Raw genomic sequence first — 144,179 nt, 5'->3', positions numbered from 1 at the left:
TGTCACAAAGTATGAAAAAGTATGAGAAAACCAGGAGAGTGAGTAACACAGCGGGCCTCTTGATTGGTCTCTCTTGTGCTAACTAACCTATCAGAACGCACCACAGTGGAGGATCAGGGCACAGGCACTGGAGTCCACAGGAGGACCTCAGCACAGATTTTTTTTATTTGAGAGCGAGCGGAAGAGAGAGTTCAATGGTCATAATTCAACTCTCTCTTAGGCTGTGTCTATTTTCAAGATGTCTGTTAGAATTTGCGGGCGTCAGGGAACCGCTATTAACCCCTTCATGACAAGGCCTGCACATGTACGGGCTCACAATGCATTGTTTTTAATGCATTGTCCTTAAGGGGTGAAAATGTGGAAGACTCTTGGAACATCCGGGACATCCGGGATATCTGCTAATACAAGATACCAAAAAAGTAAAATAACATTCCATAAGTGGTTACAGAGAACATCATTTCTAACAGAACATCAGACTTATATTAGCTAATCTGGCTGTGTCAGATTCATGGTATTCCATCAATCACAAAATCATTCATACCCAAGTAATCTTGTTTAGCCCACGATCCATTAGAACGATTTGCAGTTGGTTTGCTCTGATTTCAAGAAACGTTAAACTATTCACCAGGTGCAAAACTGCCAGATAAAACATAAATTAAAAGAATGCTTTTTTGACCTGCGTAATTCATATATGTTAACTGGCCAAATGCACATAAATCATAATCTCATAATCGCAGCACAGCATCCGATGATTCCACGTCCAAACCAATGCATGTCTAATAAGGTAAAAGCAAACCTCAAATGTATAATTACATTCAGTTATATTAAAACCATTAAATATATATATATATATATATATATATATATATATATATGTATGTACTGTATATATATAGTGGTTACTTATTACAATATCTTTGTGCAAGTGTATCAGATTAACTCGCTTGCCCATTGATATTTTTAGCTAGTAGGAAATGGAAATATTTGGGGGCTTTCTCTTGAAAGTATCAACTCTTCATTAAACATGGAATTTAATTCAAAGACTCAAACAATAATTAGTATTGGTCTTGTCTTAGATTCATCAAAGCTTAATGCCAAAGGTTTAGTTGGCTGATTGGATGAAACTCAGTGTCCTTTCATAAATCTCAGCCTTACAACGTATGTGAAAGACAAAAAACTCTTCTTACAGATAAATTATAATTTCTAATATATGCTGTGTTTTATTTATACATTAGATCTGATTGTTCAACCTATAAGCCAAAAACATGGAACACAATAAATGCAAATAAGATCATGTATGTATTCTATAAAATATTAATACAATTAATAAAATATTAATAAAAGTACAATAATTTATTCTTGTTTAACAATTTTAATTATTGCACATGTTAAAAGAAGGAAACTAAGGATTTCTCAACACTCTTAGTTCAAGGATTCTAGATGAATGTCCACTTAACTATACAATTATGCACGCTAGCACTGTGATACTGCCTGTTCACCCCATACTGAGAGCGATTCTTGGTAAAACTGATTGATGTGTAAAGCGCAGTAAATGATACTGGCGTTAAGATTCAAGCTGAGAAAAATTGGAGCTCAAGAAAATAGCATCTGATCTTTCCACCTGCTCAAAGAAACAGTAAATCATTGCAAGAAAGTCCTCCGAGTCCTCAGTCAAGAATTGATTTAGATTAAGAAGTCTATGATTTTAGCTGGTCTGCATAAATCGAATCCGCTAAATGAAGTTTTATTCACATGCTAGTTTTATCTACAAATAACATTAATGCTGAGATTTATTTTAAATTAGTATCTATGTTGGAATGCATTTATTGTTAATAATTATTGCAATTATGATTGTTAATAAGGTTAAATAATAAATATGCTTATTTCACAGAACATCACTCTTTAAGTGATACATACAGGATGTAATTGTCATTGTTTTGCTATTTAGGTAGAACCTTATAAACAGCTTACACTTTACATAATTATAAACGTAACTAAACTAAATATTTTTTCTTAAACACTCATACACCCTTTAGTAAATATGTCCAATATGCGTGGTTCTACATGTATTGAAATCACCCACAACACCTATGGGTAGGTGCACATAATTTATAATCCAGCAGTAGGATTTACAGTTTCATGCATCTCTAGCATACTTGGTGGGTTATGGCTCTGATGACCCTTAAACATTGTTCTTCTTAGAACCATGGGAATTGTAGTCCAGAAAAGCCAACCACCCTCTTAATATAAATACAAATGTGTGTTCTTTGTGGTGGGGGGAAGCTGATCAGACAATTGTTCCAGCGGGCTGAAACTGCCAGCATGCAGGGGCTATTACTTTTTTGGTTTATGTGTTTATGATAACTGGCAGCTCCCATAGAAGGATTGGACACTTTGGGTCTGTCTTAGGTCACTCGATGTCCACTGAGCAGTATCCCCATACCCTTCATTAGAGGCTCTATGTTTGAATGTATGCATACAACATTCAAATTGTAATAAAGGAGAACGTCATCAATCGAAGGCCCTACCAGACGCAGAAAGGTTTTTCTATAACTGCTAATAGGGAAACCCAAGTGTTGCCAAGTGCTACCTCAACTTGGCCAACAGTGCATTCCATACATTGTTGGCACCCAAAAGCTTAAAACACATTTACCTCTAAAATGCATTTTCTAGACAGTTATTAGAATTTCTAGCCCTTTTTTAAAAATATACATTGTCAGATAAAACATACGGTAAACTGTATTCGCAATTAAATAACATATTCCTAAAATAATTAATATTGCATTTCAGTGTTTGATAAAGTGTTACTGTGAGGTGTGCATCCAAGCACACATATATTACACAATCAGTATTTAGTGAATTTTGCAAAGTTAGGCAGAATATCTGCTTAGAAAGTGTTACAGTGAGTGGCTGTGTAAAACAACAAGAAACTGCGAATTAGCTATCTAAGCTGATCTATATGGGGATGGAAAATTAGAATTAACATGGTCCTGCTTAAAAGTAGAGCTTAATTATTGTCTATAATGCATAATTATTGGTGTGATAATCATTATTTTTTTACTTTACAAGAAAGCCTGACTCAAAGAAGAATATGTATATGATTTGGATTTCTGATAACAGCATACAAGCAACAATTACTCTGTATTTTCCTACCTAGTAGACATATCTTATTATTATAATAATATATAATAGACACCTACATGCCAATACATTCTAGGGATATTTCTGGAGACATAAAACGTTGTACAGCAATGAGGTAAAATTACACATTAGGTTAGAAGTGATACCAGAAGACTTTTCATTCTGTATTGAAAGCTCTTTGACACTCAGTTTTCTGTTGAAGCTAAAATAAAATCTCAAAATCTGAACAAGAGAGGAACATGTTTTTGCTCACCACAAGCGTTTGAGGGTGCAGATTTAAACCATGATACAGCGCATTTAGGTACATCTCACAATCCCAATAACACAACATAAAAATAGTGTAAATATCCTCTTTTATATACTTTTATGGTATGTGATCCTTACCCATGAATTAACTCACCAAAGCTTTATGCCAAAGGTTTAGTTGGCTGATTGGAGGAAGCTCAGTGTCCTTTCATAAATCTCAGCCTTACAACGTATGTGAAAGACAAAAAAACTCTTCTTACAGATAAATTATAATTTCTAATATATGCTGTGTTTTATTTATACATTAGATCTGATTGTTCAACCTATAAGCCAAAAACATGGGGTACCATAAATGCAAATAAGTTCATGATATGTATTCTATAAAACTACAAGTAAGTATAAACTACCCAATACTTGTACAAACCTTGCTTTAGTCTTAGGGGGTTGCAGCTGAACAGCAGAAGGTCAGCGGCAATAAAGCAAACAAACATCTGCTTGATGGGCTTCTCTGATTGGATGATTTCGAGTCCCATGAAGCAGACAAGGAGTCGGGGAAGCGATCTACTGACTACAGAAGGTCAGACACCGCTTTCCAGTCCCCCCTCAGTCGTGAGTCTCCTTTATCTGAATTTTCTTAATTTGAAAACAAAATTCGGATCATTTCGGATAAAGGATTTTCGGATAAGGGATACTCAACGTGTATTTTGTTTCTTTGATTCTCTTTTTATCCATGCTTCAGTTGTAGTTCATTGTTGAGTCACATCATTTAAGCAGAATTGACACAATCAGTGTTTTCTTTTATAACATTTCTTACACAGTCGCTCTTAATGAATGTATGCAGGACAAGACTGGACAGCCTACTCGGATAGTGTAGTCTTGTGAATGAATTTCCAACTGTGATTTACGGGTTTGCACTCAAAAAGGTGCTAGGCCTCCACTGAGGCTCACAAAACAGTTGAGTGAATGAAACGTTGCACTGCATGCATAATTATTTGTATAAAGCTTTCAAGCTTACATAATGGAAGAGTCCTTATGTATACATAAAAAATATAAGAAAGAAATGTTGCATTTCTATATTTCATCATTTTTAGCCTACGTACCTATATCAAATACCAAAAAGTCCCAAATAAAAACATCATGATTTTCCTGTGATTATTTCTAGCCATATCTGCAGGCTTTAATAGCTAAATACATATTACAGAGTGAGACGATACATTGCAGTAACAGCAGCGTAAAAACTACGTGGATGTAGAAAATAATTGTCATGTTTCTGCAATTAAATTTAGAATCTGTCAAATTCTTCATTCTGATCCAGAACACAATTTCTTTCCATGTGTTCTCTGTTCAGAAACTGAATATCATTGTCCGATTGCTTTAAATCCTAAAATTACAAACAAAATACGTCTGCAAAAATGCATCCATAATGTGTTTCTGTAAATCAAAATAATGATTAATTATTAATATTATATTTTATTAATAGAGCAGCAGTAGATTCTGTAGCATTATTATTGCAATAGGGAAGAATACACAATTGCCAAAAGCATTAAAATGAACAGTATACAACATTAACAATACTTTTATAACCATTAGTAGTTTTTTTTTATTGGCACAATAAAAATAAATCAGTTAGAATCAAATCTGCCTATGAATAATTAATTATAGTGTAGGCCAGACTGAAGTGACTGTGAAAGTGGCTATAATAAATCCCTTGTTTACTGAAGGTATATTTTCCCTAAATCCTGAATATTTTAATTTTAGCATAAGCTTGTGTTACTGGGATTGCTTTTTTTCAATTATATGTACTTTTTATCGAGGGCAGAAAGCATTTTCTTTTTATATGTATGGTCCAAATAAAAAGATGCATCATATCACATGATATAATGACAAACCAGACACACTAAAGATTGACAGTGTCTCTTGAGTCTCTTGGACTACAACTCCCACCACCCTCTTCAGTCTGATTCATCGTATTCTTTTTGTTTGATCTAGTCTAGAAATAGATTTCATCATTATGTACCATTTCATCATAAAGGGTGTAAAGGCCACTCATTTTCAGGCATGGTTCATCATTAAAGATGGTAAGGGGTTAAGTCTATGTGATTCCTAATTCAGTGGCATCTAATTCAGCACGGGAGTAGCACAGTGGATTGATTTTCATGCTGCAGTGTGTGTTGACATTAGGTCAATTGTCACTGGTATATTGTGTTGTTTCCCATTTATTTCCCATTTATTTCACCTACAATGTTACATTTCTTAACATTTACCTTGTGAATTCTAGTTGTAATTCAAGTTGTTTTTGTGGTATAGAACTGTACTATATCATTTATACAAATATATATATATATATATATATGTAAATGATATAGTACAGTTCTATACCACAAAAAACTTCAAATATATATACTCCGATCAGCCAAAACATTATGACCACCTGCCTAATATTGTGTAGGTCCCACTTTTGCCGCCAAACAGCCCTGACCCGTCGAGGCATGGACTCCTCTAGACCTCTGAAGGTGCGCTGTGGGCACCAGGACGTTAGTAGCAGATCCTTTAACTCCTGTAAGTTGCAAGGTGCGGCCTCCATGGATACATCCTGGTGCCATGTGTTCTCCAGGTAAGCGACGCACCCGGCCATCCATGTAAAAGAACGTGATGTAAAAGAAAATGTGATTCATCAGACCAGCAACCTTCTTCCATTGCTTCGTGGTCCAGTTCTTATGCTCACGTGACCATTGCAGGCGCTTTCAGGAGTGGACAGGCGTCAGCATGGCAGCTACGCAGCCTCATACAAACTGCAATGCACTGTGTGTTCTGACACCTTTCTATCAGAACCAGCGTTAACATTTTTCAGTAATTTCTGTTGGATTTGACCACACTGGCCAGCTTTGGCTCCCTACGTGCATCAAAGAGCCCTGGCCGCCCATGACCCTGTCGCTGGTTCACTGCTTTTCCTTCCTTGGACCACTTTTGATACCGACCACTGCAGACCGGGTACACCCCACAAGAGCTGCAGTTTTGGTCATAATGTTATCGCTGATCAGTATATATACTGAACTCTCTGGGTTTGACCCGGAGATTGCCAGGTGAGCTCTGCTCCTCCGGTTCTCCAGGTCAAGACCCCAATCCTCCAGGTCGCAGGAGCGGGTTCTTAACACGCCCCGCTCCTCGCCCATTTTTTCCTTTACATGGGGGTGTTTCCCCCGGCCACGTCCCGCAAGGGAAAGCTCCGGGTAGCCGTAGCCGAGAATTTCCCAGGTATGTATATATAGTTAAGACGGGTTATTGAATAGATCTTCTTACCTACTGTGAGTTCTAGACCCTGGAACACGCAAATAATATAGGAAACACAATTTATAGTGTCTGGTTAGAAAGAAAAAAGAAAGTCTCTAGATTGTAAGCACGTTTGAGTAGGGCTGACCTCCACTGTTGTCTCTGTAAGCCAGATTGTTATGTCATATGCTTGTCATGTCCTGACTACCCATTGTACAGCACTACAGAATATGATGGTGCTTTACAAACAATGAATAATAATAATAACCACACCACTGACCATTGGCACAAAGTTGACTTTAAAATGCCATAAATTAATGCATATGATATGATTGAAATGTAATATGTATTATAATAGGTTGAATGATATTCCATACAAATAAATGACATGCGTTGTAAAAGCATCTGTCTATATCCACTCACACCTGTGTCGATCTAGAAAAGCACCGCGGAACAGAATGTAGCACAAAACTACGTTAAATGAAACTGGACTGACATGTTTTCTTATATGTAGCAACTGTTTCTGACATAAGGGCACATCTGATGCCTGAATCTCAGATGGGAATTTTCTGCTTAGTTAATTTAACTTCCTATTGGGCTGCAGGAAATTCCTAGAGTAAAAAAGCTGTTCCAAATAGACATATGGTACTGACAAATACGGGTTTGAAAAATCTAACATATATGTATTCATTAAAGGAAAGTGGCGCTCACAGACAGGATGGTAATACTCTCTATGTCCTATAGATTGTAAGCTTGTGAGTAGGATCCTCTATACCTAACTTATTGCTTTCTCTTCATCTGTCAATTGTAGTTTCATCGTACCTTTTGAAAGTACTTAGATTAAGAACTGTTTCATGAATTGTTAGTGCTTTAATATTAGTAATAATTATTTTTACTATTATTGTTACTAATAATAATAAAAATAACAATAAATAATAAAAATAATAAATAATAAGAAAAATAACAATTTATTTAATAATAATAAAAACTTTTATAAAGTAAGTATTGTGCAGCGGAGCTTGGACATACAAGGTTGTAATTTGTATGTATGTGATGCAGTTTAGTTGAAATGCTGAATTTATATTTCCTTCAGCTTTTAAAATTACTTTTAAAGATAAGATTTTGTGTGCATTCCACAGCCAGGAAAGTGACAGTTTCAAGTATTTAGAGTAAACAAAAACGACTTTCCAAAGATAAGGGCTCACACACGTCATTTTACTTGTATCGCAATAAGATGATCACTATTGTTTTGTTGAATAAGATGGTGCTCAAACTGACAAAAACGTCCCATAGATGCCTTCAGCTATGTTGTTACCAGGGGGTTGCTTGGGCTCCAAAAGATCCAGGGCTAGAGCCCCCAGCAGATTGGATAGCAGTTGGGTCTGCTTTAGGAGTGGTTGCTGCGCACACTGCACATATATATATATATACACACACACACACACAGACACACACGCACACATATTTGCAAAACATTTATTCATTAACTAAACTGATTTCTTCATTTCCAGCAACCTCTGGGAAATATGCAACCAAATCTATCTGGTTTAGACATCCCATTTAACTCTATAGTATGTACATAAGCACTTGGCTGAGCACCCAGATTGCACCCACAGGATTTACCCCGCAACCAGATTGCACCCACAGTGTTCTCCTCTCAGTCAGGGCTCCTCTCAGTCTGGCTCATGTGCACCCTTTATTCATATCAGCCCAAAACAGTAATGCGTATACACACACATTCACATTTGCTGTTACACTTCAACACCCTGGCACACTTAACTGTTTCATGCACACACTTTCAAAACACAAACACACTCTTTCTCTCCCTTTTCTCATAATTTCTCCCCTGTCTCATGATCTCACCTCTCTCTCTTATTATACCTTTCCTCACCTCACTCCTCGCAGTTACCCCCCTTTATTTATTCTCTCTCTATTTATTTCTCCCCTTCTCTTTGATGGACCCTCTTTCTCTTCATCGCTCTTTTCTACCTCTCCCTTTTCTAGTTATCTCTTCGCTTTCTTTTTATCTTTCTTTGTTTTCTTTATCTTCCCTCCTTTCTCTTTATCTCTCCTCATCTTTCTTCCTTTTTTCCCTCCCTACCTCTCCCCCTTTTCTTTGCTCCCCTTTCTCGTTATATCTGTTCTTATTATTTATCACATCTCTTCCATTTCTTTTTATCTATCCTCAATTTCACTGTATCTTTTCCTATTCTCCCTATCTCCCCCACTTCTCATTCTCTTTCCCCTTGTCATTATCCTTCCTCCTTCTCGTTATCTCTCCCCTTTCTCCCCATCTCTCTCCTTTCTCTTCATTTCTCATTATTTCTCTCCTCCTCTTTATGTCAATATCCCTTCTTTCTATTCATCTCTCCGCCATCTCATTATCTCTCTCCTTTTAACATACTCACAGACCCTTATACAAACACACCCATGCTCCCACACACAAATTCGTCTGTGCTCATAAACACACATACACATTCATACTCACAAAGAAACATACGTGTCCGTGCTCACACACACATTGATTTGGGGGTGGTTAGAATCTGGGGTTAAAGAATGCTATAGCTATCGCATGCTTTAGCCACTAATGCATGCTTTAGCCCCAGAGTCTCCGTTCAAGTTTATGAAGTTGAGATTCAGATCTCCATTCCCAGTAGCGACACCACTGGTTGTTATATCAGAACACTGGTGTCTGGGCATGTTTTAAAATGTCTTTAGTAGGACATAAAGTTATTTGAGTGACATTACTACCATTGTCAGCCCTTAAAAACTCAAACAGAGAATGTTCTTGAAGGTTACTGATTTACCTTTGCTCAGTCTTTGATCATATACTACAGGGGGTGTCACGGAGCTGGCTTGTCCAACCAACTACCTCCGTTGACTTGTGCTCCCTTAGCCTGGGACACCACGCTTTCCCCGGTTCCCCAGTCACTAGCCGAGACTCAGTGTAGGGAAAAACCAAACGAAGACTGATTTATTTTAGACACACAGGACTGGATATATCCAGCAAAACACACATTAACATAAAACAAGATATTGGGATACAAACCGCCCCCTTATTCTGCCTCCCACAGAGACAACAGGGGCAGTAACTGGATTAACAATCCAATGGGGGGGGCTGATTTATACAACATAATAATGCACCATGAGGTGGGGGGTCTGATATTAAAGTAAAACAATGGCAGTCACTCCCTGGTTGCAGATCCTGGCTGTCTGCTGGAGATAATCCCTCAGCCAGTGATGAGATGATACTGCTGGGGGTAGCCACAGAAGTCTTTACAAACCCAGGGCCCATAGTCAATAGGGAGGAGGCTGGAAGTCAGGCCTCTCCAGGGGCCCCAGTGATGGAGGGTTCCGTCACAGGGGGTACTTGGGGAAGAGTACTGGATCATGGCATAGTAATTTTAGCACCCACTAGCTTAGTAAAACGTCTATACAAATCAGGTATTTCAATAAATGCCCAGTAAGCCCAAATAAGCAACATATATTATACTGTAATGTGCAAATTACATCTGGAGAAAGACTCTAGTCTTCATCTGCACGTTAATGCAAATGAGAGCTGTGTGATTCCTTTAACTTTTCATGGTGTCCATTTTGCAAATGCATGAGAGGTTTCTGCAGAATCCCCCGTGTGCATTGAGCCCCCCAAGCTGTTTTTCATGTAGGAGATGGGTTAAGTCAAACATTATACATGCAAATAAATAAAACATATTTGTAGATAAAGACCTTATTCATTATTACTTAGTGCATGACATTATTTCTCTTTTAAGCTTTCAAAATTAGAGTGTCTGTATTTCACATGCCTCTATCACTTACTGTAATTCACAAGACAAAAATGGATGGTACCCACCTTTTTCATAGAAAAAGAACAAAAGCAGATATCTGCCCAAATCAATTTTTATAACAATCCTTCTTCTATTTCTCCACATATCTCACGTCTCACTTGATCCATAAATGCCCCATGGGGACAGCGTCATTTAAACTATTTCCTGATTTTGAAATGAGTTGAGTGTTGATGTAATAATGCAGCTTTACTGAAATACATCTAATAAAAATTGTGCTTACCAGAGAATCTGAAATGAAGATATTGTTCAAAAGCCAAAAAGGGATATATATGAGAAAGTAGAAATGATAATACAGAGTACAGTTCTGTACAAGTCTGGAAAAAAAGCACATCGCAAAGTTGATGTTTGGATGTTTGCATTAAATTGTAAATCCTAGTCATGCTAGGCCTAGGATGGCAGGTCCAGGAGCATAGCAGGTCCTCCCACTAGTCCACCAACCAATTTGCTTAATCCTTAAAGGATCTGAAGTCATCCTAAAGTCAGAGACCCATTATTAAGCAAGGATTTCAACTATGTCACCCTAGATAGAAATACTCATCGCCTTAAAATATCCATTAAGCAGGTAGTCTAGCTGAATATTGGGGAAATTTGTAATCCATTACTCTTTGTTTTAGTCCTTACAGCAAATACGGTACACTTTTTATATCTCTTTAACTCTGAAAGAGCTCCTGGGACTCCTATCGTCCCTCCACTTCCCATCCCCATCTCCTTCCCTCATCCTCTTGAATGGAGTGGATAAATACCTCGCCTCCAGGATGGGGTTCTCCTTTCTGCAGGACTCTGCCCATCGTTGTGGTCTTTTGGTGTCTGCAGTACGTCCCACAGAGCCTTTTGCCTCATCCTTGTTATGCCCCCATGCACCCATTCACTGTCACTGCAGTTGTTCCCCTCTCTAACTGCTTGGAACAGTGACTCTGTTTGTACATGTGTGAGGCTATCTCACCTGCTCCTGAACTTCATCACCTGCGGTAAGAGACTCCGACGTTACAACTTTATATAAAAAATGATTACATTTTCTTTGTACAGCACCAGCAGATTCTGTAGCGCTATTACAAAAAGGAAGTGAAAACTAACAATGTATGAAGTGGACAATAACATTAACACACATTAATAGATTGTAAGCTCAGAAGACCCTCTTCTCCTTGTATACCTTATATGTTAATGTGTATTAATGTTATTGTTAAATTGTATATTGGCAGTTTTAATGTTGTTGTTTCTTCTCACTCTCCCGCATAGATATATAATTTGGGGGGGTCCACTGGTGCTCTATAAATAAATGTAAAGTTAAGATATACAGATAAAGAAGAGGACTCAGCTCTTGTAAGCTTACAGTCTTTTAGATATAATGATTAGTATTGGGTACTAATCAGAAATGTTACAGTTCCCCCACCTGCCCTTTTTAGCACAACTGCCCCCTTGAGTGACCTCAGCTCTCTACCTGACCCCCCAGCTCCCTTCTGTTCCATCACCCGCTTAACTGCCCTCATAATACTGAAATCACTTTGGTTTCCAAGCTGTCTCCCACAGAGCATCATTGCAAAAAACATTACAGATAGAAATTTCCTTGTTTTCGATGAGAACAAACAGCTAAGTGTCCCCAAAGTTTCGAACGGTAGTGTGTAAGATATATATATACATACATACACACATATGTATCATACAAAACATATTGTCGTGGTTTCTGCCTGTAATAAGACTGTATTCTAATACATTATTCATTTTCTTGATGATACTTTGGTCACTATGACCCACTCGCTGTTACTGTATAATGGTGAGCAATTGGATTAAAACACCCCAAGTTTCATTTCAACATTCTGAATAGTAATATAAAAAATATTATAAAGCTAAGATTTAATGTACTGAAAAATTGGATCTGTTCCCTTGGTTTTAAATTGATCGGTTTGCATAGTTTTGTTGTAGTTAAATCAGCATGAGATGCAGAATGTTCAAATAAATAATAATAGATAATGCACAAATAAAGATTTCACAGCACACTTGGATGAGATTACTTGCCCATAATAAGGATGGCAAAACAAATCTGAGTTATTTAAAGCAAATTGAAGGAATATAAGAAAAGTGATGGATACACTGGTGAGAGATTAGGGAGGAACTGACTTTGAGAAGAGGAAAAACAAGTATCAATGAGCTAAGATTTTATAGGAATTACATTTTCAGGTAAGGTAAATTGTGGTATTCTTGTTTAAATTAAGTTGTAGAATTAAGGGGTCTATTCAAAAAGGGCTAAGGTCACTGAGATGAGTTTAAAGAATAAACCCAAAGATGTCTGATTGACAGACGTGTTTTTTTTTCAGTTTATTGGTAAATTAAAGGGTATAGACTGAGCCAGAGATTATTTATTATTTAACATGTGTCCATATATTCTTATAATATTATTATGTATTATATATTCTAATATGTCTAGTGGCTGGATATGTGTATAAAATATTATATACATATTATATACATTATGCATTTCTGTAATCATTTTAATAAATTCAGATGCTCTACCATTTAGCATTATATCATAGATCCATAAATTAGTGTTTTAAATAAATATTTAATTTATATATGAATATATTTAATTATTTAAACAGATTATTAGATTAATTTTTAACAGTAACATTAGCTTTTGAGAAGAAAGTGTCTTTTTAAAGCAATTCCACTTTCCTTTCTGTTGTCATGAACTCAATTCAAGTCAAATCCATATTGATTACTAAATACATAATGCATCAGCTTCATCGTATAATGAATATTTATACTATTCAAAGGTTAAAATTCAGTGTGTGCCAGCATTCTAGCCGACAATGAGACCCTTACAGCTTCCATCACGAATGGCGCCAGAATTCTTTTGTTTTCTCAATCAGCTTAGACCAGCCTGAAATGTGCTGCAATTCTCATTTCTAAATTTCAATTATTTCTATTTACTTCCAGCTGATTTTTTATTTAGCAATTGTAGCAGCACTCCAAGGTCTCTCATCCACAGTAAACACATTTTTCATTTTAAAGAGGGCCAGCGGTATTTTACTGTGACATAGATAGTAGACAGTATTGTATGTGTTTTGAACAAGTACCCTCACAAATGGGTGAGCCAAGGGTAATTGTCATCACATTTACATTCAAAAGAGGCCTGATAAGGTCTGGTACCTTTCTCCCACTATGTGCCAGATAGACAGCGATGTATCCTGGCCTAGGCCGACTAGGCCAATGCCAATGGCAGCAGGTCAGCAGCTCCTCTGCCACAAAACTGGGGACACATTGCGCACACAATGGGCCGTTTATATGGGAAATCTCTAATCCACCCAACTGGCCCATTTATACTATGATGTAGAGCCCTGCGCGGGATGGCTTTTTTAATCCCGCTCCCGCTGTTTTTAATCCCGCTCCCGCAATGTGGGTGTTCCGCTCCCGCCACATTTGTGGCCAATCACGCCCGCCTCCTTACCTGATTTCCCGCGCAGTCCCGCAAGGCTGCCCTCGAGCTGTTCCCTCACAGCCTCTCTTCTCTTGCTCCGCCCAGGAATAAGGCGTTGTCACAGGAAGTGACATCACATCACGTGACTCCATTTTGTTCCTGGGCGGAGCAAGATAGGAGACACTGTAAGGGAGCAGCAAGAAGGCAGCCTTGCGGGATTACCGGGACCTGCCGGGACAGTGCCTGACCGCCCGCACCCGCAAGTTTTTTGGCGGGACCCACCTCCCAATGCAGTCCTCTACTATGATGGACTGTGCATGGCAAAGACAGCCTTCATAGGATGATGCACCATAAGATGATTTATGGGGGGCATGGAAGGGATGTTGCTTTAGACATCCCATTACCTATAAAACACTCCTTTAGCCTCTGTATGTATCACACACCCGTTTGGCCCTCCGTAATCCTACAGCTCTTCTTTCTTGCCTTTATTGCCACCTCACCTTGTCACATTGTAACTCACAGTTTATATATATATATTTTTTTTTTAATTAACCTTTTTGCTTATTATTTATAGTCTTTCACCATTTAGTTTATCCAAAATGTATTTAATAATATTATTTGCTTATTATTCATACAGCTGATTCTGTAATGTCGACATCTTTTTTCCCTGAAATACGTATCATTGAACTATGAATTTATACTCTATATGGAAAATCATAGCAGTGTGTAGTTTTTTAAGCCTGAGTCCAGCTGTACTACTGTGTGTCATAAGAGAATACCGGATTTTAATAAATGACCTCTATCTCCTTAAAGGGCACACATTTTTGCACAAGACTTCTCTCACATCTCCGTAAATGAGCATTGTAGAAATTTCCCCTTTATAACCCATTTGAGTTACAAATTAATGGATGTCTTGAAACCCATTCTTCAGTTTCACTGAGTTGACAAGTAAGCAGGCTATGATTTATGTTCACTCCTCAGGATTGCATGGCAGCGTTCAGTTCAACTGGTTCTAAATGTCTGCTTGCCTACTTCAGTTTTATCAAAAGTGCTTATTGAAAGTTGGATGGAAGAAATAGAGTCTTTTAACGTCTGATACATTACAACATACAAATAAAAATGTAAAGTTACATAAAGTTTTGTGACCTTTGCGGTGTTTTCTTCACATGTTTATCTGTGCTGGCCCAATGAAAGATATCAACTTTGACTCAAAAATTAATTTTCTCTTGTTCTAATACGGTTGTATCCATATATCCATAAAAGCAGACATCCAGTTAGATAAACTGTTACATCTCACCCCTTTTGAACGCAGGACCTGGTGGTTCTATTATCTTCGTCAAAGTATTTCCTGGAACTCTGGAAAACACAGGCCTACAAATAAATTACTTTCTCAGAAACAAATGCCTTTGTTTGTTCCTGAAAACTCTGGTTCCTGAGACTATCTGTGCTTATTTGACGTGGGCTGTTTGGACTATTCTATGTTTCTCCTGTGATTGACCTAGACTTTTGCTGATTATGATTCCTGTTTGTTCACGTTTAAAGTTAATGTTCCTGGGTATGGTTTTGGCTACTCCAGTTGTCACCTTCTTTACCCTGAGGTGTTCCTCCTTTTGTGGATTTCTGGTTTCTAGCACCCTTGGACCCCTGGTGCTTGTGCCTTATTCGTAACATAAATATATTCAGCCAAGCTAATTTAAAATATTATTCGTTTTCTCGTTTCATGTTTTTCATTTATGTTAAATCATGAATTAAATTTCAAAACCTACGCACATTAAATCAAGTGCAGTCAAAAAGTTACCCTATATGAGGCTTTCCTGAAATAATGGGCAAACTGAAATAAACAAAAATATATACAAAATATATAACCATAAGTGTAACTTTATATAATTTAAAAAAAAACAATGATTTGAGTTAAAAAATACATATTGTAATAGCAATACTTCATTACCCTCCCCTAAAACTGCCCTGATTAAGAGGTTGACGAAATTGTGTGAAGCTCCAGGGTGTGATGTCATATCCCAGTGAGCTGATGCCCAAATACCACAGAGCCCTGTGCCGACTAACTACAGAGTTCTGTAGTTAAGCAGACCAAATATCAGAGATCAGAGATCTCCACATTCAGTCCTTTGAGCCAGGATCCCAAAATCTCAATTCGAGGCATAGACTACAATTCCCCTGGACCTGCCATCCTAGTCCTGGCTGGCACACGCTGGGTGCACCATACTCTACCTGTTGAAAATGCACATCACACATCTCAGCATTTGTTATTCCATATCTCCTGTGAGTCTTTGCTTTTAGTCGCACAGTCCCGTAGTCCTGGGTAGCTACAGGCAGTATATCATAATGGCCACCTTATGAAGTTATGAAGCTAAGTGCTCCTATGTGGCTCATACTAAAAGGCAGGTAGGTGCCCATGCCTCTAGCCTTGCCTAGTTTTGTTACTGGTCCCTCCCTTCCCCTAAGCCACAACCAAAACATGTTGAGGGGTATGTAATAATGTGACAAACAAAGCCTCACACTCCAAAGGCAAGTAACTTGCAATTTAGTTTATTGTAATAAAGTGCCAGTGAAGCAGATACAGGAAAAAGGATAGCGGTTTAATGGGTTTCACGCTTGAAACAACACCTACTCAGCGGTTATGACCATAGATTTTGTTTAAAGGAGGTGCGTTGGGTCTCGGGCACCCTTCACTGGGGCGGATCTGTAGAGGTATGCTTACCGGTAGGGGCTTGTAGCCTGTGAAGTATTTTTTTTGCTGTTCTTAAGTAATAATGTGGACTGTACAAGCCCAGCTGGCCAAGGTTCATGTTACATTCCCACGTTACGTTCCATTCACATTCAATGTATTCACTAATGTGAACTATGGTGAAACTGAATTGAGCGTGGTCAATTTCCATTGTTTTTCTTGTGTATTTGACATGCTAACAATGGTGATATTGTAAATATAAAAGAGAAAATGAAAAGTGTGCAAAGCATTAACACACTAAAGTAACTCCAGTCGCATTACTTTCAGGAACTTTGCTTGAGCACCTTCAAAAATTGTTAATTTCAGTGTTTATAATACTTTGCAGGAAGCCTATTTAATTTCTCTGTATTGTTTAGTTCCAAAACCATTGACACCGTAGAATTATTCAGCGTCTGTTTGTTTTTTCCTTATTACATTTTAGGAGAATAAATTAGGAACAGCACAAAAATGCAACAGCTTGTACTTGTTACGATTCATCTTGAACTTGTAATAATTAAATTTCGTGAATGTCTCTGCCACTCTGTAATTTTGACAGCTTTTGCGGAAATTAACGTTATGACTTAAAATGCATTAAGGGGACTAATTAAGAGCAAACAACTTTTCTATATCCTGGTGCTTGTCAGAGAGGAAACTGTGATGGTTTTGATGACCTACTTATAGGAGGAAGAATGCCAGAAAGTACATAAACTTCTTGTAGATGAGAAGACACCTTAGAATTACAGTAATCAGCTATCGTGTCTGCAGCTCCTGAGGTATGTCCCGACCCTACTTATTAAGATAAGTATGAAACTGTGTGTATAGAGTGGCCTACTGCATGAAGGCCACCATCTTGTTCTAATAATTGGTTCTATGGTGGGCAGGGAGTAGGCAGGGAATGGATGTGCCCAAAAAACAATTCCTTGGCCAGAGAAAGAAGAAAGGAACCCAGGCACTCGGAGAAGCAGGCCTTTACCTGAAGACTATTGGTCAAATCCATACAGTTCCCACATATGTATGCGCTTTGTGGCGGATGTATAGCTAGACTCTTAAGGTTTTTCCTTGAGGCCCAAGGAGGGTCACAGAAGATTACCAGGACTCTAGTGCAGACTTTGATCTAAGGTAGAAAGAGTAGTGTTTGGTTCTGTCCATTTTCCATCCTGGATCTGCCTTTGGTGCTCAGCCCGACCACTGTGAGACGCTATTCCACCTCCGAAGAAAAAAGCGATAAGATATTGCCATACAGCTATCAATTTAAGATGCAATAACTCACCATCCTGCACATCCATTGAATACAGGGATAGCAATATAAACTAAGCAAATTAAAATAAATTCCTCCACAGAGTATGTAAAGGATTATATTTATTTGTTCATAAATGTAATACAAACCATGGCTCTGCTTCATTAATCAAGCAAAAGCCGTTAGCAGAGAAATTAATGTATGAATTTGTCAAACTGCTGTAACTCCAAATCTGTATGTGTTCGGATATTTGTTCATAAATATTTGCAAAACACAATTTATGCCAATAAAATATTATTGCCATTAGTTCTTAAATGTTAGCACTTCGTTTTAAAACTTAAATGTATGCTGATTTACTCAGCACGGCTTTGATATATAACTATCTTGTATCCAACGCCTTTTCCGTCCATTAAATACTTTTCTAGCCACGTACAAAACGCAGAGCTCTAGGTGGAATTAAGTGAAAAGACAAAAGAAATCCAGACCACAAAAAATAAAGAAATAAAAGCAGAAAATCTATTACATTCAAGATGTGAATGAAACGTCCAAAAGCCCTCTTCATATAGCTGTGTGTGGGGGAAGTGTTTGGTATTAAATTACTGGTATATATCTAAAAAAAACCATAACTGTGAGAATCCAACCCAAATGCGGGACTGATGTTATTACACTACCACTGATAACAGAGCAGAATGCATATAACAAAGGTTCAATCCACCCACCATATACACTTTAGTGCATATTGTACCTGGGCGACACCTAATATCTTAGCATTTTTGCATGTAGATACAGAATCCTCTCTAAACTTTTGCTCTTGATTTCCAGGGAATGAAGACACCGATGTACATGCACAGAAAGTGCTCCCATTGCGGGCAAGGTTGTTTGAGGCAGTGGAGAGTCCCGTTAATGTCTCTCTGTAGCTATCATTACTAGCTTTTCATTAAACACGGCAATTAAAGGCCAGTGTTTACATTTATCAACTTTTCTCTTTATACCATTTTATATAGGAGCCACTTATATTGAAGTTTTATTGACCAATACCGCTAATATTTAATATCCCGAAGATTTAGTGATGTAACATCTTTAGTTGGTGCAGATGTGCTGCTTGTGTTAGTTTGCGTAGTGTTGTATTACACAAACTCTTTCATTCTTTGATCTGTTCCTGAACAGAAAAAAATGATAGAGAACCCTACTGCTCCATTAATTACTTACACATGCTTGACAAGCCCATGTTGTATCATGATAAATATTAGCAGCTAGTTTTTCCATAAACATTTCAATAAAAATTCAGTGTTGTGTGGCTCTTCTCTCCTGCTGAATTAATTAGTTGATAGAATCAGAAGCAAGACCATGGAATTTAATTATATCCTCTGGTATTATTCAAACTGTTCAAGCCTGAATATGTAAACTTTTTTTGGGAAAATTGATTTAAAGGGGGAAGATTTTTTATTTTTTTTTGCAGAGTCTATGTTTTAATTTTGTTATTTATACGAGCAAACGATAAAAAGTAATAGAAAAAACGTAACTAGCATTGTTCAGCAAACTTTTTTTTTTTACATTGAATTTAAAGTGATGTCTGAGCTTAACATTACCAAATGCATTAGGAATATAGATGCGCATCTGTTTTTACACACACTAAACATATACTAAGGTATAAAACAAAAGACGTTCCCAATGGTCACCAGCCGACATTGTTCGCTGAGCCAGTGCTGAAGTTGACTGGCCGTAAGTATTGGCTTCGTAGGTCATCACTGGATAGGTCCTGAAAGGGTAAGTGATTATCTTTTTGCCCACAGTTATGGACCATTTGAATGCCAAGAGGATGTAGAGACTTAGAGGTAGGGGGTAGAAAGCTTCTTACCCCTCTATCCCACAAGGCAGGGATGGAGGGCCGAGATTTGCGTGAGATGGGTTGGACACTGTCAGTAGGAGTGCAATTAAATCTTCACCACGGAATCAGACATTAGGAAACATTATTTCACAAAATGCTCTGATCAAGCCATTGGTATAGACCAGTGATGGCGAACCTATGACACGCGTGTCAGTGGTGACACGCGTAGCCATTTGGGGTGACACGCGCAGGATTTCCTGCGATTCATCCTCGGCTCCTGCACGGCCGCCGAGGATGAAAGATCCTTTCATCCTCGGCGGCCGTGCAGGAGCCGAGGATGAATCGCAGGAAATCCTGCGCGTGTCACCCCCCCAAAAAAGGGGGGGGCGGGACGTGCGTTAGCGTAACTAGCGGGGGGCGGGGCGGTGGAGGAGCAGGCTCGCAAGGGAGCGGTATCGGAGATCTTTAACAGACCACCGGCTCCCTTGAGTGATTTTAAGCCGGTTCAAGGATCTCTTGCGATCCGCGCGGCAACAGCTGTTGTGCGCCGGGGTTTGTTGTTAGATCCCGGCGCACAACACTGAAGCCGCGCCCACCGCTGTCCGTGCCCTCTGAACCCCGTGCCCTCGGAAGAAGAACTGAAGAAGAAGAGGAGCGAAGAGCAGGAAAAGGAGCTGTAAGGAGAAAAGAGGAAAGGTAAGAAAGCATACAGTGAGAGTGGATTGGTGTATGTGTGTGGATTGGTGTATGCATGTGGATTGGTGTATGCGTGTGGATTGGTGTATGTGTGTGGATTGGTGTATGTGTGTGGATTGGTGTATGCGTGTGGATTGGTGTATGCGTGTGGATTGGTGTATATGTGTGTGGATTGGTGTATGCGTGTGGATTGGTGTATGTGTGGGGATTGGTGTATGTGTGTGGATTGGTGTATGTGTGTGGATTGGTGTATGTGTGTGTGGATTGGTATGTGTGTGGATTGGTATGTGTGTGGATTGGTATGTGTGTGTGGATTGGTGTGTGTGTGTGGATTGGTATGTGTGTGTGTGGATTGGTATGTGTGTGTGTGGATTGGTATGTGTGTGTGTGGATTGGTATGTGTGTGTGTGGATTGGTATGTGTGTGTGTGGATTGGTATGTGTGTGTGTGGATTGGTATGTGTGTGTGGATTGGTGTATGTGTGTGGATTGGTATATATGTGTGGATTGGTATATATGTGTGGATTGGTATGTGTGTGGATTAGTATATACGTGTGGATTGGTATATATGTGTGGATTGGTATGTGTTTGTGGATTAGTATATACGTGTGGATTGGTATGCGTGTGGATTGGTATATATGTGTGGATTGGTGTGTATGTGTGTGGATTGGTATGTGTTTGTGGATTGGTATGTGTTTGTGGATTGGTATGTGTTTGTGGATTGGTATGCGTGTGGATTGGTATATATGTGTGGATTGGTGTATGTATATGTGTGGATTGGTATGTGTGTGGATTGGTATGTGTGTGGATTGGTATATATGTGTGGATTGGTGTATATGTGTGGATTGGTATGTGTGTGGATTGGTGTATATGTGTGTGGATTGGTATATGTGTGTGGATTGGTATGTGTGTGTGGATTGGTATGCGTGTGGATTGGTAAGTGTGGATTGGTAAGTGTGTGAGAGTGATGGGTGTTATGCTGTACCATTTCCAATGTATTTTTCATTATATAATTATGCTCTAAAGTACATCATAACTCCCATCACTCTATACTGTTCCATACAGTGGCAGAGCTGGGAGACAGAGGCCTTGCACCCCCACCGCAGGACTCCTGAAAGGTAAGTAGTTACTAAGCAGGTATGTTAAATAATTTGTTTTTGGTTTATTAAATACAATTATATATTGCAATGATACATTTTTGTAGTTTAAACTATAAATTGCGCAAAATTATGTTTTTTTGTCGAAGTGACACACCACGCGAGTTATGCTCGATTTTTTGCCGATTTTTGACACACCACGCCAAAAAGGTTGCCCATCACTGGTATAGACAGACGTTATGCTGGAGTCAGATCATATAAACTTGAGTAACTTAGAAATCGAGGACAAAAAGTACAATAAATCAAGTAATAACTGATTGCAAGAGCCAGGTTCAATTCATGGTTTTTATCTCGGATTTGAAAATTTCTCTATAAATGCCAAAATTATAATAACTTGTACAAAGCAGCTATCTACAAAATGTACTGTAAGTAATATATATATGCATTTTTCTTCTAAAAAACTCACTTCAGATGTAAGCAATTGTTTAAAAGGTCACGGTGCTAGAGAAATGTCTTCTCGTTGTGCATATCCAGTGTGATTTACCCTTTGGTCTAACCGTCTCTAGAAGTGTTCTTGTTGAGGTTTGGCAGATCATCACTTTCAGAGCGCAAACCGTCGCTCTCCAAATTCTGAAATGTAAGTTCGTGACCCATGCTGCAAACAGCTCGGTTGCCTTCACGTCTATGATATTCATGTCCCCATACAAAGCAAGTGAAAGAACACAAAGGAGAAATCCTGCTTTAACTTTGGAACAGAGAAAAGGTAGGTAGGTAATATAACTTGTCTTAGACTTGTGCCCCTCCCTGATAAAAAATAAACCAAGCAGATTTTAAAATATATATTAGAATGTATAATAATATAATGTATTTTCCTATCATTGAACCCTGCTTATCTAATGTTACATTTTTCCTAGGGAAGAGAATATGGTAAATCCGAGACATCTGTAAACAACACCATTCAAATGTCAGTCAAAATGCACACAAAATGTGCATTTTGTAATGGATCTAAATGTCCTTACTAGGTGCCCAAATCAAAGGGCCCTTTGGGGAGGGGGGGTTGTTTAACAAGGGCTGCTGGGCCTGTTTGCGCATCAGAGCGGTCGTCAACTTACAGGTATATCTAGAGCAAGGGCAGGCAAACTTGCTTAACATAAGAGCCACATACGATAGACTTCAGATATTAGCCGCAAGACATGCACATTGCCGCAAAAATAATATAAATATTAAGAAATATGCGTAAGGAATATTATTTATAAACTACATATAGGACTGTTAATATTTATTAGAGTAAATAATCACAAAGTACACTCACGCTCTCTCACATACTGTCACTCACACTTACTTTCTTATTCATATTCTCACATTCACTCTTACTCAAACACTCTGCTCTCTTCATCTGCTTTTCCCCGGTATCAGCTCCGGTTACTGGGCCTTCCGGAGCGCTTCCTCTGCGCACACCCTCTTACTCCCTGGAGGAACAGGTGAGGGACTGTCCATGTGAAGTGTGCTGCGGCTGCCCTTTTGCAGAATAAGAAGCCATAATAATAACACAGAAACACTTATATCTCTGTCTGCCATATTTAGACTTCTTAGAGTGCTTTTAGAACTGCTATATTTCCAATTACCATGGTAACACACTTATATATTTTACAGGAGAAGTGGGCAACATAAGGCTGGGAGATTTATAGATGTCCAACATGGAACCCCTTAAAGTTAAGGAACTCAAAAGCCAGTTCACTAAATTTATTTTTCATGGTTTCTGGAGCTTGAAGTGGTTAACATTTTGCTAACCCGGAGCATAACTTTGGCAAGCACCCCTTCTTTAATTATTGTCCTTATTAATGCGAGATGCTATATATATTATGTATGTAAGTGTATTGCATGTCATATGCCATTTTGTTTCACAGACTTTACAGGATGATACATTGACTGGAGAGAATACTCTCTCTGAAGTTAAACACCTACTTCTTACACCTTAGCAGATATCCCCCAGAGAATCTGAAATGCAAAAAGACTGTTTCCAACATTCAGTTCATTAGTGTTTTATTCCACAGTCATGTTTTATATTTACATTTTTACTTTAGATTTGACAGCTCAATTTAGTTTAAAATCATTGTGGCACAAACCTAGTATACGCATGTGCAGTTAAATGCAAGATGATACTAAAAACAAAATCTCAGACGCATAGGTAAAAAAACAAAACGAAAAACTAACAAACCACAAAACATGTTATAAGGATGCCTGATCCCTAAAACAATTAAACAGATTTTGATTTTTCATTGGGAAAATCCTATTAAATAACTCTTCGAATTATGTTTTCCAAAATATACAGATTTTTTGTTTTATTTTTTTAATACAGGAAAGCAATACCAATTTTACAGCAGTGAAGTGTTGTCTGACGCCAAGGCATGTGAGTCACACAGTATAGCGATCCCAAAAAGAAATACAACCTACAGAAGCTATACTATTTACTAATCTCACTGAAAGCATAACATTTTATTGATCTTCAGAATTTTCTTTAAAGAGAAAATATCATAATGGCTTAATTTGTGCATCAATTTTGGTAAAAATCTGGTAACTTCAAATGCCGATTTTCTCATATTTCACTTTAAAATACTAATTATATTGGCGTAGCCAACAGGACTATAGTCGATCGGTACACACGAATGCATTGTAGATAACTTAATCTGGGCTACATTTTCAATTCATATTTAATATTGATTTTAAATGGAAACTGATCGGGAGAAAATACTTACGTGTATATGGAATTTTTTTTTTTAAGTGTTATTGTGCCTTAGAAATTTAATAGCCGAGTTCCAGTTCATTTTGTTCTGAAAATATTGTTTGTGTAAAGCTCAGAGAAACCATGTACAAAAGAATGAACAATTCGCAGAGCTCAATGCAGTAACCACAAAAGACCACTAGAGCATAAACTACGGCTACGCTCGGCATGGGTCTGGACCCGGGTACACAGCATACCGTGATTCAATAATAGAAGAAGGGAAAAATTACCCACAATAGCAGCCAGATACTAACAACTGCCGAACAATAAAGCAGAGAAATGATGTATTCTGCATCTGCCAGCAATAATTGTTGTGGGTCATTTTCTTGCTTCTTCTACTAAAGCTTAGATGAGTCCGTTACTGTGCAGATACCACATCAGAGACGCATTCAGAAAGAATACACCTGGCGGTATCACTGAATAAATCACACGATATATTACTATGGCAACAAAGCAGTGTCCTTGCGATGGATTCCTTTTAATCATATGAATGACTGTCAAGTACACTTTTATTGTTCTTTTGTATACAATACGGAGAAGGTGCAAGCCATGACAAGGCTGCAAATGGAATGGAGTTCGAAGTGAATGTTATGGACGGGGTTCAGATTTCTACACTTTCAGAGATTGGCTTATTTACAAGCAATAAATCACCGCAATACACATATAATACACATATAGTACTCACATATAATACGTTAAACTGAATGGACACTCCAATATAGAATAATTTATTTTTCCTAGCAGTATGAGATCTTTAATAATCGTTTTAAAAAGTATATAACCAGGAGGGGAGAGTACATTTTGCTATCACGGGCAGCTTTTATACGGAATAGAATAGGACAGGACAAAAGCTTCCCCTAGCAGCCAGTGTATTTAGAGACTCCAACTAAGAGTCTCGGGAAATTCCTAGGAGTTTACTATATAGTTATCTCTCTCTCTTGGTTTGCAATTTTTCTAGAAGAGCCTGATCTGACGGATAATATTTTTTGAGCATTAACTCTTTAAACATCCGAAGAGATAGGTCTAACGGCTAGATGGAAAAAAAGAGGACAACATACATACATCCGTATTAAAAAGTAGTTCAAATGAAAGTAGAGCCTAACTCCTTTGAAAGGGACTTGCATGCGCTTTACTACTGATGTTAATGCTGCTCTACCGTTGACTTCATGTAACAGAGATGAAAAGGTGTCTTGATTATCTTTTAGGACGATCAATGTCATCAATAGCCGCCAGAAGCTTCTGTCTCGCCTTCTTATTTATATGGGACCCCAAGCAAACATTCACTAAATTTGTCAGTTGCTTCGTCGAGTACTCCTGATTAAAGAAAAACAGACAATAAATACATTCATTATGACCGAGGTTTTCCACGGAGCACATTTGGTTTTAGAAGGCATTCACTGCATGTTAATGTTGCTCACTAGAGTAGATATTAGAAATGATTGCCTCCTATGAAAATATGACATTTTATTCCATATAATTTGTTACTTTGGCAAGAAGTTACAAGATTCATTTAAATATTACGGTTTTCTGCAAGTTGAGTTTGAAGCAGGAACTTCAAATGTCTGTTTTGTTGTTTTTTTTAGCACTGACCTAGATTGGGTTGTATGAAAATAAAAATGCCAAAATGCCTATATAGACTACAATGATAAAAAGTCAAAATAAGTGTTCCAGGCCAGAAAAAATAAAATGAATGAAATGGGAGTAGCAAAGGCAGCCGTTCAAATAGACAGCTACTAAATCCCCTAAAAAGTGGGAGAAGGAGAATAACAGAAAACAAATCCTATTTAAAACTGTAAGAACCCCCATAGATCATAAAAAAACATTATTCAGCAAGATATTTTCAATATATCCTATAGCTGACCTGGAAGACATGTAATGCAAACACAATCCCCACCTCTTCTCTTCTGTCTTTTCAACAATTATAAAATAAGCAGCTGTATTTAAAATACAGAACAAATGGTACTGTTAATATAAGAAAGTCAGGGGCACGCTAATAAATATTTGTACCCCCCTTCAGCATGCTGTCTGGGTGGTCTTCCTGAACGGAGATGAAAATACTGGCTTACAGATTCAGCAACCCACGGCCGTAAACAAACCCCTGGAGCTCATCCCGAGCATGAAAAGAGCATGTAATGTTTGCTCTAATCTGTTCCTAAAACATCTTGAACGTGCCGATACATTTAAAACATATTAACACTAATGCATCGTTTCATTTTTAGGTAAATATATAGAAAGATGGCAAATTGTACGCTCTGTTTATTAATGTAGATGTCTCATCATTGACAGTATATTGCAAGAGGCTTAAGGATGTAAACAAATATGGCTCTCATTTAAAGTACAATAAAATCAGTTAAGCAGATCTAACGCTATGGACATTTTGTGTAGTTAGCCATTATAACAATGTACTGTATGTACGAACAATGGAACCAAGTATGCCTGTTCCCAGGGCCGGCCGAAGACTTAACGCCGCCTGGGGCGAAGTTTAAAACGACGCCCCCCCCCCGCCGACGTCGGGGGGGGGCATTTTAAACTTCGCCGACGCCATAATCTACGATTCCCCCCCCCCCGGTACTTACCTTTAAACAGTCCTGCGGCGAGTCTCCCTGCTCTGCCACGGTGCCGGCTTGTAATGCTGAGCGCCGGAAATTGACGTCACTTCCGGCGCTCTGCATTACAAGCCGGCACCGGGACCGTAGAGGAGAGAGAGGCGCCGAGCGGGTAAGCGAAAACCACTCGGTGCCCCTCTCTCTCTCCTCCGCTTCAAAAAAGCGCTTGGGGCGGCAAAGTGCCGCCCCTTCTAAAGTGCCGCCTGGGGCAATTGCCCCAGTCTGCCCCATTATAGGGCCGGCCCTGCCTGTTCCTGTCATCCTGGAATCACAAGATGGCTTGAATTATGGCGATTCACTGATAGAACCCTACATTTATCCACATGGACAATTATTATTACAATGAAATCATTAGCCTTTACCCAGTAGCTCTGAAAGTTGGAACCAGAACCAGTTCCTTAAGAATTAGGCTGAAGACCTAGGAAGGTTTCTAAAGTCTTTAAGATGGCAGAACCGCAACCAACTAGGCAGCCTACTCCGTACCTGAAACCAGTGAATACAGACCACTGAATAACACAAGAGCTGGAGAAAAAAAAAAAACTTACCCTGTGCTCTTTTATCCAGCGTTCCATATCATTTTCAGTTAAGTAATAGGCCTTAATGTAGGTCTCCACGTATTCTTTGTCAGGAATGGGCCTAATGTCAGTGAGCTTCTCCAGCTTCATCAGGAACTGCTGGAAATCGAGCTGCATGAGAGCTCGCCCTTCATTGCTGCACTTCTTCACATTCGCATAACTATAGATAATGGCAAAAAACATTAACAAAAAATAATGTGTAATGCATATAATTAGTAAAATATTCACAGAGTATTAAGCTTTTGGCCAGGAACCTTTAGTCTTAATGAAACATATCTAATGGATAGACATTTCAACTGGGCATTAATGTTATCTCTTGCTAGCAGGAAGTCTGTGTGTTTTATATTTAAAATGCCACATTTATAATTGTGTATGAATGTTGATTTAAAAAAAATCATTTTTTTATTAAATGATAACACAAAAAAATAGAATCAAATGTTTTTCCATTGGCACGTCACAATTAAACACCTAGCTAGGTTTACATGGCAACAACGGAAAATTATCCAAACTGTGAAGGCAATTTAGGTTGAAATTGAAATAGTTAGAGAAAGAAAAAGGATTTAAAATAAATAATGCACTTTACATAATATACTTTGTTCAACAAACAAGCAAGATGATCAGAAAAATCGAATCAACGTTTCAGGCCACATTATTGTCCATCAATATATTATCCTATACTATACGATATACCGTATTGGCTCGAATATAGGCCGCACTTTTTTCCCCCACTTTAAGTTTTTGAAGTGGGGGTGCGGCCTATATTCGGGGTCTAGCGCCCGACGCCCGGGACATGCAGTCCCGGGCGCCGGGCAAGCAGCGGGGTTAAGATACAGATCCCCCGCAGCGGTGCAGGGGACCTGCATCCTTCTCCCCGATACGCTCAGACAGCCTCCCCTGCCAGCACTTCCCACGGGGGGGGGGGTGCCGGCACAGGAGGTTATCTAAGCGTTTTACCTCTGCCCACCCCCAACTTACCGGAGCAGACTCCCGGGTGTCTTGCGGGGCCGGCGGGAGACATCTACGCAATACGCGCATGCAACTTCCGGTACCGGTACCGGAAGTTGCATACGCGTATTGCGTAGATGTCCCTCGCCGGCCCCGCAAGACACCCGGGAGTCTGCTCCGGTAAGTCGAGGAGGGGGGGGCAGAGGAGGACAGCGGCAGCGTATCGCGGGGAGGGAGGACAGCGGCAGCGTATCGCGGGGAGGGAGGACAGCGGCAGCGTATCGCGGGGAGGGAGGACAGCGGCAGCGGATCGCGGGGAGGGAGGACAGCGGCAGCGGATCGCGGGGAGGGAGGACAGCGGCAGCGGATCGCGGGGAGGGAGGACAGCGGCAGCGGATCGCGGGGAGGGAGGACAGCGGCAGCGGATCGCGTGGAGGGAGGACAGCGGCAGCGTATCTCGGGGAGGGAGGACAGCGGCAGCGTATCGCGGGGAGGGAGGACAGTGGCAGCATATCTCGGGGGGGGGGACAGAGTGGCAGTATGTTTTTTTTGGTGCTTTTTTAAAGAAAAAAAACTTTTTCTTTAAAAAAGCACCAAACTTTTAGGGTGCGGCCTATATACGGGGGCGGCCTATATCCGAGCCAATACGGTATATACATACACACACGTATACATACACACACATATACATACACACACATGCCAGAATTTAGTTTTGACTCGACATCTACCTACAGAGCACTTAACACTGCGCTCCCCACTGCTCTTCTCTTCAAATGCTCTCCTAACCACAGTCCTCGATATGCTCATAATTTGATTCTCTCCTCAACGTTTAACACTTTTCCCCACTTATCAAGGGTTTTACCTGCCTTCTACCTGTCCACTTGAATTCCCTACCTCTGTTTTCCACTTCTTTGAGATCGCTACATCATTGACTTCTTCACACGGAGTCTGATGGTGTTCTATGCTTAAATCTAATCTAACCCAAAAAAAGAGTATCCTGAGAAAGCGAGGACACATAATCATAACATTTACGGCACGGCAAGCATAGTACATACATAGTCTGTGGTTCTTACTCAAAATATCCTTTTCATACACATTTGGAAAGTTCAATAATAGAGTATGTCACATTGGGCAATAATAAGTAAATGGGCCATATCTATAGAAATTATAGAATGGGTGGCCTCAAACATTTAAGCCCATTTAATATTTGTCTGAGCATTCTATGAGCATACGGTGAAATACAGAACTGGCGGTGGTTACAAAAGTTACTTCACCATTTCAGTAATAGATAAAAGCTTGTAAGATGATGTTATTAGACATTACGATAAAACCTTTCTAACCCTTGCCTTCCCACCTTTACTTTCTCAATTAGATTTTCAAAGAGCAAGTATCTCACAAGTTAAATTATAGAACGGTTAATTTCAAGACAAGCTTTAAAACTAGTAATTTTTTGTTTCCAAAGACTTATTGCCAGGGCTCATCCACAAAACAATGTCTCCCTAACATGCTTTCTAGAATTGATTGCACTTATTGTTTGTCTTTATTCAATTAGTGGGCATAGGGCGAAATTGCCGTTTGCCTCTTTAATACAAAAGAATTGTATTTGCAGTCATCGACCACATATGTCGGACTCAAGAACATATGTGGGGACACAAAGCCACTTAAGGAAATCCTATTAAGCTTTTGTGTGCAGAAACAGGATATAAAACAACTGCATAATGTTTCAAATTAATAGTTATTGGATCGAGTTATTGAATTTTCCATAACATATTAAAGCTGTATACGCGGTTATAGAATTGGAATGGATGTTGGAAGCAAACAGAACACAATAAAGAAAGGTAACTCCCTAGCTGGGATGGTGAGGCTGACTTAGTTACTAATGGTTGCTATTTCCGTCCTGTATCCGTTTGCATTTATGGTATCATTGTGATTGTGTTAAAGGCCCGGACTGTTGGAGAAGCTGCTGGAGTCCTGCAGAAGAGCTGAAATCTTGCTACAAGGTGGCCAAGTGGTCTGTTTAGGGGTGCCAGGCATGGCTTGGGTAGCAGAATGATGTCATGTACATTGATGTTATTCTTAAGACAAAAGGTTGTCTATGGTTTGGCAAAGCCACCATATATGAAAGTGGGTGCCAGGGTGACCACAGCTTTTATAACAAAAAATATATATTTTTCTAGCTCTATGTAGACCTACGGCAGGGGCGTAACTAGAAACCACAGGGCCCCCAACTTCAACAGCTAGTCTGTGTCATCATTGCCCTCTAACAACTTGTCTGTGCCTTCTTTGACCTTTGCTCCCCCTTCCAACATACAACATATGTAAACACACTTACACACGCATACTCACTAACACACACTCCATCTCACCCCGCTTACACATATATGCTCACAAACAACTACACATACCTGCTCACGCACACACAAGCACAGTTCCATGCAAACATCTATACACACACACACACACATATATCCCGCCTGCCCCCGCTTACCTCTCCGGCTGCTTACACATTGTGCGGACAGCCTCGGTTTCACCACAGGGTCACGGGACCCCGATACGCGCATGTCTCCTGAGCCTGTCCAAAATAGTTCAGAAAGGGCCCTTTCGACCAGGATTGGTGCGATCCAGGTCAGAAGGGCTCTTTCTAAACAGTTTTGATTCGGTATGAGGAGATAGGAACAAGGGGTCACAGAAGTCGCATCAGGACCCCTAGAGGCACAGACCCCTTCACAGCTGCTGTAGTTACGCCAGTGATCTAAGGACAACCTAGCCAACGTTTTGTAGGAGCTCTCTTTTATTAGGGGGTATATGTGAAAATATATTAGTGGAAACCCCTGATAGTATTAAAAGCTAAAAATCAGTAGCATTTAATCCAATCTGTATAAATTTTGGATCACTATAAAACGTCTTTTTTACCAGAAATGGAAAGGAATGTAGAACATCTCTGCTGTATGCAGAGGATTGAATTGATTTGGTCGAGCAGACATACCTGTTGGCACAATACATGGTCCAGAGAGAGCTTGACAACATGGAATCGATTAAGAAAAATGCTATATTTATCCAAAATGAATAGGCCAAGGTAAAACAGAGACATTTGCTTACCCCTCTACAAGAGTTCTATTAGCCAGCCGGATGCAGTGCTCCCAAAGGATATTTGAAACAGGCAAAGGAATCCGTACATGCTTTGACAGTTCAGACAGCTTCCTATTAAACTGTTCAAATTCCTATCACAAAATAGAGGTCACAATTATAGGGATTTAACAACGACAATGTGCCTGTGGTACAAAAACGACACTGTTCAGAAACAGCAGATTATAACCCGTTATGGACTGTTGGTATGAAGTTATAGGTGGGGGTCGGATACTTTTCTACCAAGGTTACAGATAGATGAATCTGCCACGGGCAGACAAATGGGCAAGCAGGAAAAAACACAATAATACTGGACTGGACTATGTGTCTATTAATCCTAAGTATAAATAATAAGCTGTGGGAGATGTGGTCCCTACACAAACATACTCCACATAATACAAAAGCCTTGTACAGGTCTCTATGGGAAAAACATTATGTGATTAGCCAAAAGTGAAAAAGCACCTTTACACAAGCAGTTAACGTACTGGTTTATCTGATACTTATGATCATCTCTTATGTTAAAGGCATGACGCTGTATATCTGCACCTAACCGTTTTATAATTATTTTATTTACAGATTAACGATCCACTATGGTTTCCAGTGGATGCTCAAGTTACAATAAACATGATAGTATGAAAAGCGGATTTTAAAAAAAAAAGTGGGTTTTGTTACTCTGGTTTTCGTATTAGAATAGGAAAGCAATACCTTCAAAAGAGCATCAACATATAAATTATGTTGGGACATAATTTCTTTCACATCCCATTTCACATTCGCCATAAGAAGCAACAACTGCTCATAATCAATGGCCTTGGCAGCTACGATCCAGTAAATTGGCTTACGAAGTTCACTGGCTGTGGAGACGGTCTAAAGCAAAAAAACAAAAATTGGAAATTAGTAGAAATTGAAACCAACAGCAACCAGCAAATGCTAGAATAAATCAATGAGACATATAGTATATTCCAGAAACCTTCAATGAGGTCAGTGAAATACTGATATCTGTAATGGTTTCTGACCTGTAAACCAACAGTATACGAAACAAAACTCTCACTGTGTTTCCATAAAAAAGGTGCAGGTAACCTATGGTGGTCCTCATGAAGCAATTTGCATTCAAAGAACACAGTATAGAAAGAATGATCAGGTTTTTTGAATGACAATCTAATGTATATTTGATTTTAGTCACCAGTGAGTATATTAGATTTTGAACACTTGTACATGACAGAATAGAAAAGGTTCCTTAACATTTGTAAGCACGTGTCCCTGTGCAGCGTTTGAGATCTCCACTAAATTATATGTAGCTTTGGCCGTCTAGCTACAGCACCCCCCCCCCAACATATTTGGGCTTCATTTGTAACTTTTACTGCTAGAAAAAAAGAAGAATTTATTAATATCATACAATAAGAATTGTAGATCTAAGTTCCATTAGACTGTATAGAATTGTTTTATAAACCTATTCTCACATTCTAAAGGCTGAAATTAACTACTGGGTAACTTAACGGCCTTGCCCTATATCTCTAAACTCTAGCTATCTCTCCGATATACTCCTGGCTGCAGATACACTATTTATCATATTCCATATTCATTTATAAATCTACAGAAATGATCACAACAGTAATGAAATCAAGACAGATGTCTGTATTAGTACACAATAATTAGACGGCTTACAATATGATCAATCACACACTAATTACATACTTTAGGTATCCACTATTATACTTACCAACGACCATGTTAAGCTGGAACAAAGTTTCATAAGTATCATAAGGCTTTTTTTATGTGGCAAGTCATTAACCTGTGTTCCATTAAGCAAAGTGGCAGACATTACCAAGACTATGGCTATCAAACTTATAGACTGTAAGTGATTTTTATTTATTACTACACACATGTTCCTGGCTGTGTATGGAGATAATGCTGCACTCAAAAAATGTCTGAATTAGATATTGCATCCCTAGGAGGAAAAAACACTCTACATCTGTACAGAACATGGTGATCTGCTATGTATTGCCACCGTGGCCTAAAATGGAGCTGCCAATAAACCTCCCTGCAGTCACCCGTGTCTCCTACAGCTCCACAATTTGAAATAAGCTTGGGCTGTCCATGTGGGCACAAAGGGCTGGGATGGAGCTCCCCGTTTCATGGCTGAAAGAAAGGACCAGCTAGCTGGAAGGTATTTTTTGCTCTCTGTAAGGTATCTTCAATGAGAAATTATCTCTGTCCACCATGCCCCAAAACACTCCAACTTCCCAAGGTGACCATAGAAAAACAAAGGGTCTTTCCTCTGAAACATAGCAGAAAGGGTTCAGCATGCGCACCGAAGTCTCTGTGGGCACCCATGGACAGTAGAGCTGGCAGAGCTGCCTACCAGGTGAGGGGCAACAGCTTTAGTACTGCCAGTGCTTAATGACAACGCTCATTTCACTTAACGGGTGGCATCAGAGGTTGTCTCATCGATGTCCGAAGGAGGAACACATTTCCTGACGCTTTAATGCCATATTGATAGCGGAGTTAATAATTGTCTTTTTCTAGCACCAAAGCAGTCTTACATTGTACTTTTTTTTTTGTAACATTTTGGATCTGATTTGAACTTTTTTTGTTGCAAATGCTGGTAAACATGAGAACGGTGCAGTAAATTATTTATAAATGTGCTTTAAACATTACTTTGATGTTTTCTGTGTCTGATTTTTTGCTATGTTCTTGATGAGAACGTGCAGCGGGGTTGCCAATTGTTTTAAGCAAAGCACTGACCTGTGAATAGAACTGCTGGAGAAAAGGCTTTTTAGCGGCCGGCATCACAGAATCAAGATGTGTCTGGAGAAACTCAAACTGCTCAGCCAAGAAAACCCTGGAAGACAATATGACATTGTTAAAAATGACTGGCGCTATTGGGAAGGCATCAAACAAACCAATTTAATTCCTATACGGAACACAATTTACTGGCACTGTGGCGCAAATGCAAATTAAAAGAGGTGTCTGATGGGGAGGAAAGAGACAAATAAATAGACAAAAAAGATCTGTCATTGGCTTTAATTGCTTTATAGGCAACTTTAAACCGCAACCTCACATTGCATTTTAAAACGCTACAAATAATATGTTATTCATTATAAGGAGATCAGATACCTGTAGCTTTTGATAAAGTGCAACACGCTTGGCAAAGCCTGTGAAGACTCATTCCCACTGGTTCATTTCAAATCATTTGGTAATGTGTCCATTGGGTAATACCGGATTTACTATCACAGGCCTAGCACCTTCCAAAGTCTATTTTAAACGCTTCTAGTCAATATAAGTGTCATGAAGGTTTGTTAGGTAGATAAGAGCCACCGGTGTTACCGACATTACAAGTTGAATTGTAAGTTGATTAAAATGAACTATTAACAGGTCTTATATATCAGGATATAATTAATCCGAGCCCTACAAAAACCCTAATGGAGTCAAAGTAGCAATCCTGCTGAATGCTTATTTATGTTTGTGTATGTCTATTTTGGTGGAAGTAAATCAAGTATACTAAGGTTCAAAAGTTTGGGGTCAGTTAGAAATGTCCTTGTTTTGAAAGAAAAGCTACTTTTTCCTTAAAATCATTTGAAATGGATCACAAGTACAGCATTGCCGGCGTTAATGTTGTAAATGACTATTGTAGCTGGAAACGGCTGATTTTTAATCGAATATCTTCATAGGCGTACACAGACCCTTTATTACTTCGATCACTTTGAAAAGCCAGTTACTAAATCAGTAAGGAGCAGCTAGAGATATTCAGCGCAGTACTTCAAGTAGTTTGTGTGTTAGATGTCTTACAGAAGGTTATTAGAAGACTCCAATCACTATAAGCCACAAGGCCACAAAGTGGAAAGACTATTTAGGAAACAATCGCATAAAATACTGAGAACCATCCAAACAGTAAATGACGGGCATATTTTTCAGACCTACACAGACACCAAGTACACTCAGATAATAAAATATACTTCATATAGAAGCAGGGGCTTTTTACAGGACATAATAACGTGGTCTTGCTACTACAGATTGGCCCTTCCACGCCAAGCCACTCCATATGAAATCTCAAAGAAAAACTGTATTACATAGTACGTCTGGATACCCAGCCAAATTGAATCTATTACCCTTCTTCATACATAATTTACTCTAGCAATTGAAATGCCTCCTTAATAAGAACATTCGACTGGGAAGCACTGTTGGTTCAAACCAAAAAAATAACACAAAAATAAATCTTACATTTCCAAACTTCCCTATATGGACTGGCAGACATAATACCAGCATGATAATGTTTGATAAAAATAACTAAATAAAAAATATGTATTCACTTATTAAGGCCTATGTGTTCTCTTACAAAAAATTACTGCAGTTTTTCTGAAGTAATACTGCAGTTTTTTGGACATGAAAAAACTGCAATACTGCACTTTTACTGCATTTGTACTTCACTGTACTGCAGTTTTACTGCACTTTTTTTTATATTGCAAACCTACAGTTGTAATTCAATGTACTGTAGCTTTATTGCATTTGTACTTCTGTACAAAAATAACTGCAGTAAAACTGCAGTACAGTGAAGTACAAATGCAGTAAAACTGCAGTAAATGTGCAGTAATACTGCAGTAAAAGTGCAGTATTGCAGTTTTTTCATGTCCAAAAAACTGCAGTATTACTTCAGAGAAACTGCAGTAATTTTTTCGTAAGGGTTATGTTTTTGTTTCAAACACATGAGAAATATGTTTAAAGGGAAAGTTAGCTGTTTATTCCCTCTAGCTATGTGAAGAGTTGTTTCTCATGATGTTGCATTTTAACAATTCTAATAACCAACCTCGCTTTACAGCCCTCTGTTCTCTGGGCATTGCTCTTGGTGAGCAAACAGCGTCTGGCTAGATAGACTATAACAACGCAGGCAAATAAGCCAAATGCCCAATGAATTCATAACGTGTTCCTTAATTCTAGTGTTAAGTAGCTGTGAGCTCCATGTTTAACCTTTTTTGACGGTAGAGAGCATTGACATAAAGATGGGTGTCATCATCTGAATAGTCTTCAGATCATTTCCAAAGTTAAAACAAACCATTCTCAGAGCAGTTCACGTTTCACATATTACAGAACCTGACCTGTATAAAGCAAATTATAATGTTAATTTGCAAATTCCCAGAAACTAACAGAATGTTGAAAGCCACTGTAATTATGCTTGTTAGAACATCAGTACCTTGGTGGATTAATAAACGTTTGTTTAGTGCTTGAAGAGAGTTGTACATAAAATAATGCATTTTGGCAATTCAAATAAAAATTATCTGTAGTTTGTAATTATGTAAATAGTCATCTTTTTGATGAACTGTTGTGTGCCAATAAAAGAAAATGTATAGCCAAATATTTGATAACAATAAGCATTCAAGTCCAAAAGTGGATTTCAATATTTGTATGTAATAAAAAAAAAAAATACAAATATAATTCTGTAAAAATGGAAGCAATTGCAAACAGAACTGGATTATGCTGAGCTTTGTACAATGATTACATCAATTACATAAACGCTTTAAATGATTTTCTAATGACCATGAAAACTGAAAATTGAATACTGCTTCTTACATTAAGGCTTGGAAAAAGCAGTATGAATGCACAGTTAAAATGTAAGCGTACAATTAAATAACTATAGAGCTAGAAACATCAAAATCTGGGAAACAGAGAAAGAATACAGCAAAATAAACTACATCGGAAAAGTCATGCATCATCTGCTGTTCCCATACAGGGTACTTACAGAGATTCTGTTGCTACCACCCTTTCAGCTAGTCCATACAGTGTTCCACTTGCCGTTAAAATGACCAGATGGCTTAGATGGGGGCTTGGTACTTTCTCCTTCTTTTCTTCAGACGAAACCAAAGATCCGGGATTTTCACCAGAGACTTCCTAAAAACAGTCAGGGAAATTTGAAGCAAACAACTAAGATTCGTAGTCCATAACTTAAATGCAATTTTGTAAGTCAATTTACATATATTGGTGCTTCAAAGGATAGCAATGGGTTAGTCTACAGAGTAATGGAATAGCAAACCAGATTTGTTTAGCACTGTAGAAACATTGGATAAACTAAATTAGAGACGAGGGCCACAAACAGGCCAGGAATTATCTGCATCAATGCCTCAAAATAGTTTAATGAATTTTGAGAAGCCCGAGCTCAAGATGGGAAATTCAAAACTTACTTTGACCATCCAGGACTAGATTTGTGCACCACTGACCTAATTCAAAATAGGGTCCTTGCTGTAATTAATGTTAAGACAGTTTTAACATACAGTCACGTGAAAAAGAAAGTACACCCTCTGAATTCTATGGTTTTATATATCAGGACATAATAACAATCATCTGTTCCTTAGCAGGTCCAAAAATTAGGTAAATACAGCACATGACCTATTACACCGTGTCATGATTTATTCAACAAAAATAAAGTCAAAATGTAGAAGTCATGCGTGAAAAATTAAGTACATCCTTACTGGCCCTAACTTAAATGCTAAGTAGCAGACATGTGCTGCTAATCAAATGCCCTTGATTAACTGATCATCAGCAAATGTGACCACCTCTATAAAGGTTTTGGCAGTTTGCTGGTCTGGAACATTCAGGTGTGTTAACACAATGTCAAGGAGGAAACGATCTTAGAGAAGCAATTGTTGCTGTCCATCCATCTGGGAAGGGTTAAAAGGCTACTTCCAAACAACTGAAAGTCCATCATTCTACAGTGAGAAAGATTATTCAAAAGTGGGAAACATTCAAGACAGTTGCCAATCTTCCCAGGAGCGGACATCCCAAGCTCAGACCGTGCAATGCTCAGAGAAATTGCAAAATTGCAAGACTCCACGGGCCTCAGTCAGCATGTTAAATGTTAACGTTCATGACAGTAAAATTAGAAAAAGAGTGATGGTATGGTTTGTTTGGAAGGGCTGCCAGAAGAAAGGCTCTTCTCTCTAAACAGAACGTGGCAGCACGACTTAGATTTGCATCTGAACAAACCGCACGACTGTCCCCTTTGGACAGAGAAGACCAACGTGGTGATGTTTGGCGAAAAGCAAACACAAAAGCCTCATAGCAACTGCTAAGCACACATACATACACACCATGTTACATGATTAGCCATTCATTTTTCCCTTAAGTGTTACAATTATAATACTTTTTCCCAGAACGTAGTCTGAACTGCGTTTGATACATAAAATTAGTCTACCATGTACTTCGATTTCCTACTTTTCTGGATAAAGCTGCGTGCAGCCCATGCAATGACCTAATAATGAAGTCAAAAACTAATATTTGTGATTGGACCTAGCTCTTCTGCTTACAGCTGTGTCACACACTTAAGCAGATGCAATATCTACAGCATTTTTTATATTTGACTGTTTTCTTAACATTCTTCTAAAACCATGTAGGTTTAAAATGAGAACACTTAATCCACTTAAAAAATGCATTTGACCCAAAATGCTTTATTTTAAACTCTTACATAAATAGTAGGAGGTATAGAACACAACATTTAAATAATCCGTGTATAATCAAAGATTGCAGGCAGCTGAGTATATGTATAAAAGATGTATTATCTATTCTGAAGCAAAGGTAGGTTAATGAATTGAATTAATAAACTAGTAATTGTCTACAAAGCACAACCATAAAGAAAGTAAAGTTTGAAAGCAATTATAGAAAATGCTTGATATGTATTGTAAAATACTTTTTACTTTGCATAGTTTCAGAGGCTTAAGAGCTAGTTACACAATTTAGTTTAAATGAAGTTAAAAAGTATTTTCCTTTAGAGCTAGCGCGTGACTTTCATACAAAATGCATTCAGTAGGACATCAGAGACACTGGCAGCCTGGTAACAAAAATCCAATTAAAACAATATTTTCTTCTCCTATCTATACACATGCTAAAGATTCTTAATCACAACTTATAAACCAAACGTCACACATTATCTGAAAATGACACATATCTGTGCATAACTGCTCCAGAAGGCAGACAAGAACCATATGTTATGGTGACGTTCTCTTCCCATCCCTGCAATCGGGGGAGAGGATGTTACTGAAAGCACCATCCTTTGCCCTAAGTGGAACGCAGGGCAATATAGCAGCACTTCGGGTTGCGTCCTCTTGCTGATCCGCCAATAAAAAACGTTGACCCACAAATTTCAGCTGAAAATTTTAGCCTCGTTTTCATGGCTTTTTACGAATTGCAAAATTAACTAAAATTTGGTAACTATGGTAGCTAATATTGAGCATTTGAAGTGCAATATCTACATAGAACATGAATGGTTAATATTATGTGGTTTACATTTGTGTAGCTTTCAACAGCCAAGACAGGGATGTTATAAGGTTGCCTTATATTGGAGGTCAGGGTATGATAGATCAACACACCCAAACGCATGCCTACTCAAGGCTCCACCTCCTACATAGCCACGCCCCCAGAGAAGGGAGAGCTCCAGGTAGCCTAATCTGGGAGGTTGCCACATATATTCATCAATAGTGTTAAAATCCCCAGACGTTAAGCACCAATGTAGGGAACAGCATTTTTTATTCCGGCAACTGTGCCGGCATTGAATCTTAACAACCTTTTAGGAGACATTGTAATCCAGTTCCAGCCTGGGGACAAATACTATTCAAGTCGGTCTATTTATCTACAAAGCAGTATGAAATCCATAAGGAGGTTCTTACTTTTAACTTAAAGGGGCACCCCAGTCATCAGAATCCCCCCAAATGCATTTGCCTTATTCCCCACCTCCCAGATAAATGCCTCGCAGGAGATGCACACGGCTGCAAATTCTGTGGCTGGTGATTTATTTATCGTTTTGGAAGAATGCAGACTAAAGTACATTAAACATTAGTACTTTATTATTTTAATATGCTTTATTCTATCATAGGGGTGTTAGGGACATTTCACTGTCCTTTTAAACTTATTCCACTAAATCAATTATCTAAAAAATTTAGAAATCAGCAAAGGAAGCTACCACTCCACTGGGTAGACGTAACATTCCCAAGGTGATGGTGAAAACTGCAGTTTATTTTTTTCGTTTGACTTTCAAGTTCAAACAGATAATGCACCTGGAGAGGGATTTTATAAAACATGCACCTTTTATCTTTTAGCAAGCAGAAAGCATTATAAGTCTTAAATCAGGGTCACAAGGAGGTTGACGGATGATTGAGGTCACAGCTGTACATTGCTCTAACCTCTACAGCGGAAACAAGAACAGGTAATGTGAGCTGATGCCAACCATGAAGTAAGGTCACCTAATATATGACAAGCATGGTTTGATACGGCTTTCCATTGTTCCGTATTTCACGATAAAAGACTGAAATAACAGACACTGTAATTGGCATCAGGTACAGCACATACGATGGTATTCCTTAATATAAGGTCTCAGTTTAGCACACAAACTCATTTAGAAACATATCAACATGCAGAAATGTATCTTCTATGACAGCAAAACAGCTGCACCAAAAAGGAGTGCGCAATCCAGTATTGGGCACTGTGCTGAAAATAATCAGCACATTATAATTATTATAGACCCCGAGAAATATATACATCCTTTATCGAGCACCTAAAATGTGCAATTCACACTATTGCCTTGATGACTATAGTCAAATCTGGGAACTTCCAAGGAATGGTTCTGCCCGCTTCTTTTGAGACATGGACCAGCTAGGTTAGGGAGGCAGGGCAAGCTACGACAGGGGAGGGCAAGTACTACCGAGTGGCCCTGGCCTCATGTAACTCACACTAAAACATACTCGCTCTTTACACCTCACTCTATGAATCACATAGCTGCTCACACACTGTTCTTAAGAATCTACACAACAGAGAGGATGCACGACACTTCAATACTTGTGCAATTAAAGACTGGAACCGTTATACGACACCATGATACAGAAAAAAGTTAAGAAGTTAATGTTTCTCACAGCGTTCTGAAATATTATTTATGGATTGTTCACGAATCATACATCTAAAAATCAAATAGCCGTCATGTATTAAAAAAAAATTTGTTTAGGATATATTTAGTAAAATGTACAAAACCACATTTCTTACCATATCAATCAAACTCTCCTGAATCCTATTTAGAGTTGTTCTGAGTCTGCTGCTACTTAGTCCGAGTCCGGTCGATTCATACTGCAAGTTATCAGAGAATATTAAAGTGTACAGCAAAGTAAATCACATTAATACACAATAGTTATTTGTTTCAATATTCCGTAACCCGATAAAGGTAGATAAGGCAAAATGACACACAGTAGCCCTAAATAACACAATTACAATGTCAGTTTTTTCCTAATCTACACTTCTATTACTTGGTTGTTGATTTGTGTAACTATACATTTCAAAAGCTTAGTCATTGTAAGAGAAACAATACTCCAGATATTTTATCCACTTTAACATATATGATAATTTGTCCCCTTTTAGCCTACATTTTAGCCTACATTTTAGCCATGTTTCCCCACCCTCAACATCTTGGCTTGCAGGATAATGCATTATGGGGTATTCTATGTCCACCAGAGAATCTAACGAGACTCCTGTGTGTATATGCGCGGAAAGCGCGTGCGCTGATTTCAATTACTAAACTAGAGGAGGGCTGAAGAGAAACCATACTTACTGCGTCGTTCCGTCCAAAGAAGGTATACACAGCATACAGATAGTAATCAAAGAGCTGGGACATGCAGTGGATGACATCGAAGGCAATTGGCTTTAGTATTGTCATCATTTGCATATATTTACCTTAAAATAAAAAAAAACATTATTTCAAATGTGTGCTTTTATTTACGATGCATAAGATGTGTCGGTGAAAACTCATTTTGGGAAGAAACTCTCCAAAATTCAGAAATTGTGTCTGTTGGAGGAATAAACCTGATGAGATGATGCGGACAATTGATCACTTGACATATAAACACATCATTAAAAAGACATTCTACATCAATATTCTCATCAGTCTTAATATTTAACTTGAGTTGAAACTCATTATGTTGAGTGAAATTTCAATCCCGATTGGATCACACTCCTCCTGTTTTTGTAACCAACATCCGCTATCCCACCTCTGTCTAACTGTTGCCGTCAATGGAATTGGTCCAATGAGAAGGAACATTCTGTTGCGATGGTAATAGAGCACCATCACTTATTATACATACACATTTTTTATGGTCTATTTGTGTGTTGGATTCCTAGCCTAGAAGGAAAAAATGAGATGAGCTTCTGGCCCCACTGATCTTTAACCACCATCATACGGTAAGCAAAATAATAATGCAGGCAGAGGCATGATTTAAAATATAATTTCACGGTTCAGGTGCAACAATAGCAAGATTTTTTTTTTCTAATTACAAGCTTTCACCCGTCTTAGGACATGTGGGATGTCAGTCACAGATACAAAATCATCGGTTAGAGAAGACAATTACTTACCAACAAGCCGTGTCACATTCAGGGTAGTGTTCGTCAAGATGGGCGCGTTCACCTTGTTCAAACTATAATCTGATCTCTTTCTGCTCCTCAGAGTTTCTCTTGAAACACTTCATAAACGACATAACATTTGAATCAATGAATATTAGTCATAAGAAAATATGTAAAATGGAAAGCGTCCACATCACTTAAAAATGTCATAACGAGGACAATTAATGAACAACGAACATATTGCATGCAGCAAGAAAACAGCTGGGTCTTAAGTGCATTTTGGCTTTAACCTCCATGCTTAAGTGTCATTTAATACATTTGGCTAGATTTCTAAATACCACTTCTGGGCCAAATTTCTACATTAAGATGTTACCATGGAAACCAATGCACTGGCCCTTTTTTTTTTTTTAATAAAAGCCCATCCTATGTCAAGGAGCAACTCACACAATCCTTTTGCTTACCATCTAAATATTGCAATAATCAATGTTTTGGAGCCCAAAGCTAAATATTTCTCAGCAAGCGACTTTATGTTAATTGAAATGGCAGACATATGACTCAGAAATATAATATCTTACAGGAGCCTTGATTTCCCCTGAAAAGTAAATTAGCATTTTTTAAATATGCACAGCAGGCATTGTAAAATGGACAGAGCAGATTTCCAGTCTTTGATACTGTAAAAAGGTTTAGCTTTCAAAGCCGGAACAGCAGAAGCTGATATTTAAACTACTTGTCTTTTGAAAAGCTGCATCCCACCTAGAAGGTCAATTATATGTTAGACACAGCGCTGAGAACTGAGTGAATGCGAGGATTTCCCAGATAAAAGGTCTGTCCACTACATGTGGTCACGCTCGCTGCTGTCCCTGACATGGGGTGGGATATTCTCTGGATTCTCATCAGCCGCGACAATAGGAGGGCATGCTGAAATCTCATATACTACACTCAATTTGAGTTACTTCTGCAGCCCACAGAACCAAATGGGATTTCAGTCAGCAAACGTCACACTGATTAGATATTGAGGGGACGCAGTGCATGACCTCGCTAGTGATATGGTGGGGACGAGTAAACCCAGGCTCATTAACTACCTCTCCACAATTACTCAACATCCGAAAGCAATGACTACTGTGTATGTATTGTAAGGTGGTTTTGCTTTACTGAAAGGATGGTAGATAAGTGGAACAACCACTTATACCAACAGAAGTGGTAGAGTTTACTACAATAAGGGGATTTAAACATGCATGGGACAGGAATAAAGGATAAAGCTATCCTGAATATAGAAGGACACCAAAATGGGAAGAATAGATGGGTCAATTGGTCTTGTCTGCTATTAAATTCTAGGTTCCAAATAGCAGGGGGTATAAGACTCTGATCAGTGTTCCTTCTTAACCGTTAGTTTAATTCCTGACCACACAACAGTGGATAAGAACCCTTCTCCTTCACACCACTTCCTCCTTGTCTTATAATGTAAGCTAAAACTACATTATAATAAAACAGGTAAAAGAAAAATGTTGGTGCTCTAAGCTAGTCCCAGGCTCAAATAATACAAATGTGTAAAACATGTGTAAGCATACTGGCTGTACAATGTATACAAAAAATAAAAACTGTCTGCGCTTCTCACCCTAATAAAGTTGGCAACAAATATATAAACATAATATAAATGAGAGGTTCTGGTAATATGAATTGGCCAAAGCATAATTAAGCTCATCAAGGGTGAGAATCTAATCTCACCTACTACATAGTGGGTACACAGCCTACTGAGAGCCCACCTTATTTATCCGTAAGCTCATTTTCAGTGGTGATCACCTATACCTACAACTATGGATCTCAACCCGGTACTGGGACGCGGGATACCATTCATTGTGTTGGGTTGTAATGGGTGCCCTTATCGTACCATAGGTACAAGGCTTAGAGCTCATAGGGACTTTAACATGAGCCATGTACAAAAATGCCCTTGAGTTATTCACAAGTATAACTACATGACTGCTAACAAGCAGCTCTTCAGCTGGATGATAACTCCTATCAAGGAGCTGTAGTTCAGCAAGAACCCGATATCAGAGATCCCTATTCCATAACAATATGGCGTTTCATAGGCTTTTCATTTATCAATGCAAGTTAGTAATATTTCAGTAATTAAGTAATCACTGGACAATTTTCCATTAGTCGTATCACAATTATAAAAGGAAGTGTAGTTTAAAATGCTGTAGGTTGTAAATCCTGGATATTATGCATCATTGTTACAGCTCTGTATATATATATATATATATATATATATTAATACGTCCGATACGGCGTGTGGCAGGCACTTACAGGAACATAATTAAAAGCAAACACAATGACACAGAGTAAATATTGTGTATCTGTGTCAGACTATGATTAGAACACGACAGGAGCTTAACGTTTTCTAACATTGTAGCGCTGTCACCTTTTTGTTGGTGCGTCTCCCGTCTGCTCATCAATGTAGTCTCCCTTTAGTTCCTCTGGCACATCGCTGTCGCTGTCATACTCCTGATAAGCACTTTTCTCCAGCTCATCTGATTCATACTGAGAAAAGAAAGCAGAGGCATTTCATTCATTTCTGCAAGTATCCTGCCGCTCTTTGTGTTGACTGTTTACACCATGAAGGAAAAACATATCGCAAATACGGCTAAGGACATTATCATTAAACAAGCATTAAAAGCAGCAACTTCTACTATAATACATGGCACAGGCAAGTGTTGATGCCATTATCATCTTGATAGGGTACACCACACATTGAGAATATTGTGCCGTTGGGGAAAAACAATTAACCTGCAGCTACCTAAATCTAAAGCTCGACATTAACAAAGAGAACACCACTCGTGATGAGGACATCATGAAGATGATGTGCTGATAATAATTTGCATAAATTAAATGGAAAACGTATAATAAGATAAATACCAAAGAAAAGTAAAGTTTGGATAATGAAAAGTAGGACGACAATTATTTCAACAGAAAGAGTGGGAAAATACCTGGACCTGAATATCAAGTAAGATTGATATTTAAAGCACGCAGAATTAGATAATGAGAATTAATTACATGCATATATTGATTATATATTGATTATGACTCAAAAATCTTACATTGTTAACGTAGAGTACAGCCAACCTACATACGCATTAAGAAACAAACTTACACCGTTTGAAGCAAGTACGTCCTCTGATTCATCATCTTTTATAGAAGCTTGAATCTCAAAAGGATTGCCTCCATTGATATACCGTTCAAATAATGACACTTCTGTGGATTCAGCTGAAGATGTTTGTTTACTTGGTGACATAGAAGGCGAGCGAGACTGAGTCAAGCATTTAAATTCCTATTCCAACAAAACATAAGTTAGTTGTTAATTGTATATAAGATAATGTAGGTGTTTCCATATAATCACAGTTATTCACTGTAATTGCCTTGACAGCTGCATGGAACATCATTTTGCTGGTTACTCAGTGGGAAAGACATGCCATGTATCTAAACTACTTATTTTTTTGCTAACTTAAAGAAGAAGTCCCGACAAATGTGCAGTAAACGGAATGGCTCGGTCTTAATCACCCAACCTGACTAAGTAAAATCTATTGAGGAAAGCATTTAATTGTACAAGACTCTATTAGTATTGCCATAAAGAATTAGCTCAGTGTAATGTTTGAGCAGGGAAAGTCACTCACAATATCACAACTGACAACGGAAGCCTCTTGAAAAAACAAGATCGTATTCATTCATAACCACTGGCGGAACTACAGGGGTCGCAGCAATTGGACAATGGAAGACTGGAAGAACGTTGCCTGGACTGATGAGCCTCAATTCCAGCTGCAACATTCAGGGTCAGACTTTGGCGTAAGAAACATGAAAGCATGGATCCATCCTGCCTTGTATCTAAGGTTCAAGCTGGTGGTGGTGGAACGGGGTGCGGGGCAGTTTCTTGGCTTTGGGCCCCAGTTGTGTGTGGGGGGGCAATGATGGCACTGACTAGCTGCTGAAGTTGGGGCAATTTTTTACACAAGGGCCCGGTGGTTTCTAGTTACGACCCTGTCCATAACAAAATATCATGCTCTCAAGATTGCCATTTTAACAGGAAGGGCAAACCGTGTTTACGGTTAAATTCCACTGAAACATAAATAGGCTTTACTCTTGTTTTATTTTATTGGACTTCTGTAAAATTATTATAAATGCAACCATTTGCATTTCAGCTTAGGCTGCTTACATTTCATAAAATCCGCAATGTGACATGATGATGTTATATTTTAGTTTAATGCATTTAAAACACATTGTAATCTACTAATTTGCTTGAGTGATGAACCATTACGTTGCACATGGTGTTGATGAGTTTCGGTGCATATACACTTTTTGGCTGTTTGCTTCTAATTTAAATACATTAGCAGTTGCTTCAAAGAAAAGGAAGGAGAACAGTATTACGTTAGTTGCGATGGTACAGCTCAAGGAGCCTGTTTTATACCTTATGGGCATTTTAAGGTATGACCTGCAACTTCTACAGTTCTCATGTATTAAGACGAACTAATGCAACATTAGTTGAATCATTCATTTTAGCATTAAGGATGTACTGAACGAAGGAGCAACCAAGCACTTCGTAAGAGTCCAGCTTTATGGACACATGTTGAGTTCAAGGACACACTGGGTTATATTGCAATCATTTCAGGCAACACAAGCACGAATAAAACCAGACTGTATAGAAAACTCATGGAGCAAAGACAGAAAAGATGTTGTCAAAAACTCTAATGTCTAGGCCACGGTTGGTAGCCGGTACTCTTGTCTGCAAAAAATGAAAACTGATATCCCACTTACTCTGCTGAATTTAACACTTCTGCAACTGAATGCGGTATTAGGAACAAAATTCTCAGAACTGTTGAATGTCAAAACCTTCCCAGAAATACCGTTCAATTATATAGAACAAGGACCTTCAAAGCTGGCCAAAACTGCAAATGTCAGTATAACGATATTAAGTATAATGATTAAAGATCAGGCTCGATTCACACACAGACTTGGCCAAGACACAAACCACTTGTAGCTACCACACACACACACACAATTACATTAGCTGATGGAGCAAAGGCATAAAAAGGGAGACGCATGGGCAAAGCAATGGGGCAAAGTAGACAGATGTTTAAAATGGTAAAAGTGTTTTGGGTTGAAGGTATTATTAAAGTCTTTTACTTCACCTTCTGCAAAATCAACACAAAAGAAGCTCTGAGAACAATTCTCATTCGACTTGTGGAAAGGTTTATTGTAAAGAGCCAGGGAAAAGAATCAGGAGATTCAAGATAACAACATGCAAATTCCCATTGATATTTCATTGATTGTGATGTTCTCCTACAAGTTCTGGAGTAACGTCCTATAGATATCTCTTCGTAATTCTAAGGATTATATGGATATCAGATTTTGTTTCTTAAGTAAGATTCTAAAATAGGATGACGTTTATCACGAAAGGGCTTGGTATGTTTAAGTCCATACTTCTCTCATAGAACCTTGCCAAGCTTCTAATGCATTTATTGCTTCAATCAAGGAGCCTCAGGTGGACATATGCTTTTTAATCAGGCTTTTGTCCTTTCCTGGAAAAACGTGCGCTGCCTCCCACACATCGATCCGAGTCCTAGTTGTGGACTTGGAAGATGATATTAATTTACAACTAACCACCTATATATCAGAAGATATATCCATTGTGAATATCAACAATTAAATTTTTTTATCAAATAAAATGTTTTAAATTTATATTAATTAAAAAAAATCGTTAAACTCACAACCCTAAGTATAATATATGGAAGCCAAACACATGATCTGTCTTTACGAATCAAAGAATTTAACCCTTTAAGGACAATGGGTGGTCCCTAAACCCACTGAAAACAATGCATATTGAGCCTGTACATGTACGGGCTTTGTCATTAAGGGGTTAAATGTCAGAATTACATTTTTAAAGTTCAAATAATGAGTATCATATTTTGGAACAAGCAAGCCACTGCCATTGAATCTTTTCAGAGTTCTTCCCACGACACACTGAGTATTATAAATTAGAGTATTAAGAACATTTATATTGGATGCTAATATCAACATCCATGAATCTTGATTCATCACCGTCTCATTCTTTTAACTTCTGATCTTTTTAAATCAAACCATCCATGTACATTTGGATGGTGAAATTATTATTAAAGCTATCTCTGTGCCAAAAGACAAATTTATATAGTAATCATTAATATTCCATGAAAGTATGAGAATAAATAAGATGTCAAAAATAAATTATAGGATTTTTCATTTTCCTGAGGATCTGTTACACTGTACTTTTTTTCTTGAAACACTAACTTATTTAAAGACCCATTGATAGGCCATCTGGCTCTAAGGCAAACGTATATCGCATTTTTCGGGAAACCAGTAGCTTTTTGGGGATATTTCTAGATTGCAAAGCACACATTTTAATTCACATTGACCATATGTTCACAAGTATTTTTAAGTTGTTTGGATGCATTATAGTTTTCATACAACACAAAAAAATAGTTATTCCTGGGCAGGTTCCAGAAGTAAGTTTAAAATAGTTTTTTTTAATAAACCAGCTATAAGCTGTCCATGTTTCTGACAGACATTGGATGCATTCTTCAGTATACATGAATATGATGAGGATGTTCAAGGATAAGGTGTGCAATAGGAACAGTAAGAACGTACACAATGAGAATAAACAGGCTAAAATAGAAATGATAAATATTACAGACGCCATTAATAGGAACATTTAGAGGGATTAGTATAGGAATTTGGCACTCACGTGCAACTGCAAAATGCTAAAACTAGACTTGACAGGGCAGAGTTCCCAGGTCTCATTTTCAAGGAACATCCTTAGTTCTTCAAGGCGTGTTCTGAAAAACAATATTCAACTTCAGACTACAATGTCTTTGGTGAAATGTAAACTCAACATATTCTAAAAGTTTACAGGCAGAATACCGGTTAATTCATGATCTAAGAAATCACTGACACAATGATAATCTCTTTACATAAAAAAAACATAAAAGTGGTGTTTTGAAAAGGTTCAACAGCGAAAAGGTACTATGATTCACCCGGATTGTACACGCAGTCACTTCATGTTCTGTAAAAGCGAAAAGGTATTCATTAACCTCTCTGGATTGGCAGCTGAGAAACCTTTCGAGACCCATCGCCATGAGTCTTAACATAATAACTAATCTTGCCGAGAAACTTGTTTTTATATTAAATATACTCTGAAGCCAACATAAAAAAATAACAACTTAACAGAATAAATATATAAGGAATGGAATATTTATTTAAAATAAGCACATAAACTATTCTGAGTTCATGGAATTATACGTATTTAACTGTGAAGTGGACATGTCACAATAAAAATGGCTGTTACATTGAAAGGTTGAAAAGATATCCTCAAAGGGACCCTCCAGCCACCATATGGCCTTTAATGTATATAATTCACAAATATCTAAAGAATTTAGACACGCTAACGGCATAAGACACCAAATTGAGGGAAGGGGGCAGCCCAGTCTTCAGACATCATGATGTCTATATATATATGAAGACTGCTAGAAGTCATGGAATTGCCCTCTGCAGCCTATCAACGTGACAATGTAGTGAGTTGCCCAACAACATTTAAGTATTTATATATAAAGTTAATCAAAATGTGATTGCAGATTCAAATGCAACATTTTTCTTGATGCAACATGTTAGCTAGTTTTTTTGTGGATTAACATCACATGCTAATGGACTGGTTTCTAGTGACGTTGGATTATTTTTGCTGGTGGGAATTTTCTCTGCTTGTAACCAACTGCATAAGCATTAACATTCTATTGGTATTTAACATGTGGAACAATTTACAATTGATTCCAAACGTCAACAATTTAAACATAATGATAGCATTAGGGGGTTACTTACTTTGTTCTTATTGAGCTGTTGAGACTGTTGGCGTCAATAATTTTGATGTGAAAATGCTTGTGTTGCCAATATTGCAGCTTAATAATAATAATGCCCATGTGTCTTAATTATCTCGCTCGATGTGACGTAAATACAAATCCCATTTTGTGGATAGGGATGCAGTAGATGATTATCACAGATTAATGATTTAAAGTAAAAGTTTGGCTGAGAGGGATCCATTAGCAAAATTACACAAAAATAGAAAGAAAATAAGGGTCCATATATATATACACATACATACCTGTGATAATTCTTAAAATAGTTGACACTTTGTTTCCGTATAGAATCCTGCAAGACCTCTGACTTACTGCCACAAAACTCCTCCCCAACTTGCGTTAGCCTGAAACGAGAAATCAAAAGAGTTTTTTATGGTATATTATTAAAATAAAAATAGCCTCCTTACAAAATACAATTTTCATATGACCCTTAAATTAGTTGGGCTAAAAAATTAAATTAAAAATTAAATTAAAAATACGGAAATTTCCTAGATCACTGTATCAAGACAGAAATACGGGAAACCATACTACATCATAGAGCTCGTATGCTACATATTTGTATTCAGACGGCAACTCATGAAGCATCCTAGGGACTGAATGCAGAAACACGCTCTACAAACAGATTAGGCTGGCCACTATGTAAGGCACAATGCTGTAACTTGGGTCAAAGTCATGTCTGCTTTTTGTATTCCAGGTTTATCAACTGAGAAGGAAGCGCACAAATAATATAATCTGCATTATATACAATATATGCGTAATAGAATTTTATGTGCTCTACATAAAGATCAAAATTCAAACCCTTTAAACAGAATAATAAAACTGTGGGCAATTCGACATCTAAACGCATTATAACCATCAGCTTTATCCCTACTAAAACACTTTAGATAAACATTTTCAGTGCATACTGCTCATAAATGTTTAGAAATTATTTTAAAATAATTGTAATTTAATAATTGATAAATTAGTTAAAAAAGTATTTATAAAAACATGCATAGAAAAGTGCAAAAAAAAAAACACACTTTTAATTTAATTAAAACAAAATAATGGAAGAGTACCTGCTGATTATATCGAGAACCAATATAAAATCATCATATTTGAAGTTGGACATGTCTGTTCCAAGAAGGTATGTTTTAACTTTTAGTTGAACATCCTGAAAAAACAATGTAAAATCCAAATATTAATTCAGTACAATATTGTTTTAATAAAATAACAGCAGCGCTCCATGATCACGTGCCTGGCATAAGAAACATGTTTATTCTTTATCCATTTGCAAAAAAAGAACATTTATTTGACAAACTGTCTCTTTGTGTTGAACAAATATCTCCACTATGACATCAGTTTTAGACAATGCTTCATGGAAAAGCAGGGTTCGGAAAAAAAGAGCAAGAGAGTCCAGAATGTTGGGTTTTTCTTCTAGGCAGTCAATGAAGCACAATATATTAGAAATTAAGATACAAAAATAACAAAACTTAATAAAATGACATGTACATTGCACGGGCCTCTGTAGGACATCTAATGCAAGAAAAGGAAATCAGTAGTATTCACTAAGAATATTACAAAAAGTTGCATCTAGGAATATTGTGTTATTTTCAAAACATGTAATAGAATGTTTTTCACAGCTGAATATTTAATGTATGTACGTGTTTTAGACAAACTCATCAAGTCATTTGGAAACCACCATTGTGATAAATAGTAGAATGTATCCGTTTTATTTACAAAGGGTCCTTATGACTAATGAAGGTCTATGGGGAAGGCACTTGTTTAGCATTAATAAGACTCCACTAGACGGTCCTCTCAGTGAGGTGTTAACATCGTTCAACGATCTCATGACTTTCACAGACAACTCCAGGCCTGGAATAATATGAAACTAAATGCAGTTTTCTTTAATGCTATACAATATCAGGTTACACAATGAATAAATATGTTTAATGTTCAGAGAAAAATAATTTTGACCAATCTTAATACATGGAAGCTTCAGAGAGCAGGCTACCTGGAGCGCTACATCTGCTGAGGCGGTGGGGATGGCCACCACGAGTAACGGCCTTGCTGACGGCAAGGACTAGGCTGGCCCAAAGTAGCATTAAATGGGTTGGGAGGGTGTGGGCATGGCTAAACGCACGCTCCCCTGCCTGGAGAACAAGGAGAGTAACCCTAAGACCCAGAAAGCAGCACCTTACCCAGAAACTCCAGGTCAAACACAGAGACTCCAGGTCAAACCCAGAGAGTTCCTGGATATATCATTAAAACATCCCTTTTTAGTTTTAAAAAAGAAACACGAGCATGAAAGGCAGTCTTAGGTTACCATTGCGACATACAGTAGTTCATTTTTATATCTCAACTGGAATTCCTCCATATAACTTAAAATGTACCCTTATTTATTTTGATTGCTCAATTCATTTTACATGAAGGAAACACTACAGCGAACATGGACTAAAATAGACTATGTTCTCAGATATCTATAAAAATGATTCCCAAAGCATGTTTACAGGATTATCATAGGTTTATAAAGAACAGCCATGAATTGTTTTCCATATACACATGAAAAGGGTATGTGTGGCTTTATAGACATTGTACATGACTATTCAACAGTTGCCCCGCGGGAAGCATTGGTGGTGCATTACGTTAAAGAAAAATCATTGGTACCTAGTTTTTTTATTTGATGTACTTGAAAATAACATTCAATGGAAATTAACTCATTTTCTTTGCTGAATGAAACGCAGCTGCGAAGGAATGTGGCATTGTGATATGCTGTATTTAACAGCTACTCTGGCTGTCTTCTACAAAGAGCTTCTGTATAGAAATAGCTATACATTATGCATTATAGTTCAACTAAAAAACTGAATTCAGTTCAGAAGAAGCTTTTGGTTTCATGTGCAAATATGTATATAATTCTTCAACTATTTTTCCCTCTTGACTGAGAGCTAAGAAGTTGTGTAGGTGTAATAGATAAAAAGACAAAACACCTGCCAATTCATACACGTTGCAAAAGCATACATAATACCAGGTCAGCCTTAACAATTCAATACACTTTTTTACAGTTAAAAAATATGTAAAGATACACACTAATTATTGGTAAAAATCTAAAAAAAATAAAAAAAAAATCCAACAACCTGCCAGATGCGTGTTAATCCATGCTCCAGTTTCTTTTTAATATAACTTCGATCAAAACTGTTCTCTTCCGTTCCTGAAATGTTGTTATTGTCTGGAAAGAAAAGAGGTACAGTTGCAAAAATGTTCAAAATAAGGTATATTTTTTTTCCCGTACTCTTACAGAGCTAATAAATACCTTAAAAATGTAAAAAATTATATACATGGAGTGGCAATATACCATGTCATGCTGAGGAAATGCACAATATGGTGCTTAACAATATAAAAAGTTTAAATCGCTTTATAAAAGCATCTGTTGTCTAATTGCTTGTATAGAGGAAAATGTTGTTATGCTGTGAGGACTGTTTAACAACAAGCTTTCAGCCTAGAACAAATGAACTAAATATATTATGTAGAATGCAATAATGTAATATAACATTTCAGAGACATTCTCCATATTTTATTTGCAATATATCGATGGTTAATATACTCTGAACTATATTCAATGTTGTAAGCATGTAACAGGCTTTGCAAAGATGTGGAACAGTAACAGTACTACTCTATATGACAGCAAAAGACACCACCTTGTCTGTGTCAAGCAACACAGGCTGGACTACCAGGATGCTTGACTTAGTGATGGAAACACCAGGTGACACGGCTTTGGATGAGAACCTGTTGGATTACTGAACACTGAAACTGTGTCCTTGGCAAGCTTTATAGATTCACAGAGGACCTTGGAGTTTGCATCCTGAGTTTGAGCTCATACAGTTGTGTGGAAAAAAAAATACACCCTCTTTGAATTCTATGGTTTTACAGATCAGGACATAATAATAACCATCACCTGTTAGCAAGTCTAAAAAATAGGCAAACACAACCTCAGATGAACAAGAACACATGACATATTAAACCGTGTCATGATTTACTGAACAAAAATAAAGCCAAAATGGAGAAGCCATGTGTGAAAAACTAAGTACACCTTTTGATTCAATAGCTTGGAGAACCACCCCTAGCCTTCAACGAGGAGTATTTACAAAAGAGAGGTTTGTGGTTTCAACTCTGTCGCTTCACTTTTAAAAGTTGGCACAAGTTTCCAGTAAGAAGGGCCAAGTTGACTTTGAATAATGCAAAATTCAAGAAATCTCACCTATTTAACTAACGATTATACAGGTCCAGCCAAACTCTGCATACCATGATAAGCTCCTTGGGATTGGACTTTCATTACGTGAACTGAAGGATTTGAAACTGTGACTCTCCGGTCAACTCTCCTTTTAGAAAATAGACTCAAAAGTCCCAAGTAATACACGCTTACAGACACCAAACTTTATTTATGGCGGTAAACATGGGCTTGTTATTTAGTAGAAAACACAGAACTTACAAAGGTACACATCCTAGCCTAATTAAGGATTACAAAATTATATTTTTTTAAATTTCATCTTAATGCATCTTGTTTCAAAGAATTCGAATTAAGTGTGGGACTTCTGAACTCTTTTTTTAAACAAACTTAAACTAACTGCCTGCCAGTAAATTAGCATATGTCTCATCAACTACAGGTGCTGCATTACCCTTGTCCTCATATATATGTCGTAATAGAGCCAGCATTAACAAAAGCTTGTTTTTAGTTAACAATTAACATATACATATGTAGAGAGAGAGAGAGAGAGAGAGAGAGAGAAAGCGAGAGAAAGAGAAAGCGAGAGCGAGAGAAAGAGAGAGCGAGAGAAAGAGAGAGCGAGAGAAAGAGAGAGCGAGAGAAAGAGAGAGCGAGAGAAAGAGAGAGCGAGAGAAAGAGAGAGCGAGAGAGATTGGTCCTTCAAAATCTGTCTTTAGTGTTAGTGAAGTAGATTTGCCCTGCCCATGCATAGGGTGGGTTGCTTATTTTTTGGTTTAACGTGTTTTGTTCATTAAGGTATCAACATACACTGAAATACACACTTTATAGAATGCCTTAAGTGTGATGCATCAGAACAGTGAGTCTCTCTATAATAAAATTGTCAAAAAGCTAATGTTAAACTTTGCATAGAGGTAGGAAACTCACCAACTTTCCATGGCTCTACCAAAACACTTCAGGCAGCGAGGGCAACCCACGTAACAAGCATGTTTTTAGATTTTCTTATGGTGTCACATGGCTTAGAAAGTCAAAAGGTCCTGGAAACCAGCACAATAGGTCTACTAGGACTTGAACATCGAAGGCTAGAACATGACTCTTGAACGGTTATAGACATGGTTCCTAGCATTCCCAACCAACATAGACATTTTTAAAGAATATTTCTGAAGTGCATTAGAACATGACACAGATTTTGTGACTATTAGATATGACAATGTCATTGTTTCCTTCTATTTCACACTCGTGGTACATTTAGTGTAGCTTTCCCATACAATATTAAAAAGTAGCTGAATGCGTGTAAGAAGTGGACAATTTATCACGCAGACATCAATTGGATATTCTAGGCTGTCACATATATCATTTTTGTGCAAATGTGATAAAACCAGTGTTGTAAATCTGTTTTTTTTACGAATTATATAAAAACCTATTAGATTGCTGTAGGTAAAACACCTGAAAAATCAATCCCAGCACAAAATATAACCATTTCTCAAATCTTACACAACCGCAAATGATTCCTATTTAAAATTCAAAGAAGCGATAAGCCTGCTTGAGAGCATATTGTTAAGTATACTCTTCTGCCATGCAATTTGCTCACTTTCATTTTATCCGATGCGATAGTAATTCACACACATATCCTAATCCAAAAATCATGAGCTTTCAACTTAGTCTTCAACTACCGTACTACAGTATTTCTCTAGTAATTTTTTTCTTGTAAATGAAAGTTAGAGAGTTTTACAGAATACTTTAGAAAGAGAAAATTAATATTTAAATGAATCAGTATGACAATCCCGCCTGGTAAGGGATAATTAATGGGGGGGATCCTTGGTGCGGGGGGGTAAAATGGGGAAGGGGTGGGTTAAGAGCGAGGGGGCTGGTTTGGGAAGAGAAGGAAAAGAGGGGATGGAGGAAAGAGATGACAAATGAGGAGGAGAGAAGGAACACCACCATAATGCGGAAGAATATGCCCCAAACCGTCAGAAGAGCCGTCACCTAAATGCTGGATGTTATTATTTGATGTCAAAACTAGGGATGTACCGATATATGGGTGGCCAAAATATATTGGCCGAAAAGGGCATTATCGGAGAAAATAATCGTCCGCAGGGGCCTGGCTGCTTACCTGTGAGTTGGTCGCACACACTGCGAGCAGCGTCTCTTGTACTGGCCAGGAAAACATGAACCAAGCAGAGTCACATGAATGCACATCACATGACTTTGCTCCGTTCCTTCTTCCCATGGGGGCGGGAATAGAGAAGTTGCAGAGGGAAGAAGCTGGGCCCCTGCAGAAGTCTGCGAGTGAGACTTCAAGGGTTTAAGAGCAAGTATGCATGAATGAATGTTTGTGAATGAGTGTGTGTGAGTGATAGCATGGATGTGTAAGTGGGGGGGTAGCATGGCATAGGGAGGATGTAATCACACTCCTATCATTCCCATGTTCCAGCATGTACTGGCTGCCTGGGCATGATAGGAGTGTTGTTAGCAATCATATATATATATATATTAATATTATCAATCTTTTTGTCCAATTTTGGTGTGTTAACCAAACTTTTATTAAAAATATTTTTTTGTTTGTTTGTTTGTTTTATAAAAGGTGGGGGGTCATTTTCGGTGTTGGCCAAATTAATGCTGAATTTTCGGTTTCGGTCCAGAATTTTCATTTCAGTGCATCCCTAGAAAACATATTCGTGGAAACAGCATCACACACATACTAAACTAGGGATAACCCCTGATTCATAGTGGGGAACATTTATACTACAAATATTTATAAAATCTAGTATTAATCTGAGTATTAATCAAATAGAGATTATAAACTTGTGAGCAGGGCCCTCTCCACCTAATGTATCGGTTTGTCTTAGTCTTTCTATTCTAGTGTTGTCTTACCCCTTGAATATATGTATTGTATTAAGCGCTGCGTAAATTGTTGGCGCTATATAAATAAAAGCTAATAATAATAAATGCATATCTATCTAGTATTAATCGAATGGATGTCCATTTATTTGCACATGCCTGGTAATAAATTATTATAAACTTCTTATAATTGACAGCGTGTCGCCATCAAAGGATCCACTTGTTTGCCACAAAATCTAGAGGATTTTAGACCCCCCCCCCTCGGATTATAAGGACTGCATTAATCTTGCATGTTTATGGCTATAATAAGCATGAGGGGGGACGCAAAATGAACAAATACTACAATATTATAGTAAAATAGCACTCAATTGCAGTTCAATTAGTGGTCAATAAATTAGGTTAAAAGTATTTATTTTCCGCAAAGACAAAAACAACCAAAAATACCACAATGGACCAAAGAACATCTAGTAAGAGTCCCTACTTTCCCAGTTTCTATTTTTTATACAAAATTGTATTATTTACATATAAAGTATTTTTGCCAATTATGATTAACAGCACATGCTTTTACCTTCCAATAAATCATAAGGCTATAATTCCACTCAAATTAAAAATAACAAACAACAAAATGAGGTTAACAGACAACCATCTCTAAATGTTACCAAGCAAGGCACAATGATATTCTCCTCCCAATCAAAAAGGTTTAGATGCGTATTTGTTTTACTGAAGTGCTGTAATTATATAAGATGCAATTGAGATCAACAAAATTGGACCAATATCGGATTAAAAACAATCCCACACTTGAATTCAAACATTTGCCCATAAACGGACATAAAGGCAGAAGAGAGCTTTCAGCTTTTTGAGTGGCTCTTCCAAACTACAATTACCATAGACATAAAAGAAGTCTAAAACACCCACATTAGTCTATGCAAAACATTTTCTGCTCAGTTTTAGAGTAGTAGAAAGATAATTTGACGGCAGTTAAGAACCATTTGGCCCATCGAGTCTGTCCATTTTTTCCTTGGCGTCTTCCTGGATTCGGGAAAGCTTTATGCCCATGCATGTTTAAGCTACATCACTATATTACTGTCTGATGGGAGACTGTTCCACTTACCTACTACCCTCTCAGTAAAATTAAGGGTCCGCTTAAAGCCTTGCTAGTACACGGCCACTTGGATAACTGCAGAAGTGTTCTATATTGTTTTACAATGTTTATGGCTGTGTATGTTCTAATAGAGTTTAAAAACAAGGAAGAGTATAACAAACAGGTTATTAAAAAATATGTGAGTACGTATGCGTCGTTCAAGCATACAAAACCAGACAGATTTACAGATATTCTTTTGCCAGTTCATAAAATGACTTTAGTCATTTTAACATAAGGAACTAAGCATCTGTTTCTTACCAGAGGCGGATGGAGTTTCTTCTCTGTCATTTTTTTCATGCCATTCCATTGTTTGAAAATAACTAAGCATGACTTCCCAAAGTGCCTTACAAAGGTCCGTCAAACATGGGATATAGCTGTCTGTTGTAATATGCTGCAAAAAGACAAGGACATGCTCTATAGTAATATATACACAGTATACACACACACATACATCCATATATACACACACACCTATACGGTACAGCGCAAAAGCCTTATGCATTTGTGAAAAAACGATGTCATTTTTATCATTTAACAAAATACAATTGTGAATATGAAACTATGCACAGTACATGCCCTATAAAATCTCCATTTAAAAACTGTAATAATATTTCATAAAATGTTTAACAGTAGTATACTATATAAAATGTTTTATGAATGATGCCTCAAGCAAATATTAAAAAATGCATTTTGGTGATCCTTGGATATTGACAATATAATATATATAATATGAATACAATTATGTGTTAATATCTGTGAAATTTAAAACAAAGTGTGCTGGTAGCAATAACGTGACAAAATTTCCAGAAGATAACAACTAATGGCACATTCCTATGCTGACTGTTATAAGTGTTGTATATTTGTAAATATTAAAGGTCCACCCCAGTCCTATTTTATGTTAAATACACATTGGAGTCAATTTAGCACGTACTCCAGTGCATTCTTCCACACAAAAATCATTATCACCACTCTTTAGTTATTGAAGTTAGAGAATGAGACCTCTGCCTTAGTTAACTAGAGAGGTGCAGAAACACGTCTCTTTCTCAGTGAATCTGTCTTCATTCTGGCCTCCAGGTGAGCTCTGCAAAATGGTGGAGCCTCCATGCACACCCCCTCTCTGTTCCTCCAACTGAAGAAATACACACAGAGCAGCGGATGAAGAAAGAAGACAAGCAGAGCAGCCGACAAAGAAAGAAGGAAAATGAACAAGAAGATGCAAGAGATGAATCAGAGCTCCAGAGCAAGGAGACAGGGACACAGAAGTGGAGAAGGTAGAGATACATTCAGAGATAGCATGAGAGTGGATGAGATTATGAGTGTGAGTGAGTAAGAGAGCTTGAGAGAGTGAATGAGGTTGAGAGAGTGAATGAGGTTGAGAGAGAACAAATTTAATTTCAGAATGTAAAAAGCCCTCCAAATTTTGTCCAAACAAAAGGGCAGGAAACGAAAATTATTGCCCGGAAACGAACGGACCAGAAACAAAATCTTGCAAGTCTAAAAATCACAGGTTATTTTAGCACTGGTAACAAACGCTTACGTCCATTTTCCTACAGTTATTTTTCAAACTACTGTAAAGTAAACATTTCTTTAGTGTTTAACATTTGTCAGACTACTTAAAATTGGTGTGAGTCCCACAATGTGTGAGAGGTCACAGGAGTAAAATGATAAATGGCTCATATCGAATTTTAGTAGACATCATGTGACAGTGTTCAGGGACAAACAAGCAAACTACTTGCCTTAGTTCAATGAGTTGCGGTAATAATAAGATAATACAGCCTCCAAAAAGAGTGAAAAAACACTTAACACCCACGTATTTCCATAACGTGGGAAGAAATAAAAATATATATTTATATAGAATGAAACCAATAAGTTTTATTACAAAAAACACTGTACCTACTCACATAACTTGCTAAATATTTTGTGATATCGTTTTCTTTTTAATAACTTTGGCATTTCTCTGAAATTTTCTCTGTGCTATTATATTGCAAATTCAGGCTCTCTAAAAGTTAGGTTAATAAAATGGAAAAACACAGTAGAGAGTTTGTTTTGAACACTACGTATAGTCTATATTGCACTGAAAGTAGTAAAGTCAAGGGCTGCTGGTATTTATAGACTAATGTACAGGATGGACCTCTCCTTCCTAACTTGTAACTTTTTATACTTAATAGTCCAGTGATAACGCCACTGCTATGTATAACAGTCCTCCTTTATTTAGGACGTTAGCTATGGTCTCTATACGCAGCAGCCAAATCTGGCTTCTAAGCTCTTCAGCCACCAAGTAGGTAGGGAACAGCAGAGAAAAATGCCTCAATATAAAACTTTCTGTATAAAAAGCAGAAAGAAATAAAATGGGGTTAATGGGGTCTTTAGGGCTAATTTAGGGGCAGTTATGGTTAACGGGGTCTTTAGGGTTAATTTAGGGACAGTTATGGTTAATGGGGTCTTTACGGTTAATTTAATTACTTTAATAAGGTTAACTTAAGGTGCAGTTAGAGGTAAAGGGGGGCAAACTAAGGAGAATCTAAAACCATGTATTTATTTTTTTAAATATTGTGTCAGTGTGATGTGAACGAGTCTGTGAATCTATGAGGCACTATGGCATATCTGGGGGGTATAAGGCATATCTGGGGGGCATAAGGCATATCTGGGGGTATAAGGCATATAGGGTATATAAGGCATATCTGGGGAGGACAGAATGGCATATCTGGGGGTATAAGGCATATCAGGGGGCACAGTGGCATTTCAGGGGGTATAAGGCATCTAGGGTATATAAGGTATATGTGGGGAGGACGGAGTGGCATATCTGGGAGGCAGCGCGGCATGTCTGGGAGGCAGTGTGGGAAGCCTGGGCTCAAATGTGCATAACTGGGGGGGGGCAGGTTGGGAGATAAAAACAAGAAATGTATTTTTCTCAAAGTTTTTTTATTCTGCTGTTTGTTTTTAACATCCTGTTTGTTTATGAAATTATTTTAAATAAATAAAAAATTTACATTTATTTTTTTATCCGATTAATCAAAAAAATTATCGACCAACTAATCAATTATGAAAATAATCGTTAGTTGCAGCCTTACTTCAGACCTGAAGAAGAGAGGATAACGCTCGAAAGCTTGTCTTTAAATATTATTATGTTAGTCCAATAAAAAGGTATTTCTGCATACTGCAATACTCCACACACATTCATTCAACACTACTTACAATCAAGTAGGGCCACAAAAATGTCAGTTACTGGTTCGTTATTCAGGTGACCCATTCACAATCTGGCTGTTACCCTTGAGGATCATGTGCGGTTCCAACTTGATTATGTGCATTAGGGTCCCTTGATAAGTAAGGAAATAATTATACAAGAAAGGAGGTCTTTTTGTCTATTGACATTACCAAGTTGGTACACGGGATTGTCCTCATCATCAAAGTGAATCATTTGTCCTCCTTTGCGGAAGCACAAGATGACAGATGAAGAATGTATCTCTATCTAAAGAAGGCAGCTGCTATATATAAATATGATTCAAACATTCATTTACAAATGATCAAAGCAACAAACCATGCAGAGGTCCTTGTAAGGTAGTTTCTGAAACTTTGTATCTGTGTTTCCAGCACAAAGCTCCACGTATCCAAGAACAACTTGAAACACCATGTTGTGGATGGCCTGGGTGAAGTGCATGTGCAGCTGATCCATAGCTGTCTAAAGAAAATAAGCATAAAAATAAAATCAATAGTATACTACCCACCACAAACATTACACGTAGAACTTGTAAACTAATGTTTTACAAAAATATTACTTAAAAAACTGAAAGGCAGGATATACATCGAATAAACGAATAAAATGAGGAAGAGGCATGTGCTGTAACACAAAAGAACGAGCTCTGTAACAAATTGTTTTGACGAACTGTGAAAAGAACTATAACCGGCGAACAGATAATTAAGAATATCAGTACTGGATTTCCCAATAGGCAGGCCTGGCATTTGCCCAGCTAGTAATTAGAATAAGCAATCAGGACATCTTTTACAAATCGAATTGAGCGTTACTCCAAAATGAGCATTTATTGTTTTTCTTGTAAAAAAAAAAAAAAAAAAAAAAAATGATTCTCATGCTTAATATAGGCACACGCAGCAATGCGCTACATATTACCTAAATACCAAATACCATCAACTGTTGATTTTACTGTAAGATAGCAATTTGCTTGATCTGGTATTTAATCATAAAGACTTCATTGAGAAACATGTATTGCTCTAACTGCTGAAAAAAGGTTTGCTTGGTTCAATTTGGATGGTGTCCTCATCTTCTGTTCATAACCCAGACACAAATATCTGCAATCACACTGGAGAAATATGAGGCTTATATACAAAAAATTACTATTATCGTACCAACAAATGTATTGGTCTACTAAGCCAGAAAATGCAGCTGGTTGTTATGGTTATAAGACCACTTTTTAAACTTTTTGTCAAAATCAATTTGTATATACTGTATAACCCCCAAAGTATGAGAACTTTTAATTCCACCCAGCCATAAATCTAATGCAGACTCATATCCATTTAGGGATGGTTATAAAAGGACCAGACAATACAGATTCATTGAATAGCAGTAAGTGCACATTTATAATAAATACACATTTTGGAGATATTATTTTATATATTATTTTTAATATCTTATCTGGATCATCATCAAATATAGATATTTTTCTTTTAAATATAGCTTATGTGAAACATATGCAGTTCCTTCAGGGATTTCATGGGAATAACAAGGTCAAAGTAATGAGAAACAAAATATAAAAACTAGGCTACCAAGCCGAGGTTCCATAATCCAATCTATCAGTGAATTGTGAAATGTCTTCCATTTACTGTGATCAATTTTTTATGTGGTATAGTAATAAAGGAAAATTTATTGAACAACAAGTGACAGAACTTGTTGGATTACCTACCGTTATGTATCAGAACAACACAGAAGATCGCTTTTAATTTTATCCAGACCATAAACAAAATTCTCTCTCAATAGCTCCCTACCGGCACCATTCTGTAAGCCAGCTACACAAATAACTGGAAGATTAAGGGTAAAGCACTTGGCTTTGTTATTCATTTATCTCATATCAAAGCGCACTACATGTTTTAATTTATCTTTTAGTATATGTGCAAAATTAAATCTTACGTAAAGTATATTTTAGGGTGAATATTGCACTCTATAAACAGCCTTTTCTAGGAATGAGGTCATTTACAAACTAACAGAAGTTTATCTATTCTTTAAAAAGGAACAGGAGTGGATTCAGCATGTGGCAACCGAGTTTCTTCTCACAGATGCTAAGGTAGGGATGCAGGGGTGGCTTTATTGTACGACCACCATTCCCTGCTCTCCAGACAAACATTGAACATGGCAAGAACGCACTGCTCACTGTGGGGCTCATCATCTGCTCCATTCCTAATACCCCGGTGCCCCAACAACAACATAGCCCAGTAAGAGCAATACAACATTCTAAAGCGCTAATCTCTAAATAAAAAAATAAAAACATGTGGGACAAGAGATTTACTGGACGACATGCAGAAATGAGAAAGCCCATGTACAGAATGGACAGCAGATCAACTGGAAAATAGGTAAATGTTAATTAGACTTTTCAAGATCCCATAATTATGGCTTCTGAGCAACAGGAGGAAAAAAGGAACGTAGAAAATACCACATCAACGGTAACATTGTAATCTAGGTTTAAAAAAGTACCACCTTGCTGTTGATCCAGAAGAAGGTAAATAATCTACCTTCAATCGATTTCCAATTGTGCCTAAAAAATGGGAAAGATTCCTTCTTGACTCTAAAATAGTCATTTGATTTCTCATTGGATCAACATGTAATCAGACTCTTCACAACCAATTATATTCCTGTATATTGTTCTTTGTTAGAAAAATCATCCAGCCCATATTTAAATTATAATATTGTATTACATTTCTAGAGGTCACTTCTCACAAAATGTTTTTGCCTGTACAGATGTATCCCATTATAAATACAACTAACTTTCTGGCTTTTATATTTTGCTAAACATTGTAGCCTAAATAAAAATGTAAAAGTACTGATAATGTAAGAGGCTTATTAACATAATGTACTTCAGCTACTGCTAATGTTTTCATGATGTTCTAAAAGAAAAGGGGAAATTGCCTTCATGTTGTTGCAGTTCACTTGAGGGCAACTCCTATATTCCATGCAACGTAGGAACTGTAGACTAACTGCGAAAATCTTCAAAAACATAAGTAAAAAAAATATTTACAGGGTAGGAATAAACTGGACCACCAGTAAAAATGTCATAAATAAAAGGGATCCACAAATAAAAATGTCATCATTGATAATATAATTGTAATTCAAGTATTACTTGGGATTTTGTCAGTTTATATTACATTAATGGACTAAGGATAAATTTGTATCATCCGATCCATTACATGGATAATAAAAAAAGGGAAGAGATACAGAATATGGGCAAGATAATTAGCATGGGTGAATATTGGTGGAGATACAGTGATGCCAATCATTTGCCACCTCCTGTGGTGCCACTTAAAATGTTGGAAACCCAGCCTGGCAAAAAAACATTCACTAATAGAAGATATATTAATTATTTCAAATAAATGTATTCACATGGACAAAACAAATTATAAAACACAGCAAGAAAGTAGCTGAATGACAAAAACTCCATTAACTAGATGTACCTTGGCACCACTCTTAATTGCAGCCCTACTCACTCCTACCTTTGTTATGCTCCTACCAGAGCTGTTCCTCTTCCGATGTTCCTCTCACTTTCCATCATGCTGCTTTTACACAACACTATACATTTTAGATGCAGGCACTAAGGGTTACCCAATTTTTCCACATATATATTTGCTTTGTGGGAATCGCAGCAAAAATATAAATTTCACCATGGGTAAAGAATGAGTTTGGACATTAGGCATACTAAAGGAAGGAGAACAGCGTCCTGTTTATTGGTGAGCTTACACTCCATTAGAAGATTGGGAGGAATGAGACCGTGAGAAAGCGAGTGACAGCTTGGACGAGGGTAATTTGATTTTAGGTCACGTGGAGGATCTGCATGGGTACCTCAATGGTGAGGGAAAGAGTTGGTTTCTTTCAGGTTGTGGGTATTAGGCGGATTGGTTGTGTGTTTCTCTAAACAGGTGCTTGTTTTTAGTTAGAATAACTATAAAAGAGACTAACAGAACAAGGTAAAGATTTCCAGATGATGGAAACGGCACAAGTGAAATCCTGGTGACCCAAATGGAAAAAAGAGATAATGGTTGAGGAGTGAAGCAAGTCTTAGGGAGAGCAAACTGGGCCAACTGGACGGTATTCATGATAAGAGCAGAGACATAGAGGGTATTAGGGATTAATGTCTCTGTATGTAAGGGTTAGGAGTGGCTAGCTAAAAGTATGAAGTCACACCCATGTGCGTCAGTAGGTATTCACACATTTGCCACTTTTACATGATAAGAATGAAAAAAGAAACCACATGGTTTCTAAATAAGAACACTGGCAATAATATAAATCTGTGGAAATCACAAACCTTATGCAGTTCTCAAGTTATATTGTTATAATATATATATATATATATATATATATATAATGATAAAGAGACAGGTAAAAGCACCATACAGTGATAGTCAATATACAATCTTGCTGGTTCTGGAGATGTAATATTACCTGTGTTTTCCCCAGTAGTCTGTAGGCTTGCTGCACTTTCGTGTAATGTGCAACATCAAAGGTCTTGCAGATTTTTGAAAGTGCCACATCTAACTGCTCCTAAGATAAACAAAAAAAACAATAAAAAGTATTGACGTTAGTTCAACATTTCTAATCAACCATATATTTTCATTACTGTATTTGGTTCATTATATAATGTTTTTATAACTTTTAAAAGCATGGACAAAACTCAAAGTATATAAAAGTAGAGGGTCCATGTTGACTCTCAGAAGCAGCTGAACATTTGGTGACAACTTTTTTGGTACATCAACGAGAGAATTCTGTGGAAACAATACGTGAAGCATGAAGACATGGCCATGGAGTTTAGCTGACTTTCTGCCAAAGTTTAGAAGGAGATGCGTGGTCTAAATGAACTTCACTGTAGTATGGTTTCTGATGACAAATGTGGTGGTTCCAGCATCTCAGAAACAGATGGCCTCCTAGGATTTTCAAACAATCTTCTGAGTTTACAGAGAATGGGGCAATAAACAAAAAACCTACAGAGAGTGTCAGCTCCGTGGGTGAGAACACTTAATTAGGAGGGAGAACGGCTAGTGGATGGTCTGCAGAAGACCACTAAATAGGTGCACCAAACAAAGTGGCCCTGTATGTATATTTTATGCACATCGGAGCACAGTTAAGATATGTACATAGCAGGAGTTAAGAGAGAGCTTTAACTCAATAAGTTTTCCTCAATTTACTGTTTTATACAATACTTCTTCACAAGAGATATTTTTTCTGTCTTTATTGCTGCGATTGCTCAACATACATCACAATTTATTCCGTAATCTGACGTGGGCAAATGTAATAATTTGCTCTAGCAACTTTTCAAAGTTAATCTCACAATCCTGGCAGTCTATTCAACGCTTGAGGAGGCAATGCCTTCTGGAGCAGAGGACGAAAATATTTATCTTTGCCACCAGGCAGACTATATTTATCTTCTGAAATATACATTAATCTGAAAATTGTTTCTTGGAGAACAATTATACACATATATATTTTTATTCAAATATCTTCTTACAATTTCAGTATTTGCTGGGTTCTCTTAGAATTTTGGTTAAATGTAGCATTAGAAACAACATCTGAAACCCTTCCCACAGTTAATTCTTTAAGTGGGAAAAATGTCCTTAGTAATTTTTTTTTAAATTAATTTAAAATTGCATTCCTGGAGTTTTTTTCTCGCCTTATGCTTTGCACTGTATGTTTATAAAAGTTAAATTAAGTTGTATGGAAATTACACAGATTTATTATATATTCCTAGCTATAAAAAGCAGGACCGGGCAGGTCTACGTTTAGGAACAAGTGTGTTTTGTGAGACACAGAACGAATTAGCGTAACAGAAGCATGATGATTTCAATGTTTTCAATTACATGCCTGCCTAGGTTACAGTATATTTCATCTTCAACCAGCGTATTTAATTTAGATGGCCTAAAATACTGCACTGTAACATTATCAGGTATAACGGATTAGTTCGTATAAATTAAATCATGCATCTTGCCACAAGAGCAATTAATTAACAGGTTGAATTAAATAGTAATATTTCTTCCAGTTACACGACTTCTGCTTAAAATTATTTTTATGATTTCTTTTTATTGACCGCTGCATAGCTCATAGATATTAATGGCATGTGAATAACGAGTGGCAGGCAAAATGAGATAAATTAAACATTTCAGCGCAGAAATGTAAATATATACGGTGGCCACCCCTGGAGAATTTATTCTGCCAAGATAAAAATTTTTCATGCCATCAAACCATTTGGTTTTTGGCGTAAACCCCAAAATGTAGTCATTACACCATATAAGACTGATGCATGCTTTGAGCGTAGTTATCCGCATAAATTAGCATTTTTTAAATGCTCAAATTTCTGTTATACATTAAATACCCCCGAGGCCTATATATGTGGGTATTATATAAACAGAACAAATGAAATGTGCTAAAAACTGAGCATTCTGCACACAGGGACAAATTGATCATTAAAATCCACATCAATTCCTCCAAAAATGCGTGATTTGTTTCTTACCTCAATTTGTTCTAGAGTATCCTGTAGCTTTGAATGCAGTTCACTGTAAACAGACAATTAAATCAAGGGGGAAAGTTAAAAAATGATTGGATACATATACATACACCAAAAGAAATGCTCAATATCCCCAAAATACAGCTTTTATTCTATATCATTCCCACTCATAAGGTCTTCAATAAAAAAATAATATATATATATAAATATATATATAAATATATATATATATATAAATATATATATATACATATATATATAATATTGCTAGAACACAAGACAAGAAGGCTGCCTAATCAAGTATATCGCACATGTTTAGTAGCTGAGAAATCCTATAGGATGTTCATCATCAGCGCAGTAAACTCGTCTTTATATATACGCGTGTATAATTAACTTCTATATCATGTGCAAAATGCCAATTATACCCACAGCACTTAATAATGTTTCATCTCCCATCACAGCTTCCATGACTTGCTTAGACATTTGTTTTATTAGAGACCCCCCCCCATATTCTAATAACTGTAAAGCCCCAACATGTTTTAATGCCAAGTATTTTAGCACAGGATCCGCTTGTCATTATCATAAACCCTGGGGGGCCATTTGACACATTTTCTTTATTACGGATTCCTAGACACTGAAAGCCAAGTTCTTTAGAACTGTCAGTAAGACAAAAGCTGGCAGCGGGTAAGCAGGGGTAATTTATTTGACCATAACACTTGGCTTCAGGGCTTGTCAGATAACTTTACATTTAAATACAAAAAATGCGCGGAATTTGCAAAACTAATATTTAATTATTGTGAGTATATATTATGCCAACATCTAAGTTAATGTTAAAAAAAAAATAGAAATGCAACATCAGAGGCATAATGCAGGGGGACAGTACATAGGGACCCCTCAAGGCTTAATAATAAAGAAACAGTCCCTTTTATTAAAATGGTAACTAAACAGGGTCCTCAATAAAGGAGATTCTTATAATAATAAACAAATTGGCCACTGGCCATTAATATAGTCTCTAGCTGAGCAAAAAAAAAAACAGCCGCATATAAACCAGTCTGGAAAAAAACCACAATTAAATACAAAATCAATTTATATTACACAACGCGGACAATTTGTTGCATCATTTTATTATTTCCCAGACAAAGTTTATTAAGGCTACATACTATTAGTGTTCTGTTTGTCTATCAGCTTAACTGCTTTGAAGGTTTAGATTAAAAATTTAGATATGAAAAAAGAGACAGCTGTAGATAAGTGGAGCAGCCTTCCGGCATAAGCGGTAGAGGCTAATACAGTAAGGGAATTTAAACATGCATGGGAAAGGCATACGTCTTTACATCAGGAAAATGGGCAGACTAGATGGGCTGAATGGTTCTTATCTGCTGACAAATTCCATGTTTCTATGTTGACCATTACGCACCGAGCCAATTTAATTTACTTCATCCAAGGTTCATCCATAACACTGAAAAGCGTACAGACAAAGGGTACCTTATACAGCTGTAGTGTTTGAAGGTGCTTGCTGCCTTCTGACATTCCAAACAAAGCTGAATAGCTCCAGGGTAATCTTCTTCCTTCCAGCCAAAAACAGTAAAGCATGCTTAATACATACAAATAAAACATATGTACACAGGTTATATCGCAAAGGAAAGTAAAAACAAAAAATAAATTGTTTTTACTAATCAGATATACAGATAAATGGTTTCATCAAAGTTCAAAGGCTTCCTATATATATATATATATCAGAATGCATCTGGACAGATTTGGCTAGCATGGTGTATAGATGGAGTTTTAGCCTTGCCATCCATTCACAAGTTAAAAAAAAAAAAAAAAAAAAAACATTTTACACACTCTTTAGTTTTCCATACATTTATTATTCCAGTTTGACTTATGCATCAGTTACATATACAGAAATACACAATATTTGCAAAGAATGTCTATATTAAATACAACATAATAATAAACCTAACCTGTGTAAACGGTGCGAAACAATCCTGCTTTTAATGGAATTACAGTGAAGAGTGAATCAAGAGAAAATGCAATCAAGAAATCGCGTTCCATACAACGAGCTTAATAACGCACTATTTGTTCTTTTTATCTGCTATATTAATAAGTAACCGTCTACATGTGGCGACATGATATGGCGAGCCATGGTATCTAGATAATGGGATTTTACATCAAACTAATAAGCTTTGTATGTTTTAGTGTATCGTGGTGAAAGAATAATAATAACTCTCCAAAGGTATGAAAGGATTATTGGAGAAAAATCCGCTGGGGTCTGACAGAAAATATTCAACATAATTGGCCATTTCATTTTCCCAGCTTCGAGAAGTAATATCTGGAGTCTTATTAATGAAAATTTGCCAAATAACAAAAAAAAAATTGGTCAAAATTACCTCAAGCATTTCACTCAGACGAACATCGGTTCTTTGCTGAGGAAAGAAAGAGAAACAAGAATTATTTTAAGAAAAAAATTAAATGTCTGAAAAATAATAATGAAAACAAGAGCTTTCTTTACCAGTGTTTTAATCGTCCGCAAGGACTTGAGAAGACCAATCAATAGCTGCCTTTTTCTTTGGTTTGCGAGAAGTCCCAGACTAGCTTGAGTGAATCCTTCCTTTGCTGTGTTTAAGTGTCTATGAAAGAGTTAACATCCTGGTTAAGATCACTGGAATAAAACATTTGATATTTATACAGAAACTGTTGTCTACTTGGTGAGGGACACAGAATTTTCGTGCACATACTTAGGAGATGGACACTTTAGATTTATTGTTCTTACTGATAAACGTACTTCACGTTAAAGAAACAAGGACACTTAAAGATGGCAATTTATATACTGGGAATAGCTGAGATGGTTTGCCTTCAAATCTGGTCAAGAAAATAAAATAAAACTAAAAAGCAATAGTCAACCTACCAAATCAGATAGGCCTAACGGCTCAAGCACAGAGCTTTACTCAGCAAATGGCATGGAGATTGTGTTCTATTATATTGATGCTTACAGAATTGTGACCTAGCTGCCTGGCAATAAACTCAAATGAGTAAAAATCTGTGTTAAAGAAGTTAGTTTTAATGGTGTTTATTCACTAAATGGAGTGCTGGCAAAAAGAGCTGGTTTCAACTCTCTCACATCTCTTCTTTTCTTCTGGAGGCACTGCATCATATAAGAAATGTTGATGTATTAACATTATACAGGGCCAGCCAAGCCTTCCCTGCAGCAGAAGATACCTGGGGTTAGACTTTAATACTGTATAGTGAAGTGAACAAGCTGAAACACAACTTTCCTTTTAGTGAATACACCCAACTTGCTGAAAGGAACATTCATGTCGGCGAAGTCCCACGTTCTAGCTCCAATATCTAAAGAACGTCTGCACTCACGTCCTGACTTAAGCTAGGGAGGGTCTGGGATTGTATTAAACAGAGAAAAAGGTTCCTTTATGTTCTTTACCTTCTCCCATTTGTGCAAATAACAGCAGCGAGTTGAAGGCTTGTTTGCAGTGAAGTAACACGTTCCAACTCCTGCAAAGCAATACAGATAATATGATGAAACTAGCCCCATCTCTACAGCACATTTACAACAAATTCCAGTTGTGAATATATTTTAACCGCTCATTGTTTAGATTTGCAGGTCATTTTTAACCCTTTCACACTTACAAGGTTTGCAAAGCGAACCCCAGGGGACAATCGGGTATCTCATAGGTAGTGGGACTGTAGTGAGGTGAGGACCAGAAGAAGAGACATTGAGGTCCTGAGAGCTTATGTGACGTTACTTCGTTTTCCTTGTTGGCCAAATAAAGGCATTCATTATGACTAAAAGCTCAATTTTTTTTTAAATGCGGGGTATGGAAATGTGTAACACACTCAGTATCTAAACCATGAGTTAAGCCAAAGGTACCTCAGAATGTACCAAACATTAATAATGTACCATGTAATGTCAATAGCAGACTAGAGGGGTGAATGGTCCTTTTGTGATGTCAAATTCTGTTTCCATAAAAAAACGTTGGAATGGGCCATGTTTTTTTCCTGACAAAAACTCATGTACCCCATACTGCTTTTGATAGAAGACAAATGATACTTTATTAAGTTAAAGGTATACTCAATATTGCATATGATAGCCGAGTGGTTCTCTTAATTTTCAAGGTATGTCCCTCACAAATGCATGAAGGGATTCTGCAGAAAGGCTATTGGTGATATGATGGCACCAAACGTTGGTTTGGACAAACAGGCTAATAAGTGAAGTAACCACCTCTATCTACTGATCAGTATTTATAGCTGCAATGTGTTCACATTAGCATAGCCCAGTACCTAAAACAGAAGGATCTACCAGGAATGATGATAACATGGCATTCCAATCACTGCGAGTGATCTATAGGGGTTGTAAATATAGAGCAATGGAGCTGTCACCATGGAAACAGGAAGGTCCTGCACATTTGGTACCTTGCCCCAGGAATACTATTCCTACATTATTCTTATATAACATTTAGTAATTGTGCTACCATTTGCCATATGATGGGTGTATGTACAAAGTGTAATATGAATCTCTCATCACGTGACATTTTAAAGAATAGCGTAGTTATAGAAGAACAAAGTCTGAGCATCACAAATTGAAATCAGATTGGCAGCAATGCAAGGGAAACCTATCAGCGTGTAAACAAGCATTCCGCCAGCTCCACCTCGTCACCGGAATCATTTCTGGCCTTAAAACGCTTACACTGATCAATAGTTTGCAAAGTCAATTTATATGCTACATTAATGCAAATGCTGCCTTTTATTTACTCTTGAAAATCCAGTAATCAGAACAGAATATCGCTTGCCACAGATGGCAGGTGGAAACTGAGAGCGTGCAAAAGGAATTTGCATCTGCTTACAAATAAGAAAGCTTTCCGTAAACCTGGAGTTCATCAAAATTATTCAACATGACAAATTTTTCAGTATTGCTGGAAGACTTTTTAACAGCTCCGAAAAATGCAGTTTAATGAATTGTGATTTGTTCTGTGGAGGAAACATTTGGCCCTCCGAGCCATTATGATATAACGTGAACGATTACTCTTACCTGAAATAACGATGAGATTATTGGCACAGTTAAGCCTTCTAAAAAAAACCAAATTTAAATGGCAGTGAGTTAACTATAGGGGTTATTATATAATTAGCAACTTCCAACTGCACGCTATGGTGATAAGGATTTGCATCAGGGCTGCTCTTAAGAAGGAGCTCATTAGGTTGCAAACATCATTCTCAGGTCACAATAAATCCATTCCAACTGGAATATCAAGACGTTAAGGCACATACTCACCTCTCTGTGCCTCCCTACCAGTTGGTCCCAGCAGGAACCAGTAGCAGTCTATGGTCACACGACTGCTATCAACGGTACACCACAGTGTTCAACCTTTCTCGCCCAGCCTTTCTTTGATAGTGGCTAAGGGAGAAAGTCAGACCTTTTCACCCTATATTTCTCGGGCAGTCATCTGGAAAGGAGGCTTGAGCACCTTACAGGTTGTGCAACAAACTTTTTGGAATCCTGTATTTATTAAGTAATAGCATGTTGTTTAAGTTAAGAAATTAGTTATTGATGTTCAGTCAACATTGAAAAGGGTGACCTGAGTAGAAACTAAGAATCTGTGAACCAGAAAAATGGAGGCCATAAAACAATCTAGGAGAATTTTTTTACACATGTATAGGTTGTTTTTCAATTGATATATTTTTACTGGTACACAATTTGGTTAAAACCAAAGAAAAAAAATCTTAAAACTTTTTTATTTTTCTCCTTTTATTACTATAGTTTTCATTCTAAATGATGGGTTAAATACGTAGTATCAATTAACCTCTATGATTTTTATGATTATGTTAAATGAAAATGAATTCGCTATTTTAGTTTTTCAAATGTTTTGTGTTCACAGCCATTGGATAAGAATGGAGTAATACAAAGGTTTATTTGCACTCATGTCAGTGAAAAGAAGGAGTACCGTATTTGCTTGATTATAAGACAAGGTTTTTTTCAGAGCAAATGCTGTGAAAAATACACCTCATTTAATATTCAAGGTCGTTTTAGAATCCAACCTCAAATAGAGATCTGAATACAGGACTAAGATTCCCCGCAGCGCTGCAGGGGACCGGGATCCTCCTCTCTGGCAGCCGGTGAACGTCTGCCGAGCAAATACGGTATTTGATGAATGTGTAATAAAAAGTTGCTTATTCACTAAACTGTGAAACATTTCATCTCGCCTATTTAACCTCAGCGTTAAAGAGGGCCTAATGTTATATCAGGGAAATAAAAATGTTTTAGCTCGCCAGCAACTTTTGGTTTAATGAATAATACCAGTCAGGGATATACAGTGCCTTACAAAAGTATTCACCCTCTTGGCATTTTTCCTATTTAGTTTTATTATAACCTGGAATTAAAATGGATCTTTATTGTGATTTTTATATAATGGGCAAACACAATATAGTTCCAATTGGTGAAGTGAAATTATGAAAATAAGAATAATAATAATAAAAATTCTATGAAATAAAAAAAAAACAAAAAATGGTCCATGCATTGGGGGGATGAATAGTTATGCACACTCAAGTTTTCTGGGGGGGGGGGGTTGTCCTATTTCTTGTTTGTTTCACAATAAAAAACTATTTTGCCTCTTCATAGTTGTAGGCATGTTGTGTAAATCAAATTATACAAACCCCCAACAAATCAATTTGAATTCCAGTTTGTCATGCAACAAAATAGGAAAAATGCCAAGGAGGGGCACAAGCCTAAATAATGGTCATAGTCTAAACTTAAATAACAACCTTCATAATAATATTGGTGGTTATGTACTGTAATAAAATGATAAATTATTCTAGTGCAAGGTCAAAAAGGCAATGTTGTTACCACAGGAACAAACTCAATGCTCCTTCAGATTGTTGGTCAGACTGACTTTTTGAAGCTTAATTTTATTTTTATTTAAATTGAACTGTTACGTCTGTCTGTTTTGAAGGGAATAAAATATAAAAATAATGAGTAAAAAAAAATATCACATTATAAGAGGAAATGCAAGAGGTTATTATAATTCAAACTTTAAAAGGCTCTCTCTCAGGCAGAAAATAAATTATTTCATAGTAACTTAGGTTGAAAAAGACCTAAATCCATCAAGTTCAACCCTTCTAAATATCCTTTCTGCTTTTGATCCAAAAGAAGGCAAAAACAATTAAGCTATTTTTCTGATTTTGCCAGGCACCCTTTTTGAAGGCATCAATCATTTGATTCCCAGATTTGTATGGTTAACTTATTTCAGGAGCAAATTATGTGTGATTGACCTTTTACTGGGAATAACTAATATAGATGATTGCGTTATTAGGAATAATCTGTATATGCACATAGTTTGCCAATAATACCAATTGTCAAAAAGACAGACTTTCTATCAAACATGTTCTATAAATATATGTAAATATATTTTTTCCCATTAAAGACAGAGGGACTGCTTTGAAATGTCTTCTTCTGTTTTGTACTATCATAAGCTTATGATTAAGCTCCTATGTGCGAAACATGTTAAGTGTTTCTGGCTCTTTGTCCTTTTGTATACTCTATCGATAATAGAAGTCTGCGGATTTTGAGTGCCGTTTGCCTCTTTGGTACGAAAAAGAAGTTTCCATTTTATCGAGAACTGCAATGTAGAATATACGATTACTTGTTACTATTCCTTTTGTGCTTTGCTTAATTGGTGTCACAGTGCATTGTGCCTTTTTTACGTGTTTCACCCTGGACACATTTAATTGCAACATTGAGAGCTAAAATTTAGCCTATGAGCAGTATTCAATCAGATGAGGAATGGTAGTGTTTAATTAAGCCATTTGATTACTTGCTAGATTCCTTTTTACTGCCGTAAGGAGCCCTGAAAATACAATACCAAGTACACAAGTGTTCACTTACTAAACAATTATTAAAATAGCAGTGCGTGTTTTCCATGGTAGAGCCACTTTACCGCCACTTGAAGCAAAGTGCGACTTAAGCTTTTCAGATGAGAATGCCCACCGAGCAGCTTATCGGGAGAGAAGTAGAGGGTACAAAAACATGTTGAAGAAATAAACTGGCCTTTAAAAATGGTTTAAAGCGCTTACAATTGGGCACAGATTGATAAAATTTACTCTGCTACCGGTAATTTTTAAATTTACAAATTCTAGGTGCTGTAGATTGAATCCTAGGGTTCACAAATCATAAAAAATAATAAGAACTGCAGACAAAGACATTACTTGGTATAGCAATTATTCCTAAATTGTACAAACTAAATGAATCCTTTAGAAAGAAATAATAAGAAACAAAAGTATGTATGTATCTATGTGTGTATACATTATTCAAAAAAAATAAAGCCAACATGGAGAAGCCATAAGTAAAAAAAAAACAAAGTACATCTTATGATTCAAAAGCTTGTAGAATAAACAACAATAGCTTCTCTAAGATCATTGCTGATGTATTTCCTCCTTGGCATTGTGTTAACAAACACCTAAATGTTCAAGACCAGAAAGCTGCTAAACGTTTGTTTTATAGAGGTGGTCATACTTGCAAATATCAATACATACTTGCAATGATCAATAAATCAAGGGCATTTGATTAGCAAAACATGTCTGCGACTTACCATCTAAAATCCTGTGGAAGCAGTAAAGGACTTACTTAGTTTTCCATTTATGGCTTCTAAATTTTGGCTTCATTTTTGTTACATAAATCATGACATAGTGTAATGTGTCATGTGCTGCTGTTCATCTGAGGTTGCATTTACCTAATTTTTAGATCTGCTAAGGAACAGATGATTGTTGTTATGTCCTGATTTGTAAAACCATAGAATTCAAAGAAGGTGTAGTTTCTTCTTGACATCACTGTAAATATACACACATTATATATATATGCGGCCCACCAGACCTCGAGGTGCGGCCCGCGTAAGATCAGCAGCCAGGGCAACCGATCTTACGCGAGCCGCACCTCAAGCCCTGCTACTTACTTGTGGGAGTCTTCTGGACTGCACACAGAGGAAGCGGAGTTCACGTGACATCCTACTTCCTCTGTGCTTTAGCAGAGAAGGCAGAGGGAGGCCGCGCCCCCTGCTGAAGTTTGTAAGCGGCATCGAGGAGTTGCAGTGCAGGTAAGGGGGTGGGGAGGGTGTTTGAATGAGTGTGTGTGATTGAGGGAATGAATCTGTGAATGAATGATTATATGAATAAATGAGTGTGTGTGTGTGATAGCATGGATGTGTAAGTGCTGGAACCTAGGCATGATGGGACTGTCATTGCTGTTAGCAATCACACTCCTATCATGCCAAGTCAGCCAGTACATGCTGAAACCTGGCCAGCTGCCCCCCTTGTGTATTGATGCTGCCAGCAGTATGGGGTCTGCACTTACAGCCACCCTGTACCAGCATGTACTGGCTGACTTGGCATGATAGGAGTGTGATTGCTAACAGCAATCACAGTCCCATAATGCCTAGGTTCCAGTATTTACTGGATGGATGTGTAAGTGCTGGAACCTAGGCATGATGGGACTGTGATTGCTGTTAGCAATCACACTCCTATCATGCCAAGTCAGCCAGTACATGCTGAAACCTAGCTAGCTGCCCCCCTTGTGTAGTGATGCTGCCAGCAGTATGGGGTCTGCACATCACTTACAGCCACCCTGTACCAGCATGTACTGGCTGACTTGGCATGATAGGAGTGTGATTGCTAACAGCAATCACAGCGAGCACAGTCCCATCATGCCTAGGTACCAGCATTTACTGGTTGCCTGGGTTGCCAGCATTTACTGGTTGCCAAGTCATATTGCTAATTTTGTCCAGTTGTGTGTTACCTACTTTTATTAAAAATGTGAGTTTTTATTATTATTTTTAAAGGTGGGTGTCATTTTCGGTTTTGGCTAAGTGAACCCTGAATGTTTTGGTCCAGAATTTTCATTTTAGTTCATCCCTAGAATAAATCTAGGGAATCCTGAATTTGTAGTCGCAAAACTTTCTAGGCCCAGAAATCAGTGAGAGGAAAAGTAAAGTTTTTGTGTCATTTTACTTTATTTTAATCTGCATATTTTATTAAAGGCCATATTTTTTGTCACAGTGAAAAATGAGTGCGGCCCGCGCACGTATACAATTCTGATGAAGTGGCCCACTGCAGAAAAAACTTGGACACCCCTGGTATATGACATTCATAGAATGTGAAAAATGGTTCTGTAATGAAGTAGATTAAATTAACGTAGCAGCCCCTTGCATAAACACAACCTACATTCATGTGACAAATATATAACTGCAATCATATAAGGCATTAAAGCATATAATGTATATACCAGTTTATCTTATCCGGAAAACAAAATAATGTTTTTTTTTCAATTTCATTTTCTGCCAGATGTTTAGCTGTATTGGCTTTTGTTTCAGGTTCTAGACCTGGCTTCTTTTTGCTAACATTAGTATATGGAGTTAAGTCCCCCCTCTTCCTCTATTTCTCCAAAGACTTGCACATACATGTCTTCATGCACATGCCTGAAGAATTAATCTAATGAGTGTTTTGTGATCTAGCTAAACAACACAGCAATTATGTGTGGATAAAAAGTAGACTAGATATACATCATCTATAAAGATTATTTTTAATAATATAAAACTTTGCCTTAAGGGGAGCCATCATGAAATGTGAAAACTGGCGGATGATTTTTTTAGCGCGTTTGTCACTCATCTTTGATGCTGAGGTCCACCAGGCACCCCAGTGCTTCTCCAACGAGGAAGAACCAGGATAAAAAGCATATGTTTTAGCAGACTGTGACAGCACTCATCAGACTGGCCTGCGGCAGGACTTGTGTAATAAGCATAAGGCTTCAAAAGTTCTTGTCATAGATAAAATTGGGACAGGAAGCTTCAGATTCATAAATCACTAATCTGTGTGAGAAGAGCTTTGTCTGTGACTTTTAATAATGTCACACATGCTTATATACAGGGGGAATCATGTGTTATTGTTTATAACTATACTGTGTTTAGGTTTACAACCTATACTGTGGACTGCTGTTTTGTACAGGCTCCGTTGTAGATCTTAATTTATAGAAAACATCATGTTTGGGGTAATGTGATGAAAGAAAATCAGACAGACCTCCTGTTTGTTTATATGCAATAATCCGGTATCTGTTAGTTAAAGTACTGTTTCGTTTTAGCTTTAAGAATTCTGTACGTCTAGAAGATACAGATTTCTTACCTTGACATAGGAAGGCTGTTTTTCAAGAATCAGATCTGCTACTTTTTTTGAAACCTACAGTATTTGAAAGAAAAAATAAAATAAGCAAACTCACACTTATTTATTCACTCATGATTATAGTAACAGTGCAAAAAATAAAATCATACTTTGCTTTTGGTTGTAAAAGACCCAAAAATGGAATTTAATCTTTTGTAACGTTTCCTTATGAATGATTTATATTTTCGAAAAAGTTTATTGCACTAACATCCAAAAACAGGTTCACATTTTTTTCCAAAAGGCACTGTGCGGTCACTACTAACATTATCATAACGGCTTTTATTCGAATTAGAGGGCACTTATACAACTATAAATCTTCAGGGATTTTGCTCTAGTTTCAGGGTCACACAGACTTCTTCATACTCTTCATCAATCTGATGATATCTAAGACTGCTAATTAGCCCTTGCCACCAGTACGTCACGGTTGATAACCCTGGTTGAATACGGGTGACTATATTAGGTATATATTTAAATAAGTTAGTGTTTCCATGAGGACCGCTATTAGATAAATTTAGTTAACACATTAAATGGGTCACGTCATAGAATCTGCATGATAGGCCATTAAAGGGTTACTATTTTGTTTCAGGGTCAGCTCATTTAGGAAGCTCCCATGTTTCTATTATGGGACAGCGGAGTCGGGCATACTTAAGGTCCTTTTTCACATCTCGAAATAACCTGCTTTTTATTTCAGATAGAAAAAAGGGTACAAAGGAAAACGTTATAGAACCCAAACTGAGTAAAAAGACACGTTACCACTAGCAACAGTTTGTAAACCAACGCGAAGAACAGGACCCAAACAAATACAAATAGTATACTACAATAAGTGAAATGACTACATTGAACATATTTCAAAAAGAAAAAACGAACAGGAAAAAGAAATAGAAAGCAGGACAACATTCTAAATGAGTATACTGCATACATTGTGTCTTTTTTCTATTGGGGAATAAAAGCTTCGTTTTATTTGTTCCGGAAGAGCAGAGAACATTATTTTTAAATCAAATACCAATGTTGGTTATGGGAACAACATACATGTTTTTTTCTCTAACTGGTTCAGCAATGTTGTGTGGATAGATAGTAGACTAGATATATATCATATATGAAGATTATTTTGAATAATATAAAATTTTGCCTTAAGGGGAGCTATTTTTAATTAGTGAAAAATATCTTGGAAAAAATATTTTGGATATTTTGGGATATATATACGGCTTCAATTAACATATTTTAAATTTATGTTGTTTCTTTCTGAAGGATAATTGTTTAGCAACAAACACATGCACACCTTTCTCCTCCACTCTCTAATGTTGCATTAACTATGCAAAAGCACCAACTATTTACACGGACGTTCTTGCAGTACACGTATATAAAAAAAACCTGAATAGAAAGACGGTTACATTAGGTTAAAAACGCACCGCGCTGAAGCTTACAGATTAAATAACAATAGGTCTAAAACATGTCTGACTAGCGGTATACGGCTGAGCGAAGCACCGTACTTACTGCAGCCTGCTGTCGCTTTAGCTTGTCTCTGTATTCTTCCACTTCCTGGAGACTGAGAACCGGGGGCAGCTTCTGAATACGAATCAAATGTGAAATACCATCCAGTTATTGAAAACTATTAGTTTCGACGTTAAACATACTAAAAAAACAGTATTACCAAAAAAATTAATACGCACATATACCTTTACACAATGTTACATGCATTACATTACAATTTTCTGTTATATAAATACCGTATTCGCTCAATTATAAGACAAGATTAAAACGTCCTTGACTTATAATCGGTCGTCTTTTATTCAGACCTCAGATCCCTCTCACTCTCTGTCTGCATGTCTCCCTACGTTCCCTTCTGACCACTTCCATGTCCCTGTCTACTTTCTTTATCCGCAAGGGCGGAGCCTCTCCACCCACCCTCCTTCCCCATTGGAGGAGAGGCTGAGAGGTTGTCCACATGGTGTGTGCCATGGCTCCGCCCTTTTGTGGAAGTACACCAAGAGGCCAAAGTATCGCAGAAGGATTGACAGAGAAAGAGAGATGCAGAAACGCTTCTCTTTCTCCACGAATCTGTCTGTAGTAGGACTTGAACTAGATCAGATAAGTGTTTTGTTCACATTAAAGTACTCACAGAGTAAGCCTTGTTCTGTAGTGGGGGTGGGGCACTAAACTATCCCTCTCCTTCATTCCTGAAGTGAATGTTGCTTTATCCAATTACAAATAAAAGGAAAGGATCCCTATGCAATGTTGGGCACAAAATATCATTTAGCCAGAAGTGACATTTTTTGGGGGGGGGGGCATAGGAAAAGATGTGGAGTCACATAACTTTTGGGGCCTTAGAGATGCAATGCTACCTGAGACTTCAGATATCCAGAAAGCCTACATGTGACTCTACATCAGTGATGGCGAACCTATGACACGCGTGTCAGTGGTGACACGCGTAGCCATTTGGGGTGACACGCGCAGGATTTCCTGCGATTCATCCTCGGCTCCTGCACGGCCGCCGAGGATGAAAGAATCTGTGCTGGAGGACCCGTTCCTCCAGCACAGATTCTTTCATCCTCGGCGGCCGTGCAGGAGCCGAGGATGAATCGCAGGAAATCCTGCGCGTGTCACCCCCCCCAAAAAGGGGGGGGCGGGACGTGCGTTAGCGTAACTAGCGGGGGGCGGGGCAGTGGAGGAGCAGGCTCGCAAGGGAGCGGTATCGGAGGTCTTTAACAGACCACCGGCTCCCTTGAGTGATTTTAAGCCGGTTCAAGGATCTCCCTTGAACCCGGCTTAAAATCACTCAAGGGAGCCGGAGGTCTGTTAAAGACCTCCGATACCGCTCCCTTGCGATCCGCGCGGCAACAGCTGTTGTGCGCCGGGGTTTGTTGTTAGATCCCGGCGCACAACACTGAAGCCGCGCCCACCGCTGTCCGTGCCCTCGGAAGAAGAACTGAAGAAGAAGAGGAGCGAAGAGCAGGAAAAGGAGCTGTAAGGAGAAAAGAGGAAAGGTAAGAAAGCATACAGTGAGAGTGGATTGGTGTATGTGTGTGGATTGGTGTATGCGTGTGGATTGGTGTATGCGTGGGGATTGGTGTATGTGTGGGGATTGGTGTATTTGTGTGGATTGGTGTATGCGTGTGGATTGGTATGTGTGTGTGGATTGGTATGTGTGTGTGGATTGGTATGTGTGTGTGGATTGGTATGTGTGTGGATTGGTATGTGTGTGGATTAGTATATACGTGTGGATTGGTATATGTGTGGATTGGTATATATGTGTGGATTGGTATGTGTTTGTGGATTGGTATGCGTGTGGATTGGTATATATGTGTGGATTGGTGGGTATGTGTGTGGATTGGTATGTGTTTGTGGATTGGTATGCGTGTGGATTGGTATATATGTGTGGATTGGTGTATATGTGTGGATTGGTATGTGTGTGGATTGGTATGCATGTGTGGATTGGTGTATACGTGTGGATTGGTATGTGTGTGGATTGGTGTGTATGTGTGTGGATTGGTATGTGTTTGTGGATTGGTATGCATGTGTGGATTGATGTATATGTGTGGATTGGTATGTGTGTGGATTGGTGTGTATGTGTGTGGATTGGTATGTGTTTGTGGATTGGTGTGTGTGGATTGGTATATGTGTGTGGATTGGTATATGTGTGTGGATTGGTATGCGTGTGGATTGGTATGCGTGTGGATTGGTATGCGTGTGGATTGGTAAGTGTGTGAGAGTGATGGGTGTTATGCTGTACCATTTCCAATGTATTTTTCATTATATAATTATGCTCTAAAGTACATCATAACTCCCATCACTCTATACTGTTCCATACAGTGGCAGAGCTGGGAGACAGAGGCCTTACACCCCCACCGTAGGACTCCTGAAAGGTAAGTAGTTACTAAGCAGGTATGTTAAATAATTTGTTTTTGGTTTATTAAATACAATTATATATTGCAATTATACATTTTTGTAGTTTAAACTATAAATTGCGCAAAATTATGTTTTTTTGTCGAAGTGACACACCACGAGAGTTATGCTCGATTTTTTGCCGATTTTTGACACACCACGCCAAAAAGGTTGCCCATCACTGCTCTACATCAATATATATTTTGCAACGTTGGTCCGATAAAAGGTTTCAACTTTGACTAAAGTCTCCATCTTCTCTTGGCCCAATGCAGCCATACATACATAAATCATACATCTGACGATTAAGTATTTTGAGCAATTTCATTGAAGTTTTAAATGTGTTCCGGTGTCATTAATCATTTACTTTAAACAAAAATACAGAAACATGAAGTTCATCAAGTCAATGATTCAAGTAAGTATGGATTTTTCATTTTTTGGCATTAAATTAAATTTTGACATTTATTGAAAGCCTTGTTTACTTGACTAACCAAGAATTAGCTTTTCTGTCTTTTTTTTCTGCTTACCTCCAGCTCATATTTAACAATATCAAAAGAGTCATTAGAAAAATAAACATCTTCAATGCTGTTAATTAGCTCCTGTTCTGCTTGAGGATCTGTAGGCTGTTCCCGGAGATCTCGCAGCTCCTCCTTTACAGAAGAATAAAAGCACACATTAATTTTACTTCCACGCAATGACATCTTAACCCAAATTGTGAATGCATAATAATTATTGTTCTTAAAATCAAAATTAGCGCTTTACGAACTCTTTTTTTATGGGGGGTCTAACCCCCTCACGAAAGCATTCTCACTAAAGCAAAGCGATTTATCGCAGGAGAGGTGTTCTGATGCAGTTTTCGAGCAGCAGATTCTCTCCAAAGTAGGTAATTTCATTTTATTTTATTTTTGGGTAAGTTTAAAGAATTCATATCAAAGTACTTACAAACTATTTTATTCTGCTGCTTGGAGCATAAACAATGCCCCTTAAGGGAAAAAACGAAAAAATAATTTCTAAATAAAATCCCCCCCATTGTGGAATTCAAATCTCTGCCACACATAAGATATGAATCCCCCACTAAAGTGCATTTTCTAATCTCAATAAGCAATTCTATCAACAAACTTTCCCTGCAAGCTGCTATATCATCCCTGTAGCAAGCAGCAGCACAGATTCCCCACCGCTGCCACCAGCGAGATTAGAAAATCACTAATCAGGCTACATTTTATTATGCATTTAATTGCTCTAAGTCTAAGGTACTCATCTCTAAAATGACAAAGTGTTAAGCACACAGGTGCTGTATAAACTGACTAAGAGGGGCCAAAGTACAGAGCGCATTCAAACATAACAAATGGACTGCAAAGTCCGGGAGCTCCGTCCGACATTCATACATGTGATAGCTACTTATTTAAGTAAAGATAAAGGGATAGCGCCTGACAGACAGATGACAAGACTTTAAAAAATTCTGGAGGGCCCTTCAGGTGGAGGGCGCCTTTAATAATGAATAAGAAAATATGTCTTTTGGTACATTCCTTTAATACAGTTAAGTTAGTATCGGGCATCTCTGAGAATGATATGATTGCTCTGGCTGCTCAAATACTGAGCAGGTTCCCATATTTACATTTTCTAAGCTTTACTTGTCATTTTCCTATTTCACCGACTAAATTCTCGCCCGTAACCCTGCAGTTGCTTAGAAACTGACTTAATCATGAGATAAAATTCTGAAGAAGTGCTTGTGGGAAAATTATGACTTAGATACACAAGTGATTCATGTGCTTCTCCGTACAGAGGATCTATCGGCGCTTTGTGTAACAATTACATTATCGCTGAAAGGGATGAGAGCCAAAAAAACACAAGCGAATGTCATCTGACACCGAAAGTGAGTTTTACTCATTCATTCGCACTCTTATGTCTTTTATTACTCAACTAGATACTAGTATATCAAGCATCAGATGTACAACAGAAACATTTTACATTCACCGTATACAGTGTATACGGACCACTTGTCAAAATGGGGAGGGAGAAAAACATGGGAAGAGGACCACCAAATCAAAGTTAGCATTTTTTAAACATATACATATGTATATATATATATGCATATATACAAATGTATATATATAAGCACCATCGCTTTATAACCATTTTTATCACCATACCAACCAAGAAAACGATCTAATCAACAGGGACATTCCACTGGTTGCTCTAACAATAGGATGACTTTTTGATCATTCGTTATTATGTGTTTATGTGGTCTTATACTGCTATTTTCAATATGATAGGCCAACTTAATTCCATACGCTCGAATGGTACTTTATTGTAGTAATTTGTAGTTTAAAAAGGTTTCTATTCTGCGTTTTTCACTCACAGAAACATGGAATGTGACGGCAGATAAGACCATCTAGTCTGCTTATTACATCTGATGTAAAGGCTCAGGCCCTAACCAGTCCTTGTTCTTAGATTTAGGATAATAACACATAACAGAGGGCATTACATACATTATATTATACATTTACTAAAATAAAATAACATCCCTAACCATAGAATGTTAAATACTGAGCTATTTTATTTAGTGAAATAAAAAAGCCATGTAGCTACTCACTTAAATATTGCCATTGTGATATAATATGGGAAAACATCCAACGTATTGCTATTACAAATAGTGCAGAAATTCTCAAACAAGCACTGACCAAGGGGACAAATCCAGACCCAAACCTTCTGTAAGTCAACATTTTACAACATGTGGATTTTCCAGCAAAACCAATTGCTTGCAATAAAATATCAGCCTGGGAGTTAAATAAATAAGGTTATTGTCATAGACAAACATGTTATATTCAAATTATAACACAGTCCGCACATACTGGAGCCTCTTTAAAAAAAATAAATAAATAAAACCAAAAGACAAAGTTTAACAGGCTATAAGTCTATTGGCACTAGCATGGGAGAGGACCACTCCTTTCCCAATGAAAAGTATTGGTTTATGTAATAATTATAATAATTATAATAATCATAATATATTTTATTGTGAATGTGCTTATATAATTAATAATATTAATATTGGCTTAATTATATTTCACACCATATTTTTCAGATCTTAATGTGTATTCTTATTCTTTATTTCAAAAATATTTCTTTTACATGTAATGTTTTACTCACACAGTAGCTGTGGCTGTTAAGAATGCTATGACTTATAAATAAAAGTCTATTTCGCAAAGACAACCTCTGGATATGACGCTGAGCACGTGTGCTCAACTTCTTTGGTCGACCATGGCGAGGCCTGTTCTGAGTGGAACCTGTCCTGTGAAACCGCTGTATGGTCTTGCCCACCGTGCTGCAGCTCAGTTTCAAGGTCTTGGCAATCTTCTTATAGCCTAGGCCATCTTTATGTAGAGCAACAATTATTTTTTTCAGATCCTCAGAGAGTTCTTTGCCATGAGGTGCCATGTTGAACTTCCAGTGAGCAGTATGAGAGAGTGTGAGAGCGAAAACACCAAATTTAACACACCTGCTCCCCATTCACACCTGAGATCTTGTAACACTAACGAGTCACATGACACCGGGGAGACATTTCCACCTAGGAGTGTACTCACTTTTGTTGCCAAGGTTTAGACATTAATGGCTGTGTGTTGAGTTATTTTGAGGGGACAGTAAATTTATATAGTTATAAAGTTATACAGGCTGTACACTAACTACTTTACATTGTAGCAGAGTGTCATTTCTGCAGTGTCGTCACATGAAAAGATAAAATATTTACAAAAATGTGAGGGTGTACTCACTTTGACTTTTGTGATACTGTACATGTACAGTATATTCTCTGCGTCAGTCATGCACTGACTTCATCTTTCATTGCTGATTTATACATTTTCTAACCTCTAAGTTACCGTTTAAAAAAACAGCCCACCACAGGAATGTGAGCAAAAGATAATTTATTTAAATTTACTGTATTTTTTATTCAAAAGGTATTCTCACAACTAAATATATTTAAAACTTTAACTCTGAGACCTGGCACATGTAATCTCTGATCCCACCATTGTGACTCACTGACCGTGGTACAAGACTCCTCTAGGAGGAGGGTCGGGTTAAGTGACCTGCATTATGGCATCTATGATTCATCAAGACATTGTGAAGTAGCAAGCCTCGGTGGAATACTGAATGAACTCTTACCTAAGCAACCCCATAATGTATTGCTATAGTAACAATGACAGGGACATATCTAACGCTGATTATGGAACTAGTCACTAAATACCTGCCTGTACAAGACACACAGATGATCATTTCTCTAACTGCCTGTATCTCATACTAAAATCATAAATAAAAAGATCTACTCAGTAACAATGCTGCTACACAGACACACACACACATAATATATGAACAACAGTATTGGGACACCTGATCATTACATCAACAGGGATTTTTATGACATAGCATTCTAAATATATAGACATTAATATCCAGTTTGCCCCCCCCTTGCAGCTATAACAGTTTCCACTCTTCTGGGAAGGATTTCCAAAAGATTTGTTTTTGGGGGAATTTTTGCCCATTTATCCAGTAGAGCATTTGTGAGGTCAGACCCTGATGTTGGACGAGAAGGCCTGGCTCGCAATGTCCACTCCAGCTCATCCAAAATGTGTTTCGATGGGGTTGAGGTCAGGGCTCTGTGTGGCCGGCCAAGTTCTTCCACATGAAACTCATCCAACTATGTCTTTATGGGCCTTGCTTTGTGCACTGGGGCAGAGTCATGCTGGAAACGAAAAGGGCCTTCCCCAAACTGTTCCCAAGCAGAGAAGCGGGATATCATGCCACAGAACACGTTTCCACTGCTCCAGAGCCCATTGGTGACGTGCTTTACATCAGTCGATACAACGCTTGGCATTGTACTTGGTGATGTGAGGCTTGCATGCAGCTGCTCGGCCACACGGCTCTGTGACTTTACATGGTCTTCCTTACTTACAGTTGGCCGTGGAAAATCGAATATCTACCAAGGATAAAATTTCACGAATTTACCTATTGAAAAGGTGGCAGCTTATCACAGTACTGAATTCACTGAGCTCTTCAGGACGCCCCATTTGTTTCACAAATGTTTGCAAATGCAAACTGCATTCACAGGTGCTTGACTTTACACACCTGTGGCAATGGGTCTGATTGAAACACCTGGTGTGTCCCTTTGTCCATATAGTGTATGTATGTATATATACTGTATATATATTTGGTTATAGAGTTCATCTGCCTACTCTGTACCTAAAGCTGCAATTAGAAAACTTGTCAAGTTTTTTCTTTAAAAAAAGAAAATTACATATTGCAGGTTCTTTAGTCAACCCAGTTCCAGACAACCATTACGCTTAATAAATCAATACGTTGAAGAAACCCTTGCTTATATTAAATATAAGTCACTATCATCGTCCTAGCACTACCTCTTTAAATTGTCGATTAGCCAAGCCAGAGAGAAAAGCAATAACTAAAGCAACAGGTTTCAATAATATCACCAGGAGCAGTAGGACACACGCCGTATATTGATGATATAAGCACTAAAAATTCATTGTCTGCCATGGAAGGTGGATGCTTAGGCATTCGGTAACATTTTCTTTAGAGATAGCTGTTTTTTGTGTATTTTTTTTGCTGGCAGCATATTAAAGTAACACAGCATATAAAAAAATAATCCATGTGTGGTTAAGGATATAATAAGTATTGTTGTTTATCCTGGATCACTAAATGAATAATGCAACATCATTTTCCATAAAGTAACCAAAATCATATAGATTTATAAAACAGGATTTCAGGATAATTATTGCTGTATTGCTCAATGATAACTGGTTAACTATGTGTGAAAGACAGAAATCGTAACACTGGTAGAATTAGGACTATATATACGTTAAAATATTCTGATGCTGTACTACCACTTTCCAATTCACATGAAGCTCAAGAAAGAACGACTGCCAGCAAATGGGCTAAATGACAAATTCAATTATGTCTTAAGATCAACTGAGCTTTAAAAAATAAAAGCTGCTACATTTTTTAAGTTTTATTTTAAACAAACAATGTATGACATTGAGCTTCAATACAAAAAAAAAACCAACAAAATGTGTTCAAGTCCTATTAAGAACCATTCATACTGAATAAACATGTCACTATATGGACAGAAAGATATATTTTGCAGGCTTCAAACATTCTTAGAGAAATGTGACTTCTTAAAGCAAGATTGCCCCCTACTGACGGTTCGCTGGTGCTGCACCAAGATATTAAAAATCTTACATTCTAGGACAACACATCCCAAGAACAGTTATATCAGTCAAAATAAATTATCCATTAAACAGCCCCTTGCATTTTATGGCCTTTTCGGCAATCCATGGACACCATCTGGGATCTGCTTATTTACGCAATGGCGTTGCACACTGTGTCATTGCTGCACTGTTCTGAGCTCCAGAAGGCTTCCAGGTCCCAGGGGCAGAGTTTAGGAGAGCTCTGGGATCATGGGTAGGTGAGTATTCACGCTAAGATAAGTTAAGTGAGATCAACAATTCGAAAGGACTTAAAGCGTTAGGTTTGTATAAAGGTAATGCTTTATTTTTAAAGGTATTGGGATTTTCCATTTAACTGTTCATCAAACATGGTCAGCCAAGCTCCTTCCGCAGCAGAAGCTCACCGGGGTTGGACCATCATTATGTATAGTGAAGTCAAGGGGTTCAAACCACAAGTCTCCTGTCAATTTTCCCTTAATGAATAGACCCCAAACAAATTACTTTGGTTAGGTGTTGCTTACTATCTAATAGGCAACCATGAATCAAATGGGTTTAATGTTTAAAGAGTTGGTGAGCCACACCTTGGGATTACGGTGGAAGAGGTAGATGGCTTATAGACTAAAAAATAAATTAAAACAGAACAAAACATCAAGGCGCCACAAATGTACATAAAGATAAATTCCATCCGATGGCATCCTTTTGTGTTACTTTGGAAATCATGCATCCGTCAACACACTGCTGTTTAATTAGTGGCAATCAAGAAGTTTTCATGGTGCCCAGTCTTCCATAGTAAACAACAAATTCTGTTTTATTAAATAAATGATTGCTTCTCACGCACAACACACATATGGCATATGTGGTTCTCTGAATGACAAAAGGTTAAACAATCCAACTTCAGTACATAAATTTGATAGTCTAGTATAAAAGTGACGAGGTTTACCACCAAGGTTTGCTAACTAAAGGCAACTTCCACTGTAGAATATTATGTTGTAACTTGAGAAGCAAATTCATGGATACTCAATACTTGGAGTTACGGTCTTGCTGAAGCCCACTTACCAATATAATTCAGTGTGGCCACCAGGGCCCCTGGCAGTAGCATTGCGGAGTACAGCAAGGAGTTGGACAAAGTTGGGTCATACCAACAACTAATTTGTGACCGGCCACAACCACAAAGTTCTGCTGATGTCAGTGAATTCACTCAATACTCAACAGCAAAGTTCAAACCAAGCTACACTCGTTTGTGTGCAGTGAAGCAGTGAATGAGTGTGGAGCAGTGAATGAGTGTGGTTCAGTGAATGCTGTGCTCATGCAGTTTTCTTATTTACTAAATTTTCTGAATAAATAAGTAAAGGTTAATGAGTAAGCAAAAGAGCAAGTTTCCTAAATATTTTAACATTACCAATGTTTTGTAGCATGCTGCTTCCAGCTTTAAAATTCAAGATTCACAGCAATTAGATTCAGATTAAAGTGTAAAAAAAGGACCAAAAAAGACTTCATGCAATTTAATTACCATCTCTAAAATGTCTTTTTTTTTTTTTTTGCAGGCTTGACGGTACAAACCGACAACATTTGCATATCGTATGATGGCATCCAGGTGACAAATACTAAGTATTTCTGCTCCGACAGACCAAATGCAGAAAAAAACCAGTTTAGGCTCAAAGACATTGAGCTTCACTAAAACGTCTGTGTTGTGCAGCATGAACCCGGAGGCAGGATCCATCCCTTTCATGTATTGAATTTGCAAATACAAAAGAAGCGAGATACTCTGAGGCTGTGCGCAGCGCAGAATCTAAAATAAAAACCTCGAGGATTAACCATTCTGAAGAAGAGTTATATAGCACTGAATGATGAAATGGCCAAAAGCATTACCAGTCATGTTTGAAGTAACCAGTCTCTTATTATGGTCTATGGTACAAGAAAAACCAGCAATGGACAACCAAGTAAGTTTATCATGGAGATGTCAAGCAATGTTGATGATTATTTTATATGATTTCAAAATGCGGTTTCTTTAGCTTTGGGACAAGCATACCGAAAAACAGAAACAAAGGAGTATGAGAGTATACTGAGCATAAAAGTTACTGTGAGGGGAACGAGTAGTCAACAGGGCTCAAAGAAACTCATTCACCCGCAGTGTTCACCATTCATTCCTAAACCTACATGTGTTGAGCCTGACACAATGTCACATCAGATTAATTCAGTTGTTTGCTGCAGGGCCACCATAACAAATCTTGGGGCCCAGTGTAAGAGACGGCCCTCTTGCCCCATGCGCCTTCTACCAGCCTGATCTTCCCACTTCCTCGCTCCATAATTGCCACCAGGCCCCAATTCCCAGAAAGAGACCATTTGCGGGCCATAGCCTAGTTATATGTAGCGACCAACAGGGGGCAAGACAGGGGTAGCAAGCTGTGTGGGCTAACAAGGAGGCCCATGACAGATCAGGGAGGGTGGACCCCCATACTTTCCCGCAACCCAATACATGGGTTCTGGTTGTGCCCATGATAACAGCCCTATTTTACTGTGATGTACAGATCGTTAAACTGTAAAATACACCAAAAAGAAACGTTTGGCTTCTAAGCTCTTCCTCTTTGCCCACTCTCTGCTTCCGTGTGTACATACACATGCATATGCCCATCACGGAGCTGACTTGCATACATTGCAAACAGTCAAGCTGTCAAACTGTACAAATGTATTTACCCGTCTGCTAGGTTTGTAGGAAACACACAAATAAAGATAACTACTGATTTCATAAGCATAAGTAGGCGTACTCAACCACACACCGAAAAATAATAAGATATACCTTGGTGGGAATCCTGAAACTCTCAACTGGACTAAGATCGTGGATGCTGTCCTGTGGACTTTTATGACCCTAAAAGGGGAAAAAAAAAACATGTTAAATTGGAATAAATGATGGTTCTGTTCTACCTATTCTGACCAATTTAACAGTTGAAAAACATCATTGCCCAAACTCTTCCCCAAATAACTTTATTATTTATAGAATTTTCCTTCATTCACATAATTTGGCCAAACATATCTCCTGCTTACCAGAGAGCACATGCAGTATACTCACTTGGTTCACATGAGATTTCCCATCTAACAAGACTCCCACGTGGAGGCGCATATACATACACACACACTGTATACACACACTGTATACACACACTGTATACACACACTGTATACACACACTGTATACACACACTGGCGTATTGATCTTTGGCACTGTCCTAGGCCTAACCCAGAGGAGCGCCACCAGCCACCCTTTCTGTGCTGCTGGGCTTCTCTGAAGGAGCACCAGCGTCACATGACCTTTCAGGTGCTCAGCCATAGAAGCCCTGGGGGAAGTGCCGAGAGCCTCGGAGGTTGTCTGCGTGCATCGCACAGACTTTCACCGGCTGCCAGAGATGAGGATCCAGCAGCAGTGGAGGTTGTCTGCTGGCTGCCCCCACTTGACACCAGGGAGTCTGGAGCACGGGGAGCAAGTCTAGGGATCCATTGGTAAGTAGGAGGGGCATATAGGGGGGTCTAACGCATATATGGGAGTCAGAGTGTCATATGGGGGGGCAAAGTGGCATATCCTGGAGGCAGAGTGACATATGGGGGTATAAGGAATATCTGGGGGGGCAAAGTAGCGTGGGGCAGATGTGCATAACTGGGGGCAGGTTGGCAAATAAAAGGAAATAAAACCTACAAATGCATTTTTCTCAATCGTAGTTTTTATTAAATATGAAAAATTAGCTTACATGTGAATTAATATTTACTAGGGCTGAAACAACTAATCGATAAAATCGATAATAATCGATAATGAAAATCGTTGTCAACGAATTTCATCATCGATTAATCGGATCGATTTTTATCGATTATAAAAAGAGGTTTTTTTCAGAGCAAATGCTCTGAAAAACTCCTCTCCTTATATAATCCGACCTCAAACAGAGATCGGATTATAACACCGGAATCCAGATCCCCCGCTACGCTGCAGGGGACCTGGATTCCTCTCACTGTCGGCCGGTCTCTCACTTCCGTCTCTCTCCCCCTCCCATCTGCCTCCTCCCCCCTCCCATACATCACTCTGCCTCTCTACCCGGCACCGTTACTGACAGGCACTTTCCCTGCAGCTTCATAGAAGCCTCAGTGTAAGTGAAGTGCAGTAACGGAGGCTGTCTGTGCGATGCAGACCCCCACCGGCTGACAGAGAATCATCCTCTCTGACAGCCGGTGAGTGTCTGCATCGCACAGACAGACTCCGTTACTGCCCTTCACTTACACTGTGGCTTCTTTGAAGCTGCAGTGAAAGTGCCTTCAGTAACGGAGCCGGGTAGAGAGGCAGAGCGGTGTATGGGAGGGGGGAGGAGTCAGAGGGGTGAATGGGAGCCACCCTCCAATACACCACTCTGGCTCCTCCCCCTCTCATACGCCACTCTGCCTCTCTACCCGGCTCCCTGGTGTCTTGTCAGAAACGGAGGTTCACAGGAGGCAGAGTGGAGTATGGGAGGGGGGAGGAGCCAACGTGATGTATGGGAGGGGAGGAGCCAACGTGATGTATGGGAGGAGGCAGAGTGGAGTATGGGAGGGGGAGGAGCCAGAGTGGTGTATGGGAGGAGGCAGAGTGGAGTATGGGAGGGGGAGGAGCCAAAGTGATGTATGGGAGGGGAGGAGGCAGAGTGGTATATGGGAGGGGGAGGAGGGAAAGTGATGTATGGGAGGGGAGGAGCCAAAGTGATGTATGGGCGGGGGAGGAGGCAGAGTGGTGTATGGGAGGGGGGAGGAGGCAGAGTGGTGTATGGGAGGGGGGAGGAGGCAGAGTGGAGTATGAGAGGGGGAGGAGCCAAAGTGGTGTTTGGGAGGGGGAGGAGCCAGAGTGGTGTATGGGAGGGGGAGGAGGCAGAGTGGAGTATGAGAGGGGGGGGAGCCAGAGTGGTGTTTGGGAGGGGAGGAGCCAGAGTGGTGTATGGGAGGGGGAGGAGCCAGAGTGGTGTATGGGTGAGTTATAGTGGTGTATGGGGGTATTATGATTTTTTAGGGCATATAGGGGGTATAAGGCATATGGATATTAGGCATATCAGGGGGGCATAAACATATCTGGGGGTAAAAGGTATATCAGGGGGCTCAGTTGCATATCACTGGCATATAAGGAGTATAAGGCATATCAGGGGGCACAGTGGCATATCAGGGGGCACAGTGGAATCTGGCATATAAGAGGTATAAGGCATATATGGGGGCAGGGTGGCAAGCTGGGGGTCAGATGTGCATAACTGGGGGCAGTTTGGTAAATAAAAAAATTAAAACAAGGCTTTTTTTCTCACAGTTTTTATTAAATATGAAAAATAGTTAACATATGAATTAATATTTACTAATAACTTTGTATTTAAACCTAGTTTGAGAAGCACTGTGTTTGGGTTCTTGTAGCTTTTATTATTATGTCAGTAAAATAAGAAGGTGAATAGAGAGAGGCCATTGCAATAAAGAGATGAAAGTGTAAATTGTACGTTTTTTATTGCAATTTTTCTTCAATTTAAAATAATGTATTTTTTTATCCGATTAATCGATTAATCGACAAAATAATCGGCCAACTAATCGATTATTAAAATAATCGTTAGTTGCAGCCCTAATATTTACTTTGATTGATGTTTGAAACACAGTTTAGCAAGTAGTCTACATTATGACCTAATCAGTGTGATAAGGCTCTTATTTAGAATAAGTACATTATGCCTAATTTAGTGAATTAACACAAATCACTCAACAGATTCGCCTTTTGAATCAAAAATCAATAAGTCCTGTTTAACCTGTTAGAGAGGAGAAGAGGATACAGAGAATGTCCCATCATCAGCGTTCGGTGAGGAACATTAGTTATCGAGCCAAGAGCTGCGTCCAGACAGCTTATGGGTCATGCTACTGAATTCAGTACGGAACCCAGAGGTTTTCCCTTCATGCCAGTGGCACGGGACCCACAAACAGACTCAATTACCAATTTAACAAAGAAGATGGGCTTAACAAACCTAGAGAGCCCCTCTCTACGGCTGCTAGTAAAAATGTATTTCAATAAAACAACGGACGCGTGCTATGACTTCTGTTTTGTTGACGCATTATACACTGTGGGAAATTGGTTATTAATGACCAAGATATGTAGGATTCGGGAAGATGACAAGCAACCTCATACTACTGCGAAGCCCACTGAAGCAGTGCATTAACCCCTTCCGTGCCATACCACTGTGTACAAGCAGATAGCAGAATTACTTTTACTGATTAACACACTTCACATAAACCGAACAATATGGCTAAAAACATGGTACATATAATGTATAATGACCTAATGTCAAATAGGAGGCTATAGCAATCTCATAGAGCTCTGAATAACCATTTGGTTATTTGTCTGTTCTTACATATAACTGGGCGAACATGTCAAAGTGTGTAATTAATACTAGTAAGTCCAGATTGTGAAAATAAAATTAATGTATAGGGGAAAAAATCTGAAATTTCACATATAAATGCCTTTGTTTTCCATCCATAAGAGCGTACGATTAATATTATTTGTCTGGCTAAATTGTCTTTTTCTGCAGGTATAACACCTGCATGATGTGGAGAAGAACAGGACTTGATCCAAAACCAAACTCTTTCACAGTCAATTGGCAGATTTGGGATTCATAATTGAGTTTGCGCACCTAATAAGCATTAATGTAATGTCGGCCTGTAAACCAGAGGAAGATTCTAGTTTAAGTGGGTTTTTTCCCTCGGAACAGAGATGTATTTTGTGCAGATCCTATGAAAACACTCATGCAAATGAAACAATATCCATGACACTTATTCTGTACTAATCTGTAGTGACAATAGTACAGCAGTGTGAGATATGTTATATATACAGTACCGTTTAAATGTTTGGGGTCACTTAAAAATGTCCTTGTTTTTGAAGAGAAGCTAATTTTGCTCATTATTTCAGAAATCCGGCGCAGACGGGGTTAATGTTGTAAATGACTATTGTAGCTGGAAACGGGTTATCCTCAATAGAATATGTTCATAGGCTACAGAGGCCCTTTATCACTCCCATCACTCCTGTGTTCCAATGACAAGCTGTGCTCGCTGAGCCTAGTTTAAGTTTAAAAGGCTAATTGATCATCAGAGAACCCTTTTGCAAACTTTTGAATGGTAGTGAATATATATATATATATATATATATAATATATATATATATCTCATCAAATGTGCGACTAACTAAGATACTACTGAGAGCTGAAATCACACAATCTGTTTAGACCTGTTAAGAGTCTCTAGCTGTTACTGATCTATAATGATATACATGAAGGACTCTGCGCCCCAGTTTGCTTTATTTGATCGCTCATTAAAGAGGGCATTGAGTGCCCCGAAAATCGCATTCAGATCTAATGAGACGATCAATGCGGAAGATTAACTGCATTTGCCACGGGCCACCTTCTGCAGGTGCTGGGGTGTAGATTTATGTACAGAGGGCTTGATCTTAAAAAAAAAAGTGAATAACCAGCATAATGTGTAAAATATATAGGCGCATGGATCCGACAACCAGTCATGGGGCTTAACCCATTCATTTCCAGTAAGGTAAGTGGTGAATGGATAAACACATAAACAACACGGGGACCTTTAAACTGACATTTAGTCCACCAAGTATAACATACATCATCCAGCCCACTGAAGCAGTGCATTAACCTCTTCCATGCCATACCACTGGTATCAATTCAGCATAACAGGGCTGTCAGATTTACCACAATATGAGGCATCGTTGGCAGCAAAGGCCTGGAGCTAAAGGAAGCAGATGCAGCGTCCTCTCTTTTGCCTCCACGAGCAAACGCTGGGCTACCCAGTTCCACACACCTGACAGCCCTAAGCCTGTGGCTTTATTCTGTAAATCGAAGGCCTCTACTCGTTTACTTTTGTAGGTTCTTTACCTGGCGGGTCATCAGGGACTTGATCTTCTGCATGGTAGGGACTCAGAACGTTTCCCTGTCACCCCGTCAGTTAACGTCGCGACAATTCTCAATTCCCGATCAAAACATCCAAAAACAGCAGGTTAGTCCAGCTTCTCAGTGACACTGGGAAGCCATACTAAGCGTCACGTGATACAACTAGAGCAGCTTGACAGTTCGGCAGCCTTTCTGGGAGTTGTTGTCCATTAGGCTTCCTGCTAGGAATCATCTCTAAGCAAAGGACTTGCGTAGTCCTACATTGACCGGCATGCTTTGCGCCGGAGCTTACAGTATGGCGTAAGTAAGGCGTGCGCTAGCAGGAAGTAGTGTCAGTCGGGGTGTAGAATTGGGAAGCTCAGGTTGTTTATGTAGAAGCTGAAAAGGGCGGATATTATTCATATCAGACTCATTCATGTTTTATGTGATTTTAGTAAAAACCCCAAACCATATTCTCAATAATAGAAGTTTATGGGTGAACAACATGATTAGATCTGCCATTAAAAAAATCATCCAAGTGGGGTTCTTCACTGATTTCCAGATGTGCAGATAAGATTTTCAGGATATAAGAAGCCACTTTCACATTACATGTATGTTCTTGTGCCAAGGCACACTCGCTAGACTGGTTTTGAGTTGGTAAGTACAGTAGAATTCACCACAGACCCTTCAAGCCTACACCATTTGTTTTAATCCTTCAGGGCGGTCTATGGCTGGTGGTGGAGGGGGGAAATTTTATAATACCAGCGATGGCTGGGGCCAGATATTGCACTTTGATCACATGTTTCACTGGCAAATTGGAAACGTCACAGTGGAGCCCGGTCCACGAAGACAATGCTTTCTGGTGGGAGGGGTGGTTGTGCCTTTTGGCCACCATTCCTCCATGAAGACTTCAGCAGGTCTCCTTTTTTCAAGAGTGACCCTATAGGATCTGGCTCTCTCTTAACTTCAGCCTGAGAGGGAAGGAAGGGGCTGCATACCCCATCAGGGGCAGTGTAGCTCCAGATTAGAGCCTTGGACTGTTTTCTTAATCCTGCTCCTAAAACTTAATTGTTAGGGTGCATTCAATATAAACCGATCGTAGTTTTGATAAATAAAATGTCATACTAAAGGCTGTGTGTGTCATGATCCCGTATAGCCACCAGATGGACTCAAACACTTCCTTATAACATTTCTGCTTTTGCATTCTGATTGCTAGATATTTCTGGTGAATAAAGTGTTTAAATAATAAAACGCATCTCTTTAGTTTAATTTCTATTAATAAATCTTGTCTTTTGATATATCATTGGAAGGGTCTGCTGTTGTATGATACAAGTTCAGACTGCTGCTCATTCTCATAGCAAATTGTATTAAGAAAAAGTAGAAAAATAACAATATTATTCATAAATGTTTATTAGTACAATCTATGTAAAAAATTAACAAAAAATAACCTACTATATTTAACTTTTAAATAACGTGGATTTCCCAAAGTGGTCACTTGGTAAAAAGTATCTCACTAATTTTCTTTAAAAGAAGAATTGAGTTGATTTTCCCCATGCACTTAGTCGTTGTCCAGGTGTTACAGCCCAGCAGATGGTCTTCGACATTCAAGCAACAAACACAGCACTTAAGGCAGATAGGCGACAATTGAAGGCATGACCAATGTCGATCAGCTATGCCTGTGGCAGGGATTATAATCTTTGATTCTCTTACGGTATCCCCATATGAAGTCTCTCCATCAGTCATCTACCACAAGATACAGATACAGTTCGTGCAGGATAAGGTGCTCCAGATTGAAAAGCAGAGAAACTTCAAGAGAATGTTCTATTACGGTTGCTGGCTGATCCATGGATAGCAGAAGCTATCTGTATGAGGGTACTGACTGGTGATTCCTCAGCCCTCAAACAGGGGTGCCCAGCCTTGGGTACGGTGGCCCTGTAACAGTATGATAATCCGAGCAGGTGTCAGGTCAAGGCTGCGGATCTCCTTATCTTTAGTATCCCCTGTCTCGGTATTGTTCCCTTGTCCCACTACATTTCCTTCAGTGTTATGCTTTATGCTTCTTTGTTTTCATTCATTCCTGAATTTTCTTATGCTCTGACATTAACGTCTGATTCTTACATTTCGCTCCTGCTCTTAGCTTCAGCTTCTGTTTCTTTTATAAATTGTGCCCCGCCGGTTTGTTATGTTTGTCTCAGTCTGCAGTCTATAGGTATGTTACCTTTGCCCTCTTTTCCCTGAATCCTCTGAGAATCTCAGTTCCTCTCTCTTCTCCCCGTGTCTCAGTTAAGAATTCTATGCTTGCTTAAAGGAAAAGAGTTGGATCTCGGCTCCTCACTTCATCCCTTGTGTTCCTTGCCTTGTTCCCTGTCCTTTTGTTGTGTCCTTTACCATGTATGTCTTGTCTTGTTATGTTTAGAATCTGTGTTCTGCGTATTCTTGCTTATGTTCGGCTTTGCTGGTTATGCTTTATTCAGTTTGCTATGTATTTCTCTCTTGCTGTGTTTCTTGCTTGGTCTCCCTGTTTCTTGCTAAGTCCCACTTGCTCGGTCCCCCTCGCTCGCTCGCTATGTCAGGGCTCTGGTATGGTGCTGCACAACCCTAGGTGCTCAACACCCAGGAAAGGGCAGTTGCTCTCCTGCCTTTGGGCACTAGTGTGGCTGGTCCATCCCCAACAGTGGCACGTTTACCTATTTCATCTGTTTTTCCCATTTTTCCTGATGTAAAGATGGAGACCTTAATCAGTTCTTGGTCTTGTTTTGGCTTCAGGATGGTTTTATGTCTATATGTATCTTCCTAGGCTGTTCCTAGGCTCGACCACTTCTGCTGGAAGGCCATTCAATTTATCTACCAGCAAAGTAAAACATTTTTACATTTTTTTTCATTAGGGATCAATTGAGTCTTTTAGTTAAAACAGGAGAGCCAACTTTTTTCTTTATGAGGTGCTTCTTTTACATAGAAGTCTTTATTGGCTTCTTACGTTGCACGTTTGTTATAACAATATATTAACCCTCTTGGAGTAATTTAAGTTTAGTGAAAGTTGAAATGGATTCTTATTGAGTGTTGTATTATACTTTTATTTAAGTTGCATTTGTTTGCAGTGTGATGTTTTCTACATTGTAGCATACATTTGCACGCTAAGTGGTGTAACGCATGATCTGCTCCAGCCCTCTCACATGTTTTGGTTACATGGGAATTATCACTGATTTCATCTTTTGTTACACTTTGATAATCAGACTTGACAAATAGCATGAAAGTCAAAATCCTACCTGTCCTGTTTGATCAGGCTGTCAATTGGCAACTTAGAGTCCCCCCCTCGGTAGCAGAAGAAATTACCGTTATATACAGAATGCACGATCACGTGATCAGGCATTCTCTTCCAGTAGGTATCAATGCTGACACTAACAGGAGGGTCGCTGCAGGACAGAAGAGACACAGTAGGGTCTGTCTAGATGCCCCCAGGATATCCTGTTGCTCCCCCTGCTGGCTGATGGCACACAGTGTCATCAGCATGCAGATCAGGGAAAGGATTAGTTTCTCCTCCTTCCAGAAAAGTATTAAAATATAAAAAAAAATTTAAACCTAATAAACAATATTAAAAAATAACATTTATTGGGACCCCAGTAATGTAAGTTTGACATCACTGGCATCTAAAGTGTGTAAAAATGATCCCCAAAGTGATCTCAATACAATGCTGTACGGATAATATATATTTTGTGTGCCCTACCACTAAGGTAAAAAATTAAGCCAGTAGTATTAATAAGTATATAATATCAGGTAATATGTAAAGTGTGAATGTGGCCCTCTTGAAAAAGGCGTTTCTGTAATCTGGGGATGTTGCGGACCATAAATAAGGTCATCGTTCAGCAGTGGGACCTACCGTGGGTTTGTATGGAAATATGGAAACATGGTTTAAGACATATGGTAAAAATAAAGCCCAAAAAAAAACCCTGCCCTGAAACGGTTAATAAATTTAAATGTTATGTCAGAAACAAATTTAAAGGTGCTGTTCCAAAAACTACATTCAATTGGTGCTTTATTGTTATTACAACAGGTCACGCAGCACCCTAAAAAATGCACTAAAATAGTAAATTCCAGTTAACCAGAAGGAGCATTTAGACATGAATAAGAAGTATCTTTTACACTCATTTTTCACAGAATACCCTAGAAACTGCAGAGTGTTTTTTGGTATATCAAGAGAAAGTATGGATAGATAAAACAATCATAATAAAAACTTCAGTCTGTTATGGATGTTATTTTAAGATTTCCTGATTAAGAATAACACACTTGAACCACACACCTTTATTTCACAAAGCCAACCAGGTAAGACAAAATCAACATTTGAATGAATCGCTCGGTATGTGGATATACATAAACCAATTAAAGAGGAATTTTGTAATACAAGAATAAAATTTATTACATTGCACAATGACATTTTGCTTGCTGTCATTATGGTAGTCAGGATTAATGACACATGAGGTCATTATTGAAGTCACAAGAGCTTGCATTTCAACCCTACAATACTGTGGGATACATCCGCATTTGCTAGTTTAACAGCAGCAATAAAATGCGTCCCAAGCTGATATCATTCTTAAATAATCATCCTTAACCTCTTAAGCTGGACTTGTTGTCGTACGCACACCAAAGGGTGGCTCCGAGACAAGCTTGGAAAATGCAAAATTAGAGATTTTATCCTATACACCAGCTGCAGGGGGCAGTATAGACCAACAGACATATTTTTTTCTCCCTGCTAACCTCAATATAGTTTGAAAGCACCCTAAGCATTTGTGAGGTCATCCTGAAAACCTGTGTTGCTGGATGGCCCTATGAACCCGAGCTTGGAATCATTGCTCTAGTTTTAACCTTCACAGGTTTATTTGGAAGAAAAAAAAAAGTATGGGTCACATCAAATAACATTTACTATATCATCCATTTAATAGAATATAAAAATGTACAATACATGGATACGAATTAAAGAAAATTCACTTATAAACACATACAAATAATTCTAGCAGATTCCAAAATAAATAGTACATTTTCTTTTAAAAATATTTTCGATTAAATCAGTGCCGCCCAAATTTATATGGTGAGATACAGAGTTAGTAGGTATGGATATGGTGGCTCATAAGGTGTCTTAGAAAGATATTCACTAACCTGAGAATTGGCAGGAAGTTTAAACATTTAAACTTCCTGATCTTGGTAAACATTATAAAGAGATACTCCCATCACGCGTCATTCGCAAGAGGGGCTAAGTTTGTCATGGTTAATGCATAATTATTAATATATATTAATAATTATTGCAGGAGGAATCCACTTCATCATAATGCTCCTGGATTTGTGAATGCACTCTTCCATTGTTTATAAGACATATATTCTGGAGGTCCTGCAGGACCTTTGGGACCATCAATAATAAATAATTACATATTTTATTCCATTGCCTAATGGTTTCTTCAAATTGTTGCAATAATACATAAAATCTAATTACACGAGACTGAGGTATTTAACAAGAATAGTCATGTTTGACATGGAATGTTGTTGACATGGTTTTTCCATACTTTTGCTTCTGATGTTAATGTCTTCTCTACCTGAAAAATAGAAGATTTTCATTATAAGACTATGATTATAATGTATTATATACAATTGTACTATACCCATGGAAAAAATTAAGGTCTATAATAAAATACCCTTTTTTATTTTCCTTTTTTTTTAAAATAAAATGTTAAAAAAAGGTTTATGCAAAATAAAATATACTTTTAAGATATATGATCCATGCCAGATAATAGCAGATTGAAAAATGTTGGTTGTGCAGATGCATGTTGGGTATATGCAGACCTGTGTAATATGCACACCTAGTGGCTGATCTTTGAATTACATTCCGTTACTGTAATACACGGATTACACTGCAGCAGCCTGTGCTATAGTCGTGTTGCTGGATGACATTTGGTCCAGCTTGTGTGTTTACTACTGCAAACTTGCCTCGACTAACAACTCCTGCTCTGGCAAATGAATCCAAGTATCATCTGTGATAAGTGATGTTAGGTGTACATTTTTCTCCAAATGTTTGTCACTGCATTACAGCACAGGCTATTGTTACATGCAACACTATTTACACAATGTCTTCTTGTTTCCATTGTTCCTTATGTTGTCTTAATAGCAAATTACTTCCCTGTCCTGAACTCACCCCTTTGGCTCCATTGCCTTGATTTGCATTTCATGGAAAGGTTGACTTCTATGGACTGAGGTCTTTTTCTAACCTTACTAGATGAGTTTAGTATATTTTTTCAATGTTAAACTGTTAGTGTTTTGATACACCTAGACACATACGTCTATGTGTTCCCTGCCAGTGGAAGTCCATCAATCGCTATTGATAAAAGCCACGTACAAATAATTATATTAACCTGAATTTCTGGCAAAGTTAAGTAGAAGATTCACCCATTATGTCTAACAGAACACAAACTAATAAAAGAGATGCCTCGGTTATATTGACACTCCAAATATTTTGATGTCCTAAAGAGATTTTATGACGTCTGATAAGGAGATTGCAGTGTATCATTTAGAGGTCTGGCGTGGGAGTATATTGCATCAAAAATGGAATTCACTTGCTATGGCAAAAGCCATACATGTTTGTCATATTGCTTATATCACTAAATAAGGTGTGTTATAAGGTATCGTGTTGATGGAACTGTAACAAGACTTGTTTTATTTGCTCTAAGTAAGCAAAGGCAGTCAATCAAACATATACAAATGTGACAAGGAAGTTTGGGACTTACTCCTGAGGTTGTACGTCTTCATGTGCCTGCTCAGGAACATGCCTTATAACTTCATAAACCGTGCAGTTTGTATCTCGAGCTTGTGAGGCAGTAGACACTGAAGCAGATTTGCTACTGGGCACCTATGGTGGAGAAATTAAAATGGACTCTCTATAACTAACAGTATAATGACAGCTTAAAGAGAACCCAGTAATGAACTGTGTAATGATGATCATGATCCAAGTGCATGTATAACAAATATCCTAAAACAGAAGGTAGGCACACTTTTTTTCGTTTTTTCCTACACCGAGTAACATGGCCGATTTAGAAAGAAAAAATAAGTGGCAATGGACATGGGTTGTTTGTAGCTTCACAGAACAATGACATCAGTGGTGTAAAAAGGATAGTATATCCAATAAGTGATAGATAAGCATTCGGAAGCAAAGATCACACAAGACAACTGGTTTAACAAGAGTAACATCATCTATGTTTGTTTCTCAGAATTCATTAGAGGAAGAGATTTTTTTTCCTGTTTTTGCAAAATGTGTAGAACAGACCAAGAGTAGGAGGTAGGAGGTGACAGATACATTTTCTACATATCTTCAGCTAATTAAGGATTACAGATCTCCGGAAAAGTGAAACTAAATACATTGGATAAGTTTAAGTTGATTACCTAAATTATAGTTTTACTCTATTGATTTTAGGCCTGGACTAGCCATCTGGCACACCGGGCAAATGCCCCATGGGCTGCCATCATCCCAGACTCACTCGGCCTGCTGCTATAGCCGCACATAGGGTGCTGCAGCATGCGGCCAGTGGTTGGATATGACAGGCTGGATATACATGTTTTGTGCATCTCCTACACAAACATATTTTGGTATATTCTACTCTTAAATAATGAAATATGACACAATGAACCTAGTAAAATAGTACATTAATTCCTATGAATGTGGATTGTTATAATTCATTATGGTGATGAATGTACCTAATTGTAATTGACACAGGGTAGTCTGCAAGGTAATATTATGCACTGGAAAATGCAACTATAGTCATATTTAATCAATATTTACAAATATTTTAAATGTTAACATTTAACCATTGTGTGTACAGGGGTACACTGTGTGTTACGCAATCTCTATACATATAAAAGCCTTGTCACCACAGGACGCACTGGGCAAGACTTAAAGCAAAGTGCATTTGATGGAGGATTCACGCTAAGGCAATTCCAGATAGCAGTGGGCTTGGAAGAGGGAATGCCAGATAGTGTGGTGTGGAGAAGTAAAAACAATGGAGGAGCTGGAGCTAGAGAGAGAGGAAAGACGAAAACTGCATATCATTTTAATGGGCACATATGCTACTTTTTATGTATTTGTGTTGCATGAACTAAAAACGGGGATTCGCCGGCACTGCAGCTACTCTGTAATACAGCCCTAACATGAAACATGAAAAGGCGTCCATGTCTCATTGAGGTGCAAATATTTGCTCACTTTATGGAGGGTGGTGCAGTTATCTCTTTCATAATCTTTATTATATACATTAATGTAGAACTAACATATACACACCCTGAGCGGAGCAGAAGGATCAGGAAAGGCAACAAACTCATATATCCCAAAATCATTCAAAGCATCTTCATGTCCTAAAAGAAAAACAAATATTACAATGTAATGCACTACCTTCCATTAATTTCATAAGAAACAAATGTCTTAATGTGCAGTGACTAGTTTTATGATCATTCATTTCATTAACCATCAGTTCACCACAGACAGTGACAGATAGGTGCTTACATATCGCTTTTATAGAATTGGTCATTTTGTAGAAAAAAGGGAGTACCTGCTTTTTAAGATCTTTACCTGAAAATATCTGTGTTCTTCTGTATTCTGTAGAAGGCCTTCAGTTGTCCAGAAAAAAAAATATATAAAATAAATGACGGCACTAACAGAAAAACAAAACTTTAATGCTATAGTAGTGATAATATTAATAACATACCTTCTATCGTGAAGTTTCCAATGAATAGCTGCAAGAGAAGATTCCAAATGAAAATAACATTTAAAAAAAAAGTAATAAATGACAGTTACAAAACAAAAAAATGTCACATACCTCGATGAAGTCGATATCTCTTCCACACAAACAGAAGACATATGCACAAAATTAAAAACAAGGACACTCCAGTTATGGCAGCTAAAGGAGACACTGAGCTTTCGTTTTGTAGAAGTTTCTGATGATCTACGAGAAATAAAAAATACCAGCGTGTGAAATCTCTACTGTATGTGAAATTCATTGAAAATATATGTTGATAAATTGGATTCTGATATTCTTACTAGCTTATCCCAAAGCCTTTTTCTTGACTTTAGCCTGTGGATACAATACAATTTGGGATCGACTGGATGAAGGAAGCAGTTATTCAACGCTATTTGACACTCTTCTTCCATATAGATACAGTAGGCAACTGCCTAATATGTGTTATGGGTACCCTGCCAAGCACATGAATATAAGCCAGAAAATGCTCATCCATTACAGCTAAGCTCTAAGGCTTTGAGGGGTGCCGGTACCATCTGGGCATTAAAGTGCTTGAAATGTAAATACTGTTTTATGAACGGCAGGATTATCATTACTCCATCTGCAGAAGATACATAGAAGCTTATGTGACTATTTCTCATGGATCTTATTTAGTTGAAGGTTTAGTAGGGGACAACATAGAAAACGATGTAGTTACACTGGTTTAAACGGAGTCCTAATGCAGGGATGGTAACTTTTGGAAACACGCTTTGCACTTACAGCTGCTGTCAAATTGGCCTTAAACCCGATCTGTCTCTATTTCCATATCATTTAGGACTGCAAATTCATTTGATAATGCTGGCTCTGCCACATACAGCCACAGATTTTAGTTTCCCTGAAATGAGCTTTTAAACCAGCTGTCTCTGAGCTGTGATGGCATCAGTTCCTCTTTTAATGGAACATATTAACATATAAAGGGTATTATATCATACACATTGTGTATGAGCCAGAACCGCCTGACGTGCACTTGCTAGTAGATGTGGCTTCATCACAGACAGTTATCGACTAAATAAACATGGGAAAGAAATAATCATAAAGTAAATGATACCAAAACCAGATAAATTAGGTAGTCATCCCACAAGCGTATACAATGAAACGCTATCCCTGCACTAGATATAATGTTTATACTCACAGCGCAAATATACTGGCTGGCTGAGAATAATATGTGTTTTCACTTGTAAGAAGCAAGACCCAGTAGGATAGGGGTGACTATAGCGACCAATTTTCCAGACATTTGAAAAGTGGTAAATTCTCCGGGGCACCACTTTACATGCATCGCTCAGCAACATGCATAATGTATATGTGTCTTAGAAAAAATGGCTGATGTGCTGATCCTGGTTGTCTAGATGATCCACTGTTAAAGCTGTGACAATTGGCAATTTCGTCCTTCTAGCACTCAAATCTCATAGGGGTAAACATTTATAATACATAGGAAACGTCATGAGATAAAATATTTCATCTCTACTCAACTTGCAGTTTAGTTAATAAACCCCAGTTGTTGGATGAGTTTTGACAATATGAAGATAAATGTGCTATGTATAAACTGTCAGTATTGTAGACCAAGTTGCTGTTTTATAATGTTTACTGAATGTGTTTTTTACAACTAACTATAATCACTAAATATTTATCCTAACACCTGCTTAAAAGTGACCATGACACCAAAAAAATGTATTTATCAATAGAGTATTAAAAATGGCTATTTCACGTGTTGCCAACTATTCCTTATGGTGAGCAATACAGAATCCAATGTAACCATATGTAAGAAATCAAACACATACTTTGTGTCCTTTATTTGCATGTCCTAGACATAAGTGTATTTTTATTTTCTTACTTGATGTGCTTCTCACAAGCTGTATATTTATATTTTAATACAATTTTTGCAGAACTAGCTCTGAAAAGATCATTGTATAACAGATGTTCATTACTTAACGATATTAGGGATGATATTATTTGGGGTGTCCCATGTGCTGAATGTTACCGGTCTGTCCTTGGTTACAGATATTATCATTTTAAAAAGAGATATATCCACTTCCCATTTTTAGTTCCCTATTTGTATTAGGCAAGAGGAAGTCATTGTTAAAGCTTTCAAACGTGATAACATTTTGCAGAACATGTCAGCATAAAAATGAGTGCCCAAGATATTATATTTAACCCCTTCAGGACCGGGATTTTGATACTAACGTGTCGCTAAAGGACCGGAGCCGTTTTTGTGTTTTTGCCATGTCTTCCTTCAACTGTAATTTCTCTCTTATCAATTGCACCACCCACACAAATCATATATTGTTTTTTTCAGCACAAGTAGGGCTTTCATTTGAAACCATATTAATCTGGGTAGTACATTGTTTTGTTTGAAATAAACTGGAAAAAGTGGGGAAAAAATGAAAAAAACGCATTTTTTTACAGTTTTGTATACATACAAATTGTACACACATTGAACCAATGGGAAAAAACTATCCCAAATATATTCATTAAGTTGTCCTGATTTGGAAACCACCCAACATGGCCAGGATTTTTATATTTTTTGACCAGTATAGGGCAAATATTGCAAGGCATGCATTATGTTTTTGAAATGTAATTTTTTGCAAATTTGGCATGGTAGTCTAATAACTGCAATAGTTGTCACAGATACTGATTATCCCCCCAAAATTTTATATTTATGAACAGTAGATAAGTCAAGGTGTACAACTAGGGTAATTTTGACACTTTTCAAACAGGAATTTTATCGCCAATTGCTGCCAAATTTTGAGGTATTTTTATATTTTTTTGGTTTTTTTGCATATGTTGCAATGTTGCTTTAGATTTTATATTATATTTTGTATAGAATATGTGCAACTGCAGAAAAAAACACCAAATTGTGTTCACCAACATCCCCCGGTTCCAACAAGGCCTCACATGCATGGTTCATGCAATTTTTGAGGAAGCTATGAGGGCAAAACTGGAACATGCGCATTTTTGTTTTCACATTTGGAATTTTCAGAAATTGGTTTCCAGGGCCCATATCCCATTTGGGACATTTTGGAAGCCCCCCACTGTAAATTACCCCATAAAAGTATATATTTATGAACAGTAGACAAGTCAAGGTGTTCAACTAGGGTAGTTTTGACAGTTTTCAGCTAGCCATTTCTTCACTGATGTCTGCCAAAGTTTACGAAAAATTTATTTTATTGCATTTTTAACAAATACATTTCAATGTTAAAATTTATTTCTTGCACAGCATATGTGCAACAGTGGAAGAAAACATCACATTTTGTTCACCAACATCCCATGAGTCCAACAAGGCCTCACATGCATGGTTCATGCATTTTTTGAGGAAACTATGAGGGCAAAACTGGAACATGCGCATTTTCGTTTTCACATTTGGAATTTTCAGAAATTGGTTTCCTGGGCCCATATCCCATTTGGGACATTTTGGAAGCCCCCCACTGTAAATTACCCCCTAAAAGTATATATTTATGAACAGTAGACAAGTCAAGGTGTTCAACTAGGGTAGTTTTGACAGTTTTCAGCTAGCCATTTCTTCACTGATGTCTGCCAAACTTCACAGGGAAATTATTGTATTGCGTTTTTAACGCATACATTTCAATGTTGCACTGAATTTCTTGCACACCATAAGTGCAACAGTGGAAGAAAACACCACATTTTGTTCACCAACATCCCATGAGTCCAACAAGACCTCACATGCATGGTTCATGCATTTTTTGAGGAAACTATGAGGGCAAAACTGGAACATGCGCATTTTCGTTTTCACATTTGGAATTTTCAGAAATTGGTTTCCTGGGCCCATATCCCATTTGGGACATTTTGGAAGCCCCCCACTGTAAATTACCCCCTAAAAGTATATATTTATGAACAGTAGACAAGTCAAGGTGTTCAACTAGGGTAGTTTTGACAGTTTTCAGCTAGCCATTTCTTCACTGATGTCTGCCAAACTTTACAGGGAAATTATTTTATTGCGTTTTTAACGCATAAATTTCATTGTTGCACTGAATTTCTTGCACACCATAAGTGCAACAGTGGAAGAAAAGACCATATTTTGTTCACCAAGATCCCCCGATTCCAACAAGGCCTCACATGCATGGTTCATGCATTTTTTGAGGAAGCCATGAGGCCATAACTGGAACATGTGCAAGTTTTCAGGAATTGGCTTACTGGGCCCATATCCCATTTGGGACATTTTGGAAGCCCCCACTGTAAAGTACCCCAAAATAGTATATATTTATGAATAGTAGATTAAGAACAGTTGATAAAGAACGATTAAGAAAAAATGAAATTATTTTTTGTACCTGGCAACTGTAAGAAAGATTAAGATTAAGAAACAATTAAATTATTTTTGGTACCTGGCATCTGTATGAAATTCTTTAAAACAGTTGCCAATGCACAGACCGGGCTTATCAGGGCAACCAGAACAGTAAAATACTGTGTCCTTCCTGTGCCCTTTGGCATAACACACCCTGCACCGTTTTTGTGTTTTGGAGTTTTTGGAGGTAGGAGGGAATTTGAAGGGGAAATGTTCTTCCTGAATTATCAGAGACGCTGAGGGGCCTTGTTCAGCTGGAGCCAAGATTTCCTTGAGTAACAAAAACTGAAAGGATAAAAATGTGTTTTTTTTGGCAGGGTGTATTTTTTTAAAAAGTAAGAATGCATTGTGAGTTGCAATCTGCATCATATAAATGGCTACCTTTTTATACCACGTATTGGTTTTTCTCATTATGAGGTATGGCTGCAATAATTGATCGGCCAAATCCACTCCCCCCATATGCCTATTGTAGGCCTTGATGCAGGTAGGCTTTCTTCGGACCTGAGTTTTGCCCCGGACAGGAACAGGAACAGTGGCATCGTCATGAATTGTGCTTAACATGCACACATCTTTCTTGTCCCTATATTTTACAGCCAAAAGTTCTTGTTGGCGTAAAGCTAAGGATGCCCCAATTTTTAATTTGGTTTCTCTAATCTGTTTTGGGACCCCTATTCTGCTCTGCCTTATGGTGCCACAGGCCAAGGTGTCCATACAAAACAACAACTTGAACAAAGGGACACTTGTATAATAGTTGTCCATGTACAAGTGGTACCCTTTGTTCAGTAAGGGGCAAACAAGGTCCCAGACAATTTTTTCACTTATGCCCAGATGGTCTGGGCAGCCTGGTGGGTCAAGCTTGGCATCTTTCCCCTCATAAACCCGGAAGGAATATGTGTAGCCACTACTGCTCTCACATAATTTATAAAATTTTACCCCATACCGGGAGCGTTTAGAGGGAATGTATTGCTTGAACCCTAACCGGCCTTTAAATTTCATTAGGGACTCATCAATACTAATTTCTCGCTTGGGGGTATAAACGGCAGCAAATTTAGTTTGGAAGTGAGAAATAAGGGGGCGAATTTTAAAAAGCCTGTCATATGTGGGGTCATGTTTGGGAAGGCACTGGGTATTGTCATTGAAATGTAAAAAGCGGAGGAGGAGTTCATACCTTCCCCTTTTCATGGTATTGGAGAAAATTGGGGTTGAAATAATGGAGTCTGTGCTCCAGTATGACTTTAAAGTGGGCTTTTTTATTATCCCCATTATCATGGTGAGTGCCCAGAATGTTTTTAACTCGCACACATCAGTGGGAGTCCATGCCTTTTGCTTGTTTGCTTTATTTCTAAATTCCTGGGCAGCGTACAAGTTAGTTTGGTAAACTAACGCCTCCCAAAACTCATTGCCCATGAACAGCTCCATAAACTGGCTTGGTGTATATTCTGCGACATCCGGATGAATGCCGGAATTGGCAGTGAAGGGGGGAACATCTGGAAAAGTGCCAGCTGCAGGGATCCACTCATCAGAGGGATCAGGAGGAGTAGAAGCAACACGGCTCCTTTTAACTGGGGGTGCAGCATCATCAGAGCTGCTGCTAAACTGGCCCACATCAAAATCTGACGCAGTGTCAGTGGCAGAGTCTGACGCAGTGTCAGTGTCTGAGGCCAACATTTTATATGCCTCTTCCACCGTATAAAACCTATCCATATTTTTTTTTTTTTTTTTTTTTATATATATATTTTTTTTTTTTTTTTTTTCTCCCTACCTAACCCTAGACCCTAACCCTAACCCTAATCCCTACCTAATCAATTCCCCACTAACTGATAAATTCCCCACTAACTAATCAATTCCCCACTAACTAACCCACCCACAGCCACCCACCCACAATTTTAAGGAAAAAAACAGAATTAACCCCTTAGGGTCAAATGCTGCTGATCAGAACACTGATCAGCAGTGAAAAAATTATATAATTTTTTTTTTTTTTTTTTTTTTAATACAAAATGCTCGGGACTCTCTCCAACAACGTGTTCTGTCTCTCTCCAACTCACAACCACGAGTGAGGAGGAGGGAGACAGGGTAATATAGGCAGATACAATGTTTACAAACATTGTATCTGCCAATATTCAAAATCATGCATGTGATTCGCTTTTAAAGCGATCACGTGCATGAAAGTGACGCCGATTGGCTGCTGCACGATCGCTGGGGTCGCCCAGCGGTCAGTAGCAGCCAGCCCTTCGCGATCCCGGCGTTCAGTGCGACGCGGGACCGATTTTCGGCGGCGACGTACCTGGTACGTCCCGGTCTACCGGCGAATGTTAACCAGGAAGTACCAGGTACGTCCCGGTACGGAAGGGGTTAAACAACTTGTCATGTTGCCTCTCTACAATGCAAATAATGTCAAAAACCAAATGGTTTTGAACTATCACAGTTACTAAGCAAAGCAAACAAAGCTAAATTCAAAGATGAAGAACAAATCATTAAAATAAGTTTTTACTAACATGGCGTTCTTTTCTGTTTTTAGACAACACAATATTTTCGGACATCTGCAGATTTGTCGTGTGTATGTATGGAATCTGGTTCTGTTATCTTAGCCCAATCTACTAGACAAACACCCTGACTCCTTATACAGCCTAGCAGCAAATACCCATCCTTATTAAGCATGTTAATAGCATTAACGCACTGACTAAATGTCCTTTATGATTAAGTATTTTGCAATATAAAGAAACCATTGTTTTAGTTCTCCGCTGCCAGGAGCCAAAGCAGAAGTAACACGTTCAAAATGTGACCCATAAAACCACAGATACTCATGATCATACTTAACTTGAACACCAGATTAGGACCCTTTAGAGCCCTCAGGTGCATTAGTTTTGGCAACCCCCTCATAGTTTATTATGACATAGGAAAGAGTTTAGGGAGTCCTTGGTCAAGCTGTTCTTGCTTATTTCCTATGGATATTATAGAAAGATACGATACACTTCAAGTGATTTGATGTCACGTTCTGCCCAGGCTGCGGAGCTGCATTTCTGTCTTGCTTTAGTTTCTCTGTTTTGCTTCGATCCATTCCTGGATTTCCTTTTGCTCTGTTCTGATCTTCCATTCCTTGCTTCTGCTTCAGCTCTTTGTTTCAGCTCTGTTTCCTTTATAAGTTGTGCCTCACCCATGTGTTCTGTTTGTCTCATTCTTCAGTCTAAGGTATGTCTTCGTGCTATGTGTTTGGATTACATGTTTGATTTGTTTCGTACCACTGTCAGAAGGGATTAGCATTAGGACCCACCGTCATTGGAGTACTTTGGCGTAGTGGTGGGCTAAGCATACTATGGCCATATGATGTGACGGAATCTCCAATTGTTATCACGTAGTTCTAGGCTAGTTCCTGTATTCATGTTTGTCTGTCTCTTATGTACCTTTGCCCTTCTTCCTTGTATCATCTGAGGATTCTGGGTCCTCTCTCCTCTCCCCATGTCCTAGTCAATATGGCCTATCCTTGCTTAAAGGAGAAGCGTCCGAGGATTCCGGCTCCTCACTCCTTCCCCTGTGTTCCTTGCCTTCTTCCCTGTCCTTTGTTGTACCCTGTATCATGTATATCTTGTCTAGTAATGTTTATTCCTTGTCTGGTTCACTGTAGTGCCCTGTAACATGTATGTCTTGTCTGGTTATGTTTTGTGCCTGGTCTCCCTGTCCCTTGCTTGTTATGTTTCTGCTATATCCTTTGCTTAGCTTCCATACTCCCTGCCTGCAGCATCCTGCACGTGATTCTAGTGATATGTTTCATGCCTGCTCCAGGGCGTCTGCAGGATATCACTTTACTTCATTCTGGACTTCATCCGCTGCTATATCAGGGCGCTGGTGTTTGGCTGCACAACCCTAGGTGCTCAACACCTGGGTGAGTGTGGTCACCCTGCAACCAGGCCCTGTCCAACTGCACTGTGACTCCTGCATACAATCTTTGGGTGCGCTGGGCCCTTTCAGTCATCTGTTTGGACCCAGTCTGTGACATTTGGAACCCAAAATGGGAATACCCATCATAAAGAGGCTTATGTATGGCTATACCTTGGCTTCCAAACTCCCGGCAGTCAGTAATTTTCCATTCCTATACATTGCTAAAGCTGAAATCTTACCGCGTTTCACACAGACTCTTCGGGTTTGTTCACTGCTTCACCAAAGCTCCAGGTCAGTGTCTTCAATCTCTTGACAGGGTTGTTGGATTTAGCCATATCCATCCACCCAGGACCACATAGTTAAGTGGTCATATGCCCAGGATCCACCAGCAATGGGGGGCCTGATCAGAGCTGGCCTTTACATTGGTCCAGGTGAGTCCACAGGACCCAGGCGGTACTTTGACAGGATGGCAAATTGCCATCCCAAGAGATGTTCTTTCTGGATAGCTCTCTGAAATGTATTTGCATTATTCTAGTCTCGCGTTGCATTTCCGCAAAAAGGGCAGAGCCTCTCCCGTTCCTCCAGGGTTGGAGGGTGTGCCCGGAAGCCCCACCCTTTTATGGAAGTGCACTGGGAGCAGTGGCATATCTAGGAGGGTTTGGGCAGCAGTCCACTCAGGGGGTCCAAAATTGTTCACAAAGCCCGTTACGTATGTTACATAGCAGGGTCACTTAACATGTTACATGTATGGGTAGCCCCAACCTTATGCACAGATCAAAACCTAACTTCCTCCTATAAGAGGCAAGAGAGAGAGCTCCGGGCAACAAGATCTGAGATGCACATTTCATACTTTTTGGGGGTATTTAAAGGTCTCCATTGCTGATGGTACAGTGAAGAAAGCAGTAAACTTGCATCCACTGTTGCAGGTATCCTCCTAGGCCAATGGGATATGTGATTCGGCCCCAGTTTTATAAGCTGATATCCATATCTAGGCAATGGTAACTAAAATGAACCTTTTTGCATTATCATACTTTTGTTTTCTGGATTTTAGAAAATGATTATAAGAAACTTTTGTACAGAATATTTTAAACGCCTATAAATTAATTACTGACAAATGGAAAAACACATTATGGTGCATCCACATTAATTCACTAGTTACAATAGCAATATAACTCCATAAAATCTAAAAAAAAAAAAAATAATAATCTTTTTCCAAATAAAAGCAACTAAGGAGGAAATTTCTTACAATTCTACAGTCTCCCCCTTTATACACTGGAGTTGTTTCAGCAAGGTTAGAGATGAGTCAAAACCACTGCCAACTTACAGGGTTTCAATGGAAAACTCAACAAAGATTACTCATAGCAGGTTTAACTTTCAATAAATCAACAAATTGACCAACTCCACTACCTATGAGTACATGTCAACCGTAACTATCCATTGAGTGCAACTCAATGACAACTCGACACATCTCAACAAAAGACTCAAAATTGAATTTCAAACCTTAGTTCTCCATAAACAATGCAGCTGTCATTGAAGATCTGCCACCAGACAGTATCAGGATTTTAAAGACACAGTCAAGATCATTATATTTTTTTATCAGAAGTCTATAAAGCAAACTGTGTTTTGCCGATTCCTGTCTTTCTGTAAAATCTTTTTTATTACTTAGAAATTGTGCTTGTCTATTTCCTGATGTCGGTTTCCAGGCATTGTCAGGCAACGCCGCTCGCTCTCAGCTCATGAATGCGTGCGCCATTTCTTCTTTATAGGCTGTGTTAAGCATGGAACCCTTTCCCTACCCATTCATCCGACAAGTATGTAGAAGCAGGAGGAAAGAAGCTCTACAGAGTGTTCCACAGAGGAACAAACATGGAAGCTCCAGTTATAAACTGACATGGCTTTTAACTTTAATGCTAATTTGTTCCAGGGCAACCAAATGGTGTTGTCTAAATAGCATGTTCCAAGCTTCTTAAACCACCATGGGCCCCTTTACAGGCTTCTATAGTATACCCTATGGAGCTGGTAATTTAAGGCGCAAACTAATAGATTCCCTCCATTACAGAAACAACAAAAAGCTGAATATGTTGTTTTAACGAGAGCAATGCCACCCAACATTACTTGACCAGATATCATAGACACATACAGTCAAAGCCTATGGAAAGAGTGATATGACTATTATTATGACTGGTACTACAGTATGCAAGATGCTGTTTGGAAAATGCAGACCTAGAAAACAAAATATTTTATTTACAACTAAAGATGTTGCGGACGATTGCCCAAACAAAAATTATTTATATTATAAGAGGTTAACAAAAGAGGGTACAATAGCCCCTGAAACACTTAGGAAAATCTTCATTATATTCAGTAAACTTGTCATTGTCTCTACTTGTTACATTTTGCGGGCATTTGACAGATTCAATGAGACTCTGCTTAGTACAGCTGTCACTTTCCACTCAAAATACCAACAACCGCAGAGCGCCGTATGTGTATTTCTAAATGTCCTGTCAACAAGCAGCTTAGGCTGGGTTTGTCTGTTTTATTATTAATGGCACAATACAAGGACAGTACAGCTTGTGTAACTGTGTGAAGAGTCTAGCGTGTACACCTTGTCCCTGTGTTTTATTTTGGGTTTTTTTAAGACCAGAGACCAGCACCTTCTGGATCTCCAGCTGGCTTGGGGTACAACTCTGATGCTGCTCAGCCAGGTAAATCTCACTAGAAAATGTATCCAGCTCATAAAGTGCCTCTATGTGCATGCAGCCCACCCAATGGTTTCACCCCTCTTGCAGTGCACAAGTGGCATCAGTGAGCTCCCCGTATCAGATTATTAAGTGTGAACACAAGACTTCCTATAAATAGAGAACCCTCGCTTTAACACTAAACATGGAGGCTCCAAACAATGAAGATCAACAGCACATAAGATTTTGTAGACTGCAATACCCATTATCCCCACCTAGACTGTTTATGAGGGTGATGGGAGTGCAAAACAATTGGTATATTTGTGCCAATGTGATGAGATTTTATTTCTTTAGTATATTTATGGAATCTAACCCCTTGCGTCCGCCCTGCCATATGTAGTGTACTGTTGGGTTTCATGTGCAATCTACATGTATGTAAAACTACATATATATATGTAATGCCGCACGGGTAACTCATTAATAAGAAAGGTTTAAATTGCACAAGAGTCTCATTTGGGTTAAAATGCAGTACAGTCCAACTGATTCAGCTCCTTGATAAGCTTCTTACCTATAGATGTAATTATGACCGTAAATTGCATTTCATCAAGTTTTCTGGTGATGTTGTTGTATGCGCGACACATGTAATCCAGCGTCTTTTGCCCAACTTTGTAAGAGAGGACTTTGAAGTATGGACCCTTGTTGATTATTTCTGTTGAGTTATCTGTCCGTTGTATCCATTCAGAAGTAACTGGAGGATTTGAATCAGCCGAGCAATCAAACTGAACAGACTCTCCAATGTTAACTGTGAAAACCTCCCCTACTTTAAGACCTTTGTCTGAACTTACTGTCAGCCCATAAGGTCCATCTGTCAAACAAAATGAAAGACAAAAAAATAGTATTAATAGCTGGAAATTGTGAAGCTTTCACATAGAGTCTTGGATTCATGATAGCTTTATGGCTATTCCATGCACGATTAAATTCCCTCGCTGTAAAGTAAAACTTTTTTACGTTACATCTACGTTAACCTTTCATAAGTGTGTGTTGAAAGTGTTTATATGTTACAGCAAGTGTGTCTTAAGGCAAGTAAGCGTGTGGCTGCAAGGATAACGGTAAGCAAGGATGTTTGTGTGTAAGGGCAAGTGTGTGTATGTATGTGTGTAAGGGCAAGTGTGTGTATGTATGTGTGTATGGGCAAGTGTGTGTATGTATGTGTGTATGGGCAGGTGTATGTGTGTGGGCAGGCATGTGCATGTGTGTGGGGGCATTTAGTTAAAGGCAAAGCAGGAGACAGAAGTGTGTGGGTAAAGGATAGTGTGTATGTATGGGTAAAGAAGAGGGTGTGTATATGTATAGGTATTTTTTTTAAAAAAAGGAACATGAGTACTGGCACTTTTTTTTTTTTTTTTTTTTTTTTTACAAAAAGCACTGGATTTAATACAGTTAAACATTGCATATTTGGTCAATTCTAGAAGAAAAAAGACTATTAGATAATGTAAGTTATTTTTACAATATTAATAAGTGGTCAGAAACATAAGCTCACTTATCACATGAAAACCAAACCATTTTTTACTCTCACTTACCAGATAAGCTTTTTTTTCATAAGACATATTCTTTCAATTATGGCTGTTTACCAAATTAGTTGTAAAATAATAAATCACCTGTGCCACATAGGTTTCACTGTTTGGACTTGGCTGATTGGACCTGTCAACATCGCCCTAGCATCTATTCTGTCTCTGAGCAGATGGCAGGTACTTGCTGCTACAGACCTTTTTATCACTATACTCCCCCGCAGCCTTAGCATATGGTACATGGAAACCCTGAAGCAAGATGAATTATTGCAAACATGTTATTGACAATATATGGGTGAGAAGGCTCAGAAGCCAAAAAGATTTCTGGCAAACATGGAATGCTAGCCAGTGTTTAACATTTCGAATGCCAGGGAGATAATAATGCATTGCACAATTAGCCGTGGCTAAGAAATGTTCAATTTCTTTCATTTACTTCTTTTTTTTTTTTTTTTTAGTCATCGACTATTCTAAAAGCGGATTTTAACACCCTTTGAAACCCAGGAATATGATAAGGTTGTTTTTTTGTCTATTTATTTTGACTTTGAAAAATAGGAGGAAGTAAAAACATTAACAACGTTACTTCCAGATTGTCTAAATCAGTGGTTATTTCTGCATATCGGAGGAAAAATGTATCAGCGACTTGTGAGCTGTTAAGGCGAGGGGATTCTGTAGATTACTCACCAGGTACCAAGTGCCATAAAAAAACAGAACAAAAATAAATAATAAAAAATATATTTTAAAATCAGTATAAGCATGAGCGAGAAATGAGAGGCAACCGTAATATTTTAAACATGGCAGATCAGGCTGTCTATTGCTAGTTCTCCTTGGCAGCATGCGGAAACAATAGTCTCATCCCTGTTAACCTCAACGTAGGTGTTCCCAAGCTTTGTGTACTGCAGTTTACATGGGCCTTGTGTGCTTTCTACATGTATGTTCAACCACATATATTGGATACATTTACTAAGGGAAGATTGTTGGTTTTAAAGGATATTTCACATTTTTTACACTTCTTTTATTATTTGATTTGGTTAATATGAATAAATAATCAAAAATATATTTTTATTACGATATTGTGATACACCGTTAAACTAGGTATTTGGGAATACCTTAAACTGTCCTGAAAATGTTTATTTTTCCTTTTTTGTTCCTTTTTTATACTATTCTATATATAAGTATCGCAAAACTAAGGGTTAAGGAATAATAACTGTAAGTTGCATCTTCAGCTTATTTATTTTTATCGCATAAACCATCAATTGTAGCAAACTACGGTTTATGATTGCGTTCACTGAAGGCCGATGTAGATGTAGGATTTATTTTTACAACCTGTACTCCTACTAAATGTATTCATTAAACCCAGAGTTTGGACATTTCAGCTCACTGACTTCACTATGCATTATGCATGTCTACCCTCAGTGAGTTGAACCCTGTATAATGCATAGTTAAATAAGTGAGATGACTTTCAATAAATCAAATGACTATGCATTATGCTTTTCAGCATCTAATTTTCATTTGAATAGGCATTAATATTCCAATAAGTCCTTGCGCAGTTAAAATGGATCTATGTCATACTCACAATATATAGTTGGCGTGATTGGATCACTCTCTAGTTCACTGATAGGATTCCTGGCCAAACAACTGTAATTGCCAACATCATCCTTCTTTACAGGAGCAATATTAAACGTGTCATTGTTCTTGGAGAATGTGTAGCTCGGACTGCTCCGGAGTGGTTTCCCATTTTTTAGCCAATGGTAGGTCACCCTCGTTCCATTTACCACTGAACACTTAAATGTAATGTTTCCCACATATTCCACAAGTTCGTGAGTAGGTTGGCTTTGAATAATTGGCTTTGAAACCGGAACTAAAATAAGACAAAATACAAAAATTACAAATTTAACAGGAGGAAAAAAAATTATAAATATACATATATTTATGAATCAAATGCAATTTATTTTTAATGAATAAGGAACATGTTTGTACACACATTTAAGTCCTTTGCTTGTGTCTTTTTTTTCTTTGTTTGCAATTTTATAAAACCCATAAACCGTTTCAGTAACACTACCTTCTAATCATCAGCATGATTGGCAGGTAAATGAACGCCTTAAATGAAACATCTACTATCATATACTATCATCATGTACATGTAGATACATATCAGCCAAGCTATATATATATATATATATATATATATATATTCGAAAAGTTTAACCCTGTCATGAATGTTTGTATCAGAGACGAAGCTGTAAGGTACATTTAGCTACCAGTAAACATGAATTCAGTTATAATAAACTTGCTTTGCTTTTAAATATATAACTTTTATTTATGAAGCAAACAAGATTACCCCTTTCAGGCAGTTCATATCTACATAAGGGTTAATGTGGACAAGTATTTATATACAGAAAGGCTAATCGATATAAGAAATAAGCTTATAGTAAAAGGCCATGGACATCAACAATATTGTTCTATTACGGTATGTTATAACTTATTCACTTTCACCAGCAATACTTTAAATTTCAGCCCCCATTCTGCAACTCCTCTTCTTTGCACGTGATTAATTATACTAAAGTGCATCATTACTAGAATAATGCATATATTTATAATAAACTGATGCATGTTTACTAGAACTTCCTAATAAAATACACATGTATCTGTTATCCACAAGGACTGATCGTGTTCATCACACTTATTAGAAATTAGTTAGATGCAATAAATAGGCAGACAAACGAGGGTGACATTGAGTCACTTGCCATGTTCATACACAGTAGAAAATGCGACAGAAGCCTCTCTCACCAGCCCAAGGCTATACATGGCTGCCTGGATTTGTTATACGGTTGGACCAGAACTGTTGTTGGTTCTCGGTAAATAGTACAATAGAGAATGCGCGGCTCTTATTAGCCTCCAGACAGTCCACACCTTTAGAACACATTTCAAACAAACACACCTGATTGGAGCGAGTATACAGTGCAAAGGAAAATACGTCTGTGTGTTCACTATGTCATTAAAAAATGAATTGGCTGTTCCTTTAATAAATCAAAATCATGTTTCTTCTGCAGTATAATTAAAACAGGGCATTGGGTAATCCTGCTTAGGTTAGCCAAAACAGGATACCAGATATAACTGGAGGTAGCTTCAGCAGGTCAGGCTTTCTTAATTAGAGTGGAGGGGTTAACCCTAAGGCTTTTGTTGACATATAACAATAGCTGCCTGTTTTGTTAACCCCTCAGCTTTCAACATCTTGTAGAGTGTAAAAACAAGTAAAAACAAGAAAACCCTGCAGAGGGATATACAGTACATACTGTATATATATATATATATATATATATATATATATATGTGAAGTGTGCGCATATAGAATATGTACATATAATAAAGATCAGAAACACATCAATGTGGGCAGGTCAAGGAAGAGTCATACTTTGAATCTAAAACATGCCAAGTTTCCAATGCACTTTTACGATTCCAGATACCCATGTTGACATAAGTGAATTTTACTTTGGTGGTGCCAGAGGCACTGTTTTTACTTGTTTGCTACCATAATCATTTTATAGATAGATATGTAATAATCTAGAAATGTAAAACATTTCATAGCATCGAAACATTAAAATCCCACGTAGGTGCGTCATTTACTGTACAAAGTCTGCCACACTCACAAACATGGGTCCATCAAGTCTACATGGTATTTCAGATCTGCCAACATAGGCAAACCACGATGTAGGTTTGGGAGGGGACAGCTTTTTGTGACATGAAATCCCCAAGATATTAAGTAAATGTAATCTAATGTTTCATGACCTCTAAATCTAATGTTTAGAACCTGTAGAGTTTCTAGATAGAATATCTAAATTAAAGGATCTGCAGATGCTTTGATATATCTGTCCCCAATATTCTGTCCACACGCAGTGCAATAGGGTGTGATCGTACTATATGACTATTTCCCCATTTTGCAAGAATAAAACGAGGGTGTATGTATCTGTTGGTGAGTGGTGACGGCATTTGTGTTTTATTGGAGACAGACCAGAATGGCCGCCTTTTATAAATCTAGCAACAGCAGATAAAATATAGATTTAAGATAAAGTTCTATTTATTTATTCACGGGCTGTTCTGGAATAACAGATGTTGCTTTCACACAGTTTATACATTTCCTTATTTATTTAGTATTACTCCCAAACTCACAACTAGAAGACAAATCTAACGCTCACGACATACAACAAATACCACAAAAAAGTTCTGGCAAGCCAACTGGTGTTAAAAGATTATGGGCCGTTTTGTTTTTATAGCTGGCAGCATTTATTGCTTACTTGAATTAAGGTAGCCAGATGGTCCCTTTAGCTAGGGAGTCTTGTAAAAATGCATCTTGGAGGACATCAATGACTGTAATTCCTACATCCCATATCGTGGTTAACATCACTGGGGACACTCTTGGTTTGCCCCAGAGCCTCACAGCTGGATACCGAGCCCGGGGTCAGCCTTTGATCGCTGACTAGGGCGTATAACTCTGTGCACTTACCCAGTTATGCCTTCCTTCTACAGATCATTGTCCATTTGTGGCTTCGCCACATCCCTCAGCTTGGCCAGCCTCACCCATTGTGGTCCAGACTCCTTTGACTCATATATGCAGTGGGGGCTCTGGTAAGGGACAGTCTAGAAGTTCCCGTTTATGCTGATTAAATAGGAATTGATATGATTGCAACTTCAATTTGTCAACTCAAGTTTGCGTTTCATAAGGTGACCAGTTGGGTCTTTTAAATATGGTAGCATATAGAAAATGCATACTGCAGGGGTGAATTAAATTCTGCTCTGTCTTGCGTGACACTTTAGCTTAAATGTCTTTACTTAAATAAGCCATCTGGTCACCTTATTACAGAACACTGCCCCTAACACCATTTCTGGGGGGCAATTACTCACCAGTCACTGCTGAGAAGGGGAACTCTATGGTATTGATGTGTTTTAAGTAATTTATTAAATAACTGGGTTGGGCTCCTTTACAATTGGAGTCCCTCTTTAGAAGGAATAGTATGCTTTTGGGCCTCTGTGCCTCTTTCCACCCCCTTCTGATGTCCCTCTTGTCAGAGCTCAGACTGTTTTCTAGGTATAAGTGTATCAAATGGTTCTATGGCCCTCACTATCATATGTATATAAACATCAGGAAATGTGACTCCAGGAGAAGCTGCACTTCTCCGGTTCTCCAGGTCAACACGACCAGGAACGCCCACCTATGTCGGCGGGCGCGCCGCAACATCAGCAGGCAGTCTTGGGGTAGGCTGCGGGTTAAATTGTTATGTTAAATACTACTTGTTTTGTCCTGTCCACCCATTGTACAGCGCTACGGAAGTTGATGGCGCTATATAAAACAATAAATAATAATAATGGAGGTTGGTTGCAGATGAACGTGTCCTAAACACAAAAGACTTGAGAATTAAAAGCAACTTAAAACATGGTGTAGGGGTTGTTTTTAGACTGATCAGTGTAATTCAGTTTCAGGTGACATGTTTGTCCTAAATTGTTAAAATTAAAGATGATAGTACCGTTACAGTGGCTTTCTGTATATATGTTTTACGGGAGAGACGGTGAAGATCCCAGATTCTGCTTTCTCTATATGTACGTATAGAACTGGACGTCGCCATAACAAGCACACGGATTGTCCTTATGAAATATTTATCGTTGCAGTGGAGAATAAACATCACAAGATTGCAGTTAGTGCCGCAGGGTACGCACCAGCCCATACAATAAACATAAAATAAACACAGATACTAATGAACTGTTTACATAAATGTACTCATCATCTCTGTGCATTGGCTCCCAAAAAGAAACTAAACAAAAGCAAACATTTATTTTATAGCCTACCCCATGCATCTATAATTTCTATTCCTGAGACTTAACGTAAAAGCCGTTCCACTGCAAAGCAATTCCAGATCTTTCATTCCTGCCCTAGCCTATTTCTGCAGAAAATAACTTTATTCTTGTAACAAGTACACTGATTTATTGACATCCCAATATACCTTTTCCAGAATCGAAACAGTATTTAGCCCCATTTCTTTCATTTCATGCTTTCCTTAATTAAGTCAGCATTGCTTTTTAAACCCTTCTGGAGCACTGGATCTGCTTCTGCCCCCTCAAACCTTCCAAAAGGGTCTAATGTCAGAGCAGCCATGATATACAACAAGAGACCTGGATATACCGTATTTGCTCGATTATAATCAGCGTCTTATAAAACGACCCCCCAAAATCTGAATATTAACTTAGGAAAAAAAGAAAAAGCCTGAATATAAGACGACCCCAAAGGAAAAAAGTTTTACCAGTAAATGTTAATTCATGTAAACTATTTTTTTTAATAAAAGCTATGATTGAGAAAAATATTTTTTTTGTTTTTATTTCTTGTATTTTCCAACCTGTCCCCCAGTTACGCACATCTGCCCCCAGGCTTGCCACTCCAATATGGCACTGTGGCCCATGATATGCCTTTTAACCCTCTATATGCCACTGTGCCCCATGGTATGCCTTTTGACCCCCTATGTGCCACTCTGCCTCCAGAAATGCCTTATACCCCTATATCCCATTCTGGCATTTAGGGGGTTAAAATGCATATTATGGGGCAGAGTGGCATATAGGGAGGTATAAGGCATTTCAGGAGGCAGAGTGCTCTATTAAATGCCCCCTTAACGCCACTCCAGAAATGCCCTATGCCCCCATTTAACACACACACACACACACACCCTATACCCCCATTTAACTAACACAAACTCTCTCTCTCCCCCCTCTCTCCCCTCTCAGCCCTCTCTTACCGGTGCTTCCAGCCGGGGCAGCGGGTTGACGTTGCCTTCCGCTGCAGCCGGAAGGAGGTGGAGTTGGCAGCGGGGGTTTGTATGCGTCCGATCGCGTAGACGTCAACCCGCTGCCCCGGCAACACAGCAGGAAGCACCGGTAAGTGCGTGTATGATGGGGGGGGTGAGACAGGAGGATCCAGGTCCAGGTTAGAAGACAAGGGGTATTTTTCAGAGCATTTGCTCTGAAAAAAACCTCGTCTTATAATCGAGCAAATACGGTATATACATGCGTTACATAGTGCAGCTAAGGGTGAACGTGAGATAAGTACTAAGTAGATTTTCACCTCATTAGTCAATCCTCCATATTTTTCTGGCTATTGAGCCTTTGGAGTAGATACAGTTTAGACCAGTGCCAGATTACCATTAGTCACATGCCTAGGGGGTCTGAAATCCAGGGGCCCTTGGTGCTATAATAGATAATCCAGCCGCACTGCAACTTGGAAACAGGGAAGTGTCAGGTAACCCTGTACAAAAAATGCTGTCCCTCAAACCAAGTTCCTGACATGTAAGCTGTTTCGTTTTATGTATAAGTGCGCCCAGCACTTATGATGTAATCTAGCATGTAAGGAGCTAGCCAAAAGTGACAATTGCTCCTGATTCTGTGGTACCTCAGAATCTCAAGAAGCATTCAAAAGCATGTTGAACCTTTCATCCTTTGACTTTCCAGTGTTTTCACCCAGCTTTATCCAAACTGGGAGAGTGGATCAACAATACAAGAGCAAACAAATGTAAGCAAGGACAAGGGTAACAGCATCTCTGACAACACAGAAACAACACAAACTAGAGTAATTTAGGAGAAAGGATCAAAACCTACAGCACACCAATTGGAGACACAGCGGAAGAATCAATGCAAGCAGCAGGGGACGGGGCAGGGTTTTATACCTGGCTAATGGACTGGTTTATAGAGTAATTGGGTCCAGGTTTCTGCCTATTAACTTCTGAAGTCTACATACACACATATACAAGTGAGTTTAGCAAAGTCTGTGGCTTAAAGGGCCAACAGGTCCTGGTTAAAACATCTAGGGAGCACTATAACATACATAACAAACAATCAGGATGCTACATAACATGATACTCTTGCACATCCCAAAATCAGTGGTAAGATTAAATACTAATTAGTAGAATGGAGGGCCATTACTTTCACTGAATGCAGTAGTTTAGCATTGAAGAAAAGTTTTTATTACATTTTGTTCCAATATGCTTCCTTTATCTGTAGCTCTGGAGGCTGCCATTGCTCTCAGTCGCACTATTTTGGGTAACTTTTCAAACACCACACTGAGCTGACAGTTTATGGCAATGCGAATAAAGTCCTATTTGGAAAAGAAAAACAACTTTCTCCAGACCTTCATTAGTCAGAATGTCAAAATGAGTGATTAGGCCTGAGCCATTCTATAGTTTACTACAAGGTAACTATTATAAGTGTATGAGTCAGAGGGAAGATCCAGAACACAAATGAAAAACAAAGAAATCAAGAATTGGAAAGCAAAAAAACAAAGTATCTTCAGTTATCTTACCATTGACGGTAACTTCAATCTTCTGAGTTGCAGAAATGGTTTTACTGCCTGGAATGTTGACTTTCACGATATAATTCCCCTCGTCGGTGAAATTTAAGGAATGTATCAGCAGAGATGCATTTGGGGGATTCAGAGAAAATTTATGTTGAAATTCGAGATCTGGAACCACTGTTTGATTCATAGAGTTGACCAAATATCTTGGTAAGAAATTAGACCTTTCCAGCAGCCATATGATTTGGATGCCAGACGCAGACGTGTTGAAATTGTAGTGTACAGGAAGTATGAGCGGTTTCCCTTTAATGCCATGGATGGTTGTAGATGGAGTTCTCAGAGTGAGCGCAAAACACAAATCTGTTCAGAGGCACAAAAAAAAAAAATTCTTAATCACGGACAAAACAACTTATTTATGATCCGCACTTCTGAAGCAACACGCATGTGCAAGCAAACATTTTAACAGAAATATCAAAAACATTATAATTCACAATAATTGAGCTCTATTTGTTTTGTATTTAACAGGTGTTGTATTTAAAAGGTGCCTTTTGATGAACAAAACTTACTTTATGTTATTTCGCAGAGTATGACACAAACCACAAAAAAAATAACTTTTAATCAGGGTTATGCTGGAATAACTTTGCAAAAAGGGAAGCTATATATGTTGACTTTTTAATAAATATACATATACGCTTTCTTATCCTATTGTTTAATATTTAATTTGAACTGTATTATTAATAATAATAATTGAGGGAACAGAGGGATCTCTCCTGTAGGATTGGCCACACAGACGTTCATTGTATTCATTGTAACAGGTCTCCAAACGCACTTCTTCACACTTTCATGGATGGCAATCATTAATTAGGTGTGGGAAATGTTAATATTAAAGTTTTCTAATTTACCCTTGTCATTACAGATTTTTTGCTACATTCTTTCCTATATGCTAATCCACTTGTAACACCAAACATTACCACAATGTATTGTATAACAAGCAACAGCTGAAAGTAATATTGACATTCAACAGTCTTGTTTAACCAACCTTTTGTGCTTCCTTGTTTACTTTTGGCTCGATCTGCAAACCTTTATCAACATTACACATCTTTTCGAAGCCTGGGACACCCTATAGATTACACTATGGGAATATATGCAGGACCATGTTTTGTTTTTTTTTAGCTGCTAGTATAAAAAGGTTGTTTTGTGTTATTTGCCTTGTGATAGTTGGCTCCAACAGCAAATTGACATTGGATTAATGGATTAGTGAAATCTGTTGGGATCCCATCAAAAGCCCCTTAATTTGTTCGAGAAAGCAGTTAAAGCTATATTAGCCCAAAAGAAAATATTGTCTTTAGTTGAACTTGACACCTTTTTATTGGGCCAACATAGAAAAAAATACATAGCCCTTCTTCAGATGGAAAGAAGGGACCTTGGAGATCCCAAAAGCTTAGGCGACTTTATATTTCTTATGTTGGCCCAATAAAAGGTATACGTTTTAAAAAAAGACTCAATTTTATGATTATCAACCTAACAGGATCCAGCCACTCAGCCCATGATTATAGATTTTGTGTGCTTAAACAAACTACGGCAACTTCTCTTGAGATGGCCGTATGCCGATTTGCATCTTCTGCTATTTTTCTACTTTTCTGTCTACCACCTACATACTCGTTTCCAACTATTTGTGTTTTGTAAATATTTGGAGAAGTGTATAATTTTTGCACTATATCTTTCATAGATCTGTACTGTTTTGGTTACAACCATGTTTGTTGTGCTGAATAAAAAATTCAATTTCTTGAGTTACATACAACATTGTCCTCATTTCTCATTGTTTTTAAAATATATCTGTATAGAGCTATAGGTTTCTTTATCACCCCTGATGTTTAGATGTACTGGACACCTTACATTTTGGGGGAAGTTGAAAGTACATTAGTTACAGCTTGGGTGCCACCAGCTCATGTTTGATCAAAGCCATAAACCAACCTTAACTTTATGAAAGCTCCAAAGCTAAGACCAGTTTACTTGGCAGTTAATGAACTTATGAAAAAAGCTATACCAATTCGGTAGGGTTCCTCAGAAAATAGGGAATGACCAAATCAATGCAACATTTGCTGCTCTGATCTAGCATTAATCTAGGCTGGGTAGACAAAGTAGAGTTGTGCCCTTGAGAAGGCCCAAGTTAGGCTAGAGAAACCTCCATGGAGATAATTGTTTTTTTCTATAGATAATAGACATTAAAAGCACAAACTAGCTAAAAATCAAAACTATATTGTACCTTTTAGGTTCAAAGGGATACTTACTTTTCCCATCATATGTACTTAAATGCATATGATACCTGCATGGTCCCTTTAAACTGTTGTGGTGTCCCTCTACCAAGGCCATCAGAGGCTGGTTGAGTATCTGAATATTTATTTGTAAAAAGTTACTTCTACCTCCAAAACCTAGGATCCATGTGCCCATTCGCACTCATTCTACTGAACTAACATATGGTTTGTTCCAATTTTGTTGGTAAACTCAGTTTCACTAACAATGTTGGGAAGATATCTTTAGTTTTACTTGATCTCAAGAAAAGTGAATTCAATACACCAAAGATATATATGTTTTTCTTATTAATTAATCTAGCCATCTCTCCATCTATAATAATATATATATAAATTTGAGAACGCAGAAGACTCATCAAGTCACACCATGCATTTGGCGATCTTTACATTAACAAAAGGGTTGGGAAAGCGTCCACAAACAATCTACTCTAAATGTAGTCACTCTTTCAGAATAACATAGGTGCAGCTTTTTTACACTGTTTACACTTCACAGGGTCCTATTTACAAAGCAGTCATTTTACTTTGACCCCTTCCCACCGGAGACAACATTTTCAGCTCAAAACAAGATAAATGGCCAATTTACTATTTACAAGCTTTACATGATTCACATATCACTCTGCATGCACTGTACAATATAAATGATGTCCATTCTGTTTTAACACTGAGTAAATGGAAATAAATCTGTAGGAAAAAGGCATGATAGACAGAGCAGGTCAGAGTGATTTATATTACACACTTTCCAACTGGTCTATGTATTTTACTGCAGAAAAAAACTATCAAAAGCACATTTCTAGATAAAAATAACTAGAAATATAGTCTAGAAAAATGGTGTATTGTGTGTTAGAATGTATTGTTGTATTAAGCTGTAGACCCAAAGGTTTAATTCTTAGTATTGCTAACAGCAAGTTGCACTGGGGAGAGGATTTACTCCAGTTTGATAAGCCTCTCATACTGTTACTCCTATGAGCCGGTGCACTGACACGCTGCGTATAGTATAATGCAGCCGGGAACTTTTCTACGTAAAAAGAGACCTCCAACGCCACAAAGATTATGAAACATTAAATGTTGAGCCGATAAAATGTATGAATTTTAATTACTCTATTACAGAGACAAAATACGTATTGCAAAATTATGGGTGTCGGAGAGAAAGAACAAATAAAAGAAGCGCCTTGGATGGAAAAAACAGAAGTACTGTGTTTATGAAAAAGTTGAGAAAAAAACGTAACTAATACAAGCTCATGAGTTTTCAAACAAAGAGCTTTATTATAGTAAAATGTTTTGCACAAATGCTGGCGGTTGTCAGGTCTAAGAAAACGTAATTAGAGATTCTTGGTTCAGTAGGTGATTTGTAGGACAGATTGCAGGCAATTTTTACAGTGTCAGGTTTATGGGTTTGGGGCATTTATTTACTGGTGCAATAATATTTCATAGCTCTTAACTGTAAGCTGATTTTTTTACAGTCCCACCTATTTATTGATAGCCTTGTTGACATTTGTCATACCTTCGTGTGTTTCCTCCTTCTGCAACCTACAGCTTCACATATAGACACCATTAGCATCTAGAATGATACACAGGGTCCATAGAGAAGCAAATCAACCGTGACTGGGTCCTTTCCAAGCTCTATCCACTGGCTGTATTTGTAGTTTAATTTTCATCATTATCTATTGGGCAGAGATGTGTAATGTACACTGAGCATACTGGGGGCCTTTCTGGCCCCATTAATGTCTGGGGCATTCAAATTCACCAGTCTTCACCTTACATATTATTTTGCATTAGATCCCAGAAATAATATAGCCAATCCTGGACATGCACAGAAATGTCAATCCACATGGACCGTCTGCATTATTTTGGTAGCTGTCCCTACATGATTGTCCAAAATGCCCCAATAAAGTCAACAATGCTATAGGTAGCAGAAGTTCTGTCCTATAATATCTAGTCCATACAGTACAGCTTCCCGAGCTCACGTTTGTTCTTCTAACTCGATTCCAAGGAAGTATCTTTAATATTCAAAACTAGATTCTACTCTATGAATATGACCTCTTCGTGGAATGCAAACCACTCATGTAAATTTCACTTTAAACATCCCATCAAAGCAATACCAAAACATAGCCTGTATTGACAGACAACATTAACTGCTCGTTTTGGCTAAATAAAAGCCTTTGTGTTGTGTTTTTGCTAAAAGGTGGGCTAAAGTGAAGTAACCCAAAGAGAGGTTTATTTTTATTTTATACACTATTATTAGCAAGGCTTTAAGGTACTGCATGCACACAGTCCACAGTTATCAAAGTGCTTGCCGTCCCTTTCCATAAAGACACAATATGCAAGATGGTAACGTGTAATGTGTTCTGTATAGCATAGAGACTCTGAATCTGTGTTACGCTGTTCAATTATATGCTTGTACATAAAAAAAATCCCAAATGTTTTTTACCCGGGCCACATACAGACAGAATAAACAGCATATTTGGGCCCTGATAGTAATAATGGTAGAAATATCGGTTTAATTTTATCTCGGCTGTGGCACTGTAAAACTGGGCTGGGGTACCGTGTTGTTTTTCTTTGGCTAAGAGTTATATATATAATTTATAAGATACTATTTAAGCATTAAGGGAAAGTTTAGGATACCTAACAAAAAGCATGAATGACACTGACTAAACCAAACAATGGTCTGTGCTTAAAAATTAACAAGGCCTTTTTATCTAACAATATGTTAGACCATCTGTCCGCAGGAACTGAAGAAACTACCTTTACCTACTGGAGCATGTTAAGATGTATAACTGGTGTTTACTATATTCCTTATATGCTTGAAGGATACTAAAAAAATAATGTAGCACTCTCTGTTACCAATGGTATAAAAGAGTGTCAGCCTTTGTAACAAGGAATTCCAAACAAATGATCTTTCACGTTAGAGAAAATTTGGGCTAAAAGTAACAAAAATCGCCTTTTAGAATTAATTTCTAATATCACAGCAATTAAAATAAACATAACAAACAAAAGTTTTCCCAGGATTGTAATATTTAAATGCAGCCTTTGTACCAATTAAATAAAAACAATGCATTACATTATTAAATCATACATATAAAATAATAGTAATAAAAGAATAATGGCTAAAAATATGTTTGGAGCAAAAAGCCTCTTTAAATATAATACTATGACAAATGGCATAATGATAATCACTTGGCAGATTATTTGTACATAGTCTCCAAAAAGTATTGTCGCCGTTATGACTCAAATATTAGATCCTACACGTTCTGCTCCGACTAGTCTATTTTCAAAATGAAAAGCAGAATCCTCTTACCTAAAAGGAGTAGATAGATGTTGCATTTTATAAAGTAGTATGTGGCACTGAAGAGCTCCATGTAAGCATCCTGTCCCGGGCTAATGTCACTGATGTGGAAGTCACTGCTTGAAGACAGCAGCTGCTGACTTATTTGCCAGGCAAATCAGTAATGAGCTAACAGACCCTGCTTCTTGCTTTAGGTGATTTGAATGTGTATACAAAGACGCATAAGGGGAAGGGAACACCTGCTAGAGTGCTGTTCCCTATCCATATGCATAGTCAGCTAATGATTATTTTAATCTGGACTCTTGGTCCTAGAATAAACCAGCCCACTGCGGAGAGAGGTTGAATAAACTCAGCTTGTCATGGTTTGACCTGCCACCTTGTTGTGCTACAAACATCTCCAGATTGCCATGCTAGGCAAAATTCAAATCTTGTGTTTTATTGTTGGTAAAACTGTAACATATTTAAAAAAAATAAAAATAAAAATCTACTAAACAAAATGTATTCATATATCTACTAAAATATTGTAAAAATATATTAAAAAGGTTGTGGAATACATAGTGTATGAACATATACTATGATAGACACACATATATACATCTGTACTGTATAAGTAAATCGGATATAAAACAAATACTCTACATGTCCTTGTACTTGGTATACTTAAGACCAGTCAGCTGCATTTCTGGCTCGGTGAACGTTGCCAGGGGGTCTAAAAAGCCCCCCATGCACATTATTATTTGTTTTATATAGCGCCATTAAATTACGTAGCGCTGTACAATGGGTAAACAAGACAAATAACATGTAGTATATAACGACCTTACGTGTCAAACACTTGTCAACAAATATTTTGCTATTGCTTTGGAATTATATAACATTTTATACACTATTGTAATTATTACTAATATTACTAATAGATTCCGTTTAATAACATCACCAAAAGATCTAATTGCCTACAATTATGGAAATTGTGATAACCGTGCCCTATGAGTATACTTGGAAAATGGGGATGTGCTACTGGGCCCCAAACTTGTTCATACATGGATTATATTGTAGCCTAGTCAAATTACTGGGTATGCTGTTACAATAAATTATTGTTTATTTTAATTTGGATTTAGGTGTAAGTTTTGTTTAGCTGGTCAAATATGCACTTCCCCCCATCAATCTAGTAAGATAGCCGCTGCCTCATTATTATTTAACAGGACTCTCTTACTATAAATATTATTTTAAGTAGGGCCCTACTCAAACAATTTTACAATCAAGTTCTAAAAAAAATAGCAAAATTACATTACAATTGTATTTTAGTTTCTTTTTTATGCTTTAGTCTGGTTGTATAGAGAGGGTTAAATACAAAATAATGTATTGTGTTTTTGCCTCTGCACACGTACAGTCTTTATTTTAGATTTCTACAGTGCATAGAAGTACTCTAATTCTTGTGGAATGTAGACAACATTTTTAATGGCCTGGAATGTACTGTACAACAGACTTGTGCTTGGCAAGCAAAATTGATTCCAACTAAATTTTTGTTTTGTTTTTTCCATGTTCAGGCAACAAATTCCGTTTGTACCTTTTATCTACAACTGCACCATCTCAATGTTTAGGATTCATACTTGATTTTGCACTGCAGTACCACAATCACCAGCAACAACAGTACTGCACCAATGGATTCACACATCCAGCAGCATGCTATGGGATATTATTTGTCCAAAAATTGGACCACTTTGATGAATTAATCCCTCAGAATAAGGAAGGTGATTTGTCAGCAACAGCAGTATTAGGGCACTGGGAATACACCGGCAGGTAGAAACATCCAGTCCCACAGTACAAAAGGAAACTAAATTTCCCCCAAATATATATTGAATAGAACTGATCCTTCAAAGTAGGGAAGGAGATTGAGCGACCGCAGCAACAAAGGCAGGGCAGGCACTAGCAGACAGACACAGCCAGCTACTTGGTGCAGGACCGAATTTCACCAATATTCAAAAAAATATAAGAATTGATCCCTCAGAGTAAGGAAGGAGATTGTGTTGGACCAACAGCAGTAGTAAGGCCTGGACAGGTACTGCCAGATACATGCAGCTCCTTGGCGCAGGACTGATTTTTCACAATATTGAAAAAAAAAAAAGGAATAGGCCACCCCAGTGTAAGGAAGGACGTTGAGGAGTATCGGTTATAGGACACTGGGCCTGGACAGGCACTGGCAAACAGACATATGCAACCCCTTGGTGCAGGACTGAATTGCCACAATATATGAAAAATTAAAAGAATTGACCACCCCACAGTAAGGGGAGAGATTGAGGAACAGTAGCAGTTAGGCATGTGGCCAGGGCAGGCACTGTCAGATCAGCGTTCTTATCAGCATTTCAACCTCTTCTTGTAATCTGTCGCCAGAAAGACCTTATTTTATTCCAGGAAGTCATACATTTTTTGTTTAAGGTAGGTAAGTAGGCGGATGGCCTGGCCCAAAGTGACAGTGCTCTGGCTTAAATTGTTAGTCGCATCACTGAATGGCTTCAGGATCACCAACTCCTGCCCCATTAATGCTCAGTCCAGTGGCGGAACTACCGGGGTCGCAGGGGTCGCGAATGCGACTGGGCCCTGGAGTTCTGCCACTCAAGGGGGCCCAAGCAGGGCCGGACTGGCCCACCGGGATACCGGGAAATTTCCCAGTGGGCCCGTAGATTCGGCCGGCAGAGCGGGATTTGAAGCCGCCTCCGGCGCCAGGGGCGGGCTGGGCAGGGGGACAATTGCCCCCCAGGCTGCCCGAAATCTAATCTAAGCGGCCGCTGGGTGCTGATGCGGCCGGCGCTACTATAATACTTAATTTGGCTTGCCATATTAAATTTTAAAAATGTATTAAAGCAGCGCCGGCCGGTGGCATCAGCACCCAGCAGCTGTGTGCGATGGCCGCCTAGTGATGGGAGCAACGTGAAGGGTGAATGCTCCGCCCCCTCGCACGGACCTTTCACCCCTCACGCTGCTCCCATCACTATGCGGCCATCAGATTGCTGGGAATGTAATCTAAACGGCCGATGCGTGCTGATGCCGCCGGCCGGCTCTGCTTTAATACTTTTTTTTTTACTTTATATGGCAAGCCGATCCAGCTTACCATATTACATTAAAAAAAAAGTGTTAAAGTAGCTCCGGCCAGCGGCATCAGCACGCATCGGCCGTTTAGATTACATTCCCAGCAATCTGATGGCCGCATAGTGATGGGAGCAGCGTGAGGTGGAAGCTCTGCCCCCTCGCACCATATATATGGCATATAGGAGGGTATAAAGCATATTGGGGAGGCAGAGTGGCATATAGGGGGGCTTGCATTTTCTAAGTGACTTGCTTTCTGTAAGTGACCAGTTTGTGCACCACAGCAGCGGCAGAGAAGTGGTATTATAAGTATACCAACAGTGGGTTTGTATCTCAACCAGCAACAAGAGGGTTGAAGGGTTTGTGGTAAAAAAACAAAAAAAAACAAAAAAAAAAAACTGTGTGTTTTGCATTAACTGTTTGGTTTTTTTTTTCTCCCATTTTCTATAGTGTAATTAGTTAAGGGTGGGGTTTATAATCAATTAACTGTGTTGCTCTGTATATAAGGAAGTGGTTGCTCACTGTAAGGGGCTTGCATTTTCTAAGTGACTTGCTTTCTGTAAGTGACCAGTTTGTGCACCACAGCAGTTAGTGCAACACAAGAGTGCAAGAGCAAGGAGGGTAAGTGACATAAAGCAACTGTTTAAATTCTATACTCGCGTCCCTTTATAAAGAATGAGCAAGCTTGGAGATTTCACTCAGTGCACATCATGCCATATGTATGCATGCTTGGAACAGCAGTTCCTGGGTCCATATCGCTGTGGTAAGTGTGATCAATTGGTCTCTCTGGAAGCTGAGGTTGGTGCTCTTAAGAGGCACATTGAAACACTGAGAGAGATTGACAACCTTGAGAGGAGTCTGTTGCTCACTGAGCAAAGTTTAGATGGGGCCCCTAGCAATGAGGGAGGAGATCAGTCAGAAGGGAGTCAGGCACATAGCTGGGTGACAGTAAGACGTGGTTGCAGTGGGGAAGGGAAGAGGAAGAGGCAAGCCAGCCCAGAGTCTCTCCCTCCCAACAAATTTGCCCTTTTAAGTGAGCATGTTGGGGAGGCAGACTCAGAGGTAGGCTTTGCGGAAAAAGCTGTTCTCCCTAACAGCCGGGAGAGCAGCTCATCCAATGTGCAGGGGATCCGAAAGGAAGGAAAGCCCAGGCAGGTTGTGGTGGTAGGGGATTCAATAATCAGGAAAACAGACAGGGTAATCTGTAGCTCTGATCGCAGCAACCGAATGGTTTGCTGTCTCCCGGGTGCCCGGGTTCGGCATGTTGCGGACAGAGTGGATAGATTATTGGGAGGGGCTGGTGAGGATCCAGCTGTCTTGGTGCACATTGGCACCAATGACATAGTAAGAGGAAGATGGAGTGTCCTAAAAGATAATTTTAGGGACTTGGGTAGTAAGATTAAGAAAAGGACCTCCAAGGTAGTATTCTCAGAGATACTACCTGTGCCATGTGCTACACCAGAAAGGCAGCGGGAGATTAGGCAGCTAAATGCATGGCTGAAGTCTTGGTGTAAGAAGGAGGGCTTTGGGTTCTTAGAGCACTGGGCTGATTTTGCTTTGGGGTACAATCTCTATAGTCGTGATGGATTGCACCTAAATGCAAGAGGGTCCAATGTGCTTGGGGAGAGAATGGTTAGACGGTTGGAGGAGATTTTAAACTAGGAATGGGGGGGGAGGGAATAAATACCGGGTTAGACAGTATAGAAAGGGAAGGCGATTTACTTAGTAACCAGGTGGGTGGATCTGGGGGCTTGGTCTATAAAGATAATAGGGAGAAGCATATGTTTTGCCCCCCAAAGCAAGGACAGAAAGTGATTGCAGCATCGGTGTTAAATGACAAGCTGAAGGTCATGTCTACAAATGCTCGCAGTTTAGGGAATAAGATCCATGAACTTGTAACAGTTGTGGCAACTGAGAATGTTGATATAGTGGCTGTTACTGAGACATGGTATAATGAGAAAAATGACTGGGACATATCAATACCGGGGTACTCTTTATATAGAAAAGATAGAAAGGGCAGGAAAGGGGGAGGGGTGGCCCTATATGTGAAAAATAACATAAAATCTAACTTAATACAAGTTGGTGAAGAGAACTTAGAGTCGGTTTGGGTTACAGTACAATTTGGCAAAAGTAAAGTAACTCGCATAGGTGTGATTTATAGACCCCCAGGACAAGTAGAAGAACTCGATAATCTACTAGTGGAGGAAATAGCTAAAATGACAGTGAAGGGGGATGTTATAATCATGGGTGACTTTAATCTCCCTGATGTGAACTGGAAAACGAAAGTAGCTGGTTGTACCAGGAGTGCGGATATTCTAAACTCCTTATTGGGATTATCTTTAAAACAGGTGGTTGAGGAACCAACTCGTAAGGAGGCCACATTGGATTTAGTGTTCACAAATGGAGATTTGTTAACAGATATTTCTGTAGGTGAAAGTTTGGGATCTAGTGATCATCAGTCTGTGTGGTTTAATATACAAACAGTGACTGAGTCACACCACACAAAAACAAAAGTTTTAGATTTTAGAAAAGCTGACTTTTCTAAAATGAGAAAATGTATAGAGGAGTCATTATCAGACTGGGGCAATTTAAATGGTGTTCAGGAGAAATGGGATTTTGTAAAAGCTGTTTTATTGAAGATAACAGAAAATTGTATTAGGTTGGTCAGTAAGAGTAAAAAATTAAGGAAACCGCTGTGGTACTCTGCAGAAGTGGCCAAAATCGTGAAAGACAAGAAGTTAGCCTTTAGTAGATACAAAAATACCCAAAGTGAGGAAGATAGACAGATCTATAAAATTAGGCAGAAAGAGGCAAAGAAAGTTATAAAAACTGCCAAATCACAGGCAGAAGAGCGAATTGCCCTATCAGTAAAAAATGGAGATAAAACATTTTTTAGATATATAAATGAGAAAAGGAAAGTTAAACAAGGATTAGTTAGACTAAAAACAAAAGGCATATATGTAGAAGAGGATAAAGGTTTAGCTGACTGTCTCAATGAATATTTCTGTTCAGTTTTTACAGATGAGAATGATGGAATGGGACCTCAGTTGGGAAAAAAGACTGAATCATTTGAAATATGTGAGTTTATCGAGGCGGAGGTTTTACTTCAGTTGTCTAAGGTAAAGACAAATAAGTCGATGGGGCCTGATGGGATACACCCCAAGTTATTAAAAGAGCTTGGGGGTGTACTAGCAAAACCGTTAACTGATATATTTAACGAATCATTGGTAACGGGAGTTGTCCCTGGGGATTGGAAAGTAGCGAATGTTGTGCCTATACACAAAAAAGGCAGTAGGGAGGAGTCGGGCAACTACAGGCCAGTTAGTCTTACATCTGTAGTGGGAAAATTAATGGAAACAATGTTAAAGGAAAGGATTGTTGAACATCTGAAGTCACATGGCTTTCAAGATCAAAAACAACATGGGTTTTCCTCAGGAAGATCTTGCCAAACAAATCTTATTGATTTTTTTGATTGGGTGACTAAAGTAATTGATCAAGGTGGTGCAGTAGACATTGCGTATCTGGATTTCAGTAAGGCCTTTGACTCAGTCCCACATAGAAGACTTATAAATAAACTGCAATCTCTGGGTTTAGATCCCAATGTTGTTGAATGGATTAAGGAGTGGCTGAGTGACAGAAAACAGAGGGTTGTAGTGAATGGCGTATATTCAGAACAAGGTCTTGTTACCAGTGGGATACCTCAGGGATCTGTACTTGGACCCATTCTCTTTAATATTTTCATTAGTGATATTGCAGATGGTGTTGATGGAAAGGTATGTTTATTTGCCGACGACACAAAAATTTGCAACAGGGTTGATGTTCCTGGAGGAAGAAGCCAAATGGCAAACGATCTAGGTAAGCTGGAAAAATGGTCAGAGCTGTGGCAATTGGCATTTAACGTGGATAAATGCAAAGTAATGCACCTGGGGCATAAAAACCCAAGGGCAGAGTATAGACTATTTGGTACTGTCCTAACCTCAACGTGTGAGGAAAGGGATTTAGGGGTAATTATTTCTGAGGATTTAAAGGTAGGTAGACAATGCAGTAGAGCAGCAGGTAATGCTAGCAGAATGCTTGGTTGTATAGCGAGAGGTATTAGCAGTAGGAAGAGGGAAGTGCTCATGCCGCTGTACAGATCACTGGTGAGACCTCACTTGGAGTATTGTGTACAGTACTGGAGACCATATCTCCAGAAGGATATAGATATGTTGGAGAAAGTGCAGAGAAGGGCTACTAAAATGGTTTATGGATTACAAAATAAACCTTACCAGGACAGGTTAAAGGATCTTAACCTATATAGCCTGGAAAAAAGACGGGACAGGGGGGATATGATAGAAACATTTAAATACTTAAAGGGAATCAACAAAGTAAAGGAAGAAAGTTTATTTAAAAGAAGAAATAAAACCGCAACAAGAGGACACAAGCATAAACTAGAGGGGCAAAGGTTTAATGGTAACATCAGAAAATATTACTTTACGGAAAGGGTAGTGGACGCATGGAATAGCCTCCCAGTGGAAGTGGTAGATGTTAATACAGTAAAGTCATTTAAGCAAGCATGGGATAGGCATAATGCCAAGCTAGATATAGGATAAGGGCAAGTACTAAAGGAGAGTACTCAGAGGTTGGGCAGACTGGATGGGCCTTCTGGCTCTTATCTGCCGTCACTTTCTATGTTTCTATGTTTCTATAAGGCAGAGTGCCCCATGATATGCCTTTTAACCCCCTTTATGCCACTCTGTCTCCAGAAATGCCTTTTAACCCCTATATACCACTCTGCCGCTATAAATGCCTTTTAACCCCTATATACCACTCTGTCTCTATAAATACCTTTTAACCCCCTATATGCCACTCTGTCTCTATAAATACCTTTTAACCCCCTATATGCCACTCTGCCTCAAGAAATGCCTTATACCCCCTTATATGCCACTCTGTCCCATTATATGCCTTTTAACCAGAGTGGCGTATAGGGGTATAAGGCATTTCTGGAGGCAGAGAGGCATATAGGGGGTTAAAAGGCATATCAGGGGGCAGAGTGGCAAGCCTGGGGCAGATGTGCATAACTGGGGGGGTCAGGTTGGCGAATAAAAGGGAAAAAAAATGTAGATAGAAGGGGGTAGGGATAGGGTAGATAGCCTGAGAAGGGGGGGAGGGGGTAGATGGTGTGAGAGGAGGGTAGATTGGGTTGGGGGGGGCCCTTAACAGATTCTCGCACCGGGGCCCTGAGGCTTCTAGTTACGCCCCTGGCTCAGTCCCTTCTGTCCAATGGGCTGAGTAACCCAATGTTCTGCTCAGAGTATATGGAGTGAAGAGCTCTCTGCTGCTCTAGGATCCTCTCCATCATGTTCAGGATAGAGTTCCAGAAGATGACTACATCTTGACGGAGATGGTGGTGGGGTAGACCTGCCTTCTCCTACTCATCCCTCAGCTGGTAGCTTGCCTTCAGTGCCCAGCAATACCTTACTTTTAGATCAGATTTTTCGACAGCCTACATTGCCCGTCAGTTGGAATAGCGGCCCTTACCAACCTTACACAAACCCACAAAGTGCAGATCTCTAATTACTTTCATCATGTATGCTGCCCCCATCGGTCACCACCAGTACCATTTTTACTGCTGTGCCTGGCTGTGCTCCAATCCACTGGGCAAGCATCTTCCTAAGAGCTGCAAAAATGTGAGCCGATGTGTACTGCTCATCAATAACTTCAGCGTTAAGTAGAACAGATCTATAACCTGCTACCATTCTGCCCCAAGTCAGTGGCAAAAAGGCACTAGTGCACTAGTGGCCCTCCGTATGTCAGAGGGAAAGTGGATGGTTTGTCCAGCTACCTTGGACAGCTCGTCCTTCAACAATGAGACTTAAAGGAGGCACTACAGTCCTGCTAAAGTGTGGTGAGACAGGGGAGGTGGTACTGGGGAGTGAGGTCAAAGGCAGCTGCCTGAAGGGCTCCCCTCAATCATGGAGAAGTGCACAAGTAATTTTGTTACCAATGTTTATCAATGAATATAATAATTGTGTTGTCTACAAACAAGGTTTTGCTGGTAACATAAATGAGCAACTGTCTTAATAACTTCTCAGAAACAGTATTTTAACAACTAAAACACACTGCGTCACCAATATTTTCATATCTTAACGAAATTTCAGCAATTTGGACTTTTGTTTTCATTTGTTTCATTGGGCACCCTCCTTGTTATCAGATATTCATATGAACGCATGAAACCGTCAAAGCTTTTACAAATCTGAATGCACAAGTCTGCTGTAAAGTGCATAGATGTATTCATTTAGGTCGACCCGATAGTTTGGGTACCCCATTTAACTGCTAGGTAGAAGTTGTTTTCTATTGACTTTAAAGAAACTTTTTTGCAGTTGCAGTCTGGAATCCATGATTGGTATTAGAGGTCTGGTCAGGAAATTATATCACAAATCATTCATTGCCGTCCATCATTACCGGGACAGGCTACTGCCCCAAGCAGCCTCACTAACAATAAATACACCCTGCCAAACTCTGACAGGAAAGTACGGACCTTAAAATCCATGGCACAGCTTTTACTTGCGTGTGCACTGCTGAGCCGGAGATGAACTCCATGAAACACATCTCCTGCAAGACAAATAGCTAGGAACAGATCAAATGTATAGCAATGATTCTAAAAGTTGCCAAAACGTTTAAATATAAGGAGACATTCAGCTATCAGATGCATTCAATTGTATATAATGGCTGTAGTGCATCTTTAAGGGTTAGATGGACCACCAAATCAAGCTGAAGACATCTGATAACTTCAAGAGCTGGAGTTAAGTTTAGTGGCACTAAGAATCGTTCAGTCTTGTTTTATCTGTGCAGGACACAGGAGACACCTACTGTCCTAAATAAATAGTACATACGCTGTGATAAATGTTTTGAAGACTAGCATTCCATTCAGTAAACCACCTAAGCGTTACTTGTTAATCGTAACATCTAAACTTAATTATGTTGTTGCTGATTCTAAACTGTGATAGGTTCGTTAGTGGGATCCAAGGGACCCTAGTTTTTTTTTTTTATTGTTTAAAGATATATTTTATATATACTTTGCAAAAGCTCTAGGCAGGTGTGAAGAAATGCTGTAGCGGAAGAGTGTTTTCAAAAAATAGATTATTTTAGTTTATTTTTAACCAACTGGAAAACTCTAAATCAAATCAATATATGGTGCGACGACTTTTCCTGTCCTACTTCACATAATAAACTGCAAAAGGCCACTTCTGTATGTAACTGGTGTTTTTTATAAAAAAGGTAACCGATAACTACCGAATATATGAAATTATATATTACAGTCTCTTCTTTATTTTTGAGATATTTATTTATATACTTTACACAGCAATGTTTCACATGCTTCTATGGAGTATCAAAAACGAAACCTAACAGTAAAATATTGACTGTGTTTAAGCCTGAGAAACGAAACTTAACATTCCAATGGTTCATTTGGTGGCAGCATTACAGGAATATACAAGGGAACTATGAACTTTAGTGACATCATGATACTGGAAAAATTATGCTGTACTCCACACCCAAATATACTGTATATCTTTTCTCAGAGATTGTGTGTTTTGCATTTGCTGCAACAAAACCCAGTGGACACAACTCAATAGAACCGCACAGCCATTTATCAGGAACACATCTCCAAAAGGTAAGCCCTACCGTACATAGAATACTTTTTATGCTTTACAGTACTTAATATTCAAACTGGATTTAAAGGAGGAAAGCAGTCTTTCCTTTTTCTTGTCCCATGAAGGGTTAACCTATGTCAGTGTGAAACGAAAGAAAAGATTTGGGGCAGAAAGTGTATATATTGCAGGCAGTGTTACTAAAGTACTAAGTATTTTTAATATTTATGCTTAGAAATACTTATAAATTTAAATAAATTTGTGTGCCTGTTTGGGAATGTCAGAATCTGTTACATAAACATATATTTCATAACGTTTTGAACTATGTCGTTTTTACAGTATACTATATACTGTAGATAAATAATGTATACCTTTGGTTACATAGTATACATCAGCATGCACTGAGCG

At 38.3% G+C, this 144,179-nt stretch overlaps 3 protein-coding genes across 3 annotated transcripts in view; 1 reads left to right on the top strand and 2 right to left on the bottom strand.

The window, feature by feature from the left end:
* Positions 1 to 25,281: 25,281 nt before the first annotated feature.
* VPS50 (VPS50 subunit of EARP/GARPII complex) lies at positions 25,282 to 98,163 on the bottom strand. The gene is made up of 28 exons (XM_053466424.1): positions 97,931 to 98,163; positions 92,818 to 92,886; positions 84,321 to 84,443; positions 81,409 to 81,480; positions 79,879 to 79,932; positions 72,146 to 72,216; positions 71,219 to 71,336; positions 71,097 to 71,132; positions 70,192 to 70,274; positions 68,716 to 68,758; positions 66,657 to 66,755; positions 62,535 to 62,675; positions 59,255 to 59,387; positions 53,930 to 54,021; positions 51,875 to 51,969; positions 51,065 to 51,163; positions 49,658 to 49,748; positions 46,040 to 46,216; positions 45,311 to 45,429; positions 42,904 to 43,010; positions 42,107 to 42,228; positions 41,548 to 41,628; positions 37,265 to 37,413; positions 34,276 to 34,372; positions 32,239 to 32,397; positions 31,507 to 31,628; positions 27,430 to 27,619; positions 25,282 to 25,592 (listed from the first exon to the last, which is right to left on the bottom strand). The coding sequence occupies exons 1-28, from the start codon at positions 97,961 to 97,963 to the stop codon at positions 25,473 to 25,475; spliced, it is 2,895 nt and encodes a 964-aa protein (XP_053322399.1). The 5' UTR covers positions 97,964 to 98,163; the 3' UTR covers positions 25,282 to 25,472.
* A 5,057-nt stretch (positions 98,164 to 103,220) lies between these two features.
* On the bottom strand, positions 103,221 to 133,306 carry HEPACAM2 (HEPACAM family member 2). Its single transcript, XM_053467293.1, has 10 exons — positions 133,072 to 133,306; positions 127,474 to 127,824; positions 120,715 to 120,999; positions 118,142 to 118,438; positions 106,768 to 106,893; positions 106,657 to 106,684; positions 106,521 to 106,558; positions 106,233 to 106,306; positions 104,692 to 104,813; positions 103,221 to 103,506 (listed from the first exon to the last, which is right to left on the bottom strand). The coding sequence occupies exons 1-10, from the start codon at positions 133,130 to 133,132 to the stop codon at positions 103,503 to 103,505; spliced, it is 1,386 nt and encodes a 461-aa protein (XP_053323268.1). The 5' UTR covers positions 133,133 to 133,306; the 3' UTR covers positions 103,221 to 103,502.
* Positions 133,307 to 143,663: 10,357 nt separating this feature from the next.
* Positions 143,664 to 144,179, top strand: part of LOC128497141 (sterile alpha motif domain-containing protein 9-like) — a 6,486-nt gene continuing 5,970 nt past the window's right edge. The window contains exon 1 of the mRNA XM_053467054.1: positions 143,664 to 143,794. The gene's annotated coding sequence lies outside the window, so the exon portion shown is untranslated. The remainder of the gene's footprint in view (positions 143,795 to 144,179) is intronic.

The sequence above is a fragment of the Spea bombifrons genome, chromosome 5 (assembly GCF_027358695.1).
Source record: "Spea bombifrons isolate aSpeBom1 chromosome 5, aSpeBom1.2.pri, whole genome shotgun sequence".
NCBI classification, from domain to species: Eukaryota; Metazoa; Chordata; class Amphibia; order Anura; family Pelobatidae; genus Spea; species Spea bombifrons.
Note: the sequence above shows the minus strand (reverse complement) of the source record. Positions and strands in the feature narration are given on the sequence as shown.

Coding starts and splice junctions, on each gene's coding strand:
- VPS50 (XM_053466424.1), bottom strand. CDS start 97,963: ATGCAGAAGATCAAGTCCCTGATGACCCGCCAG. Junction 70,275..71,096: donor GTCTGAGTGAAATGCTTGAG/GTAATTTTGACC, acceptor TTTGGCTGGAAG/GAAGAAGATTACCCTGGAGC. Junction 27,620..31,506: donor AATAGAACTCTTGTAGAGGG/GTAAGCAAATGT, acceptor CATTATCTATAG/TTATGCGAATGTGAAGAAGT.
- HEPACAM2 (XM_053467293.1), bottom strand. CDS start 133,132: ATGGAGCTCTTCAGTGCCACATACTACTTTATAAAATGCAACATCTAT. Junction 127,825..133,071: donor CATCTATCTACTCCTTTTAG/GTAAGAGGATTC, acceptor GCCTCTGAACAG/ATTTGTGTTTTGCGCTCACT. Junction 106,559..106,656: donor TGGAAACTTCACGATAGAAG/GTATGTTATTAA, acceptor GGACAACTGAAG/GCCTTCTACAGAATACAGAA.